The 122601-nt window shown below is 42.0% G+C and overlaps 1 protein-coding gene across 2 annotated transcripts; it reads left to right on the top strand.

Annotated features, from left to right (window-relative positions):
- Window positions 1–25895: 25895 nt before the first annotated feature.
- Window positions 25896–86897, top strand: Cdh17 (cadherin 17). 2 transcript variants are annotated; one of them, XM_069991063.1, is made up of 18 exons: window positions 25896–25978; window positions 36434–36504; window positions 41172–41276; window positions 49894–50028; window positions 51551–51689; window positions 54092–54250; window positions 54351–54550; window positions 56390–56521; window positions 56809–56959; window positions 63473–63688; window positions 65292–65368; window positions 67862–68053; window positions 73543–73787; window positions 74634–74764; window positions 79396–79635; window positions 83577–83693; window positions 83828–83941; window positions 85978–86897. In XM_069991063.1, the coding sequence occupies exons 2-18, from the start codon at window positions 36457–36459 to the stop codon at window positions 86076–86078; spliced, it is 2502 nt and encodes an 833-aa protein (XP_069847164.1). In that variant the 5' UTR covers window positions 25896–25978; window positions 36434–36456; the 3' UTR covers window positions 86079–86897. The 2 variants fall into 2 exon arrangements, with proteins under 2 accessions (XP_069847164.1, XP_069847163.1); XM_069991062.1 differs by having other exon boundaries at window positions 36434–36516.
- The last annotated feature ends 35704 nt before the right edge of the window (window positions 86898–122601 follow it).

Raw genomic sequence — 122601 nt, 5'->3', positions numbered from 1 at the left:
ATGGTAAGTTGTAGTCAAACAAAGCTGGTTGACCTTTTACTTTCGTCTGGCAAATTCCCGACTGCACAGATGGCCTTGCTTGGCTCCCTGAAGGCTCATCGACTTTAGCTGGGCTAAAGCATTAGGGGAATTTAGAAGAGATTAAGGGAAATGCGCTAGTGATTGTCAGCCTGAGCCCTGGCCAGACAGAGCCTTAACCAAGTTCTCTTTGGTTACTAAGATGGCTTCACATTACTCAGCTGCCTTTGCTTCAGGGGCAGGTATGTCACACTGGCGGGAACAGAACCTTCTAAGGTCTCCTTTCACATTTTCTCTGGTCCCAATGAAACCCTGTCTCACCTCCCTGTTTTCTGAGTTCGTGGGCAGACACACTAGTGACATCATGGGGCTTAAAGAGTATCTAAAGCCATGCAGGTTTACAGGGTGTCTCTACCATTCTGTTGGCCATTTATTTCTTCTTTTCCCAGTCTAGGAGTAAGTGAAATGCTTTCAGATATCCATTTTCTTACCTGCAAAATGGGTTTCTTAATGTAACACACCTTGTAAGTTCCTTGGGAGATGAATATTTTTCAATCCTTCATTCAGTAAAGGGTTCAAGATATGTTAACTTTGTTGGGCAAGGTAGGTTCATGATTGTGATCCCCGCTCCTTTGGAGGGGGAGATGATAAGAATGTGGCTCCAAGCCAGCCCAGGCAAAAAAGTTGGCGAGGGAGAATTAGGAAGCTTGTGTTCTGAGGTCAGCCAAAAGCAAAAAAACGTAAGACCCTACCTGAAAAATAAAACGAGAAAGAAGCGAAAGCCTGGTTCAAGCGGTACAGCACACGTACCAACACATGAGGCACTGCAGTAGTTCAAACTTCAATGCTACCACGAGGAAAAGATGGTTAGCTTTCACTGCTAGTTTATTCTACATAAATTAGAGTTTGTTTTATGACTGTTACCCACATCAAATGGCAGCCCCATTCAGATCAGTGGCCACAATGTCCTTTGCTTTTAATCCCTTTTTTTGCAGTGCAGTGCCATGCAGAGACTTTTATAACTGTTTCCTCCAGGGGCTCTTTGAGGGAAACAAATCTCATTTCACAACAACAGCAAGACTAGTTCAGCGTACTAATAACCTTCCATGTTTATCCAGATACTAAGTTTCTACAACAGAACTGAAGTTAAAAATGTGACTCTTGGTCAGTTGCAAATTCCGTCTCCAAAATGGTTTCCACATACAGTACGTGCATGCACGTGCACGTACACCCACACCCACACCCCCTACACACACATTCTTTACACTATTTCCTATTCTCAGACTCAGTAACTGTTAGACCTCTGGAACCAGCCAACTGGCTAACAAGTCCCCTGCCTCTTAGAGGCAACTCAGTACTGTACCTGAGTACTTTAGCTTGACCTGGAAGAGACTTTCTGGTTAAGAGCTCTATAGCCCTTAAGTCACATAGACCTGGGTTTCCACAGTTACTGAGAGGATGGCCGGGAGTGAAGTTCCTTATTCACTGCCAGATTCAGTTTCCCATCTGTAGTACAGGGATAGTAGTAACACCCTCTTCCTGGGGTCGTGAGGTCTACATGAAACCTGCAGAAGTGTCAGCTATATTCAGGAAGAACCGTGGCTCATCCCGCTCAAATGGAGCGCCCAGCCTTTCCCTCGCACAGGCTGTTTCGATCTTATCCCACACCCAGAGCCAACTGTGCTAGGAATGTAATGATGACTAAGGCAGTGTCCTTGTCCTCAGACGCCTTGAGAGCAGTAAATCTGTCCCCCAAAGCTATAGAAGGTGGCATTAGGAATAAGAAGATTAAAAAAATATGTGGGAGTAGTATGTTTGGAAGAGACTGGATTTGTTTCCATTAGATAAAATTCAAATGTAAGAAAAATTATTAAAATGACTGAATTAGACAGGGAAAAGGATAGTGGGCTTAAAAATTCCATTCTGGGGGAACTGGGAACATTGGAGAAAGGTTAGTTTTTATGCAGTCTGCATTCTTGCTTACTCACACCGGGACTATTCAATGCAGAAAAGAAGACGCATGACTAAAACTGACCGCACTCAGGAGCTCCTGTTCATGCAAGGGGCTGTGGGAACACAGTGGGGGCGGCAAGGCAGTTTGCTGTCAAGAAGCCTAGGATAAGGGTGCACGGTGGCAGGGAATGGGAACACTGGGGAATGAAAACAATGGCACAAAAGCCTAGAGTATGCTGTGGAAGATTATGATAGCCACTGGAGACTCAAAGTACGGCAGAAGAGTGTCAGTGGAAGAAAGCACTCCTTTCCTGGCTAGTGCCAGGACACACACACACACACACACACACACACACACACACACACACACACACACACACACACTTTGGAGGAAGCAGCAGTTTTGAAGATAGCTCAAGACTTCCCCTAGTAGGGCTGGATAAAGGGATGAAAAAGGGAAAGTTTGGCCTACGGAAAGAAAATACAGGTAGGAAAAAAGAATGGCTTCTTTGTATAGTATCTTTACAATAAAAAAATATATATTAAAAAAGAGAATGCCTGTTTATTAAAATAACAGATGTACAACTTGATAAGGAACTTTGCAACAGGTATAGACAAATATGTGACGCCTGGAGTTACACATTATTAACATTTTTTGTTTGTTGAGCAGCGTTCCTCCCAAGTTCATCACGTCTACTTCACCTTCAAAATGTGACCTTATAGAGACCGGGGACCTTTGCAGATGTAATTATTGAAGTTTCTTGGCATGAAACTATGGCTGGGCCCCCAATCAGATGTGTGGCACCCTTAAGACAAGAGAGGAATTTGGGTAAGAAAAGATCCACAGGGATGAAGCCCCTGCAGAGGTTGGGCAGGTTGCATTACTAGCCAAGGAACATGTGGGGCCCCCCAGCACTGGACCCAGAAAGATGTCAGCTGGGACATGGGCCTGCAGACATTGTGATTTGGGCGTTCTAGCCTCTCTAGACCCCTAGGGGCATCTTTTTGTGTGTGCCATTTTAGCCATTAAGATCATGATAATGTCAGCAGCCACAGAGCACTGATTATTTGGGACCAGGTAACTTCCTTCACCTGAAAGGCCAAAAGAGCAGTGGGCATCTCAAGAATATCATTAGGACTAAAAGCGAATTCTTCCCGTATTCACTTATTAACTTACTGTCTGTCCAAGGGGTGGAGAGGGAACACACTGGCAACATAAGGTGGAGAGCTCATTGTAGATGGAGCTCTGGGCTGAGCAGTGTGGATTTGGTTCAGAAGGCAATGAGGATCATTAACGTTTCCAAACAGGGCAGAGCTGGGATCTGCTTCAAGGTGTCATTCCTGAATACTGAAGCTGGCTGGCACCAGAGGGCCTGGGCCCACCGGGTGGGGGCGGCGGGGGGAGGTGGGGGTGGACATAGTGAGAAGCCTTGAAGTCTCAGGACTGGAGTGCTGTCTGCAGCGTTTCAGGTAGAGGGAAGGACATCTATCCATCACTGTGGAGGCCTCAGCTCAGGGACCGCTGTACCCTATGGTCCTCAGGCTCAGGCAGTGCCTGTGTCTGGAGCACCAAAGGTTTCCTATCAGAAGTTCGCTCAAAGCAACTATCTGATGCCTACAATGTCAGATAACAAGGCAATAGGACTAAGTGAGAGGAGGGAGCTGCAGGAGACAAGATGTCAGGGCAGTAAGGACATGAATGCTAGGTTGATGTACAGTCATAGACCCCAAACAGTCACAGTAAATGGTCCAGCCCAACCCACGGGAAATGAGGAAATGAATATTAGATTCCCATTTTCTGATCCTGTGGTTAGGGAAAAATAAATGTATGCAAACTCAAGACTTGGCATGTTCTCAGTAGATGAATGGATCAAGAAGATGTGGTATAGATACATAATGGAGTTCTATGCTTCCATCAGAAAGAATGACATTGCCCTATTCATAAGGAAATGGAAAGACCTGGACAAAATTATATTGAGCAAAGTAAGAAAAAGTAGGTGGTAGGGCTGGGAAGGTGGTTCAGTGGTAGAGCGCTTGCCTTGCATGCATGAGGCCCTGGGTTGAATTCCTCAGCACCACATAAGCAGGAAAAATAAAAGCTGGAAGTGGCGCTGTGGCTCAAGTGGTAGAGTGCTAGCCTTGAGCTGAAGAGCTGAGGGACAGTGCCCAGGCCCAGAGTTCAGGCCCACAACTGGACCCCCCCCCCCCAAAAAAAAAAGAAAAAAGAAAAAGTAGGTTGCATGTTTTCCCTCATTTGTAATAACTAGAATAGTCTATGACATTCTTTTTTTTTTTTTTTTTTTGGCTTAAACTCTAGGCCTGGGTGCTATCCCTGAGCTCTTCAGCTCAAAGTGAGCTCTCTACTGCTTGAGCCACAATGCCAGTCTCAGTTTTCTATTGATTAATTGGAGATAAGAGTCTTATGGATGTTCCTGCCTGGGCTGGCTTTGAACCATGATCCTCAGATCTCAGCCTCCTAAGTAGCTAGGATTACAGGTGTGAGCCACTGGTGCCCAGCTTATCTACAACATTAACAGGGAATCTCAATAGCCCAATTGCTAAATGCATAGGACTATATATAATGAAGCATATCAACATGAACTCTGAGAATTGGAAATAAGAGGTTCTTATTATGTCCTGTATGCAGTTGTTTTTTTCTTTTTCTTTCTGTTTTAGTTTTCTGTACCCTTTGTCTTGTATATAAATATATCAGATCCTTGGAAGGGAAAGAGAAACACCAAAACAGCAGGACAAAGGATGAACTAATGCAACTATGCAACTATGATACTCACTTGATACTAAGTCGGAAATGAACTATAAAACGTGGGCAGGGGAAGGGGTGTAGGGCGAGCTAAGTGGGAGAAAATGAGGAAGGGAGTAATAGTGTTTAAAAAGAAATATACTCATTACCTTACTTATATAACTATAACCCCCCTGTTCATCATCTTTACAATAAAGATTTACAAAAAGACTTGGGTATTCAGCAAAGGAAGATCCGAGGATCCTGCGTGTACGTGCATGTGTGCTTGTGAGCTTGTGAGCACAGGCAAAGTGAGAGGCAGAGGAGAGGGAGGCTCAAAGTCAAAGAGAAAAGAGAGTGCTGTGATTAGAATAACTCCCACGGAATAAGAGTAATGCGTGTAATATTTACACTCACTGGACTGAAGTTGAGGATAGATTTAATATCTGCCCTGGAGTTCAGCTAGTTGCTGAGCCAGTCATATGAAATCCAGGTGGCTGATGATAAATAATTGAACAGAACTGTTCAAATGTCACCTTTCCATATTTCTGTCATCCATGCAGTGTAAAATCAAGCAAGGAAGAGATTCATGAAATAAACCAATCAACTTGCAGAAGCATAAAAAAAAAATGAGTAACTTCACATAGCTACTAGACGTTCACCTTGATCCACCTTTCAATCTATGTGTTCCAAAACAGTCCGTTGATGCTGTCAATGTCTTAATTATTTCAGAATCTTCCAAGGATACTGAGTATCCAAGAGGCTTGCACCCTTTCTGAAACTAAAGAGAAGTCATTATTGTTTAGGTTGGAGAGATTGCGGGCAAATAAGTAAAAAACATACACTTTAAAAAATGTCCTCATATGGGAGGAAAGGGATGGTAGGGGAAAAACAAAGGAGGAGGCAACAATGTTTGATAAGAAATGTCTCATTACCTTGCCCATGTGATTGTAATCCTTCTGTACAGTATTTTCACAATAAAAAACTTATTTAAAAATAAAAAAGTCCTTATATATTTGATTGTACAGAAGCATTTAACTTCCTGATTTAAAGTAGAAAAGCTACCATTCTGCTGTCAGGCTTTAAGACAAATCAAAATGCAAGAAGAGTACAGAGAAATACTGAGGAATCGTCTTGCTATTACCAGCCAGAGGTCCAAAGGCAGTTGTTTGACTTGGAGGAATATGGCGGCCTTGTGGATAATTGGGTTTGGGTAATGGGTCACTTTCTTGGAAAGTATTTACAATTTTCACACACACACACACACACACACACACACACACACACATGATATGCGCATACATATTTGTGTTCACACAAATATTCACACACACATTAAATAAAGGGAATAAGTGCAGTTCAAATGGCAGGTATTTGAACTGGTGGCACACATCAGTAATCCCAGTACTTGGGCGGTAAAGGCAAGAGCATCAAGTGTTTGAAGCAGCCTGGGTTTCATTGTGAGACCACATTTGACCAAACCAAACCAAACTAAACCAAACCAAAAATAGCTGTTAATGAGCTCGTGCTAAGGAGAGGGGGCATGTGTGTGAACACCGGAAACCAGGCCCAGGCCACGGTTGTGGGGAGCACAGTTCAAGTTGTTAGCCAGCTTTGATGTCACCAAAACCCACAATCACATCTATCTGAAAGTAGTCATTTCTTTTTCTGTAAACATCGGGTGAGACGAAGCAAGGAGGTAGGAATGGAAATCCTATTAAAACATTCAAAGGAAATTGCCTTGTGATTCATCTATTTGATTATAAGATGGAGCTGGTGGCCTGCCATTATGTGTTTCAATATTTGGAAACAGCTTGTGAGGAGCTTGGATTATTTGAGGAATGATTGGGCAAAAGTAGTTCCGAGCTGGGCTGGAAAAATAAAAATAAATGAAATCAGGGCCAGCAGATGTCTTTTGGATAAGAACAGCAACATCCAGGGCTAAATGAGGACCCCATTCCACTCACATTTCATACTCTGTGAAGCGCACATTAGAGTTGTCATGTGTGAACTACTTTAATCACAGCGGAGATGCTGCTGCTGAGGAGGACGGAAGTGGCTAATATTTCCTGGGCACTTGTCACATGGCAGCCTGTGTCTATGTACAGACTCTAACAGATGACTCAAGCTTCAAGCTCGAAAGGACCTGAGAGAGCCAGGACCTCCTGGTCAGTTTTATACAGAGAAATACTGAGAGGCTCACACAGTATGTGGTTTCCTTCAGGTGTCTCAGTAGCCCAATTGGCCTCAAACCCTGGGTTCCATGTCCCAGATCCTTGCTCTTCCCCTAAGATCACATTGCTACATCATCAGAGACCACACCATGGCAGGCAGAGAAGAGGTCTTTGCTCACCTTAAACAGGTCTTATTCCATTCTCTAGACTTGGTTCTTACCACACCTAGCAAATCTCTCTTGTCCCAGGCTTCAGGCATCTGCCAGGTGAAAGAATTGGTTCAGAGACATTTGAAGTGTTAATAATGTCTTCTATCCAGAGACCACTGGGCAGTGGTGTCTTAGGTACTAGTTCTGGCTTTGCTAATTATTAGTGACTGAGAGGATAGACAAGGATAAGTATAAGTGATTTGCTGTAATACTAGCTAATTAGGAGGCTGAGATCTGAATATTACAATTCAAAGCCAAGGGAGGGCAGGGAAAGTGTGTGGGACTCATCTCCATAACCAACAGAAAGCCTGATGTGTAAATCAAGTTTGCCAGCCTTGAGAAGAGGAGTGGGAATGGAGCAAGGCCTTGAGTTCAAGGCCCCCTTCCCCCCACCCCCACTCATTCACACATTGTGCTATGCACAGAGGAGGTAGCTAAGGGCTTGTTTTCATTTCAGTTGCTTCAATCGTGTCTAGAGGGAGGAGAAACTACATGTATCTCATTGGCATGGGGAAAAGACCGTTTGGAGTAGGGTGCCTCTTAATGCCCACCTCCAACTTACCCTACCCACCCTTCTTTCTAGTACAGAGAGAGCCACTGGCCTACTTTGTACCACATGGGACTGTCTTGGTCATTGTCTCTCAGAATACATAAAGCCAGTTAAAAACGTTAGCAGTTGGGAAGCTGCCAACAGTCTCTCTTTGGCAGCAAAGGAAGGGAACTCTTAATTTGATTTCCTTTATTGAGTCTCGGTACAGACTGGGCAATGAGAAATGCTATTTTAGGTGCTGAAGACCAGGGTGTTTGACTCATAAAAAAAACCCAGTTTGAGGGTGAACTGGTCCTTGCCTGTCATGTGAAGCAGAATTACATCCCATCTCATAGAGAGATGTGCCTAAGGGTCTCCAGGGTCTCACAGGTGCTTCAGGCTAGAATGGTGAGTTTGGCAACGAAGACTAAGGCAGACACAGAGAGCCCATCTGCTTGTGCTGAGAGCCATTGAAGATGGAGTGGCTGAGCTTGGGGTAGGTTCTGGAATCCAGTTGTCTGGTTTTACATGCTGGCAAGTACCAGTTCCCAGCTAGGAAATGGGAGCAAATAACTTTATCTTTCTGAAGCTCCATCTTCTCATCTTGGATATGAAGAGATGAAGTAGATGAATTAGAAAATCTGGGGCTGGGAAGTTGGCTCAGTGGTAGAGTGCTTGCCTTGCATGCATGAGGCCCTGGGTTTGATTCCTCAGCACCACATAAGCAGAAAAAGCTAGAAGTGGTGCTGTGGCTCAAGTGGTAGAGCACTAGCCTTGAGCTGAAGAGCTGGGGGACAGTGCCCAGGCCAGAGTTCAGGCCCCACAACTGACAAAAAAAAAAAAGAAAGAAAGAAAGAAAGAAGGAAAGAAAGAAAGAAGAAAGAAAGAAAGAAAGAAAGAAAGAAAGAAAGAAAGAAAGAAAGAAAGAAAGAAAGAAAGAAAGAAAGAAAAAAGCTATTTAGTACACAGTGATTTGTGGGAGGAACAGATTCCCTGGCCAAAGGAATCCTCCTTTAGCAGAGGTTGAAAAATTGAAGAAGCCTGAGGTTGTTAAGCACCTGTGCCGTGCACGTGAGCAGGTTGAGCTATAACATCAGAGGTGGTCAGCCTGATCTTTTGGGTCACATGTTGCGGATCATGGTGTTTCAGGTCTCTTGCTTGAATTTCTTGTGTCCTATCTCCCAAATCTCCAGTTGAATATTCTCCTGCAGTACCTTCCAATTAGCTGGGGCTGGAGCAGAACGCAGGGCCTTGTGTATACGGAGCAGATGTTCTACCACTGAGCTCTCACGTCAGCCTTGCTCACGGACATTTGATGTCCAGACCCAGAAACAGATGCCTTTCTTCCTCTCTGTAGCTCTGTGGCCCTCCTGCTTTCCCTCTTCCTCCTGGTATCAAGAAACAGGCATCTTCCTTCCTGAAAACAGTAGCCCAGTGTGTTTTTTTTCCACTAGCGCTAGAACCTAAGGCATTACCATTATTCACATCCGGGAACTTTCATCTCCAAAACTGAATCCCATACCTAGTAAATAATAATATCCACCTCCCTCTCTCTCCAGCCCCTGGTGACCACCATGCTACTTTCTGTCTCCATAAGTGTGATTACTTCAGGTGGCCAATCAGGGAGTGAAATCATCCATACCTTGTGCTGTGTGGTAAACTACGTTCTTTCTTCAAAGTTCATCCATGTCGGAGCATGTCTCCATGATCTTTGTTTAAAAAAAATACGACTGAATAGTGTTCCGTGGACTATACACACTACATTTGTCCTGTCCATTCCTTCGGTTCTTCATTACTACCATCTTTTTGGCTATGTGAAAAAATGCTGCCATAGATATGTTCACAAAAGTACCTTTTTGAAGGTCTACCTTCATTCTTTGGGGGAACGTATATCCCTAAGTGGAATTGCTGGATCACATAATGATTGTCTCTTTTTAAACACTTTTGAGAAACTGCCATACTGTTTTTTCATATTTGCACCATTTCATATCCTGCCAGCAAGCACAAGGGTCTAAGTTCAACCCTTCTAGCTTCTCCCAATTGTAGGCAGACGTGAATATTTCCACCATTCTGTTAATCCTGGTGTACTGCAGGAAGCCATTGACAGCCACCCAGCAGGACAGCAGCTTCAAGCCCTCAGCCACTCTCCTGGGCCTCAGAAGACAAGCTTTGGGATGGATTACTAGAGCCTTCTGGAAGCTTCGCAGGGTCCTCAGGTAACTTCCTAATTCCCTGACCTCAAAGACCAGCCTTGCTGCCCAGAGGCCAGGGCCTGGAGATGGGGAGCAAACAGTGGCATTCTTTAGAATGTGGACCAGAGGCAGGAAACTAGGGTCTAGGGGCTTTCGTTCTTCCACAGATATGTGATGGCTGTTGTGCTTTGGAATGATTTTCCTCAATCAAGTGAAGGGTGTGAGTCTAAACCAAACATTTACCAGACTTTGATTATGCATCAGGCTGCGCGCTGGAGGGATGTGGCATTAAATAAAGCCTGCGCAGCACTTCCTTCTCAAGATGCTCCCCGTGGTCTCTGGCCACAGTCGTGTTCTGGGGATGTAAACCATGCCCAGCTTGGGGCAGCCCTGTTTAGAGTGCTTTATGTGTAACTGCACTGAGTCTCATTGCTCTTCCCTTGGGAGGTCAAGTGTCCTGTCTAAGGATATACAGCTATAAGAGCAGAACTGGGTTTAACCCAGATGTTTTGGTTCTCAGGCCGGTGTTGCTGGCAATGGATCTGTCCGTTCCTCCTAAATTTTCCCACCTGTGGGTAAAGTCTTAGCTATCATTTGCTAGGCAAAGACAGCGGTTTGGTCAAGAGATGGCAGAGTTGTGCACAGGAACTATGTTGGTACTTTAGTCTACAGGTACTATGTTGGTATTTTACGAAGGAGCAGCCCCAAGGGTAGAAGCTTTTGCTAGTCACAGCTGTCAGCAACATTTGATCTCATGTCTGTGTGCAGGCAGTGCAGCTGCTGTGCTGAGTCACTGAGAAAGATGGTCGGAAGGACAATGGGCCCTTTTCTAGGGTCCTTCCTGAGCTGGGGGAGGGCGGGGAGGAGAGGTCCCAGGAGCTGGTTGTGAGGACATCAGCCAAGACCTCTTTCTCCTTTGAAGGCCCTGAGGGTGAGGCCATCATGGAAGTTCCAGGCCCCAAAGACATCTCAGATCCAGAGACCCAGAAGTCCCTAACAAGAAAGAGCCATTTGCAAGCAGGCAGGCCTGTACTGTTTCTGAGGAGGGTGATATAAACTGGTCAGAAAACCACTTCTAAGGGCTCCCTTGCCTCTGGGTGGACTCTTCTGCCCACCATCTGACCCGCTAAGCCTTCTTTTTCTCCTCCCTCTGAGAACACAGCGCAGTAGAGACACCCTCATTTCAAGGCCTCTGCTTAGCTTCGCATCATCATGAGAAACCAGAGAAAGAAGTGGGTGCAGCTGCGCTCTCTCAGGTGGGAGTGTAGGCCAAAGTGTAGGCATAGCTCCCTTGCTAGCCCATACCTGGCCTTTGTTCCTGAGAGACGCGTGCAGAGCAGTTCCCCACTGGGGAACTATATCCCACACCCATCTTTTGTTTTTTTCTCCACACTTTATCTCAACTCAGCAAGAAGGTGCGGCAGGTGTTAGGGGCTCCATTCTACAAGGAAGGAACTTCAGGCTTGGCGAAGTGAAATAGCTTAGCCTAGGACACTGGGCTAATGGGCTTCTGATCCCAAGCATTCGGATCCCTGCATCGCACGCAAGGCCCAGTGCCCTTCTGGAGATGCTGGTCCTGATTTTTTTGTGGACTTGCAGGACTCAAAGGAAAGTTGTCTAGTCACTGGAAACAGGCAAAGCCCAGGGCCCCTCTGGCAGCTAGGTGGCCTGGAAAGGTTTGAGTCCTGTGGGCCTTGGGAGAGGTGAATTTGATGGTTGTGAAGTCAGCCTCCGGATGACAGATATGCTGGAAAACCAAGGACAGGAACCAAGCTGTCTCCACAGCCATCCTCCTACGAACCGTAAGATTAATGCTCAGAAAACACCTCACACATAGGCAGCTCCCAACTGGGCTTGGAGTGAGCCTGGGGAGAAAGCTTCACATTCAATTAATTTTTACCTGAGTGGCCCGCTGTCTCGGGGGGAAGGGCTTGCTCTGCACCAGGATTAAACTCTGCCAGGGCCGCAGGGAGCCTGGCGCATCCATTCAGGTCCAAACACCGAGACTGTGTGTGAGCTGTGCAAAGCACAGATGCCAGATCTGAGCAGATGGGCAATAATGGGTTTAATGGTCCTCTCTCCCACCCCCCCGCAGACCAGGGAGGTCAAATCCAGTCTGTTCTCTTGGAACTTGGAAGAGAAATCAGGTGGCATTGCTTTTCCACTTAAGAAGCAGACTATTGTAGAAGTGGACGTGGGGGAGAAAGAGCAGGGGAAAGCCAGGCTGATCCAATGAAACCTGCCGATGTTCCTTTAAAAATGGAAGCGCGTAGGGATAAGAAAGAGTAGTAGAAAGGGGCACAGTTGATCAAAATACATCCTAGGCCGGTATGGAAACACAATGAAACCTCTTTGCACAATGAATCTATGCTAATCAACAGAAAAAGGAAATAGTTTAGGGAGGGAAATTTCAGCACACATAGAGGATTTTGACTCTGTCTGGCAAGAGAGAGAGGGGCAGACAGGGCCGAAGGCTTTCTCTTTTGGGTTCTGACTGGTGGTGACCCAAGCATGCTTCGGTTTCTGTCATCGCTGACATGAAGGGTCAGCAAACATGTGGCCTTGTGGAAGCTTATTCTGAGTTCTGGAGCCAACCACCGGCTCTGGAGAGAATTTCATGACTGGAGTGAGCAGGAAGGATTGATGGGTCCCTGCCGGGTGGCAGCTCCTGATCTGGACCCAGCCATGCTGGGGACGTGGGACCCCTGGCTCTCTTTGAAGATGGTGTAGAAGGGAGGGATCCAGGGAGCCATTAGGATGCTTACTGGGATAAAAACAAGTCCTAGAGGTCTTCTTGGGATGGGAGGATTGACATCGAGGATCCCTCTAATCAGGCCTTAAAAAGGAGAGGATATGGGGGAGGCCTGAGCACTAACTGTTTCAGGAATCAGTGCTCAGAGTTCTGAGTACTTAATTAAGTTCACCCAGAGCGCTTGAGTCAGACAAAGCTGGTTCCACTTGTTGAGTCATCTTGGGTGGACTGTTTAGCCTCCCTGAGCCTTGGGATCCTCATTTATAATTTGTGGTGATAAACACCTTCCTGTTTGTCACAGGAAGTGCAGTCACAGCAGCATACGCTGAGAACTGTGGCAGGTAGGCCTAAGAGTCACCTTGCCTTTAATGTCCCCACAGACCTTCCCAGACCTGTTCCGCCCACTAGGGCCTGTCTCCTCTCCCTTCCTTTCTCCTCTGGGGGATTCTGGGCTCTTCCTCGTGGTCTCTTGTTGATTCTTACCTTTGGTTTCCAAACCCCCTCAGCACCTCTCTTGCTTTGACTGCCCTCTTGCTTCTCATGTCCTTTTCTCCCCGTTGCTTTACTCAGTAGGAAAAGTATCAGTAAGCAAGGGGTGTACTAAAAATTTGGGCCTAGTTGGGAGTTTGTAGCACCACCAAGACAATACCCTGGCCAGACATAGTGGCTCATGCCTATAATTCCAGCTCATCAGGAGGAAGAGAGCAGAAAGATCACTGTTTCAGGCCAGGCCCAAGGAAAGAAAGAGAAACTTAAAGAAGAATGTTGGGTATGGAGACTGTCACTCCAGTTACTAGGAGGATTACCAGCTGGGAGACCCTGGGGCAGAGCTCCGTCCACATGGTGTGCTAGTTTACAGCAGAATAGTGGAGGCCAATTCACTCAAGAGTGAGAGGAGGTGCAGGGCCTTCAAGGCTTGAACTTGAGCACTTTCCCCTGCTTGCTGTTGGCTGAAGCAATCCTGTGATCTGCCCATGCTCTGGGGAAGGAAACAGACTCCACCTTTGAGTGGGAGGAGCTGCGAGGCTCAGGGATGAAATGAATCCACACTGTGTAGCTTTCCCTCAGCCTTTCCCTTCCCTCTATCCTAGGACCCCCAGCCTTCTTCCTACTTGAGGAAGCTAACAATTTCTTTTAAGTTTATTTGGCAGAATGTTTATTTTTCTTCATTGAGCTGTTTGTAGGTAAAATGCTCCTTTAAAAAAATTTTAATTTAAGTGGTTATGTAAAAACAGAAAAATTACTCATATTAATGGAGTTACTTGTGGCATTTAAATACATGTACATATTGATTAACCAGGTTAACTGTCTAGTCTCTCCAAATTCAAACTCCTTTCTTTTACCTTTTTTGTTTTATTTTGAGACAGATTAAAAAAGTTTTTTTTTGAACATTATCTTCAAGTAGTTATACAAAAGTATTTCAACTCAGCATGAGCACAATGCATCTTGAGCATTGTCACCCCTTCCATCATTCCCAATTTCTCCCATCAAAATTCAAGAAAGGGCCTTGATATGTAGCCCAGGCCGGCCTGGAACGTTCCATCTTCCTGCTTCAGCTTCTTGGGTGCTGCGATTATAAGTATGCATCATCATGTTCAATTTATAACATTTTACTTTGTGGAAAATATAAGATAGTTAGAAAATATACCATGTACAATCATTATTCTAAACAATAGTTTAGTATACAGGATAAAATAAGGGAATAAAAATGATAAACTTGGGCTGGGAAGATGGCTCAGTGGTAGAGTGCTTGCCTTGCATGCATGAGGCCCTGGGTTCGATTTCTTAGCAACACATAAGCAGAAAAAGCCGGAAGTGGCACTGTGGCACAGGTGGTAGAGTGCTAGCCTTGAGCTGAAGAGCTGAGGAACGGCGCCCAGGCGCAGAGTTCAGGCCCCACAAACAGCAACAACAACAGCAACAAAAAGATAAACTTTGGCCTGGTGCTGGTGCTTGACACCAGCAATCCCAGTTAGTTGGGAGGTGGATAACAGGAGGATTAAGGTACAGGCCAGTTGAGACAAATATAACATCATCTCAGCCAATAGCTGGACAAATTGACATGCACTTATCCCAGTTACATAGGGAGTGTAAATAGGTATATTACATGTAGGCTGGCTCTGGGCATACATGTAAGATTCTATTTTTAAAAAATAATGAAGAGCTAGGGGCATGGCTTAAGAAGTGGAATGCCTGCTTAGCAAGCACAGGTCTTGAATTTAAGCCTCAGTGCTACCCTTGTGCCCCCTCCCTGCCAAAGGATAAATCTCAGTGGACCTGTATGAATTGCAAAAATAACTAAATAAAAACAGAATGCAGTGTAATAGAATGGCTAAAGTTTTATACCTGGAAAATAAACTTCCTGGTGGTTCCAGGTTACTGGCTGAATTATTTCATGCAAGTTTACTTAAGTTGTGGGGGCCAGGATTCCTTGTCTAGAGGATACGGAGGATGATAGTATGTATCTGTAGATAGTGTTGTCTTCAGATCTCTAGGAGTTAATCCACTGTTATCTCTTTCCTGGTGCAGAATTCTCTTTATATGAATCCTCTTGTGGTTATTGCTTTATGGCTAGCAATATGGTTTTGGATTTAGAGTGACCACTTTCCTGGTTTCTGGGCATTACATTTTCATGTACACGAGCTTACCTCTTGGCATCTATCATTAATACTTGTGCATAGCTGCCTTGGCAGAGAGAGACTGAGCTAGCATTGCTTTTCATCTTAGCTATGATGTCCTATGACTTAGCTTAGCTCTAAAAAATGTTCACAGACCAGCTGTTCATAGCAAAAGGCAGTGGGGAGGGAAGGCCAGATCTCCAGTGCCATACTCAGTAGGTGGTTATGACACAAGTAGCTGGCCCTACGTCTCAACTGGGTCACACACAATGGACTAGTTGGGATTTCCATCATGGCTGCAGCTGACTTCTCTGCCACACACTCAACCTCTCCTGATGCCTTGGCTTTGGTCCTACTGAAAATCAGGCAGACAGGCATCTGGAAGAAGAGAATTCTCTCCATCTTTACACACAAAGTTGGGAAAAGGGAGATGGCAATCTGGGAGAAGGGAGAGAGACCATGTTCCAAGCCCAAATCCAAGGCACATTGCAGAAGCCATCAGCATTGGGGCTTCTATAACCATCGCCCCCTCAGTAGGATGCACCCCCTCTGAACATCCAGCAGTCCTGAACCTGAGCCAAAGGCATTCTTCCAAGTGAGTGAGGTGGGTCCCCCAGACTGTTGTCAGGAACCAGCTGGATACCCTGTTGTACTCTGGTCTAGCTGTACATCAGAGTTTTGGAAAACCTCTGCCACTGACGACAAGCCACAATGAGCTTGCAGGTATACTTAGCAGAGAGCAGAACTGGGCAGGAGGTCCATGCAGGGCCTGTGTGTGGCCTCAGAGACAATTTCCTGCAAATGATGATGGTCAAGAGAGGGGGTTAGGTAGGGACCAGTGAGCATATCTTCCTACTGTGGAAGTCCCCAAATCTCTTTAGAAGGGGACGATCTGCTTTGCTGTCTGCAGGCTGGACATGGAGGAGTGAGCTCATCTTTGCAATTTCCCCAACCTAGATGAATCTATGGAATATTTGGATGCTACACCCACTTCCCTTTTAAAGACAAAGAAAGCACAAGTCCGTTCCTGCCAACCTCGTTCTATACTAAATGTGATAGAATATGGCTATGAGAACAAAAGCTGCCTCTGAGAAGCCCTTCCCAGTTACTGGGCATACACAGAACCCGTATGTACATCATTTCTTAGGTGTAATGAAGAGATGCTGGAGGCCTCACCCAATGTAGTGAGGTTTTATTTAGCTCTAAAAACAGCTTTGTATGATCAGAGGGTTGACCCCAAGTCATTTGCTAGCACATTCTTTCTAGTTTAGTTCTAAGTTGAACTCTATTATCTCCACAATCAAGACAGAGTAACTAGAGATGACCCAGGGGATCATATATTTCTAGATCCACTGGCAGAAAGCCAGCATGGCCAGAGAGCTGGGAATTCTGAATAATCAAGTATTCTGTTTCTAGAGCTTTCCTCTAACTACATACTGATAAATAGCTGTCAGGTTAATTTAATTCCATACAACACATTTAATTCTCTGCCTGTTTGAAATATAAGTTCCTTTTGATGATGAGTCACAGCCTCTAGGATATCTTGTTGGCTTTGGGTTGGGTTTGAGGCCATCAATTCTCATTGTATTTTATCACCACTTTCTCATCAATAGGGTGCTAAAGCCAATTAGCTTCTATTGCATTACTTACCCCAGGGGAAAAGGGGAGACATTTTTCTAAAATATCATTCGGTGTCTATTTGAAAGTGATGGGAAACAGGAGCCAAGAACTACACTTCCTCTTCGCTCACTTCCCACCAGACCCTGCCAGGCTCTCTGAATGCTTTGGCCTGGCCTTACCTCCTGGATAAGTGACTGAGGTGTGAGCTCTTCCTGGACAGTTCTGTGCGAGGGTTAGAAATTTTGCCCGGAAAATGTTCTGTGGTGACTTCTGCAGTAATGGGGCCAACCAATGGTGTCCCCAAAGTGCTGTTTGTTCCCTAACTACCAAATCCAGACAGCAGAGTACTGGGTTAAGGAACAAGCCAAGCCGCTTACCAGATATGTGACCCTGAGCAAGTAACTCAGCCTTTCTGAACTGCCATCTTATTTGTCCAACTCTGGTGATAATAATTACATTCATGGTAGAGGACTAGGCTTAAAATTCAATAAGGCTCCTTCTACAAATGTGGCCAGTTCCCTTTCTTTGACACAGTCTGGGGCCTATGCCAGGATGTTTATGCTATGCTGTTTGGATCCTTGAGCCACCAGAATAGTGAGCCAAAGAGACCTTTTACTTCATATGCCACTAAGTCTCAGATGTTTGCTATAGCAGCCCAAAATGAATTAATAGAGATCATTGTTTCAATAGTGATTCCAAAATGGTGATACTTTATTGTTCTTTCATTTATTACCTGTAAAACTTTCATAAAGGAAAACTGTTCCTTACAAATGATTGGAGTCTGGGGGTGTAAAAATGGTAGAACACATTCCTAGCATGTGTGAGGCCCTGGGTTCTGTCTCCAGCATTAGATAAAAAAAAGTCCTCCAGACTAAAAAATAAAAATATTTAGTTGAGATCTAGTTTAGTAAGGACAGGTTAAACTTTGATTCTTGCCCTGTATTTCTGCTTTTAGAATAAGAAGTTGGTTTTCTGACATTCTCCAAATGTGGTTATTGAGAATTGATTGTTGAGTACAATTGTGATTCCATGGATTTTCTTTTCTTTAAGTAGTTGTACAAAGGAGTTCCTATTTAACAAAAGAGTTTATGAATACAATATATCTTGATCAATGTCACCCCTTTCAACATGTTCACCCATCTCTGCCCTACCCATCCCTTTTCTTACTCTTCTTAATTTTGTAGGCTAGATATTGTATTTTAACTGCATTCTCTTCCTCTTCTCCTCTTCATTTATCCACCCCTTTTCCCTTAATCCCACTCTACTCCTTTCAAGTACTTGCTTCCTGGTATTTTATATTGCTAAACTTTGACTTTATCTTTCTAAGGAATTACACAGAGTTCACCCTTGAATATACTGTATTTCAGTTAATACGTTAGTATATACTTGTATATCACCCAATGTATTTACTTGCAAGCTTATAAGCTAAATATACATCCATTGTCTCTCTATATCCCCTGGATTTTAACATGTTTGATCTGTTCAAATGCATTGAAATCATGATTCTTAGTAGTTTTCCAATTCTTCCCCTCCCTACTTTTTGGCCTTTTCTTATTGATTTCCAAGATACTCCAGTATCTGATAATTTCCTTACTGTCTGTTATGACAATGTTCTAGTTCTAGGCATATCTTGTACATTTCCTTCTTGGACTGAGTCAGCAGTTTTTCCAAGGACACTTGCTCCTTTACAATTTACCAGCGACATTTTATCTTCAAAAGCTGACTTTAGGGCTGCCCTCAGATGTAGACTTTTTCATCATTCCTAGACTTTCTCAGTGAATAGAACTGAATATAACACTCAGAATACGAGATCATACTGTTTTGAATTTGAACTATTATTGTAGACTTTTGGAATTTAACTTCTGTGATTTTTGTGTGTGTGTGCTGGTCCTGGAGCTTGTACTCAGGGTCTGGGCACTGTCCCTAAGCTTTTTTGCTCAAGGCTAGCACTCTACCACTTGAGCCACAACTCTACTTCTGGCTTTTTTAGTAATTAATTAGTGATAACAGCCTTATAGACTTTTCTGCCTGGGCTGGCTTTGAACTGTGATTCTCAGATCTCAGCCTCCTGAGTAGCTAGGATTACAGGCACGCATCACCAGCACTTTCTTTCTTTCTTTCTTTCTTTCTTTCTTTCTTTCTTTCTTTCTTTCTTTCTTTCTTTCTTTCTTTCTTTCTTTCTTTCTTTCTTTCTCTTTCCTTCTTTCCTTCCTTCCTTCTTTCTTTTTCATTTTTTCTCTGTCTCCCTCCCTCCCTCCCTCCCTCCCTCCCTCCCTCCCTTCCTTCCTCCCTCCCTCCCTTCCTTCCTTCCTTCCTTCCTTCCTTCCTTCCTTCCTTCCTTCCTCCCTCCCTCCCTCCCTCTCTCCCTCCCTCGCTCCCTCCCTCCTTCCTTTCTTCCTTCCTTCTTTCCTTCCTTATATGTTATATAACATGTAGCACATAATTTATAAGGTAAAACTTAATGTTTTAATTATAATATACCATGGGAAGGTTTTTTTTTTCTGGTCTTGTATGTTTGGAGAACCAAAAGCCTCCTTGTACCTAGATGAGCATCTCTTTCTTGAGATTTTCCTGTGATTCTTTTATTGACAATGTTTTCTATAGCTTTGGCTTGTACCTCTTTTCCTTTCTTCTTGTTCATGATTCATAGATTTGGTCTTTTACTGGATTCCTGGAGTTCCTGCAAATTAGTTTCATACTTCTTTATTCTTCTCCTTTATCTTCTAACTTTTCTATTGTATTTTTCTTGATAGTTTGTCTTCCATTTAATCTAGTCTATTGGAGAGGCTTTCTAATATATTTCTTTTTCTTTTCTTTTTTTTTTTTTGGGTCCAGTCGTGGGGCCTGAACTCTGGGCCTGGGCGCTGTCCCTCAGCTCAGCTCTTCAGCTCAAGGCTAGCGCTCTACCACTTGAGCCACGCTCCACTTCCGGCTTTTTTTCTTTTTGCTTATGTGGTGCTGAGGAATTGAATCCAGGGCCTCATGCATGCAAGACAAACGCTCTACCACTGAGCTACCTTCCCAGCCCCTCTAATATATTTCTTACCTGACTTACAGGATGAAGTGGCTGGTATCATCAGTTACTGGAAATGCCACCTGATCAGCTACAGCTCTATTACTAATGATTTTTTAAAAACCAAACTTCGTCAATCTTTAGAGGATCTATTTGTATTTTCTGTATCAATTTCTTCATTATTTGTGAAGTAGAAATTTCCCCAGGGTTATTGTGAAGACTAAATGAGATAATATCTTCACAGCAATTATAAACAGGTTTGGCAGAGAATAGATATTTAAATGGTAGTTCACAATGCTAGCTGAACATTGGAACTAAGTGGAATTTAAAAGTAAGATTTCTCTTAGGTTTCACAATAAGCCAAAACATCAGAATTCTCTTGCTTCAACTTCCTAAGGCCTGAGATTACAAGTGAAAGATTTGATTCCCACCTTATTTCCCCAGGTCAAGCAAAACGCCAGGGCACACTCAGGTGCTTGACGGCAGGCAGGTCACTCCAAACTTTGCTTAGCTGAAAGTTCCCTCACCCTAGGCAGAGCATACACTTCTGGGCCTGGCTAAAGGTGCTGCCGTTGGCCCCCAACAGACCATAGCCTGTTGTTGGTGGTTGTGTTTTTGGTGGTCCTGGGGCTTGAATTCTGCGTCTGAATATCTGTTCCTGAGTTCTTCAGCTCACAGAGAGCACTCTACCACTTTAGCTACAGTGCCACTTCCAGTTTTTTGGTGGTTAATTGGAGATGAGACTTGAGGCCTTTCCTGCCTAGTCTGGCTTTGCATCTCGAGCCTCAGATCTCAGCCTCCTGAGTAGCTAGGATTACAGGTGTGAGCCACTGGTGCCCAGCCCATAGCCTGTTTTTATTTTCTGCTTCCTTGTTTAAGACCCATATAAGCCCAATCCCAATTTCATCCCCTTGAACAACCTCTGATCTCACCAATCCCATGAGATGGTTGTCTCGCTCTCACTGTTCCTCAATAAACAGTCCTTGTCTGTTGAGACTGAATCCACCTTATTCCGGTTTTTTTCTCCATTTTCCTAACAATAGGTATGCTTCACTATACCCAGCTCCTAAGAAACAATGCCTTAAATATCCTTCTCCTTCTCTTTCTCTTCTTCCACCTCCTCAGTCTTCTTTCATACTGGGATTTGAACTCAGAACCTTGAGCTTTTTAGGGCTGGCACTCTACCACTTGATTCATTCCTACAGCCTAAGAAACACTTCTTCAGGGCAAAATTTTCAGAGGTAATCCAACAGGGAGAGAGAATACTAACCACGCCCCTACTGTCCACACTACAGAGCCCTTCTAGACAAGGCAGTGAAAGCCAGGCATGCATGCCCATCTTCTGTGTGAGCCCATGACAGGAGATGCGAATGAATGACAGCACAGTGAAGGCTGTGAGAGGTTGAGAAGGTGCCACACAGAGACTGTTCCTCCCATTGTCTCAAGATAGTTGCAGCCTTTGTGGAAAGAATGAGTAGAAGCTGGGTGTAGGGGTCTGAGCAGTGAAGTAGATGTGAGCAGAGGCTCCTCTAGTGAAATCTGATAAAACAGAGTTTGTTTGCAAGATTACTTTCATTTCTAGGAAATGAAAGAAAACCCAAGGTCAAATGAAAAAGTTCAGATGACTGTGGAAAATGTCTATGGAAAAAGGAGCATGTGTGTAGTGTGTGTGTGTGTGTGTGGTGTGCACGTGTGTGTACTCCAGGTAATGCTTGTCTGGTCTATGTCTGAGCAGCCTTATTGCTGTCTAGGACACTGCCATAGAATAGACCCACCATGACAAAGAGTTTAATCTCAATTAAGCATGTGCCTTTTTAAAGACTTCATTGGCAGATAAAGAAAGCACAGAATCACTAAGCTAGCATTTCTCACACATGAGTGTTTTTAAAAATATTGATTCCTTAGTCAGGTGCTGGTGGCTCACACCTGTAATCGTAGCTACTCAGTAGGCTGATATCTAAGAAGTGCTGTTCAAAGCCAGCCCTGGTAGGAAAGTTCAAGAGACTCATCTCTAATTCACCATGGAAAAGTCAAAGGTGGAGCTGTGGCTCAAATGGTAGAGTGCTCCCTTGAGAACAAAAGCTCTGGGACAGCATCCAGGTCCTGAGTTTGAGTCCAGGACCAGCACACACACACACACACACTCCAGGACCAGCACACACACACACACACACACACACACACACACACACACACACTCCAGGACCAGCACACACACACACACACACACACACACACACACACACTCCAGGACCAGCACACACACACACACACACACACACACACACACACACACACACACACACACACACACACACACACACACGATTCCCTGGTATGCTGGGCCTGCTGAATCAGGATATCACAGAACAAGCCCAGTTTTAATCAACTCTCTGGGTCTGGAAAGCCTGGAAGTTACTTGTTTAATGTACAGTATTAATATAAATACTACCACTCCACCCACAGGGTCTCCCCAGTGGCCTGGAAGGATAACTGCAATCAGATGAAAGGCCCTGAACTGAGAGTTAAACTATCCTTGGAATAAACAACTGCAAACTGGTTGGACTTTGGTAGATGAGATCATGGGGAAAAGGACCTTATTAACTTGAATAGTTTTTTAAGGAAGAATATAAGGTAGCTGTTAGCTAAAATCTTTTTTTTTTTTTTTTTTGGTCGGTCTTGGGGCTTGAACTCTGGGCCTGAGTGCTGTCCCTCAGCTCTTCAGCTAGTACTCTACCACTTGAGCTACAGCACCACTTCCGGTTTTCTGGTGATTTATTGGAGAAAAGAGTTTCACGGACTTTCCTGCTCAGGCTGGCTTTGAACCGAGATCCTCAGATTTCTAGCTAGGATTATAGGCGTGAGCCACTGGTGTCCAGCTGTTAGCTAAAATCTTAAAACAGTGCTACATGTAGTTCAAATATTTCTTCCTTGGAACTAGTGACTCATTTTATTATCTTAGTTTTAAATTCTTTAATGATTCTACCAAAGTGATTTGGTTTTGAATATTACCAAAATCAAACAGAGCCAACAGCAATAAAATAGCTCCAAACCAACAAAACACCTAAATGAACCCAGAAATATGTGTGAGAACTATATAAAAGTAGACACTGTTTTGTTTAAATTTATCAGAAAACAGACTCTGTTCAGTAATTAGGGAAGGGCAGGAAAGATGGCTTATTCTTACAATCCCAGCTACTTGGAAGGCAGAGATCCAGAATGATAAGATTTCCAGGGAAGACTGGGCAAAAAGTCTGACTTAATTTCTACAAACAAGTCAGGTGTAGAACTCACATGTATAATTTCAGCTATACAGGAGGTATTTTTAGGAGGATCATGGTCTGAGGCTGGACCCAGGATAAAACATGAGAACTTATCTGAAAAATAACCTAAAACAAAAAGGGCTGGAGGCATGGTTCAAATTGTAGAGTGCTTGCCTAGCAAGTGTAAGGCCTCAAGTTCAAACAGGAGCACCTCAAAATACTTTTTTTTTTTGGTGGTTGTGAGGCTTGAATTCCGAGCTTGGGTACTGTCCCTTAGTGTCTTTGTGCTCCAGGCTAGTGCTCTCCACTTGAGCCACAGCACCATGTCCCGCAAAACAAAACAAAACAAAACTGTAATCAGGGAAGATTCTTTAGGCTAAAGTACCCAGTTCAGTCTAAAGCATTGTGGAACAAAAAATGTAAAAGCATGGCATAAAATCATTTGCTTGTATAGACTCTCATCAACTGTGAGTGGGCCTGTATGTGAAATTTGCCCATGCTCAATTATTGCATTAAATAACTGAAGGGAGTTCAGTTCTAAGATGTACTTGCTAAAAACCAAGTGGACACCAAGGGTTTTTTTTTGCCATCAGTAAGTAAACAAGAGCAAGACAAAATATTGTACATGTCTGTTAGATGAGGCTTACATATTGGTCAGCTCGTGACCAAAGGTTCTCAAAACACAGGAGGTAGAATGTGTTGTGAAGCTAATATTCCAATGTAAGTCCTGATTTTATTGTCACAGGCTGAGCAACTTGGGCAAGATCCAATACCTTTTTGTTCTTCTATATTCTATCTGTGAACTGGAATCCACTTCATTGATATAAAAAGGGTAATTGAAAAAAGAAGTTAACTGATATACCCATATGTTATAAAATATGCATATAGTATTGCTAAGAACAAAACTTGTTCATAAAAAAGAACATGTTGAGAAACAAGAAATTATTATACACAGACACTTTTATTTAAAAAAACAGCAGAAAACCTTGTAGCATCAATTTTATTTTATTTTTTTTTTTGTCATTTGTGAGGCTTGAACTCAGAGCCTGGGCGCTGTCCCTGAGCTCTTTTGCTCAAGGCTTGTGCTCTACCACTTTAAGCCACAGTGCCACTTCTGTTTTTCTGGTAGTTAATTGGAAATAAAGAGTCTTGTGGACTTTCCTGTCCTGGCTGGCTTTGAATCACGATCCTCAAATCTCAGCCTCCTGAGAAGCTAGGATTACAGGTGTGAGCCATCAGCACCCGGCCTTAAAATAATTTTTTTTTGTTCCCCCCCCCAGAATAATTTTTATATACATTATGAAAAAGCTTCCAGAGAAGAAGCAAACCTTATTCCATGTGATGCCATGAGGCCAGAGCCTACTGGTTCCAGAAGGTGAAGCCTATCCCTAGTGGAAGCCATATGACAGTGTAGAATGAGGTCCTGCCAGCCAGTTACTGGAAGCGCAGAGGTGGTCAGAATTTGGGAAGGGCTGCCCTGGCTCACCCGATTCCCTGAATGTAGGAGCAGGGGCTCTTCCTGGACCCCACCTCCACTGCAGAAGCTGATCACCTGTGTGCAGTGAGATGCTTTGACTTTTAGGTCCCCAAGAGAAACAAGGTCTCTTTCCTGTAGTTGCTTAGAGCTTTCAAGCTGAAAACTTAGCTTGTGCTTTAGAGAGAGTTTACTACTGAGTGTTTCATGAAGACCCCCAAAGAAACTCTTTGAATGGCCTTTCCTGTGATCTGGGAAGGAAAGAACCACCTTGAGAGCAGGCCAGGCCCTCTGCTTACCCTGCAGTAGAAGCTTACCAGCCACAGATGGAAAATACCCTAACTTAGGAGAAGCCTAGAGCCAACTCCAGAAAGTTCTAGAAACAGGGTTAAAATGGTGAAACAAGTAGCTCTGAAATGACATAGGTTTTCATCTTGAATGTAGATTCCTATGCAACAAAAGTATGCGAATCTTACTAGACATTATGTTAGAAATGAACTTCACACTTTGGGGAGAAGGGGAGTTGGGTAGGGGTAAGCAGGAGACACCAAGGAAGAGGGTGACACTATTAAAAAAAAAAGAAATGTACTCATTACCTTACTTACCTAACTGTAACCCCTCTGTACATCACCTTTACAGTAATTCTTTTTTTTAAGTATGAGAATCAGTGATCCATCTAAAAGAGGGCTTGACTTAAGAAGTCTGGGATATTGGCTTTTATGGGTTAATTTGAAACCTCTTTTTATTTTATTTTATTTTTAAAGAACTTACTCATAAGTAAGTCTGTTCCCAGACAGTGGGGGAAAAAGACTCAGCTTGTGTTTGGAGAAGGTTTACTATTGGTGGCTTCATGCAGACTTTGAAGAGACCCTTGAATTCCAGAAGCAGGGGCAGCCATGCATACAATCTCACCTTATGAGTTATTTATAACATCCCATGTGGCTACTTATCAATGAATAGATGCTATCTTGGATCACACATGGAGCCCCAAGTGTTTTTTACTTAAAAATCCTCACAGTTATTGGCTTAGTGCTCCCTCTGGACATTAGACTAAGTGTTGGGGGGGTGGGCAGGCAAAGATGTCATAGAGCTAGAGATTGTGAATACACAACAGTCTTTTCTACTCTTTTGCATTTTATTTGTTCCTCCACACTAAAAATTCGGTGACTGGTCTTGCGATGTATTAAATGTGAGTGGAACTTCTTTGGAACAAATGCATTTCTTTCCTGGACTGAATGTAATGATACCTTTTATGATATTCAGTGGTTCTATAAAACATGTTCATGGTTAATGATTGTAGAAGATGAAGGGAGAGGCTGGGAGGCTGCAGGGACACAGGGTGTGTTTCTGAGGTCCAGCAGTTGTCTCCACAGCTGAATGGAAGCAAAGAACTTTTAACCACCATTTTCCTACTTACAGAAAGGTAAGTGTGGGCCTATCTTCACTGTATTTAAAAAATGTATTTCTTCAAGAATGACATTTAGATGAGGTGTACTTAAGCAGCTGTTGGATAGACGTACTATGTATTCCTTCAGGTGGCCTGAGGAGCATTGCTGGGAAAAAAACATACATTTCCTGGTGTGCTGTTTTGTTTGTGGAGCACAGCTGCTTTCTTTTGGAGTTCCTTTTCATTGGTCCATATTTTAGAAATTCATTGGATGAAGTAACTGGTTGAACTAAGATTGGTAGTGGAATTAAATGAAGGACTGGGTTCCCTAATGCTGAAACAAGGATTAGATCCATTCTCTGTGATCAACATAAAAGATGACTGGTCTTCACAATGCTCTGGGGTTCTTATAAGGAACTTGCTATTAGGAACTTATTTTTGTGAAGTGCAGCATCTCTTGGATGTGAGCTTTAAAAGCTGAACTCTCTGTCTACTTTTCAGACAATAAAATTCTATTTGTATCCTTAGGAATTTCTTTATTTTTATTTTTATTTTTTGGGTCCAGTCGTGGGGCCTGAACTCTGGGCCTGGGTGCTGTCCCTCAGCTCTTCAGCTCAAGGCTAGCGCTCTACCACTTGAGCCACAGTGCCACTTCCAGCTTTTTTTTTTCTGCTTATGTGGTGCTGAGGAATCGAACCCAGGGCCTCAAGCATGCAAGGCAAGCACTTTACTACTGAGCCACCTTCCCAGACCAGGACTTTCTAGGACACTGTGGGGAGGAAGGCACAGAAGAGAAAAGAAAACTCCACCACCCCTTTTTTAGTGTCAGTCCTGGGTATTGAACAGGACCTGGGTGCTGTCCCTAAGCATTTTTTTCTCACAGCTTGAGCTCTACCACTTGATCCACAGCTCTACTTCTGGCTTTTTGGTGTTTAATTGGAGATAAGAGTCTCATAGACCTTACTGCCTGGGCTGGCTTCAAACCACAGTCCTCAGATCACAGCCTCCTGAGTAACTAGAATTGATGCCCAGTTAAGAAGCCTTTTAAAGAAAGTTCTGGAGTATGGATTAAAGACAGAGAGCCAGGTCTGCCTTCCCCATTGGTGTTGAATTTGGCCTACCTGAGGAGGAGCCATCTTCTGAGCCAATCCTGAGATGTTGAGTCATGTGCTCCCTGTTGGAATCTTCCAAGCTCCAGTCTTTTCCTGTGTCTTGTTTGTTGCTTCACTATAGGTGACTTTATAGGGACAGATGCCTTCTGTAGGTGATGCTAAGCAGGAGATTGGAAAGGCACTATTTGCTCTAATATTTTTCTCCAAAAAACGAAACTAGCAGTGTTGGAAATCAGAAGAAAATACTCGTTTAGATAATAAGGACAGTGGATGACGGTCCACTCTCACCAGGAAGCAAAATGTGTCATTTCCTGGGGGGAGAATTTGTAGTGCATTGTGGGCCATGTAGTAGATGAGTCTTCAGGGATGGTCAGATGGGTTGGGCCAGTTTCACAATTACCAGCCTGAGGGCAGTGAACAGAGTACTTAAGCTCTCTGAACCTTAATTTATTTTTTATCCTTATAACAGAAATAACCTGCCTAACTGGGTAATTGTGACAAACAAGGATAAAAGCTTATTACATTGCTTTGCATATGGTAGACATTCAATGAATGTTAGCTGTATTTTCCAAGAGCAAGTTCAAGGGACTCAAGAGAAACTGCTCATTTTATAGGGAAAAAGAAAGGAAAAACAATACAATGCTACTTTTTATTTTATTTTTCAAAGATAGAGTCTTGATATGTAGCTTAGGGTGACCTCAAACTTGTGTTGCTTGAGTTAAATTTAAACTCTTCACTCAGCCTCACAAGTGCTGGCTACAGGTATGCGTACAGGTGTGTACCATCATATATAGTTAAAAATATCCCCTCCCCCACGGTATAAACCCTGCTTTCACTGTATTTGATGTTGGTATAATTTGTGGAAGGGAAGGGAAAAACAAATCGTTTAAATAGGGATACAGGTGGATCATTGCAACAATGAGATGTACAAGTCGTTATGTGGAAAAATGAATTTTACAACTTTGGTGGGGGTGGAGGAGGATTGGGTGGGGGGGCAGGGGGAGGATGGGAAGAGATGGGAAGGGGAAACAAAGGAGGAGGCTACAATGCTTGATAAGAAATGTACTCATTATCTTGCCCATGTAATTGTAACCCCTCTGTACAGTATTTTCACAATAAAAAAAGAAAGAAAGAAAATCTCCTTTGCACAAAAGAGTAACTAACTTGATGCTAAGGGGGCAGGGTCAACAATATAAAAAGAGAATCATAAAACTATTTCATCTTGATAAATGGCAATAACCTAATGATTAAAAGTACCCCCAATATTTCCCATGAGTCTTCAGGAGCAGTGTAGGTGTGGCATCCTTTGAAATTAAGATGTTGTTCAAGGTGAGGGTTTAATTTCTGGTACTACCTTCTTTCTTTTACAAAAGACAAACCATATGCAGGTGGGAATATAAACTCTTATTCCATTGTCAAAGGAAATTTCTGGAAGGGAGCACATGGCCTAACTGTTCTTCCATGTCAGGGAGGTTATACTGAGAAGGGAAGCTGGGCACGGTGGTGGTTCACAAAGAAGCACTTGTTCAGGTGCTAGTTTATCTGGATAGAAATTAGATAGAGTCATCGGTGGGCATGCAATTATATTCATTCAGGTATCTTCACAGGTGGGTTTGAATCTAGAATGGGGCTGGTGGTTCTGTGGTCTACTCATGATTACCTGAATAGGGAAAGGCATGGCAAATATCTGTCTACCTACTGGATAGTTGTAAAAACAAAGGTTTATTTCCATACAAGAAATATAACTTAATAAAAGCAGACTTTAAAAAAATTGGTTTATTTTTCCATTTAAGAGCATGTAACAAGCTAAGCTGGTGATTGCATATGCGGTACAAAGGAAACTGAATTTCTCTTAAAATGTTCCCTGAGGTTGACATTTTGAGTGATCTCATCCATGACACTTAGGGTCAATAGTTCTTTCACATATTTTAAAACATCAGCACTTGGAGTTCTCAAGTGAAGAGAATAAAAACTATACACTTCCCACAGAAGCCATCTACCCAGAGGCTCTGTGCTTAGCTCTTCTCTGCATTCAGATGTTCTTTCCTTAACCTCTATTAGAGGCTGAGGAAATATATCCATCCTGCTAAGCTTAGTGTAGTCCTAAATAGGACTATTGTGTTTAAATGAATAGGCTTCCCAAAGTACTTGACTTAGCAAATGTTCAATAAAGGCAAGCTGTTTTTTAAAAAAGTTTCAATGAACAACAAATTCATGATGAGATTCCATAGTGGTATGGTACTCTTTATTAGGGAGAACTAAGTTAAATTCATTTTCCTTACTCCTCATGCCAGTCATGAGTTATGATTTGATTATAGAAATTAGAAAGTTAGCCTGCTCTACTTGAACAGGACACTAGTTTTGCCGTTCTGATTCCTGCCTGAGAGCCATTTTGTGCATGAATGAATATGACAACAAGTGGGGTCTGTTTTTAATTCTTCAGCATCTAATTTAGACTTACCTGAATAGAATCTAATTTAGATGGATGGAATCTAATTTAGACTTACCTAAACCTGAATATGTGATTTCATTGTCTTGACAAAATAATCATCTGTTCACTTTATAGTCCATGAAGAAGTGTAGAATACATGAAGGAACACTCTATGAAAAATAATAGCCATCTATTATGAGAAATGGTGATTCTCTTTCTCTTCTTTAGTCTAGGGGTGGAATTCTGCTAGAAATGAACGAAAGTTTTGATATCTCTTTTCCTTAGGTTCTAAGAGGAATTTACCTCTGAAGCTGTGAGGGGAACCCCCTCCAGGATAGCTAATCTAATGTTTTGGAGCCAGCTTTTCACTCAGGCTGGCACATCCTGTGTGAATGCTTCCCCTACCCCCTACCACCCCCCCCCTTTTTTTTAACCACAGTTGTCCTTTCTCTTGATCAGTTTGGGAAGAGCTTGGAGTAACAAAAGCCAACCAACTGAGTATGACACACTTCTGAAAGTACTCCTTAGAATTCTTTTATTGGAAAGAGTAATAATTATGAGAGTCATTTCTATTGCTCATATACATGTAAACCACGTTGTTAAGAGGAGCCATCTCTCCCCCCATGAGCCCATCTACCTCATCACAAACCTACTAAGAAACAAATAATCACCACTGAGTTTGCATGAGTAACTTGATTTTCATGTACAGAGTGACAGTTCAGAAAGAAAAAAGGTGGTTATGTGTGAGGGTGGAGTTGCCTCCTCCCTCCCTTTCTCTTTCCCCGTTTTCCTCCTTTCTTCTTCCTGGGCCAGAACTACACCATACAGCCTTCACTCCCTCCTCGGGTAGAATTGGCAGTCTGAAGTGTGAGGCAACAGCCTTGATGTGATGCCTAAGTGCTTGTTTCCAGCTTATTAGAGTCACTTTAATTGGGTCCTTAATTTGTCAAAACAGCATAATGGTCAGCTCTCCTGTGGTTTTTCCTAAATCTTAAGTGATGTAATTGGTGGCAGTGATTTGTGGGCCAGAACAAAAGACAAGAGTGATTGATCTGAACATGACTCGTGAACAATGGTCTGAGCCAGCTTCACCTTGAGATTTATGCTGTACTTGGCAACATATAATGTGGATGAAAAATAAATGACATACAGAATATGTGGCACTGTTCGGTCCCAGTGGTGTTATAAATTCTAGTCACATTTTTCCTGTCCATATCACTCTATGATTTTGGACAACAAAATTTGTAATTCTGTCCTCCTGCAACTTCTTTGTTCTTATTAGCTGCATGACTCAATCTTGGTGTTGTGTATACTATTTTTGAAAGCACCAGCCCAGATAACCATGTGAACACATAGTCACTTACTGCGAAAGGAGTTCATTGTCAGCAGGGGCTGACAGGCTAGCTCTTTGGGGATAGAGAGTAACAGCCTGTCTTTGAAAAGGAGGAATCTTTTATGGCCAAGGGGCTAGAGGTGAGAGGATTCCACTTGGGGCAAGGGAATGCTCTGCTGGACACCAGAGATAGTCTATAACCTAGGAAGTTTATCAGGTATGGTCAGAACTAAGCGAACAGCACTTTTGATACAGCTGGAGGCTAAAGATACCTATAGTTTCAGGAATGAGGGAGGGGCTAACAATTTATGGTCGGGCCTGGCCTGATCACTTGATTTTGTGGAAAGGGCAGAGGATCTAAGATGGAGGCAGTCAAACCAAAATGAGGGAGGACACACTAACAATTTTAATTCTAAACTTCCTCCTGTACTTTCTTCTCCTTTTCCTTCTCCATCCCTCCTTTCCTCTCCTCTTTTCTTCCTCTCCTCTTTCTTGAACAAAATCAAAACAACATGATAAGAGATGACATACTTTAAAAATTGTCTAGCCTTTAACTTTCTGTAGGTGCCTGAGGTGAGGGTGGGGAACGAGTGTTTGTTGATTTATTTGTGGGTTTAAAAATCTGACACCTAGAATTTTCTATCTTTATTCAAATAAATGTAGAAATGACAAGTGTCTAAACATATCTAAAACCTTCTTAGAAGCATTGGAGGCCAGCAGGAAAATCAATCAAGCTTCAAGTGGCCATGTGGGAGGTCATGGGCACTAGGTACAATAGCAGAAACAAACCCCCTTTGCATCTGCCCAGGTCCTGATATGGCAGCACCTTACCCAGTTGAAGCCAGGATTGTTTGGTGTCTTAGTTTCCTAGAGATGCCATAATGAAACACCAGACAATCAGTGGCTTAACTGACAGAAAGTTACCATCTCAGAGCTGTAAGTCCAAGGTCAAGGTGAGTAGGCTCAGCTCCTTTTGTGGGCCAGCCACAAAGGGATCTGTTCCTCTCTCCTTGCCTTGCAGATGGCTGTCTTCATGTCACACGGTGTTCTTCTGGTGTCTGAGTCTGTCTCCAAATTTTCCTCTTTTTATGAGGACAGCAGACATATTGGATCAGGGCCCACTCTTTTACGTTCACTGCCTCTATAAAGACTCTAGGTCACCTTCTGAGGGACTTGGGAGTTGGGACTGTTATATGTGACCCTGGGAAGGGAAATACAATTCAACTCATGACTTTTTTGCTTAATTAATAAGAAAAAATAGAAGACTCCTCAGGTGAAGCTCAGAGGGGAAATGAAGGAGGTAGTGACACAGAAATACATTGGTTGTAAGAGCAAAACCTTCTAAGCTGATACAACCATTACTTCTGGGTTGGTGGGAGGCTTGTGGTGGGGAATGGGAGAAAGTCATGATGTTAAACACAAAAACAATGTTTGGAAAGATGGAGTAGATGAGCTGAGGTTCAGTATTCCATGATCAAGATGCTCAGGCTTTCAGAGTTAGAATAGATGCTTAAGGTCTTAGGCATGGAACTTAGCTAGCAGTGTGACCTTGGGCAAGTCTCTTAACTTCTTTGACTTTTAGCTTTTGATTTAGAGAAATTTCAAAGTGCTGATGCTAATAGTACCTGTTTCCTAGGATTGTTCTGAGAATTCATACAGAAGTCTCAGCATGGTGTGTTTTCAGTAAATGCAAGCGGTCTTTGTGTTGTGGTCCTGGCTGGACACAACTTCAGGATACATAAGGATTTCCATAATTTCTGGGCTGATGTGAATTCAATGAAGGAACCTCCTATATAGCATGAGACCAGAAACCATGGCTCCAAGGCCCTCACCCATGGTTAAAAAATAAGGGGTGATAGCAAGTTCTATTTGGTGAGATCCATGCACATTTTTAAGGGATGTAGGTCTTTACAAAACTGACCTGTGTTGCTAAGGGTATGTTTGGCCATAGATAGTGGCCATAGGAACTGATTGAATTAGCCCTTGCATCTGAGGGAGACCCTGGCAAATAGCAGAAATTCCAAGCAGATGGTTGGGCAAATTCTGTCAGATAATTCAGATAAAATGTCACTGACTGTTCTATTCAAACACTTTCCAAGTGGTGTTTGTGAGGGGACCTCCCATGTGAATGATTTGGTTATTTCTGATATAAACAAAAATTTCCTGTCAGTATCCCCATGACACCAGGCCTGATACTCATGAATGCACCATGTCCTTGAAAAGAGGAGGTAAAAGCAAGACTTGTTGGAGAGAACCAAGTCCTCTATGGAAATAATCCCAGCATTCATGTGGTTTTCTCTGAATCATTCAGAAAAGGCTCTGCCTTGCCTCTTCATTTGGCCTTCAGGAAATTACTGTGGAGGCTTTTGCTTGAAAATTCTTAATAGTGGGTGGCAGGAAGCTGACTTCCTGTAGGGCAAGGCTTATAGTTCTGACTAAGCAAGCTTGCGTTGTCAAATGAATTTTTATTTGATGAACACTGCTTTAGTATTAACTCATTGGATCCAGTAACTCTTAATGGTGGATGTCATCATTGTCCTGGCTGCATGGAAGAGTAAATGGAAGTAGTAGAGGAACCAGGAACCAAACTAATCTAGCTTGACTCTATGCCTTGAAATAAACGGTGGCACCCCATGTCTGAGCGTGAAAAGCAATTACTTCTCTTTTCTACCTGAAACTCTCCTGTGAGTGGTAAGACTAAATGTAAACGACAAAATAAAGTTTAAGTGTATTTCCATGAAGACATCCCAGACAATGGCCTGCATGAACATCTTAAAATAAGGCATTCATTTTTATTGTTACTTGCTTTTCTGTTATTCAACTTGTATTTCAAGTTGAATATATATTCAACCATTTTTCAACTATATTACCAAGCAAAGATCTGGTAATGTATTTAAAAGTAAAACAACCTTTGTCATCAACGATAAAAAATTTATTACTATGCTTTGCATGAAAATAAGGCTTTACATCTCAAATTCATTTCTTTTATATTAATAGTTATTAAAAAACAAAACCAAACCGTGGGTGAGGGATTCAGAGAGGAAAAGGCTTCTCGCTGTTTATGAATAATGTAGGATTTAAGTTTTAGCTCCATGATGGCAAACCCAGAACTCCTTATTTTGGTCTCCTGGTTCTTAGCCCAGTGTCTAATATTTGTGGGAAGCTTGAGTGAATTTTTTTTTGTTGTAAAGATGGGTAATTTGGATCTAGGTGATAAGATAAGAGGAGCAGAAGCAGAGAGGAGGAAGGATGGTTTCAATGCAACTTCGTTAAACAAATAACCATTGTCCATTTTCTCTGGGCCAGGCTGGTGCCAGGTGGGGAGGGCAGCCAGTGCCTTGACTCAGATCCAGGAGAGCTGGGCCAAAGTGCAGTGGGTCTGGGTGTGGGGAGGGAGTGGCAGATAAGACTGAGAAGACTGAGAAGAGTTGGGAGCACATGTGAAAGATGTCAAATGTGGGAGATTGAGGAGAAGGATACTCCAATGTGTCATTTTATTTTCTGTGTTTTCACTTTGATTTAGCAAAGTGATAGCTGATTATGTGTATTTTGGTAATGTCAAATGACACTCAACTCGTTAGACTTTAAGGATACCCTCCCTGCCGCCCCCCCCCCCATAAAGGTAATCTCCAGTACACATGAGGCTTAGTTCCAGGATTTCTATGAATAACAAAGTCCATGGATACTCAAGTCCTTTCTGTAAAAATCACATAATATTTGCATGAAGCTGACACACATTCTCTCATGTACTTTAAAGTACCTCTAGATTTTTTTATTTTATTTAATTAATTAATGAATTAATTTTTGTCAGTCATGGGACTTGAACTCTGGGCTTGGGCGCTGTCCCTCAGCTCTTTAGCTCAAGGCGAGTGCTCTACCACTTGAGCTACAGGCTTGAACCGTGATCCTCAGATCTCAGCCTCCTAAGTAGCTAGGATTACAGGCGTGAGCCACCAGCACCTGGCTAACCTCTAGATTTTTAAATACCTAATCAATACAAATGCCAATATAAACTTGTGATACCATAGTCTATAGAGAATAATGACAAGGAAAAAGTCTCTACATATTTAAAACATACATAACTCTTCTTCCTTCAGTACATTTTTTTTTGGGGGGGGGTCGGTCATGGGGCTTGAACTCTGGGCCTGGGCGCTGTCCCTGAGCTCTTCAGCTCAAGGCAAGTACTCTACCACTTGAGCCCCAGAACCACTTTTGGTTTCCTGGTGGTTAATTGGAGAGGAGTCTCATGGACTTTTCCTGCCCAGGCTGGCAGGATCCTCAGATCCTTAGATCTCAGCCTCCTGAGTTGCTAGCATTATAGACATGAGCCACTTTTAATCCATGTAGGTGAGGAAGGCTGACTGGATCTCATTTTGCAGTTTTCTAGAGCTAGGGATTATGTATAACTTGTTTCTCTGTGCTTCCAAACCAGATAATCAGTCTCCAGCAGTGAAAAAAATGTTGTGTGTTTAATGAGTTTATTTTAAAACAATGTTTGGATGTGCCTAGCAAATTAAATTCCGTTGTGAAAGATAATTTTCAAACTTTCAAGGGATTTATAAGTCTTACAGTTCCAGAAGGATTTCAATGCTAGTTTTTTCTTAAAATAGCTGTGGAAATTTGGAGTAAAAATGTAAATTTATATGGCATGTCATATATATATACATACATATGTATATATAGCATGTAATATATATACATATAAACATACACACATATATTACATTGCTATGTCTGTGTCTATGTTTCTATCCTTGTAGTTAGCACACTATACACTATACTATAACCTTTTTCCATACAATCATATTATTGATAAATGTTAAATGTGGAAAGACTTTCAAAAACTAAAGAAAAAAAGGAAGTAAACAAGGGTCACTTACCATTCCTCAATGTAACAACATAGTTTGAAATTTTAGTGAAATGAATACAGTTGTAATTTCTCTTTGCAATGTAGAAATTTATCTCACATACTTGTATCAGTATAGCATGACAAGTCTCAGGGTGAGAGCTACAGTTTCTATGCAGGCTGATGACAAAGTGGACAGAGTTTGGATGTTTATTTGATCCATGGAAGTGGATTCATGTGTTACACAGATTAACAATATTTGGGAGACCACAGAGACAGTTGATGAGGTTTGTGATCATGAACATTCCTGGGTTCTTTTCTGAGGGCTCTCATATATTTGCAGCTTTGAACTGCAACCACTAACATTATTTTATATAGCTACCTGGCTTTTGCCAAAACATACCTTCCTCAATTGCTTAAAAAAGTAAAAACTGTAAACTCAACTGAAAATAATAAAAAAAATCCAACAAGAGTGAAAAATCACACTCATTGCCTGTTATGTAAGACTCTCAATGAAGGCCGAAATAGAGTGAAGCAATGAAAGGAATAAATTATAGACAGCTCATTGGAGTTGTTGACTTGTATGTTCCTATGATGGGGGATCAGGAAGCTTCTAGAAGATTGGCTGTTCCATGCAGAGGTGAGCTCATCTGTAGAGATCCTCTTCTCTAGGTTTGTGACTGGATGTCAGGCAGTGGTTCTTTCCAGTTGGGAAGACTTTGTTTTAACAGGCTGACATGTGATCACCCCATCTCTGGTCTATTCACAGGCATTTGAGCAGAGAATAGCAAGATGATTAGAGTCCGTCTTCACTCTCTGTGTCTGTTTATGCTGTGTTTGGTAAGAGCAAAGGTAAAGTTCTCTACTTCTTCATTGGAATATTTTCTCATACTTGTCTAAGTTAGCCTATCAAATTAAACTTTTGTACAGGCTGGACACTGTGTATTCGGATCAATATTTCTAGGGAAATGGCTATAAACCACCTGGGTGTCTTTCAGCTTGTTGGCTACTTAAAAAGCCAACACTGGCCAGGTGCTGGTGGCTCATGCCTGTAATCCTAGCTACTCAGGAGGCTGAGATCTGAGGATCGTGGTTCAAAGACAGCCCAGGCAGGAAAGTCTGTGAGACTCTTCTCTCCAACAAACCACCAGAAAACTGGAAGTGGTGCTGTGGCTCAAGTATTAGAGCAATTTGCCTTGAGCTGAAAAGCTTAGGGACAGCACCTAGGCCCAGAGTGCAAGCCCGATGGCTGCTCCCCACCCCCAAAAAAAGAGATTTAAAAAAAGAGAGAGAGAAAAGCAGACACTGTATAATGGATAATCTATAACTTGATTTTGCAGTGATAGTGGTAGAAGCAAGGGCTTTGTACATAGTAGGCAAATGCTCTATTACTAAGCGACTTCCCCCAGCCCTATGGACAAATCTATTATTTACATACAAAAGAATAGGAACAAAGCTGGGTACTACTGAGTCATGCCTATAATCCTAGCTACTCAGGAGGCTGAGGTCTAATTATTGAACAGCCTTGTTAAAAGCCAGCCTCAATAGGAAAGTCTGTGAGATTCTAATCTCCAATTAACCACCAGAAAACCGGAAGTGGAGTTGTGGCTTAAAGTGATAGAGCAGTAAGTAGCCTTGAGCAAAAAGAGCTCAGGGATAGCACCCCGGTCCTGAGTTCAAGCCTCATGACAAAAAAAAAAAGAAAGAAAGAAAGAAAGAAAAAGAAAGAAAAAAGAGAATAGAATGGGAACAAGGCTAGGAACTTCATAAAGAAATTATGTTGATGTATATATTTATCTATATCCCTTAATTTTGACTGTTTTTAAACTTTGAAGACATCATCAAAACACATCAAGAGGTCATTTTCTCTGTTTTAGAATCTTTTCTACCTGTACTTTTCTTCTTACCAATTGGATTTTTTTATTGCTGAATGTATCTTTAGCCATTTGTTGAGTTAACCCTATTGTCCAATAGGCTCCTAAAGTTTGGAGCTTGATGGGAACTAGACAGTTTCAGCACTTGACCTTGGCTAGACAGAGGGGTGTTAGTTTTGTTTTATGCTTGAGGCTCCTGAGGTTCACAAAAGATTGTCAACATTTTGTTGTATTATGAAGCAAGATTATGGAGCTGTATTTCCTTTCCTTAATTTCTATATCCTCGGACCTCAAATCTTGCTTCATTTCTTCTAGTATACAAAAAAAAAAAACCTACATGAAATTTTAAGTTTCAGAAAGCATACTAGAGCCCATTCAATTAAAAATATTTACAGAGTGACTGACATAAAACCAGAGTTATCAGTGCCTTTCTCTGGGTAAAAGGAGGACTATAGTTCAAATTTTATGAGCAATGGGATTCTTGTGGCTTGAGGGCTCAACATGTGTCCCCATTTTTGTACAAGTATGATGTCAAACATCCATTCGACCTTTCTCTTCTTCTTTTTTTTTAATTTTAATTTTAATTTTTTGTGAACATACTGTACAGAGGGGTTACAATTACATGGGCAAGATAATGAGTACATTTCTTATCAAGCATTGTAGCCTCCTCCTTTGTTTCCCCTTCACATCGACCTCTCTCTTCTTCTTATTCTCTCAAATGTTCTTTTCTACCTGCATTATTATAGGCTGGTGGTAGAGTTAGATCCAATTTACATAGGATATGAACCCAAGTGAGTTATATTAAATGTTGAACCCCAGTTTTCTTCCCTTTGAAATGGATCTAATTCAGTGCTTGAGTTCTATGTTGCAATTAAGTAAGACAGTGTACTTTCTCTCTCTCAGATCTGTGACTAGCACAGCCTAAACACTGAATAAGAATTTTTTTTTTTGACCTGGTGCCAGTGGCTCACACCTGTAATCCTAGCTACTCAGGAAGCCAAGATCTAAGGATCAGTATTTGAAGCCAGCCTGGCAGAAAAGTCGAACTCCAATTAATCACAAAAAGCTGGAAATGTGGCTCAAATGGTGGAGCACTACCTGAGCAAAAAAGCGCAGGGATAATACCCAGGCCTTGAGTTCGAGTCTTAAAACTGGCGCGTGTGCGACACACAGACACACAGACACACAGACACACAGACACACACACACACACACACACACACAGGTTTTAGTCAGGTGCTGGTGGCTCACATTTATAATTCTAGTCTGAGATCCAGAGGATTACAATGCAAAGAGCCTCATCAGAAAAGCTGGTAAGACACTAGTTCCACAATAACTAGCAAAAAGCTGAGCTGGAAGTGTAGTAGAGTACCAGCTGAGCAAATGAAAGTCCATAAATTGAAATCCCAGTACTAGTGAAAATAATTTTTTAATTTAAAAATACCTATCAGTATAATAGCGCTTTAAACATTCATTATCCGTATCCATCTGAACCTTAACCTCCATGAAGGAAGAACAGCTTCTTTTTCACCTTTATACCTTTAGCACCTAGTAAATTCCAAGAACAGGCTAGAAACAGAATACACAATTGCAGAGTTATATTAGGAATCAATGATGGGATTTGAGAGAGTGAGAATACTTTGTGATTGGTGGCTCACTCCTCTCTTGTCTGAGAAGGAGACATGGATTTCTCCTTCTGGATATGAGTCTTTTTGCCAGTTTCTCCCACATTATTCCTCCCGGCTCTGATGGTGTGGCCTGGTGACTCACTGTGTGTGTTTGCATGTTGAAATCTTTATAGCCCCAATAGCCAGATTAGCCGGCTGGAGGAAAGATGTGTTGCCCTGATACAGGATGCAACTTTGAACTCTGGAACTGAGATATGCCCTTCCTTTCCTGCAGGTGAGTCAGCTTGTCCTTATAAGAAAGGCAGAGCTTTGTCCAGGAGGCCTGTTGGCTTTGGTAGTTTTCATCAGTGTTGCCACATGCTGGGTGGGCCCAGAGCCGAGGGAGGTAGTTTTCTGTTGAGCAGTAGCTCACAGAAAAGACTATCCCCATCCTGGACCAAACATGCTGCAGCCTGGACGTCTGACACATTCCCAAGGAGCGACAATGTAATTGGATGAGATGTCGGAAAGAAATAGAAGGCAAGAGAAGTTCTTCAAGAAGACAGAAAGGACAGAAGTCCAGAAAGTTCACTATGTGAATTAAGAATATTAGTCAAATCAAACCAGCATTTAAATTCCATCCTATCCTAGTAATATTGGCCAACATCGAGAATTGGAACCATAATGAATGTTGGTGGGGATGTGGGGGAGAAGGAACCCTATTACACTGTTGGTGGGAATGTAAACTAGTAAATACAACCACTCTGGAAAGTGGCTGGGAGATTTCTCAAAAACAAAACAAAACAAAACAAACAAACAAACAAACAAAACAAGCCGGGAGCCAGTGGCTGACATCTATAATCCTAGCTACTCAGGAGGCTGAGGTCTGAGGATCACAGTTCAAAGACAACTGGGGCAGGAAAAGTCCGTGAGACTCTTATGTCCAATAAACCACTAGAAAACCGGAAGTGGCGCTATGGCTCAAGCAGTAGAGTGCTGGCCTTGAGCTGAAGAGTGCAGGGACCGTGCCTAAGCCCAGAGTTCAAGCCCTAGGACAGACCAAAAAAACAAAAACAAAACCAACTAAACAAAACATAGATCTTCCCTACGACCCAGCCATACCACTCTTAGGCATCTCAGAGCCTCACAAGTCAGGATATGGTAAAGACACTTGTACATCAATGTTCGTTGCTGCACTATTCATAATAGCCAAATGATGGAAACAGCCCAGATGCACTACAACAGTGGATCAAGAAAATGAGGTCCATATACGTAAAGAAAAAATTTTAATATATATTTTGGTAATGAGTACATTTCCTATCAAGCATTGTTACCCCCTCCTTTGTTTTTCCCCTACCATCCATTTCCTCCCCACCTTCCCACCTCCTCCCTCCCCCTCCCTGAAGTTGTAAAGTTCATTTTCAACATAGTGTCTTGTACATCTCATTGTTACAATGGGCCAACCTGTATCCTCATTTCAGCATTTTGTTATTTCCCTTCCCCTCCCCAAATTAGAAAAAATGTATATACAAGATGCAGGGCACCAGAATCAAATACAGTGAAAACAGGGGTTATGCCATGGGGAAAGAACATACAAAAGAAAAACGATCACAGAGTACATTATAAGTACATTAAAAACAGCAGCAAGAAAGATAAAACCTACTATGTCCCTCTCTTGGGGTTCATTTCGGTTAGCATCATCTTATATGTACATAGCTTCACACAAAGGAATTTTACTCATCCATTAGAAAGAATCTTATATCTTTTGTAGGGAAATGGATGGAACTATTAAGTGAGGTAAGCCAGGTCAGCAACAAACCACGCATGATTTAATCGCATATGTAGAAGCTAGATTCAAAGTACAACTATTCATGATAACATATCCAGGGATCAATGCATTTACACACAAACAAACTGACTAAAAGAAGTTGTATCTAGGGGTTTTATATTTAGGAACCCTTAATAAAATCAGCAAGTGGTACATGCAATTATGACCAATGCTAATCCTCTCTTTCTTTGTTAACAGACAACTGGATATGGCCAAGATGGGAAGTTTAGTGGACCCCTGAAGCCCATGAAATTTTCTATATTTGAAGGCCAAGAACCAAATCAAATCATATACATATTCCAGGTAAAGGTTACTCTTGATTGCTGGTGGCTTGATTTCTCCTGCTCTCCCAATGGACTTCTACTCCTTTCTCTACTGCACAGCAGGAAATAAAATGGAAATAATGGCACATCTCATTCTCTAGAATGATTTCAGAAATGAAGTCAAACAGAGATGGGTGGCCATGGTGTTATATTAGTTGGACATGACATCCTCATTCAGCTTCCTCAATCATATCTGATGCCAGTGCCTCCATCCCTCTCACAGGGAGGCTGGTATCTGTGGGCTCTGCCCCTACCCAGTGGTAAAAAGGCTGCTGATCCCTAGAGAGGCTCTGGTCCTCTGACTGTCACCACTTCAGACATTTGAAGATGGGCCTTCTCTCTGTAGATGGCCTGCCTTTTCCTGACTACCTCCTCTGTGCTCAGGCAGAGCCCTTGTCTCTATGTGTTGGTCAAGGCATGCTGGTGATGCTAGTGTTTCTGTCACTGTGAAAAAATACCTGAAAAAAAAAAAACAACAACTTAAAAGGAGGAAAGACTGACTTTAGTTCACGGTTTTCAGAAGTTTCAGCACACAGTTACTGGGCTGGTGGTAAAGCAGAACAATTAAGTTAGAAGGTTGTAGTGGAAGAAAGTTGATCAGCTCCTGGTGGCCAAAAAGCAAAGAGACTAAAAGGATCTGGGGACAAGGTACATCTCTGAAAGCCCCACCCCACTGCTTACTTCCTGAACTAAGCCCCACCTCCTATGGCCCATTCTGTTATGAGCTCACCAATGGCTGATCCATTGATAAAGTCAGCATTCTCATGATCTGATCACCTGTCAGTAGCACTGCCAGGGTACCAAACCTTCAACAATGAGTCTTTTGTGAACACACCTCCTATCCAAACCTTAACACTGGGAGGTGGTCATTTCATTTAGACTGCTGTGAAAAGCATCCCATGGAAGGGTGTATTCCAGGTAGAGTGAGGGACTTAAGCTGCCAAGGGCACTGAAATAATTACAGAAATGTAACTGGAGAAGGAGAAAAATTACTGCATTTTCCAGACATTCCCTCAGGAAACTCCTTGGCTTTGGAGTGGTTGGAGGAGCTTTGAGGACACTGATAATGGCTCCCACCACCTGATAGCCCATTATCACTCCATTCATGGGACAAACACAGAGGGGTTGCTGAAAGATCTTCTAAGGCACAGGAATCAATTTGAGAAGGAAGGAAGGTGAGTTCAGCAAAGACCCAGCAGAGACAACAGCCTTGTGCTAAGGAGAGGGCAGGGCACGAACTAAGGACTGTTAGCAAGCTACATGGCTGGGGAGAAGAGGGTCGAGAAGAAGGCAGATAGGAAGGCCCTGCCTATTGAAGCTCGATTTTCTCCCCAAAGAAATGGACTCGACTCAAGTTTCCATTCAGAAGAGACCTCTTTGGCTACAAACTAGAAGGGCCAGAGGGAATGCAAGAAACTCCTTCTAAGTTTCTGGCAGGGACCCACAGAAGATACACTCCTCACTTCCTTCCTCTGCCCTGACAGGGAGCACTTGGCTGTAAAGTCTCTTTGACAATTCTTATTCCTTCCATTTATGAGTTATGCTTTATACACTAAAGAACTTCACATACTAGGTACACATTCACTCCCTTTTATTAACCAGGAATGAAACACCTACTCTGTATGTGGCACTGGGCAGGGTACTGGTAATGCCAATACGATCTGAGTCTCAGGGAGCTCACTGTTGCAGGGAGAAAACTCAAGCGAACAAACATATGAGGTGGTCTGGTTGTCACAGGACAGGTGAAGAAAGGTGACTGATTTTCCTTATTTATTTTATTTTATTTTTATTTTATTTTTGGGTCCGGTTGTGGGGCCTGATCTCTGGGCCTGGGCGCTGTCCCTCAGCTCTTCAGCTCAAGGCTAGCGCTCTACCACTTGAGCCACAGCGCCACTTCCGGCTTTTTTCTTTTTGCTTATGTGGTGCTGAGGAATCGAACCCAGGGCTTCAGGCATGCAAGGCAAGCGCTCTACCACTGAGCCACCTTCCCAGCCCCTTCCTTATTTATTTTTAAATTGACAAATAGAAATTGTACATATTTGGCCAGATGTGATGGTATACATCATAGGATGCAGGATATTTGAAAGATATTCTCACGGTTATGAGAACTTTTCTTAAAAATAAAAGTAAAAGCAAAGGTCTGAAGGGCTTACCTAGCATGCTCCATACCCTGGGTTCAATCTCTACTTCTATGAAAAATATACATATACATGTTTTTTTAAAAAGCATGTATGAATTTTGGAATGGGTAACTTGAGCTAGTTCATATATGTCCCACTTTATTGTTTTGGGCCTGTGATTAAACACAAAATCGAAGAGTGCCGATATTAAATGAAGATGGCAGTGGGTTTCATCAGCCAGCATTCCATCAACCCCAGAGCTGAGTGTTGGAAAGTGGGTAGGTGTCCATGAACAGGCAACAGGCAGTAAAGACAGCAGGGGACAAGGCATGCAGGAAGCATTTGGTATGAAAGTGACAGACAGTGGGTGATCCAGGGTCCAGATTGGAGAAAGTACACATCAGAGGTCTGCAGACTTGCTGAGGTCAGTATGCGTTGGACTGGGACTTCGTGGGCAGGCTGCTTCCTGCCATTAGTGGAGTAGCCTGATAAGCTGTGTGCTTGTGCAAGCTTTCTCTGTGATTGAGGTGAATAGGGGTTGGGTTGGGTGAGACAAGAAGTAAACTGCTTACTTGCCACTGCCCAGTAAGAAGTGACGAGATCATGGTTAGGGAAATGTAAAGGGGGTGCTATGGTCTTCATTTTGATGTTTCCTTAAATTCATGTTAAAATCTAACTCCCAAGTTATAGCATTGGTATTAAGAGTTAGGCCCATAGGAGGTTATTAGGTCATGAGGGCAAAGTCCTCAGGACTAGAATATAGAACCCTTGTGAAGAAGGACTGATGGATCTGTTTGTTCCTGCTGCCATGCGAGGACATGTCAACACTGTCATCTATGAGGAACAGATCCATCTAGTCTGTAGCACAAATTGGCCTTGATCTTGGACTGTCCTGCCTTCAGCAATAAATATGTATTGTTTGTAAATTGTGTAGGACATTTGTTACGGCATCTCAAATGAGCTAACATAGGGAAAAAGGAGAAGATAGACAGGAGCAATTTGCAGGAAGTCATAAATGTGGATTTGGCTGGCTTCTGAGTGAGTACAGGAGGCAAGGGACAGGTGCTTAGGATAACTCTTAGGTCTCTGATTTGCTTGATTAATAATATCTGTACATGTATATACTAGAGATAAAAGCAAAGGATTGTGGGTAAGGCAGGTAGATGAAGATGCTTAAGAGACAGTGACCATTTTGACCTGAAGATAGACTATGAAGTTTTCTTCAGTTCTATTCAAGTGCTTGAATGTGACAGCTGTAAGTACATCAGACTTCCATTCCACTGTACATAGATGCAATCTCCAGCTACCTTATGGACCTCCAGGGCTATAAACTGTTGATAGGTTCATCCCAGTATGGGTGAGGATAGCAGACAGGTGGAAAATTGTTCTTTGGGCTATTTCATCTCTGCTTTGTTGTTTTTTTTCCCTTGGTAGTGGTACTGGGGCTTGAATTTAGAGTCTCATGCTTGGTAGGGGCTTGAATTTAGAGCCTCATGCTTGGTAGGCTGGCGTTCTACCAGTTGAACTACAAATTAATGTTTGATTATGGTCTGTGAAGGCTTTGAGTTTAACTTTTTTTGGAATTCATTAATCTTTTTGGATATCTAGATAACTGTTTTCTTCATATTTGGGATCTTTTTAGTCATTCTGTTTTCAAATAATCCTTCTTCCCTCTTTGCTTTTCCTTCTGTGACTCTTAACACATTCATTGGTGTTCTACGGGTCTCTGGAAACTCTATTCATTTTTGTTCTCTGTTCTAGCTGGTAAATACTGATATTCTTCCACTGCCTCAAATCTTTCAAGTCCCATCAAATAATTCCTGTTCACTTCAGTTAATGCACTTTTTAACTCCAGAATTCATACCTCCAAAAAATATCTGTAGCTGGGCACTGGTGTCTCATGCCTGTAATCCTAGCTACTCAGAAGGCTGAGATCTGAGGATCAGGTTTCAAAGCCAGCCCTGGCAGGAATGTCCCTGAGACTCTTCTCTCCAATTAACCACCAGAAAACCAGAAGTGGCACTGTGGCTCAAGTGGTAGAGTGCTCATCTTAAGCTGAAGAGCTGAAGAGCCCAGGCCCAGAATTCAACCCCTATGGCCTACAACAACAACAACAACAACAACAACAAAACTATGTTTTTTTAAAAATTGATATTCTCTATTGGTAGTCTCTATTTGGTTTTCCTACAGTCCATGGTTTCCTTTACTTGAATCTGACAAATGACTTAAGATCTTTAGGAAATCCAACATCTGGGATTCCTCAGGGACAATAGCTACAGGTGATCTTCCTAGAGGCTGAGAGTTCTTTCTTATTTGTTATGTCCCATCATTTTTGAAATTGGATGTTGTAATTGTAAGGTATATTAAATAGGTTGGTAGGTTTCATTAGGTGGCCGATGAAGAGAACACCTTGCCCCTATTCAGGCAGGAAAAGAAGTTTATTTACCGCCTCCGCCACAGAGAGGCATGGCCAAAAAGGGGCCATCCATCACTGGGCCAGGACTTATCTAGTCCAGGGACAGGAAGAAGTGTGGTCAGGTAAGGGAAAGGTGTGGCCACACTGGATCTGGATGTGACCTCAGGGCCTGGGACCCTCCTATGATCAGATGGGAGGTGTGATAGGGCATCTCAGGATGTGACCTAGCAGGAGGGAGAGGTGACTGCTTCCAGGTGTGCCAGTTACCTAGGTAACATAGATACCAGGTGGAAACGTAGCCAAGAGGTAGGGAGGTGTCTGCACAGGGCCTGCAAGGCCCAGGGCAAATCTTACAGTAATTAATATGTTGTGGGATTTCTAATCATATCTCTTCCTTTTCTCTGAGCTGGATGTTGTTATGGTGTATTTAGTGACCTTCATCAATGAATTCTGCAAAGTCAGTACTCTTTGTTCTCTGAGACCACTCCAGTCTCTGTTTAGTTAGCAAAGTGTTCAGTTAATGACTGCACAGAGATGAACTTAGGTAAGCCTTGAGCCAATAAATCTCCAAACCTTTATCAAGGGGCACCATGTGCATGCTGGGCACACTTTCAATAAAGGGGGGTTTACAGTTTTACCTTAGCCCTCATTACTCACACTCAGCCAGAGGTGAGGGCTTTTCCTCACACATTCACAGCCCTGCTCCTGAATGGGCCCTTCTAGATCCCTTGTAATATATCAGGGGTTCCCAAAGCCCCCTGTGGGCATCTGAATGCCTAGCTTTGCCTTTAATTTTTTGGTGTTATCCCTACCATCAAGCAAATTGTTAGTGACATTAAAAAATATTTTTATTATCTTTAAGTCATTGTACAAGGGAATTACCATTCAACAAAGCAATTTATAGGAAGTCCAGCGCATCTTGATCGATGTCACCCCTCTCATTATTCTCCCCCATCCCTCCCTGCCCAACCTCTCCCCTCAATTTGCTTAATTTCATAGGTTATGCATTAGATATTATGATTGCATTCTCTACCCACTTCCTCTAGTGAATTTTTCCCCAACAAGTTTTGCCCCAGCTGAGGACTCGTAATGAGAAATCTCTGAGTCAGATTAAATAAAGACAAGCCCTGTGAGAGATGTTTCCAGAGAAATGCCAACAGGTCATATAGCTATAGTTCTCCAAGAACCACCCTTGCCCTTCTGCCATGCTGTGGGTCTGAGGCTGTGGGCTTTCAAGGCAACTTCATTTTAAGAATCAACAATGAGGGGCTGGGAAGGTGGCTCAGTGGTAGAGTGCTTGCCTTGCATGCATGAGGCCCTGGGTTCGATTCCTCAGCACCACATAAGCAGAAAAAGCCAGTAGTGGCGCTGTGGCTCAAGTGGTGAGCGCTAGCCTTGAGCTGAAGAGCTGAGGGACAGCACCCAGGCCCAGAGTTCAGGCCCCACAACTGACAAAAAAAAAAAAAAAAAATCAACAATGGAACTGTGCAAATTAAAACACTATAATGCTCTATGCTTTCGGACTAGCTCTAACTAGCATTTGGTCAATTCCTGAGGTTCTGAAAAGTCCATGGTTAGAGTTCTTAAAAACCGTTTTAATTTTGTTGTTGTTCTGGTCCTGGGTCTTGAACTCAGAACCTGGGCACTGTCCCTGAACATTTTTGCTCAAAGTTAGCATTCCACCACTTGAACCACAGTCTACTTCCGGATTTATTTTTCTAAATTTTGCTTTGCGAAAAAAAGTCTCACGCAATTTTTTTGGGGGGGAGGGGTGTCTGGGATGGCTTTGAACTGGGATCCTCAGATCTCAGCCTCCTGAGAGCTGGGATTGTGTGAGCCACTAGCACACAGCAATCATCACATTTTTTTTTTTCTTTTTGGTTGGTCATGGAGCCTGAACTCTGGGCCTGGGCGCTGTCCCTCAGCTCTCCAGCTCAAGATTAGTGCTCTACCACTTGAGCCACAGCACCACTTCCGGCTTTTTCTGCTTATGTGGTGCTGAGGAATGGAACCCAGGGCCTCATGCATGCGAGGCAAGCACTCTACCACTGAGCTACCTTCCCAGCCCCTTAATTTTTTTAAACCAACATTTTCATCACTGTTGTAGAGGAGGAGGGAAAAAACCAACTCATGTGTGTGTGTCTTTTTCTTGAAACATAAACAACAACACTTGTATTTACTATGCAGATAAAGCAGTAGCCACAAGCACACAAACACAACTGTTTACCCATGATATTACTCATTTAACCTATCAACATGTCTTTTTTGGAAATAAATCTCCACTTCTTCCTTGCCAACATGGGAACTTTTGGTTCTGTAGCCATCAGTGTGGCTTTACCCTCAAATACTGAGTCAGCCTCTGTCTCTATCCATGTCTCTTCAAAGTGAACACTTTAATGATTAACATTATATCAGTTTATGATTATGGTATCATAATTACACTATTTTTGCCATTTAGAAGTTTTCAACATTATCGTTATTAATAAGTATGCTCTTTATACTACAAGCACATAGTTTACTATTTTGAAAATTTTCCTTAAGATAAACTGTGTAGTAATGTTTATTATCAAAGGCTACGTTTTATACCTCTATACTATATGCTTTTTGGGGTATTTCTTTACTACTAATGTTGGCATTATTTTTAAGTGTTTTAGTAAAACCCATATGAAATTATTCAGTTAAAGGTATTAATGAGTTTGAGCAGCTTTTTTTTGACAGTACTGAGGTTTGAACTTAGGGTCTTATGCTTGCTAGGCAAACACTCTACCACATGAGCCACATTCCTAGTGCCCTCCCCCACCCCCAATTTTTCCTCAATTTTACTGGAGCTGGCTTCAGACCATGACCCTTTTACTTATGGCTTACTGTGTAACTGGGAACACAGGTATGTGATACTGCACCCAAATTATTGGTTGAGATGAGGGCTCGCCAACTTTTTGGCTGAGCTGGCTTCAAATTTGAAGCCTCCAGATCTCTGCCTCCTGAGTAGCTAGGTTTACAGGAGTGAGCCTCTATATCCACTGATTGAGAAGCCTTTATGTCTCTTATTTTAATGGAAAATTTCTGGTTTGTTCTCTTAAAAGCTATCCCATGAATAGTGGTTAATAGCTTTTCACATTTGAAAAGAGAATTAAGAGATTATATAGAGAATATTAGGTTGAGGCCACATATTTTTACTGTCTTTGGTGATATTAACATGATTCAATCTTTGTCATAATATTTAAAAGTACTTAAAGGATAGCTTTTTATTCTGGCAATGAAGTTATCCTTCTAATGTTTCTGAGTACTATTGTAGCTTTCAGATATTCCATGAAAAATACTCTTTAAGCCTGCATTAATATCTTTTGTTAATGAATTAATATAATAACATTGTTTCTTATTTTTTCCTCCCCCGCCTTTTTTTTTCTTATTTTTCTTTTCCTTTTTTTTTTTTTGTACCAATCCTGGGGCTTGACCTTAGGGCCTAAGCACTGTCCCTGAGGTTTTTGCTCCAGGCTAGTGCTCTTGAGCTCCAACTTCCAGCTTTTTGAGTAGCTTACTGGACAAAGAGATTTGTAGACTTTCCTGCTGGCTTCAAAGGTGATCCTCAGATTTCAGCCTCTCCCATTGTTAGGATCACAGCGTGAGGCATCTGCTGCCAGCGAGATACATTAATTCGTTTTTATTTTTTGTCGGTTGTGGGGCCTGAACTCTGGGCCTGGGCGCTGTCACTCAGCTCTTCAGCTCAAGGATAGAGCTCTACCATGTGAGCCTTAGCACCATGTCTGGCTTTTTCTGCTTATGTGGTGCTGAAGAATCGAACCCAGGGCCTCATGTATGCAAGGCAAGCACTCTACAATTGAGCCACCTTCCCAGCCCTGATACGTTAATTCTTAAAGAGCATGTATTTTGTGTGTTACGTAATTAATATATAAACAAACTTTTAGGACATATCAATCACTTCAATGGGCTAAAATTTTCTTTTTTAATGGTTATATAAATAAAAACAGCTGGAAGCAGGTACAAATTCCACAGCCTTGTTTCTCTTCATGGCTGAACCTATCCTTTGCTTTTTTACCCCAGTTTAAAGCAGATCCTCCAGCTGTGACCTTTGAACTTACTGGGGAGACCGACAACATATTTATGATCCAACCAGATGGACTGCTGTATTGCACAAGAGCCCTGGACAGAGAGACAAAAGCTACCTACCATCTTCAGGTAAACTGAGACCACACAAAGGGCTGGAACTCACACCTCTATGGTGCCCTTGATCCTGTAGCCTCACTGGCTCCTTCAACCCACGCCTGCCATGTCCTGACATTCCTGACATGCTTTATGATCCTCATATGAGCCGAGTGTGTGTGTGTGTGTGTATGTGTGTGTGTGTGCCAGACCTGAGCCCCAGCTCCACATCTGGCTTTTTGTTAGTTAAGGAATGATAAGAGATTTGGGGGGATTTTTCTGCCCAGACTGGCTTTGAACCTCAGTCCTCAGAGCTCAGCTTCCTGAGTAGCTAGGATTACAGGGGTGAGTCACCAGTGTTCAGCATCCATATGACCATTATTTAACAACTACAGATGGGCAAGGCAGAGGTGCACTCTTCTCTTTCTTTCCTTCCTTCCTTTCTTTCTTCCTTCCTTTCTTTCTTTCTTCCTTTCTTTCTTTCCTTTCTTTCTTCCTTTCTTTCCTTTCTTTCTTTCTTTCTTTCCTTTCTTTCTCTTTCTTTCTTTCTTTCTTTCTTTCTTTCTTTCTTTCTTTCTTTCTTTCTTTCTTTCTTTCTTTCTTTCTTTCTTTCTTTCTTTCTTTCTTTCTTTCTTTCTTTCTTTCTTTCTTTCTTTCCTACCGGGGTTTGAATTCAAGGCCTTGAGCTTTCCACACTGGCATTCTTACCACTGGGCTAAGCTGCTGGGTTTTTTTCTCATTATTTTTGAGATAGGGTCTCACATTCTGCCCAAGCACATACTTGAGCCTAAGTTAGGCTTCCCAGTAGTTAGGATAGTCAGATGTACAGATGTGTACTGCTGCATCTTTCTCTTCATTGAGAAGGAGGTCTTGCAATCTATTTTCTTCTACCCAGGCTGGCCTTGAACTTCAACAATCACAATCTCCTGCATAGCTCATAGTAATTGGCATCCAGCTTTTCCTTAGGCATTTGAACCAGAGTAAGTCTCATTTTATATGATTAAGCCTCCAGATGGCCTTTGGTCACCAGGGCTGAAACCTCACCAGTGTTTCTGTTCTATGTCACTGGGTATTTGCTGGTGGCTGTTGTATGGGATCCATACCCACAACCAGGGCTCTGATAAAGCTTCTTCAGGCATCAGAGCAGAAGGATACAATGGTGAGAGACCAACTAAAGACCCTTCACCTATCTCTTCTCAGGGTTGGTATCTGAACACCCAGGAAAGGCAGAAAGCTGTGTGGGAGCAGGCCAACAGCTTCCTGTCAGGCCCTTCCGCATGGGCTCCACAGGGACACCACTAGAACACCTCTGAGAAAGGGCCTGGCTCTTCCATGGCTTCATGCATCAGCACGCTCTGGGCCCTGACTCCAGTCACTCAGAACGGAAACATGTCCAGTGTCCAGCACCCTCTTTGCAGCTGACTAAGCTGAGCTGGTTGGACCCCTATCAGTCTGGGCTTTTGTGGGTTCTTTGTCTCCCACAGTCACCAGGCCATTGGTTCTTTTAGTTCTAATTTCCTTCAGTCTCACCAGTGGATTTTCTTTTCCTCAACATCAGCTTGCTGCCCTCAATGCTCAGGGAGCCACAGTGGAGGGCCCAGTCTCCATCACCATAGAAGTGAAGGACATCAATGACAACCGACCTACATTTCTTCAAAAGAAGTATGAAGGCTCAGTAAGGCAGAACTCCCGCCCAGGTAACAGGCAGCTGCCTGGAGATATTTGTAGAAAATGGGAATAAGGTGGAGGGGGAGATCTGTGTGGCTAATAGCTGTGATTATCACTCATTAATAATTTATTATCTCATATAAATTTCACAGTGATCTTCTAGGAGTTGCTCGTATTATTAAATTTATATTTGGTGATGTACTGGGGCTTGAACTCAGGGCCTGGTTACTGTCCTTAAATTCTGTTCAAGGCTAGCGCTTTATCACTTGAGCCAAAATGCCACTTCTGGTTTCTTTTTTAGTGGTTAATTAGAAATAAGAGTCTCATATATTTTTCTGCCCAGCCTAGCTTCAAACCATGATCCATGTCAGCCTCCTGAGTAGCTAGAATTACAAGTGTGAACCACTTGTGCCCAACTGGGAATTGTTTTATTATTTAAAGTTTAGGTCAGGGTTTTTCACCTTCGGTACTATTGACATCTTGGCCCTGCCCTGATCATTACTTTTTGTTGTTGCTGCTGTTGTGTTGTTTTGGGCTCTCCTGTGAGTTGTAGGATGTTTAGCAGCTTCTCTGATCTCTGGGGTAGGAGCATTCCCTACCATAAGTTGTGACAATAAAAATATCTGTAAACATTGTTAAGTACATGGTAGGGTGTGATAGGAGGCAAAACTCACTCTCTACAGTGAGCTTTAAAATATCTTAGAGCTCAAGGATGCCCTAGGACAGTGGGGAAAGGTGAGCTTACTCTTGCATTTCTTTGCAAGAGCCAATCACAGTGGCTGGCTCCAGTTCTTCTCCTCTGTCCATCTGTCACCCATGACCCATTCCTTCTCTATGCATCTGTGACCTTCTGTCCTTTATTTCCACAAAGCCTTTCACGGAGGCAGAGAGGGTACAGCAGGCCCATGAGGAAGTATTGTATCCTAACACTGCACAAAGCACAGAAGACTGTTAGACTTAAGCCAGGTACCAGTGGCCCACACCTGTAATCCTAGCTACTCAGAAGGCTGAGATCTGAAGATCGAATTTCAAAGCCTGCCCAGGCAGGAAAATCCACTTAACTACTAGAAAACCAGAAGTGATGCTCAAGTGGTAGAGTGCTCACCTTGAGTAGAAGAACTGAAGGACATTGCCCAGGCCGGGAGTTCAAGCCCCACAACTGACAGAACAAAAACAAAAATGTTAGACTTCAAAAATTTCAGATTCTCAGCCATTTCCACTGACTCAGAACTGACGAATCCTTCATCTGACCCAAGCTTTTCCTTTTCTCAGTCCTCATCATCCATAACTAATAATTCAGAAAATTCATTATGGGAGCAGAATCCCACAGTCCCCATAATCCTGAAGTTGCCATCAAACATTCCCTCACCATCTCTACTGTGTAAGAATCCTCCAGCCTCACCATTGTTCTCATCATTAATAAAATCTCCTAGAGAAATGCTTCTCCAACTTTTTGATCTCAGGAGTCCAACATTCTCTGAAAAAAAAAAACAACTGGAGGGTCTCAATAAACTTTTGAACATGCATGTTATATCCAGTGGTGTTCTGGTCAATGTTTAATCACTCTTTCTGGGTATGATTTGCAAATTGCCATGGTGTAAATATCCTCATTATGACATATTTCAAGCTACCAGTGGTGTTAATAATTGATTCACAAAATTTTTGAAAATTCAGAATTGTAATGTGCTAACTCCAGTACATTCCTGGTTATATTTATCAATATAGTATCTGTTATTAAAACACTAAGTCAATTAAAAGACATTTTAATGAAAATTGTATTTTCAAGATGAAAACAATTTATTGATAGAAGTGGCATTATCTTAGTCCTTGCAAGTTTTTTTAAATATCTGGATTAGCAGAAAACAATTGGGTTATCATGTCTGTTTCTATATTTATTCTGTTCTCACATGCTATTTTGGTTGCTGTTGTACTTGAAGAAAAGTTAGCCTTACATCAATATGTAGTTGAAAAGAGAAGAATATTTTAATAGTCTTCCTAGAAAACTGTGGGAATTCTGTGAGAAGTTACCAAAACTTGAGAAGTGATGGTTTCCTTAAGATTAGTTGCAATGCAGACTCTGAAAACATATCGACGACAACATGTTTTGTACACTTTTGCATTAAAATTCATTAGATTAACTTATTCTTTGAATGGCTTTTATATAATTTTAGTATGTGTGATTGCAACTCTGTAGACATCTTGACACTGACTCCGGAATCCCTAGAGACTTCACGGTCCCTAGAGACTTCTAGGGACCACACTTTGAGAAACTCTATCCTCCATGAGGGAAGAAAGATACAGATTGGCTTCTCCACAGATATGAATTATGAGTAATACCCCTACTGTGTTCCTACTTCTTAAAAGGCAAAGGTGCCTATGTTTGGTTTGGGTTTCAATGAACTCTTCTTTCTGGGTATGTTTTATTAAATAGGAAAGCCCTTCATGTATGTTAATGCGACAGACCTGGACGATCCAAGCACCCCCAATGCACAGCTTTTTTACCAAATTGTTATCCAGCTTCCCAAGGTCAACAACGTCATGTACTTTCAGATCAACAATCAGACAGGAGCAATATCACTCACCCTACAAGGTAAGCCAAGGGATGCCTCATGATGCTGAGTCAGAGAAACGGACTTCTGTCTGCCACCTTCAGAGGCATCGGCTCAGCTCTTCTCCCTTTCTTCCTGCAGGGTCTCAGGAATTGGATCCAGTTAAGAATTCTTACTACAATCTGTTGGTCTCGGTGAAGGATATGGGAGGCCAGAATGAGAATTCCTTCAGTGACACAGCATCGGTGGATATTATGGTGAAAGAGAATATCTGGAAAGCACCAGATGTTGTGGAGGTTATTGAAAACTCCACTGACCCTCACCCCATCAAAATCACTCAGGTAGTGTCTGAGTGACATCTAGAGCCCGTGAGATACACAGCCTTGTTTGATAGAGACCTACTCCCGAGAGTCTTCACTGAGGCACTTATTAGTACATTTTTTTTTTGTATCACATAATTGCAAAGCAAATCTCTGGAGATTATCATTATGGGGAGAAAACTTACATTCAAATGTGTGTGTGTGTATGTGTGTGTGTGTGTGTATGTGTGTGTGTGTGTGTGTGTGTGTTGCATACTCCACTCACAGTTAATTGGGGATTGTTTATGGTGCACATATCATGCACATATATGTAGTTTAAATTTGGGACTGCAAGTATTTTTCTTTTAAAATCTGCTTTCAAATCTTGTAAGGAAAGAAAGTATTGACCCAATAGATTCATCTTATCAGAGACTGAGGGACAGAGACAGGACTAGCTCTGAGTGAAGAGCCATGACAGGCAACTGTTCTGCTTGGAGACCTCCTGCTCCCTCTCCTGTGTGTGTCTCTCAGTCCCATTCAGTGTCTCCCTTCCCACCTCCATGGTGGGTGCTCTCGTCAGTGACTTCCTCCCGGTCTGAGCTCCTGAAGATCCATTCTGGAGCCCAGCACCGTCTCGGATGTTCTGGAAGTCCAGTGCTTCCTTAGCAGGAAGTCTGTGAGTGGTGGTAGAGCCTTGGGTTTGGAAGCAGATGCCTGGAACCACGTTTTTGCTCCATCAACTTATAACTGACCACAGAAAAGTCATCTAACTATCCTGAATCCTAATCTCTCCTCAGTAAATAGGGTAGAGGAATGCCTCTCCATGAAGACCTAGCAGAGGGTCTTTAGTCTTGGGGGGTTCAACTTCGGAAAAATAGAAAGGCAGATCAGTTTAGAACCAAGAATGCAGTCTTTGACATGGACAGTGAATGGGTGGTGCTTAAATAACTAGCATGCACAAAACTATTTCTGTAACAATGTCCTAAGTTGGGAGACTAGTTCTCTGTTCAAGTAGTTTCAGGATCTTGGATTTTTTTTTGGTGGGGAGGAAGGTCAGTCATGGGGCTTGAAACTTAGACAGAGCCTGGGCACTGTCCCTGAGCCTTTCTGCTAAAGGCTAGCAAGGTACCATTTTGAGCTACACCTCCACTTCCCATTTTTGGTTGTTAATTGGAAATAAGAGTCTCTCCGACTTTCCTGCCTGGGCTGACTTTGAACTGCATTCCTCAGATCTCAGTCCCCTGGGTAGCTAGGATTATAAGTGTGACCAACCAGTGCCTGACTGTCACATCATTTTTTGTGTACACCAGTTTCCTCATCTGTAAACTGGGTATAACAGTAGTCTCTAGTTCATAGGTCCATTTGGTGATTAAGTGAGATGGTACATGGAAGTTTTCAGAATTGTGTATGCAATGTGATATATCCTCTATAAATATTATTATTAGTATGACTAATAGAACAACGGAGAGGCCAAGCTCTGCCTGAACAACAAGTAGACTGTTCTCACTTTGGAGTTTATTCATTTATTCTTTCTCATTATACATCATGACTTAGTTTTCAGAATGCCAGCTACAAAGTCCACTTGGCTTCCTAAGTTGACATCTCAAGCATGTGAGCCCCTTGGTCCAAACTTCTGAAAGAAAACAAGCCATAAATTCTTGGAGAAAAATTGCATTAGAAAAGAAACTTTCCTTGGTTTTATTTTATTGTTTTTTTTTTTTAAGCAACAGCATTTTTTTTAAAGTTTTACTTTAGGTGGAAAGAATTCAGTTATCCTGACATGGGAAGTTGTCAGAAGTTTCAAATGAGAAATGGGAAGTTGTTTATTTCCTGTCTAATTCTACTTGTGTCCTTCCTGATCATGTACTTTGGGCCCATCAGGTGCAGTGGAATGAGCCAGGGGCACAATATTCCTTAGCTCAGAAGGAGAAACTGGAAAGATTCCCATTTTCAATTGACCAGGAAGGAAATATTTATGTGACCCAGCCCTTGGACCGAGAAGAAAAGGATTCAGTGAGTACAAGGGAGAACTTTTGTGAAATTCTGACAAAGCCTACATCTCCTTACTGTGAAAGTAAAATTGATGTTACTTAAAAAATTTTGGGTTCCATACTTGATGTATTATTAGATCTCCAAGACATCATATAGTTTGATAATTTCCTTACCTGTTTCATTTTCCTCCTCATTCCTCTGTTCTAAGTAAGTTGACAATAAAGGGGTGGGATCAAGCGGAACAGTAATTTTCTCTGCCTTTTAAAGGGGACAGGGAAAGTCTTCTAACTCTGACTTTCCTGTTGTAGTATGTTTTTTATGCAGCTGCAAAGGACGAGTATGGAAAACTACTTTCATACCCTCTGGAAGTTCATGTGAAAGTTCTAGACATTAATGATAACCCACCGACATGTCCGTCTGCAGTAACTGTATTTGAGGTCCAGGAGAATGAAGTATTGGGTAAGAAAAGAGAGCTGCTCCATGCCGAATTAACGCTATAATCTCTTTCTCCTGTCTTTTGGGTAAAACACGGGCAGGTAGACCTACTATACAGTCATTGCCTATTATCTGAGGTTGAATGTGCCATGAGAATTACACAGGCATAATAGCTGACATCAAACTATATCTTATATTCTTTTTTAAAAAAATGAACATCAATTGCTTATGTTTTAACAAGTCCATCTATGCCTGCAATGCTTATTTTAAATTTTATTATCATTTAAAAACAATCTTTGACTGTAAAAATGATTTTGATTCAGCATACCTATTTGTGTGTACAATGTATCTTGATCAGAATCACCCCTTCCACCATTCTCCCTCCCCCATCCCAGTCCACCCATTGTTATCTAGCTTCATATTCATGTAGCACTTTGACTCAGTGTATTGAGTATTAGTCACCTACCGTTTCACTCTCCATTCATCCACCCTTCCCCTTTAATCTCCAGTCTCCTGAGGCAACACGTGTTTTAGCTTCCGAGTATTCATCTTGTTAAATGGTTGGTTAGCTGTTCTAAGAGATGGGAATCCACCCCAGGCATGCCATGCTTCCGTCAGTTTGATTGTGTATATGCGCATAGAGCAATGTATGTGTTTCCATATTTGGTTATGTTTAGATCCAGCTTCTACATATGAGAGAAAACATGAGCCTTTGTCTCTCTGAACCTGACTTAACTTCACTCAATATAATTTTTTCTAGCCCATCTTATTTTCCTGCAAGTGACATATTATTATTCCTGATGGGTGAATAACATCACGTACACACAAACATATGTGGAATATATGTTTTTATATATGCATATGTAGATATGAAAAAAATATGTCACAATTCTTAATCCATTTGCCTATTGTAAAGCATTTGGGCTCTTTCCATAACTTGACTATGGTAAATAGTTCTGCAATGGACATGGGTGTACAGTTGTCTTTATTGTTTCTTGAGTTGCCGTCTTTTGGGTAAATGTTCAAGAGTGGTATTGTTGGGTCAAAAGGTAATTTATGTTTAGTATTTTGGGAGATCTCCATACTGCTTTCCATAGTGGTTACACTAGTTTACATTCCCACCAATAGTATATAGGTTTTTTCCCTCACATCCTCACCAGCATTTTTTTTTGTTGTTGTTGGTCCATCGTGAGTCTTGAACTCTGGGCCTGGGCACTGTCCCTGAGCTCTTCAGCTCAAGGCTAGGGCTCTACCACTTGAGCCACAATACTACTTCCAGTTTTCTGAATGGTTTATTGGAGATAAGAGTCTCATGGTCTTTCCTGCCCAAGCTGAGATCCTCAGATCTCAGCCTCCTGAGTAGCTGGGATTACAAAAGTGAGCCTGTCCTGGGCCTTAAACTCAGGGCCTGAGTGCTATCCCTGAGCTTCTGTGCTCAAAGCTAGTACTCTATCACTTGAGCCACAGTCCCACTTCTGGCATTTTGGTGGTTAATTAGATATAAGTGTCTCATGGACTTTCTTGCTCATGCTGGCTCTCAATCCTCAGATGTCAGGCTCCTGAGTACTAGGATTACAGGCATGAGACACTGGCATCCAGCCCTTAGCAGCATTTGTTGTTGTTTGTATCCATGATGATGACTATTCTGAGTAGAGTGAGATGGAAACTAAATGTTGTTTTGATTTGCACTTTCTTTATGGCAAGGGATGTCAGGCATTTTTTCATATATTTCCTTTTACTTCTTCTGAGTAGTGTAGATTTAGCTCCTTTGTCTATTTATTAATTGGGTGACTGAATTTTGTTTCTGAGCTCTGTGTATATTCTATTTTTTTTAACTCTTGTCAAATGCATATTCGAAAGATCTTCCTTTCTAGGCTCTTTTTAGCTAGTGACTAAACCATTCACTTGGCAGAAGCTTTGCTTAATGTTATCCCATTCGTCAATTCTCTCTCCTATTTGTTGAGTCCCTGGAATTCTACTCAGGAATTTCCTGCCTGTGCCAATCAATTATTTTTTTTAAAAAAATTGTATTGTTAAGGTGATGTATAGAGGGGTTACAGTTACATAAGTAAGGTGGTGATTACATTTCTTATGTGCCAATCAATTCTAATGCTTCTCCTTCTCTTTCCTGTAGTAATAGTTTCAAGGTTTCCATCTTATATACACTATTTCTTTTTTTTTTTTTTTTCTTGCCAGTCCTGGGGTTCAAACTCTGGGTTTGAGCGCTGGCCCTGAGCTCCTTTTTGCTTAAGGTTAGCACTCTACCATTGAAGCCACATCTCCACTTCTGGCTTTTTGGGTAGTTAATTGGAGACAAGAGCATTATGGACTTTCCCACTTGGGCAGGGTTTGAACTTTGATCCTCAGATCTCAGATCCTGAGTAGCTAGGATTACAGGCGTGAGCCTGTGCCTGGTGCCTGACTTCTGCTCTTGATTCGACTCACCCTTTACCAATGTCTCCCATCCCCCTTCCCAAACTAGTCTTACCAAGTTGCCTTGTTCCATTTTCACCCATGTATATATTTTGTCTTCCTCTTCCTCCCTATTTGTCTGCCCCTTCTTATGGTTACAGCCTAGATCAGAAATATTTTAACTTCTTAATATTCTTTTTTGTTACAGTGCATCTTAATTGTTCAAAGTGGTTTCATCATAGGGTCTCCCACATGCCTGTTGGGTATCGCTCTTGAGCTGCAACTTACAACCATGATAAGTGCGACCACCTCTACTATTATTCTGAGTACAGTCTCTCACTGTCAAGATACTCCCATACCAGTGTCCTGAGTATATATACAGGGATATATCATTTGCAAGATTTTCCCTTAAATAATCTTATTTGATCTCTAATAAAATCATTTCAAAGAGATGAAATGTCATCAAACTTGTAAATAACAAACATTGATACCCAATCAGGTACCCCATAATAACAGCACAATGAAAATTGAATTTGACCCTTAAGCACTTTCTCTAGGAAGCTAATGTTTCAGGAGACTGGTGGATGGAGTTAAGTCTTTTTATGTTTATCCTTTTGGTCATAACTTCTTTTCTTTTTGCTGTACCTCATAATCAAAACTTTAAGTTTGGGATAGAAATGCTGCTGTAAGTTCCTTATCATTTCTGTGGTTTTGTGACTTCCCTGGATTGGGGACAGCCTTTACCTATTTCCCCCTGGTGTTGAGCCCATTGACTGAGAAGGATGGCATTTCTTGAAATGCTCTTGTCTATGTGCTATGGAAATTTCCAAGGCTTATAAACTTAGCAGTCTCCTGTGAATATCATTGCTAGGGTTTTGCAGGTGTTGTTGTTGTTGACATTCTCTTCTTTGTTTTAAATCTATTTAAAATCAATTTAATCTGTCCTTACAGACTTCTGATACAGACACTGTTTTTTTCTGGCACTGTGGTGGATTTTCTCCGTCTATGATCATTGTTTTCCTTGTTGTCAGGTAAAATATCGGAGCTACTTATCATCTGTACTGCTCAGGTCCTTTCTATTTGACTCAGTTCTAACTCTTGACCCAAAAAGAAGAATTAAATGACAACTTGAACTAATAATCTTATCACAGTAACAATTGAATAATAATAGAATGAGGAAGAAGAGTGGATTTGTACTTGTAGTATCATCCTCTGTGGAACTCAGGAATGGTCTGTGACTCTGAATCAAGGTGGAAAATCTTTGAAGATTTAAAACCTTTCCAGATGATGCCTCAAGTCACTTTTCATTAGGCCAAACAAATGATATATTTGTTGTCTGTTGCTGTATAAGGAATTTTCCCAAAACTTCAACTGATAGACATTTATAATCTCATAGTTTCTGTGAGTCAGGAAAGGAATCTAGAGACATTTATTATCTCATGGTTTTTGTGAGTCAGCAAAGGAATCTAGGTGTAGTTCAGAGAGAGACACAGACACAGAGAGAGAATGAGAGAAAGAGGGAAAAGAGAGGAAAGAGAGAGAGAGGGAATGAGAGAGAAAGAATGAGCAACATGAAAGTCAATCTTCCTTTCTATATGATAATAACCTAACCTAATCTTGGAAGTGACAGCCCATCGTTTGTTTTTTTTTTAATTGTGAAAATACCGTACAGAGGGGTTACAATTACATGGGCAATGTAATGAGTACATTTCTTATCAAGCATTGTTGCCTCCTCCTTTGTTTCCTCTTCCTATCCCTTCCCATCTCCCCCACTACCTCCCACCCCAGTCCCGTGCCACAGTTGTAAAATTCACTTTTTGACATAATGTCTTGTACATCTCATTTACATACCATATTTATACAAGGAATTTAGCCTCTCTTGAAGTCCCTGCTTCCCCAAAGTATTCTGGGTACTCTCAAGTGTTGCTGGGTTTGCCCAGCTTGGTCTACCACTTGTCCTAGCTCAGTCACTCAGAGGCATGGTGTTCCTTGAACTCTGGCTTATGAAAGAGTCTTCTTACTCCCACCAAAGGGGTGCTACTGGACACCAATAGCCCTCATGATGCCCCTGACAGGTAGAAGTTTCCTGTGGAGTTAGAGAACACAGACAACTTACCAGGACTTGTACATCCCACAGAAATCAACCAGTCATGATGGATTCGGAAATGGGCAGTAGCTGCTCCATTAGATACATGTTCTCTTCTGTCCTGTCATTCACCATGGCCCATTAACCCAATCCATGAGAAACACATGCCTGGGCCCATTCCATTGAAGAATCAGTGTAGGCAATTTCCTTTTTCCAGCTCACCAAACCAAGATACTCTTCTCAGTCTCCCTATCAGGCAGTTCATGAAAACTATCTTAAAAATGGTTGAATCTACCAGGCACTGATGGCTCATGCTTGCAATCCTAGCTACTCAGGAGGCTGAGATCTAAGGATTACGATTCAAAGCCAGCCTGGGTGGGAAAGTCCATGAGACTCTTATCTTCAGTAAACTTGGAAAAACCTGAGTGTAGTGCTGTAGCTCAAGTGGTAGAACACTAACCTTGAGCACAAAATGGCTCAAGGACAGTGCCCAGGTCCTGAGTTCAAGCCTCAAGACCCTGCACCACCCAGATGTTGTGGTGGGATATTCCTGTAATCCCAGCCCTTAGGAGATGGAGGCTGGTGGCAGGAGGATTATGAGTTAAAGAAGAAAGTACAAAATGAGACCTGGCTTTAAAAAAAGACTAGAATGAATTCAAGTCTTCGCTCTTAGGTGAGATTCTTAGCATATGTAAAAACCCACAATTCCCATTTCATGGAACAAGATGTTTAGGAGCCTCTCAGAACTTACCCTGAGCTGGCAGAGCGCAGAGTCATGGGCACTGACCTCTGCTGCTCCCTGACTGACAGTCACGGGAATAAAATACTTAGGTTGGTAGCTTGCAGCATGGTAGGCAGGGTGTGTGTGCCTGTTCTTTGCCCTGTGCTATCTTCTGGGTGGAGCCAGTTGCTCTTTGAAGTTGGTCTCTCCCTAGTCCTTTCAACCATAAGGCTATGAATGTCCTAGCATTGCTGTAATGAACCACTAGACACTTGGTGGCTTAACACAAGAGAAAAGTATCCTCTCGCAGTCCTGGAGGCAGCAAAAATCAAGGTTGAAGATTCTAGTCTTAGGGGAGAATCTCTGCCCCTTCCGGCTTGCATTGGCTGCTGGTGGCAGCATAACTCTGATTTCTGTCCTCCTTCACACCATCAACTCCTCTCTGTGTGTCCCTGCGTATCCCCTTCTTATAAGGACTTAGGGTTACTATAAATCCAGAATGATTTCAATATTCTTAACTAGTTCTGTCTGTGATGTCCCTGTTTTCAAAGGTCTGATGCTGAGAATGTGGGTGGATACGGGTTAGATGGACACTTGTCCTGAACCATGTCCCCCAGATTTGTACCTTGAAGTCTTATCCCTCTGCGTGGGCTGAATTGTGCCCTGCCCCCTTCATACAGTAAAGCTCTAATACTTCAGAATGTGGTTCTTTGGAGATAGGGTCTTTAAAAAGGATATTAAGGTAAAATGAGGTGTTTATGGTTGGCTATAGACTATTATGATTGGTGTTTTATAACAAGAGGAAATTTGGACACAAGGAGGCAGAGAGGAGATGACAGGAAGGCTTAGGGAAGAGAATGCCAGAGAGAAGCCTCAGAAATAAACAACCTTGTCAACAACCTTGATCTGTTATGCATCCTTCAGAACTGAGAAAAAAAACAGATTTCTCTTATTTAAGTCAGTTGGGCCACAACAATTTATAGCAGTCCTGGCTAACTAATACACTGCAGTGTGTGTGTGTGTGTGTGTGTGTGTGTGTATTAGTGTATTATATATATGTATATATAAATTCACATCATAGGAAAGGTTAAGGAGTGAAAATAAAATTAAAAGCGTTTGTCTGCTAATTCAAAACTATTCCATGTGTTTCCTAGGTCCCTGTTTATCCAGCGAAACCATTTCTTTTGTCTTTTAAAAACTGGTGTGTATTAAATGACATACTATTGTAAAGGGCCATGTTGTGTGATTTGGTTATATCAGTGAGACAATTTAAAAATATGTCACATGGAGCCTATTTTCCCTCTTTACTTGCTCCCAGGTGCCAGTATTGGAATCTTCATTGCGCATGACTTGGATGAAGCAAACACTTTCAACAGCATTTTGAAGTACAAAATTGTGGAACAAACCCCCAAAGTTCCTATAGATGGACTCTTCATGATTGAAGAATATGAGGGGAAGTTCCAGTTAGCTAAACAGTCCTTGAAGAAGAAAGATAGTCCTCAGTACAATTTAACGGTAGAGGTGTCCAATGGAGGTCAGTATCACATTTGCTGTCATAATCACAAGTAATTACTCTCCTTCTGTTAGGATTGGCTGGGTGCTTGAATACCTCGTATTGTTCTGTTGTCTGTGGTGGCTCCAATGCCTGGATATATTATAGAATGGTGCCATTTAAGAATTCCTTGCTTCCTGGGTGAAATGCATGTTTTCATGAAAGCCAGCGATGTAGCACAAGCAACACTGCTCTGTTGGATTTTGTTGCTGAGCAATTGCTCTCCTGATGGTTAAAGACCTCCCAGGCACATTCTTGGAACCACCATGATCACAAACAGGCAAATGAATTGTATTTCCTAATCTTGCTTTTGGACTCAGAGGAGGTGGATATGAAAGTGGAGGAGAATTGAATCTTTGTGAAAGTTCTGTCTTCTCTCATCAGCTTCAATATCAGGAGACATTCTCCCCTACTTCTTGCACACTTTCAAAACAATGGTTCCTAATCGCTGTGCATCATATACATTTTTAGACAAATGTGCACAGATATACAAAAAGACCTTCATTCAAAAAGACTGGTAGTGGTGTGTGCAGACTCCTAGAAGGTTAAGAAGCATTTGAGCTAGCACTAACTCAGTCTTAAAATAGGAAACAATTCAGTAACTGTTCTGCTAGGGAACACAGGTTACATAAGTATGGAGAAGAAATGAGCATCATTCTTCCTGTGTTCCACATTCCTCTTCTTCACATGGATGTAGATTTACTGGGAGAACTTGATTTTAGCAAGTTCTAGTGCAGAAGGTTTGAAACCCAGTAATTTGACAGCTATTGAAGGTCAAATCTTTGTTTAACACTGTGTGGAAGTGATTCTGATAAATCATCCCTGTTATGATGAAGTGACAGTTTTACACTATTAGCTGTCTGTTCTTTCAGTGGTTTTTGAGCTTTTTGTCTTATTTTGGGCACCAGACAGGTATTGGGGTTGCGCATTTGCATAAGACTCGTTGTCTGTTGTAAAGGGTGCTCATTCTGGAGAGGACCTGGACCTGTGAATCAGTAAATGGAAGGAACATATACAAGGGAGTTCTTCAGGGTCCTGTGTGCTCACTCTCAGCCTTCCTTGGAGTAGGCTAATTGTGCAGCTTCCTTACTAGGAGAGGAGAAACAAGGAGCCTTTGAAACTCTACCCCAACAGTGGGCAGAACTGATGAAGGGAGGATGCATTGGGAGAAGAAAGGACAGCTTGCAAGACATCCAGAGCAGGCTTCTTCTTAGAAGGAGAGCTTTGCATTGGACTTTGAAGACCATGCATTTTTCATTAAGAGAGAAGGGAGAGGCCTACAGAAAAAAAGACTCCATCTTGATCAGCAGCACACCTTTCTTAGGATGGGGCAATGGGAAACCCAGGGGGAACTTCTGTCACATCTTTCTTCAGCTTCTGCCTTCCTCTTGGAGACTTGCTTGTTAGTCTAGGTGGGGAGCAGAGAACCCTTTATTTGTATAAATTACACATCAAAAGTGAATTTGTGGTTGTGACTGTCATTTCACTTGCCATTTTTTTTCTGACAGTTCTGATTTTTTTAGAGTCAAAGAATACATGGTTTACAGTGAAAATGTATGTTTGTGATACGACTTTGGTTTTTCAGATTTCAAGACCCTCTGTTCTGTGCAAATCAACGTGATCGATATCAATGATCAGATTCCTGTCTTTGAAAAATCAGATGTGAGTAGTTGTCATTGTTGGCTGTTTCTTTACTTTCTTCCCATTACCGCTACTTCTCCAGTAAACTCATAGACAATAGTTAAGAAAAAAAATGACAAATATGACAGGTAGTCTTAGTTGGTGTTCCAATAACAAACCCAGACACCATGTTCAGTGGAAATCTTCAGGGAACAAAAATAATCACTGTCCTACTATCTGTAAATGTCTGCTTCTAAATTCTTATAAACAGCTCATTTATTCCAAGGATTGCTTAAAAGAAACAACTACAAGCTTTGATGAATTGAAAGGAGTCAAATGGCCACTTGTGGTTTGTTGTTATAGATTTTGTGTACAGTAGAACAATAAATAAGTTATGGCTAGGTTAGTATTTGAGGGGGAGAATGATGAAAGAGGTGACATCAATCAAGATTCATTGTACTTATAAGCTGATTTGTTGAATGGTAATAGAAAGTATAATTATGTATAGTTTAATATTTGAAATATGGGCAGCTTTAACTCACTTTATAATAATTGGGTACAAGAAAAGGAAAAGAAAAACTGAATCTTTAGCTTATATCAAAGACAGCATGCATTTGGGACATTTGCAAAAAATCAGGAGAACTGGACATAAAGGAAAAAGTTGATTCAGATCGTCAGACATTGCAAGTGACTGTGTTCTTGTCTTTCATACAAGTTGTAGACTGGATGTGGCATTAATCACTACTTCTTTCAAAGGGACATCTCGATTTATTTAGTCTGAAGGGGAGACAAGCTCATTTGACTAGATTGTTATGTCATGCTTAAAGCCAGTTATGAGGCAGCCTAGAGCCCTCTGATGCTGTTCATAAATCAAATTAGGGACAAGGCTGTGACAAAGAAGGGAATTGATTTACAACAGGGCTCAGGATGGTAAGAGGTGTGACTGACACACCTTGTGTAATAGGCACTGAGGTTAAGCAAGCATGAAATAAAAACCCACTTCTTCTCAGCCTCTATTCCCTAGGGTATTTGAACCTTTCTCAGTGTTGTGAGTTCCTGCATTTCATCCAGGCAGTAGTTAAGGATTCTGCTTTGGGAGTCTCAGAGCTTACAATTGCTGACTATGAGGAGAGTGATCCTGCTTCTTTCATTGTCCCATCCCCTCCTGGACCCCTTCAGTTACTATCTTATACTATCTTAGTGCTAGGAGAGCTGATCTGGGCAGTTGTCAGGGGAGTGGGAAATTCTTTAGGCTGGTCCTAACAAAACCAGCTTTGGAGTTGGACACACCTGAATTTACATCCCAAGTCTGTGACTCCCAGCTGTGTAATCTTGTCTAAAGGTTTGTTCCACCTAGTTCTTTGCTCTTCTGTTAAATAGAGCTGGCAGTGAAATACCCACACTTGGGTTTTTGTTGCTTATCTCTTTGAAGTACTATGTAGCAGGCATGCAAGGGCCTTACTTTGTATACATTATCATCTTTTCTAATCCCCACAAACAGAAAGTAGGTTCTATTATTGTCTCCATTAGACAAATCAAACTGATGAATGACCTGATATGTTTATTACTCCAGTAATGAATGGTAAGTGTAGGACTCATCTTAATTTCTTGACTCTAAAGTTCCAGCTCTTAACCTCTATTTCTTAGTTGATTTAAAAATTAAAATAATGAGCTGGGTGCCACTGGCTCATCTCTACTCAGGAGGCTGAGATCTGAGGATTGCAGTTTGAAGTCAGCCCAGGCAGCAAAGTTTGTGATATTTTTATCTCCAATTAAATTACAGGAGAAGCCAGGAGTGGCTCAAGTGGTAGAGTTCTAGCGTTGAGCAAAAAGAGCTCAAGGACAGTGCCCAGGCCCAAAGTTCAAGCCTCAGGACTGGCAATAAATAAATTAATTAATTAAAAGAATATATGTATATTAAGCATTTGTCACATTCTGGGCATTTCAGTACATTATAGCTATTTATTTATAATGTTATTATTATAACATTTATAGTTATTAAACATGGGATCCAGGCTCCAGTAGCTCATGCCTATAATCCTACCTGTAATCCTAGCTACTCAGAAGGATGAAATCTGAAGCCAGCTTGAGCAAGAAAGTCTGTGGGGTTCTCCAGTAAACTATGAGAAAGCCAGAAGTGAAGATATGGCTCAAATGGTAGAGTGCTAGCCTTGAGCAAAAATGCTGAGTGAAAGTGCCAGGCTCCAAGTTCAAGCCTCAGGGCACACACACACACACACACACACACACACACACACACACACACACACACATACCATCTTGGATATGGAAGGGGTGATCTGTTTTAGAATCCTGCCAATAGGTCATTGAAATGTTCCCATGGATTTGGATTCATAAATCTGATCGTTAGTTAAAATTTACAGCAACATGTTTATCCATTGGAAAACCACACTTGGAAAATATTGGTGTAGACCATGATGTAGGTCTATTCTGAAACCAAAAAGACAGGCTTACCCTTTGGCAATTGCATTCTATGACAATGGATATTTTCATTGTTCCCTGTTTCTTCCTTAGTATGGGGTCCTGACTCTCCCTGAAGACACAGCTGTTGGGTCTGTCATCTTAACCATCCAAGCCACCGATGCTGACGAGCCGTTTACTGGGAGTTCTAGAATCCTGTATCGGATTACCCAGGGAGACGACGAGGGAAGACTGGGAATTGACACAGATCCCCAAACCAATGCAGGATATGTCACAATTAAAAAGGTAAATAGCCCATTTGCTGAATTTGTCCTTTTTTTGGATTGACTTATTTGTAAATGTGTGAGGACCATTCAGCAGAGGTGATATATCACTTGGCATTAATGGGATTTGAACTTAGAACCTTGAAGCTGCTAGGTAGGTACTCAACTACTGAGCTATACCTCCAGCCTCTTTTCAGCAACCCCCCTCCCACCCTTGTTGTTTGCAGAGCTGAGGGCCAAACTCAGGGCCTTGCACTTGCTAGGCAAGTGCTCTTCCACTGAGCTAAACACCCAAATCCCCAGCAGTTTCTTTTTCTTTTTATTGACACCAACTCCTTTTGAATGATTAAGAATCCTTGGATTTTCGTTTGAGGATTGATAGACAAGTTTAGCCTTTCATCTCTTCCCTCTCTGACTCCCTCCTTCCCTTCCTTCCTTTCCATCTATCTAGTCATCTTTTCTTTCTTTTATGATACTGGGGTTTGAACTCAGAACCTCACACTTGCTAGACTGGTATTCTACCACTGAGCCATGCCCTCAGTCATGTTTTCCACATATGGAGCTTTATTTTTAGGATAGAATCTTACTTCTTGCCTGGGCATGCAACTGCACCACAACCCACCTGTTCTAGGCTTCTTGTTTTAGTCTGGAATCATAGGCACATACCACTACATGCAGCTTCTTGCTGTTGAGATGGAGTCTCACAGACATTTCTGCCCAGACTGGCCTAGAACCACAATCCTCCCATTTGCAATCTAGCTAGGATTATAGCATGAGCCACTGGCATCTGGCTCCTCTCCTTACTTTTATCTTTGATGATGTTGCTAAACCCAGCAGCTCTGGCTTTGTATCTTTCTCTGTAGGACAAGGTAGTCTATAGTTAAAGTGTGTCAGTTATTCTTTATGCAGATCCTCCCTGTCCTCCTTCAACATTGTCCTCATCCTGTTCCCCTAAAGTCTTCAGTCTATTCTCTTTGTCTATTCTGCCTGTGTTAGGACACATAATGGGTCTGCCTGATGATGCACTTGCAAGCAGATTCAACGCTGGCCAATGTACTCATAGCTAAAATACCTTTCCTGGGAGAAGGAGGGAAGCTTTCCAGTTACGAGGTGCCAGAAGTTCAGCAATAGCATGTTTAGCTGTTGAAAGATTGCAGGGCAGTGTCTGGAGGCTGCAAAGAAATGTTCTAGGAAACAGTTTTGAGTCAAAGTAAAGATAAGTTGAAAGCAGAGGCTGAAGGTGACTACGGATAGAATGATATCACAGAAATGGATAAAAGCAAATGGGTAAAAGTTCTAGTACTGAAGCCAGTACCCAGGACAGTGTCTCAGACCTCTGACTACATGTTATAGTCCCCATCTCAGATAAATGGCCTCTCTGGGCTGAACAGAGAGGTTTGTGGGGTGGGGGGGGAGGGCTCTGGAAAGCAGCACATTCTATGTAAGTATGGCATTTGGGAAAGATTCCATTGTAGCCCCTGCTTCTGTTCATTGCTCTCTACATGGGAAGAAAGAACACAGAAGGATAGTTTAGGAAGAAGGCAGCTTTCAGAGTTGGCAGTGGCTGGCCAGGCAGCATCTCTTTGGTACATGATTGGAAACTTTTCCCCTTTCTCTCTGAGGACTCTCATGAGCTTCCTTCTAGGGAATATAGAGGCCTGTTCATTCCCACACGTCAATTTCTATAATGGCAGTTTCTGGTAAGTCAAAGTAAGCTAATTTTTCCACTAGTGAGGGAGATGTTGGTAACCTCAGTGATTAGTAGTGAGAGTTAATCCCAAACTTGACATGAGGTAATATGCTATAATAGAGTGGACCTCTGTCCACACTCTGTCACATCTTTAATTTGTATATGGTTGTATTGCATATATTTGTTGACTGAATAATTGAAGTCAGTTCTATGTATAATTATGAATGGTCACATAAGCAGGCTGTGTCCCTGAAACACTGTAATAACAGTATTCAAGAGAGGGGATTTCCTGGTCATCCCGATGAAGACTGATGCTCAACAGAGCACAGCTGGAGTCCTGGATCTCTGAAGGGCGCAAGCTGCTGAGCCACCAGGCTCATACTTCCATTGGCAATGAGCAAGCAACCTATTGTATTTGTAACTAAATGAAGTACTGAACACCAGCCATAGTACTGAGAAAATCTCTTTGAAAGATCCCTTTGTTAATTAACAAGCCTTGTCATGCTGGTGGAGAGTGCTAGCTGGAGGATTGTAGCAGCTCCCTCCACAGTGTGAGCCTCGGATGGAGAAATCTCTCAAATGCCAAGCAACAACTAGGTCTCAGACGTGGATTCTTCATTCAGAACCACTAAATATTTGCCTACCAGATGTAGAAAAAAGTGGGACAAATGCATGTGCTCATGCCATTTTTGCCAAAGTATTTTTAATGACAGACCCTGTAATATGATTTTGTGTGTGGGGTGTGTGTGTGTGTGTGTGTGTGTGTGTGTGTGTGTGTGTGTGTGTGTGTGTGTGTGTTTGTATGTGTTGACCCCAGGGCTTGAACTCAGCTCCTGGGTGCTGTCCCTGTGCTTTTGTGCTCAAGGCTGAGCTTTACCACTTGAGCCACTTTGGACTTTGTGGTGGTTAGTTGGAGATACAAACTTCATAGATTTTCCTCCTGGGGCTGGCTTTAAACTTCCATCCTCAAATCTCAGCTTCCTGAGTAGCTAGGATACAGGTGGGAGCCACCAGCACCTGGCTTTGAAATGTGTGTTCTTAAGTATGGCTGAGTGTTATTCCTATGTCGCTCCATATGTAATTGTCAAGGGATGACCACAACTTCAGAACAATTGTGTCGATCACTTTTGTTTAAATACTCCCCTTCCCCACACACACACCAGCCCCCACACCGGAGACTGTTGCCTCAGCCTCCCCAGGAGAAGACTGGAAACCAGGAATTAGGGCAAGTCCTCCAGGCAATGTGTGGAAAAAGTCTGTTTTTCACTCGACCACCTTTTCGGCGCCCATCCCTGGGCCTGTTGTAGGGTTAGGTAGTGTTGATCATGAGCAGGACAGTTACATTCTTGAGCTCTGCTCATCCATAACTCTCCTGAGACCTCCTTTCTTGAAATGCAGAGTTTTTCTTTGGTTTTATCTTTTTTTTTTTAATGTAAATTTGTCCCTTCTCCAGCATGGGAAGCCCTTTGAAATATTTGGTTCCTGACTTTTTAACCGATGGGAGCACCATCTAATAAACGCATGTGCACACTTTGGTGAAAATGTTGAATGTCCCCCATCCTGGCCCCTCTCCTTTGATGCTTTAGCTCTCCTTTAAGGTTGAGTCTAAATCCCCGCTTCAGCCTTGCAGGCAGTTGTGCACAGGCAGGAATGAGGGCAAGAGCAGAGTCTCCAGCTCATCGATGAATGTGGCTCACCAGGCTGAGATAGGTCTCTTGACTTTGCTGACCTGGAAAACAGCGCCCCTGGGCTCAGCTTTGCTGATTACCATTTCTAACTTAGTACTTTCCCTTTTCCTTTTTTTTTTTTTTTTTGCTCCTCTCAGGTTTGGCTTGGTGTTATTCAGGTGTAGAAGTTAAGCAGACAGAGTACCCAATGCAGACTCTTCCTTTGTCATTTACCTCTCCATTCTATAACTATGGAGCACCAGCTGAGTCTCTTGGCAGATCTTCTTGCCCAGTTTCCTTATCCCATCTTTCTGTCCTGCTTTGGATCAGCCTGAACCTACCCCTCCTTTAGTTGTACCAGGAGCTATCTTTCTGAAACTCAAATCTGACCTTCTCAGTCAAGGATAAAGTCCCAGCTCTTTGGCTTGGCACCCACAGTCTTCTCTGCCATTTCTCTCTCCCTTTGACTTCACATGTTTCATTCTGGTAACATAGGCTGCTTCCCATCGACAGACATTCTGCCTGAATTCTTAATCCTGTGCTTTTGGGACTGTAGTGATGGGATGGAAGAGCCATGAAGTAGACATAGGGCTTGTTTGGGGATGAGGATAGGCAGGCCTTATTTGCTTTGGAATGTAGACCTCTACATAGCTTGCCTGGGCTGAGCTGGGCTGAACTGACAAGGAACAGAGCTGTGTCCTTGATAGACAGACTAAGAACAGAGAGGTGTATCTGTGTTCCACATCATGCGACCGTAGATGAAGTTGAGGTATCTATTTTTGTTCCCACTTCTCCTCATGGAGTGAAGAGTTGGTGAGGATCTACAACAAAAAAATACAAACAATTAGAATTCTTAGGTTAAGTGCTGCGAGATTGCAGGGGGTGTGGAGCTTGTCTGTTGGGGTCAGGGAAGCCGAGAAGGAGAGGACAGTACTGAGCAGCTCCTAGGGAGGGGAAAACTGAACCAATGCAGACATGTCTCCATCTTTTTCTTTATGAAGGGGTAATGGTCCTGCCTGTGTATGAAAAACTGGTATAAGGATGAAGCCCCAACAGTTCACCAAGACAGTCTGGGTCTCCTAGAACTAGAAAAATGAACACAGTAGGGGGAGGTTTCCATAATCTATAATATAGATTAGGGCTTTGCATTGGTCCTGTCTTATTGCTGAGGTCATGAGTGAGAATATTATAAAAGCTACACATTCTCATGTCCCCCAAATCCACATAAACTCATGTGTAGAACATTTAGGTAGTCAGAGACACCCAGGGCCAGTAAGCAAGGCCTGTGGCAGTGGCCATCTGTTCTTCAGTTGGCCTCTCCTAAGAATTTCTTTCTCAAGTCTTCAGCTTTTAGAAGGACCATGAAGACCCCATAGAGCCAGTTGCTTACATGATAGTCATATCTTTAAGCTGTCACATGTTTTTAGGCCTATGCTTGGAAATTTCCAGAAGTGGGAACTTACATCTTTTCTGTTTTGGTCTGAGACCAGGACTTGAACTCAGTATCTGATGCTTTTGTTCATTGGCTGGCACTCTACCACTTCAGTTACGCTTCCAACTCCTTATGTATTTTCTTAATCAACTCTTTTCATCTTAGATAGCCCTACTTGTTAACTATGCCATCATACTAAACCAAAAATCTGTCATTTTTCATTCCTGGTTTCCTGATTTTCATTCCTGGTCCCACTAGCATGACTTGGATGAGAACCAATCATCCATCTTCAATGGTTCCTGATCACCTCTCCCACCTCCCATGATTCTAAAGTGTTTTATTTTGGGGCTCAGATTCTGAGGCCTCCTTAGAAGTCACTCTCTGCACAATGCTGAGATCTCTGTAGTCTGAGCATTTCTGAACTGTGGTCTAAGCACTATCCTGAGAATGTAAATGTTTAATAGGTAAATGAATGAAGAGTCCCATGATGCAGTGAGTTTGGGTTAGGTTTCTTCTTCTAGGAGAGTCATCATGCACATTAAATTTTTCAAAGCTCTGATAAATCCCACAGTAAAGACTTTTTTATGGCTTTGTTATCATCCTGAGAAGTATGTTTTGCTGATACTGCATTAAGAAGTGCCATTCTGCGTGAGAGTTTTAAAGAGTGTATAAGAAATGAGTGTTTTCATGGAGATAATCCTCTTCTTTCCAACCCTCCACAGCCTCTTGATTTTGAAACAGCAGCTGTTTCTACCATCATGGTCCAAGCAGAGAATCCCGAGCCTCTGGTGTCTGGTGTTGTGTACAACAACAGTTCTTTTACCTCGTTCAGGCTTATTGTGACAGATGTGAATGAAGCACCTGTATTTTCCCAAAATATATTCCAAGCAAAAGTCAGTGAGGATGTGGCTGTAGGCACTAAAGTGTACAATGTGACCGCGAGGGATCCCGAGGGTCTGGACATAAGGTATGGAAAGCAGGGCTGGGCAGGCCTATCCTGGTGCTAGGGCCACAGTCAGAGGGGAAAAGGAGAGCTGGGTTCCACTGAAAACACAGATGTGACGGGTCACTTCCCACTCAACAGCATTTGATGGCTGCCCATGGCTGAGCACTGTGTGCATGTCTGGCTCCTCAAACCACATGTATCCCAACACATGGGATACCCCTCCCCCGTCAAGCTTCCCTTCACCCTCCTACTTGAGCTCCCCACTCCATCTCTGTCAACATCATTGTCGGAAGGCTTCGCTGGTTCCCGAGACTTCTCTGGATTTCTCCCCACAATATTTACCACATTTCAGTGGAAATACCCATTCTCCTTTTTATCTCCTCCATTGCCTCAGAGCTTCTTTTAGTAGATCCTTCCCTTGGCCCACTGCCTGATGTGACACACTCACCTGATGCTGGCTGAATGTGGGATTTGCTGACCCAACGGTCTCTGATTCTTCATTCATCTCACCTGTGGCTCACCACTGGGGGCTTGTTGCCTTAGAAAGGGTGGTTGGCGGAGAGATTTTAAAAGATGCTTTTAGATTGCTTAAATTTGAATGCTTCAATTGCAAGGAAAATTAACTTTTCTTACAGAGTTTGTGACAATAGACAGACACCCACACCATGTTGTAAAGATGAACGAATGCTCATTTTGAAGCAAGATGATATGCAAGTAGAAATGACCGAGACATTGGATGTTCCTTCAAATGTGTTGTTAATAACAGACAAATGATAGTGCTGTTCAGGTTGTGTGGTGATGGACAAACTGTCTTTTCATACAAAGTAACGTGGGTTCTTTCTTCCCCTGCTCTTTCCATTCATGCAGGTACTCACTGAAGGGCGATACCAGAGGTTGGCTCAAAATTGACGCTGTCACCGGTGAGATCTTCAGCGTGGCCCCACTGGACAGGGAAACTGAAAATGTGTACCGAGTGCAAGTGGTGGCCACTGAAGTAGGTGAGCAAAAGGAAATAAGCACAGTGCAAGTCATAGAAAGCTAGATTATCCGGGACACATTGATAGAAATGAGAGGGTAGGTAAAGAACCCAATGAATTCACATCATCAGGCCTGACCAACCAAGCGTTACGCAGAAGGATGAGAAGGGTAGGTACAGAAACACGGAGGCCGTGTTCACCCTAGTTTTGTTAAAGGCAAAAACCACCTGTGCTCACCTGAGCTGCTTCTGGGCAGGGTGGAGCTGCCCCAGGATGCTGCTTACTCTGTGGTTTCCTACACTGGCCACATTCTCTTCTAGGAATGTTCCAGTGTCTCTCCTTGAACTCACTCATTGGTTGTGGTTGTCTCCTGGGTGATTGGTCAGACCAGTAGCCTGCTGTTTCTTGATCCTTAAGCTATAGACCCTCAGGGCTCATCTATTTGTTTTGTTTTTGAGAATGGGTCTTGTTATATAGTTCAGTCTGGCCTGTAACTCATGATTATCCTGCTTCAAGTGCTGGGATTATTGACGTGAACCACCACGCTCAGCCTTTCTGAAGTAGATGTCATGTAATATTGTTCATTTTGGTGTATGTCAGAATCATCAGGCCTGTGTGTTCGACAGCACTTCTTAGTCACTTGGAATAATGATTCTGTTGATCTGAAGGGACCTAGGTATCTGTGGTTTGATGAAATAGAGTGAACTTTTGAAAGGCAAGACTATTATACAAATAAGACCTAGAAACCCATTGCAACAATGAGATGTACAAGTTGTTATGTCGAAAATGAACTTTACAACTTTGGTGGGGAAGGATGGGAAGGGATGAGAAGGGGAAACAAAGGAGGAGGCAACAATGCTTGATAAGAAATGTACTCATTTTGAGGAACCTCCATACTGCTTTCCAAAGTGGTTGAACAAGTTTACACTCCCACCAACAATGCAGTAGGGTTCCCTTCTATCCTCATTCCCTCCAGCATCTGTTGTTATTAGAGTTCTTGATTATAGCCATTCTAACTAGGGTGAGGTGGAATTCAATGTTGTTTTGATTTGCATTTCTTTTATGGCTAGAGAGGTTGAGCATTTCTTCATGTGTCTATTGGCCATCCTTCTATCCTCTTCAGAGAAGTTTCTCTTTAAGTCTTTAGCCCACTTATTTATTGGGCAATTGTTTCTTTGAAGATTTGTTTTTGGGGGATTTAATTTTTTTAAGTTCCAGGTATATTTTAGATATGAGACACTTATCTGTTGTATGGCTAGTGAAGATCTTCTCCCAATCCGTGGGCTTTCTATTGATCTTGCTAGCTATGTCCTTTGCCATGCAGAAGCTCTGTAGTTTCATGCAATCCCATTTGTCCAACCTTTCTTTGATTTGTTGTGTTTCTGGGTCTCTATTAAGAAAATTTCTGCCTGTGCTAAGGAGACCTAGGGTTTCTCCTATTCCATCCTGTAATGTTTTCAGAGTATCTGCTTTGACTCTGAGGTCTTTGATCCATTTGGAGTTGATTCAGGTGCAGGGTGATATATAGGATCTAGCTTTAGTTTTCTACAAGTAGTTAACCAGTTTTGCCAGCACAATTTACTGAAGAGGCTGTCTTTCTTCCATTCTATTTTTTTTAGCTCCCTTATCGAAGATTAGATAGCTATAGGTCTTTAGGTTCATTTTTGGGTTTTCAAGTCTATTCCATTGGTCCTGGGGTCTGTTCTTGTGCCAGTACCAAGCTGTTTTGATTACTATGGCTTTGTAGTAGAGTTTGAAATTTGGTATTGATATTCCACCAGCACTATTCTTACTGTTAAGGATCATTTTTGCTATTCGGGGTCTTTTATAGAGCTCTCCTATCACCCAGCAATCACACTTTTGGGCATTTACCCAAATGATCACAAACAAGACCACACTAAAGCTACCAGCACGACTATGTTTATTGCAGCATTATTTACCATAGCTAAGATATGGAACCAACCCAGATGCCCCTCAGTAGATAAATGATCAAGAAAATGTGGTATATATACAAAATGGAATTCTATGCCTCCATCAGAAAGAATGACATTGCTCCATTTGTTAGGAAATGGAAAGACTTGGAAAAAAATTATATTAAGTGAAGTAAGCCAGGCCCAAAGAAACATAGGTCCCATGGTTTCCCTTATTTGTAATATCTAGTATATGTCTGAGTCAAGCAGAAAAGGTCAGATAAGGTGATGTTAGGAGAATGAACCCCAACATAAGTATTCAATTTTTTTTGTTTTTTTTTCCTTTCATGCAATTGTTTCTGTCATATTTATAAGATGATTTCTATGTTGCTTTGTATGCCCCTCCCCCACAGTATAACCCATACTTTCACTGTTTTTGATGTTGGTATAATTTGTGGAGGGGAAGGGAAAAAAAACAAATCGTTTAACTAGAGATACAGGTGGACCCATTGCAACAATGAGATGTACAAGTCGTTATGTCAAAAAACGAACTTAACAACTTTGGTGTGGGGTGGGAGGAGGATCAGGTTGGGGGAGGGGAGGAGTATGGGAAGGGATGGGAAGGGAAAACAATGAGGAGGCAACAATGCTTGATAAGAAATGTACTCGTTATCTTGCCCATGTAATTGTACCTCCTCTGTACGGTATTCTCACAATAAAAAAAATTAAAAATTAAAAAAAAAGACTTCAAAAGATTCAACCTCTCAAAAAGTGGCTTCTCTGTTTTTCTGCACAGTAAAATAACTTTAAAAAATTAAAAAAAAGAAATGTACTCATTATCTTGCCCATGTAATTGTGACCCCTCTGTACAGTATTTTCACACACACACACAAAAAAGAATTAGAAATCTGAGCCATCCCTGCATAATCTTTGCATCTCATGACTCTTAACATGGAACTCTAGGGAATTTTTCCAAATTAACATGAAAATAAACTCACAGGAATAGGGAGCTAACTAGGGATAAGACTGATAATTAAAACATTGAGTCTCTTGCATCTAAATGGAATTTTCCAATTTGCTGTAGGAATTCTGTGATTCTTAAAGCCCAGTGGAGGCTCTATGTTTAGTAAATACGTCTTCTTGGTTTTTTTTTTTTAAAAACAAATGAGGATGGAACAAATTACTACTAAATAAATAATTTTAGACTTTAACAAAATTTCATTGGCATGCAAAGTCCCAAATTGGAGGCTGGGACGGGGAACAGAGAAAAAGGAATCATAAAAATGGTCCTTGTATGTGCAAGATGAAGAGATCCAAAGTGGGCAGGAATGCGGCACAGCGGACTCGCTGGACAGAGAAGCTGGCTGACACTTGCCTTAACTTAGCACATTCCACTCCCACGTTGTGTACATTTAACTCTTGATTTAAACCTTCCAGCTAATCAGTAGAAAGTTTCTGGCTGGGTCTTTGTGCTGCCCAATGCCCTTCATCATCTCCTGGGGATCAACACTTCACTCTGGGTGTATGCTAAAGGAAGTTGCATGGATCAAGACCAAGGTCCAAAATGCTGCATGGCTTCTGGTTGTTGGCACTGAAATAATAATGTAAATAGACACAATGACTTGAAGGACATGAGTACAAATTTTTTCCCCCCACCACTGGTTTAAGAGTGTTTAGGAATATAGAAAACAATTGAGACGAAAACAGAGCTTACTGGAATCAAAGTAGGAGCCAGGAAACAGGATTTACTGGAACTGGAGTGGAGTCAGACACTGTCGAAACAAGAGTCCATGTTGGATGTCAGAGAGAAAGCAGTCCATGTTTACGCCAACCTGACAGCCCTGTGCTACGCACCTCGCACAATAACTTACTCCTCACCCCACACTATGAGGTCGGTTCTGTTACTGGCCAAATCTTGTGCACTGAGAAATGGAGTAACTTGCCCAAGATCATGAAGCTATCAATGTGTTCTGCAGCAAGAGGACAAAGCTTTTTTCCACTATAGTATGACAACGCTTGTGCAGCTGTTTACAATTTCTTAGGTCATTTCGTTTCTAAGTGGAATAGTTACAAAGTCACATGTTTCTCAGCAAAGAAGTAAGGCTTAGAAAACTAGATTCTTATAGGTAAGGCAGTGTTAGGGAGCGATGGAAGATGTGAGTGACAACTAGAACCCCTAAATTGACACTATTGCTCTCCAGCTGTGTGAGTTTGGATAGGTCACACAACTTCACTGAGCTTTAGTCTTCTCATCTGTACATATTACATCAGAGTTGTTTTGGTGTAATACATGTAAACAATTATTCCCTACATCTTTGTTAATATTACTATCCTTTAGACCTTTTATTTTTTGTCCAGGAGGGGCTTGAACTCAGGGCCTGGGCTCTGCCCCCGCTTAAGCACAAAGTGAGCCCCAGTGCCACCTTTGAGTCATAGTGGCACTTCTGGCTTTGTCTAAGTAGTTTATTGGAAATAAGAGTCTCGTGAACTTTTCTGCCCGGGCTGGCTTCAACCATGATCCTCTATCTCAGCCTCCTGAGTAGCTAGGATTACAGGCTTGAGCCACTAGGGTCCTTGAGACTTTGTTACTCAGCAATAAAACCAGGTCTCTGACACAAAGGGTCTCTTTTTTCCACTGGCTCCGTAGGCTTGACTGCCTGAATATTTTCATAACAAGAAATGCTCCTTGTTGTTATGGACAGTGAACACGCTGACTCCTTGTTTGATCACTCCTTGCTGTAGGTGGGTCTTCCTTGAGCTCCACATCCCATTTCCACCTGATGCTTGCCGACGTGAACGACAACCCGCCGCGCCTAGCCAGGGACTACACCGGCTTGTTCTTCTGCCATCCCGTCTCTGCCCCAGGAAGTCTCATTTTTGAGGCCACTGATGATGATCAGCAGGCATTTCGGGGCCCCCAGTTTACATTTGGCCTGGGCAGCGAAAGCTCACAGAGGGACTGGGAAGTTTCCAAAATCAATGGTGAGTTGTCAGATGCACACTGCGAACAATGATGGGTGGCGCATCAGGTTTTATGGTCTTTGTGGGCTTTTAGAACTCAACCACAGCTTTCGCACACGTTCCAGGAAGTCCATCTTCAGAAACTCACAACGTCTGCCACGGGGACAAAACTTTAGGCTTTGGGGGAAGGAAAGATGGTTAACATATAGCATCCTGTGTAGCATAGGTGGCTGTCTACATTTGCTAAAATTATGTAGGTTTTTCTGTGTTGTCTGAAGAGTTTCTATTTTTGTTTTGCTTTAGGTTATTATTATTATTATTATTAAAGTAGTTGTACAAAGGAGTTGCCATTCAACAAAGCAGTTTTTGAATACATTGAGTCTTGATTAACGTTGCTCCTTTCGGCATTCTCACCCACCCCTCCCAACCCACCCCCTCCTTCATTCCTTTCATTTCAAATTGTCTTGGCAACATTGGTGAAAACCATGTGATAATGTATATAGGGATGTATTTCTGAACTTTCTACTTCATTGGTCTTTGTCTTCATTCTAACACTACACTGTCTTGGTTACTATAGCTCTATGGTAAGATTTGGTTTTAGGTGGTGTGATTTTTTTTCCAAATTTGTTCTCTCTTTCTTTCTGTCTTTCTTTCCTTCTTCCTTTCTTTCTTTCTCCTTCCTTCCTTCCTTCCTTCCTTCCTTCCTTCCTTCCTTCCTCCCTTCCTCCCTTCCTCCCTTCCTCCTTTCTTTCTTTCTTTCTTTCTTTCTTTCTTTCTTTCTTTCTTTCTTTCTTTCTTTCTTTCTTTCTTTCTTTCTTTCTTTCTTTCTTTCTTTCTTTCTTTCTTTCTTTCCCAATCCTGGGAACTTTTCCTGAGCTTCTTTTGCTCAAGGCCAGCACTCTACCACCTTGAGCCAAATTGCCACTTCTGCTTTTTCTGCTTATGTGGTACTGAGGAACCGAGCCCAGGGCTTCATGCATGCTCGGCAAGCATTCTACCACTAAGCTACGTTCCCAGCCCTGTTATTTCTTTTTATTTATTGATGTTCTATTTTTTAAATTATCTTTAAGTAGTTGTTCAAAAGTGTTGCCATTTAACAGAGCAGTTTATGCATTAAATGCATCTTGATCAATGCCACCCCTTTTAGCATTCTATTTTCTTATTTTTGATGCTCTTTTAAATAATATTTAAGATTGATACTTACATTTCGAAATAGCTCTATGCTATACTAATATAATTGATGATTTGGGATATTGATCCTATATCCAAAAATTCAACCTTGCTCATCTTACTGTTATACTATTTAGAGTCCAGAGAGTTTCTTCTCTCTTTCTACCACTGAGCAATGACCCCAGCCCTAAATCCATAGATTTTTCTATGCAGAAATTATATTGCCTATGAATGAAAGTCTGATTTCTTTAATCCATCTGGTGTATTTTTCATATCTTTAATCCATCTAGTGTATTTTTCATATCAAGCTTTTTGATCTTTATAAGTTAACTTGGGTCTTTTTCTCATTTTTCTAATCTGTATTTAATCTTCTCAATCTTCTTCCTTCATGAGCATCGAGAACATGACTATAATAACTATTTTCTTAGCCTTGTCCACTATTTATGTCTTATATGTCATTTTTGGATATATTTCAATCTATTTGTTTTCCTCTTCATTATTTTTCTCTTTTCTTGCTTGCCTGGCAAATTGTAAAAGTCAAACACTTAGATGCTGAATATTTTTGTATTCTCATAAATATTATTGACTTTTCCTCTGAAGTGCAGTTATCTTACTTGGAAATACTTTGTTGTTTTCACATATTGTTTTTAAGCTTCATTAGGCAGGCCCAGGGTAGCATTTATTCTAAGACTCATTTCTCCCAACTGCTGAGACAAAATTCTTTGAGTCTATCTACCTCCACAAACGATGAAGTTTCTATAGTGCCCCTTTGTAAATTCCAAGATCAATATCATTGCTCTTGGGGACATTGTCCCCTCATGTATGTATCTGACATGAACTCAGCTGAGGGTCTGTGGAGGTCTTCAGCGAGTGTGTGTGTGTGTGTGTGTGTGTGTGTGTGTGTGTGTGTGGTGTTGTGTTTTTCTCCCTTCTTCCTCAGTCTGCTTGTAACCTTGACCTCTCTGATTGCAGCAGTGAAGGTAGCCCATGCTCCCTGGGCTCCCTGTCTTGCTCTGAGACCTGGACAGTCTCCCTCGCTAGGGACAATTATAAAACTTACATCATTTTTCTTTTTACAGGGGCCATTGTCCCTCACTGTCTAATATCCAATGTTTGTGTTTGTTTGTGCCAGTACTTGTGCATGAAATCAGGGCCTGGTCACTATCGCTGAGCTTTTTGTTAACTCCAGGCTAGTGCTCTACCAATGGCACCATAGCTCCATTCCCAGCTTTTTGGTGGTCAATTAGAGATAAAAGTCTCTTGGATTTGTCTGTCAGGGGTGGCTTTGAACTTTGATCCTCAGAGCTCAGCATCCTGAGTAGCTAGGAGTATATGTGTGAGCCACTAGTGCCTGGCTCCAATGCTTTTAAAACCTTAATTTCTTACATCTGTTCTTTTTTATTGTTCTTGGTGGGATGATGAATCTGGTCCCTATTAATCTGTCTTTTCTAGGAATGCAAGTTTAAGCTATAATAGTTTTCAAAGTCTGAAAATCTTACCACAAACTTAAAAAAATTCTAGGCATAAATATGATTTTGAGAGAATAGGAGAAGAGCAAAACTGTCTTTGGAGATTTGAGACAGTGTTATTTTGAGCTCTTAATTTTTTGCAAAGCATAAAACAAAAGAAATAACCTGAAAATCAGGTGGGTACCACACAGTCCCTAGTTCAGGGCTCAGAGAAACTCTTGAAGCTACAGGTGACAGGACTTACCATATTATATACATAGCTCACAAAGGGCAAATTTGAAACTCAGGATCAGGCCAATAGATGCACTATTCCATTATTATTTGTTGATAAATTCATTTACTGCTTACAATTTACATCCTGCAAACCAATACTTAATGAGTTTTTGTGTGTATGGACACTCACAGAATGGTGGACGTTTGAATTACTCAATGTACATATTCCTAACCAAAGTCAAACAAGGTGATATTCTTGTTTCAAGGCCACACATTCTAGTTCTTTCTCAGGGATGGTGCACTCCCACATGATACATGCCTGGCTTTTTGCTTGTTAAAAGTCTCTCAGGTTTTTCTGTCTTTGCTGGCTTTGCACCATGATTCTCCATGTTTCGGCATCCTGAGTAGCTAAGATTACAGGTGGGAGCCACCAGTGCCTGACTTGATTTTGTTGTTGGCTTCAAATAGGAGAAAAGGGCTGTTTAGTGTTCCTAAGTGCAAGAAGCTGGTGAGTCTACAAAGCTACTTAGCTGAGCCTTGGGAAAGTAGGAGTCAAGTGCTGTGGTCCAGTGTTAAAGGTCAATGTTAAAGAATAAACATTGGTATGTTTAAATAAAATGCCTTTAAAGAGAAACAGACAGGAAAAGGCATATATATTCATTAAAATGTGGTGATGAAGGCTTATAAGAATCTAGCCCTCTATTTCCCTAATGACTAAATGTTCAGTATTCACTAATTCAGTGTTTGAGGGTAATTCATAGACCACAACTACTAGAAATAACAGGAACTGATTGTATTTAATATTCCTTTCTACCAAGAAATCATGAGTTGAGCATTTAAAAGATGCTGTGGTTCCTATTCCTCCTCCTCCTCTTCCTCTGTCTCCTTTTTCTCCTCCTCCTCCTCCTCCTCCCTCTCCTTCTCCTTCTCCTCCTTCTCTTTCTCCTTCTTCAAAGATACATGTGGGAGGTTGTAAGTAATAATACATTGATAAACTTAACTCCTGTCCAACCACTTCCCAGTCAACTCTAGTACACAATGAATAGGTGAATTTTATTCCTGTGAAGCCAGGAGTCTGAGTTCTGTTTTCATTTTTCCTCATTCTGACAGGTACTAGCGCCAGACTTTCTACTAAGCACACAAATTTTGAGGAGAAAGTTTATGAGATCCCCATCCGCATCAATGACGGGGGTCGGCCCCCCTTGGAGGGGACTGTCTCTTTATCAGGTAGGTACTTTGCTACTCTGGATAGTCGCTGTCACCATGGGAAGTTTAAGGAGCTTCTCAGCTTTGATGTGGGATTCTCTTCTCTAGCTGTTCACTTGAACATGTATCCTACCAAGTATGTTTCTGCTTTTCAGTGACTTTCTGCAAGTGTGTGGAAGGAAGCTGCTTCCGGCCAGTGGGTGAGCAGGCTGGGATGCCCACAGTGGGCATGGCGGTCGGTATACTGCTGACCACTTTTCTGATCATAGGTGAGTATGGCTTCCCAGATTCAAGGACTTCTGGCCCTGGCCTCAGAAATGTTAGCTCATCTTAGGGGTTGATCTAGTAGCTATCCAAATGGCAACTTAGACATTAACTGAAGACACAGATCACCAGTCAACCCCCTCATACTTTCTTGGAAAAACATTGCTTTGGAACTACCTTTGACCTATCGTGGTTTCTCGATTGGCAGAACAGGGTCTATTCCAAAGAGGCTTTGTGTTAATCAGGTTTTCTTAATGGTAACAAATACCTGACATAATCAAGGTATACAGAGAAGTGTTTGGCATAATGCATTGTGGTTTCAGAGGTCTCCGTCCATGACTGATTGGCCTGTTGCTTTGGGCCTGTGGAGAAGCAGCACCTCATGGCAGGCAGCACGTGGCAGAGCAAAGGTGCTCACTTTGGGGCTAGGAACAAATGAGCCTTTAAGGGTATTACCTCAAAGATCAGAAGCGGGCCAACTAGGTCTTAAACTTTCTACCTCTTCCACATAACACCAACCTGGAGACCAAGCACATGGTCTTTTGGGAGACACTCAGATCCAATATATATATATGTTTTTACTTATTTTTTGTTGGTCATGGGGCCTGAACTCTGGGCCTGGGCACTGTCCTTCAGCCTTTTAGCTCACCATTTGAGCTACAGCACCACTCCCAGTTTTCTCTGTTAATGTGGTGCTGAGGAATTGAACCCAGGTCCTCATGCATGCAAGGCAAACACTCTACCACTGAACCACCTTCCCAACTCCAAATGAGAATGTCTCTCTTTTTTTGTTGTTGTTGGTTGTGGGGCTTGAACTCTGGGCCTGGGCACTGTCCCTCAGCTCTTCAGCTCAAGGCGAGTGCTCTACCACTTGAACCACAGCACCACTATCTATCTATCTATCTATCTATCTATCTATCTATCTATCTATCTATCTATCTATCTATCTATCTATCTATCTATCTATCTATAGGACTTTAATCCATTGCTGTGTGTTATAAGTATTTTAGGTTTATTATCTACCTTTTCCCTTCAAAAATATTATTTTTAAGTAGTGCACAAAAGAGTTGCCATTAAACAAAGCAGTTTATGAATACTTTGCATGAATACAATGTACATGAATACAGTTTATGAATACAATGCATGTTGATCCTAACTGTTATATTTTAAGCCTCAATGCCAAGCTAACATGATGAGGGAGAATGAAATGCAGTTGCCATGACCCTGCTATACATCTGACATGGGGCTTCAGAGTGCAGACAGTGATGGGTGAGATCAGCAAAGATCTTTCATCCATAGAGGTCAATATCACAGGGGTCATGGTCTCAGCTGCCAGGGTTGGGATGGATAGAACTTGACCTTCCAGTGGAGTTGTTGATATACCTGAAATGTTGCATGACTTCCCTTTATATATTTTTTCAATGGTGGTTTGGTAAAGCCTGTTACTTATGCCAAGATTCTTCTTATACATTTACTAATAGGTAATTTTTTTTAAATAACGAACTCCCTTTTCCATAGAAGATAGCACAATCAATCCTCAGATACATAATATATTTTTTGTAAGAGTTAAGAGGCAAGAAACAGTCAAAATCTTAAGCAGTCTATTCAAAGTTCCTTAGATGTGGACACAATGAAAGTAGGCTTTAGGGAGGTGAACAGGTCCTAAGAGGTCTCTGGCTGTTCTGGTTGGACTGCTGGCTCTGGGGAAGGTCAACTGAGACTGTGTGTATGAAGTTCAGAAACTCAGCTGCTTTCTTCTCGGAATGCAGAACACATCCTGTTTGCCTTGAGATAATCTTGGTGGCAACCGCCAGGTTGGAAACCACTGGGACTCCATGCCATACTGATACTAAGTGATAAGCTTACTTATCCAAGTCAGTCAGCGCTGAGGGTCCCTCCTTCACTTGAACAACTTCGCTGAGCCACAAACAAAAAATGAGGCAACATGAGTCATTTTTTCCTCCCAGGACATTAGTTTATAAGTGACCGTGACAGTCCATTTGAAGATTCCATCTCTTTGACCCTGGGTTTTCTCTTGTAGGTATAATTTTAGCAGTTGTGTTTATCCGCATAAGGAATGATAAAAGCAAATGTAATGTTGAAAACACCCAGTCACCTGAAGCCACCCCTCTGAGACGCTGACTTTGAAGAGAAATGGTAGAGTTCATCCATCAAGTGCTACTTCAGCGACCAGCTGCTTCATTTCATAATTCTACTTCCCATCCAACATGTGTTCTGTAATTTTTTTACAGCTACTCCCTCTTGCCCTTTAATATTTTATCACTCTTAGATATTTTATGTTCTGTAGACATTAGAGATATTTTGTATTTTCCCATGACATTGTTTTCCCCTTTGCCAAAGTTTTAGCTATTTAACCCAAACCAAAAATATGTATTTTCCCCCTTTGGGGAAACAAATGAGCTGATTAACTATTCTGTACATGTCTGCTTCATTACAGAGATGCAACAGTTGTCTCCCACAGAACTTTCTGGATGCTGTTTATGATTTTTCTCATTCCATCTTATGGCCCCTCAGTCCATAGCTCACTGAATCCAGACCATTTGTCAGGCTAAAGAACAAAGTGAGCTCTCAGAAAAACAATACTCAAGCAACCTGGTCCCTTAGGATGGGTAGAAACTGTTCTAGGTTGCTGTTAATCACTTTTATCCCAGTGTGGCTGAGGTGGTTCTTCCATGGAAGGGCTCCAACTTGGGGATGATGCAAAGCCCTGCATGCCTCCAACACAGTTGCTGTTTTCCTGAAGGCCAACTTCAGAGGCCTAAGCGTAGACCTGCAGCTGCTTGGTCCACTTATTACCTACCATGCTTACATGCTGCGCATGTTACCTTTATGTGTATATTAATAAAGCCTTGGTTGTTATATATTTAACGCATGAGGAAAAGAAGGAAGCATAAAAATGGTGACCAAAACCGAGAATAAAAAATGTCATTGTTGTTTATATTTTCCCGATCTCTTAGCTGTTTCTTTTCATTTGTTAAAGGAAAAGGACCAGAAAACAATGGTTCTCTACTCTTTAGAATTTCCTACCTGCCCTGTTACACAACCACCCATCCAGGAAGATCTTCAATAAAGAAAAACCACTAACTCCTAATGTCTGTTTTTAAGACCACAGTATTGTATCTTATTACACTGTGCCCCAAATGTCTTTGTCTTTTCACATAGTGTTCATTGAAGCCCCATAAGGGATAAGGGTCTCTCCAGGATCATTTCATATTTAAAAAAACAATGCCAAACTAAAACACAGTGGCACTTGCGGGGATCCTGGGCGAACGCCATTACAAGATGGCGCCCACTCCCTTGCAGCTTTGAGGTCCATATTAGACTGCTTGGCGGGACGGTGGGTCCTGGGCTTTGCGCATGCGCGAGCCACGTAGAGTCCCCAGCCAATCCCGTGGCACCTGGTGACGGTGAAAGGCAGACGACCAATGATAGAACGACCCGTGTTCCTATTCCCTATATAAGCGGTGCACGCTCTCTCGCGCCCAAGCTCTCCTACAAGTAACAAGGCTCTCCAATAAAGCGTGATCTGAGAAGACTCCTGGTGTGGTGGTCGTTCTTCCTCGCTGGTCGAGAAGGCGTTTGCCGCAGGCACTGAAAATTATTCCTTTAGCCCAAGAGAGCTTTCAACTAAGAGCAATCTGGGTTCCTGTGCCAGTACATTGGAACCTGCACAAACCTCACCATGAAGCTAGGGTGAAGAAGCTGGTTGTGTCCTCAGGTGGGCAGCCTCTCCTTGTAGGACAAGTGGCAAGGCTCTGTTCGTGTACTCAGCTCTCAGAGTGATCTTGTCATATGCTTACAGAGATGGCTATTTCAGTAAATACCACTGGGTTATTCAGACCTTTTCGCTGCAGCAACCAACCACCTGGGAGAACAATTTTAGAGAAGAAGACGGATTTATTTTAGCTTGATATTTCAGAGCTTTCAATCCGTGACGGCAGGGGTGAGGGTGGGGGTGGGGTGGGGAGGAGAGGTGTACAAGGGCAGCTTACATTACAGCTGACAGGAAGGAAAATGGAAGAGTAACAGGAAGAAGCCCATGAGAAGACAGAGCCCTCAAGAACACCTCTCCAATGACAAACGTCCTCCAACCAGGCTCCCACCTTCTTTGTCCTATTACTTCCTAAAAGTCTATCCAGATTTTGAACCCATCAGATTTAATCTCTGGAAACACCATCACAGACACATCCAGAGATGTGTTTTACTCATTTCCTAGGTATTTCTCAATCCAGTCGAGTTCACAGTCAGCATTCACCATCACAATCACTGACAATGTAAAAACAAAAAGGCGCGTTATAATTTCCATTTTATTGATTTTTCTGTGTTTATATTTTTACACTCCAAGCTTTGTTAACCGTTTCAGAATGATTTCCTGAGCATCTGCTGTGTGTTAGTCATTTGTAAGCCATCTGGGCTCTTATAGAGGATGTCCCCTTGAGAAGATGGCTAGTTTGGAATTTGGAGTAAAGGGCTGTCTCAGAATTGGTATAGTGATTTTGACATCTAATGCCCAAGTCATACATGAGGCCTCCATGTGCTATCTTCAAATAATCACTGATTTCTTTGGACTGAAACCAAACCTGCCTTTCCCATGTGTTTGTCACCCGGAAGAGCCCCGAAGAGAGGACAGTAAGGCAAAGGACAGAAGGTCAAAGGAAGAAGGGGTGGGCTGCTGAAGTCAGTGCTCATCTGACCGAGAGAAAGCATTTTCATTTTTTCCATTGCAACAGTTGGTTGATGTGTGAGTCCGGGAGCGGAAGGCTACATTTGGAAGAAGAGACGAGTAAGCACAGGGGACATGGGAATAAAAATAGCCCATGTGTTTACCCTGCATTTTTCAGTTACTCTTTTGAATTAAGCACAAGACTGAAAAGAAACAGAATACATATTTGGTAGGAGGCAAAACTGGGCCTCTTTGGCTCCTGGTCAAGAACAGATCCGAAAGGCAGAATTTCCTAGGGCTTTGCTCAGGAACAACCCAAGTTCATCATAGCCTTGGTTCACAAAGGACAGAAAGAACCAGGGAAAAGGTCTCTCAGTGGCCAGGTCAGCTGTAGGGTATGAGGGAAAGGCCTTGGTTGAGGTTCTGTCTTCTACATTGAGATTGCAGACAGTTTTCCTGGGACCTACAGAAGGAGAGCGCAGGATTTCCCTGTAAACAACTATGGATACTATTGAAGGCCTCATACAGTTCTTGTTGGACCTTGACACTCAGAAAGAGCTTCTTCAGGGCTTAAGTTCTTCCTAGATGTTTGGACATCCTCTCAGCTCAGCTTCTTTAGCAGGACCACCTTTGTAAAGGCAAGAAACTGGAAAAAATGTTCCTTGGATCCAAGTAGGCACCAACCTGGTCAACAAGCCTTACCAAGTTAGATTGCCCTCCATGAAACAGAAGCCATGATAGAAGATAGATAGACACAGGCAAGAGATTTATGGTGGAGAAGGTCTGTGAAGGATAAACAGGAGAGAATAAGAGTAAGTGGTAAAGCCTCAGACCATCTCATGATGAGGAACAAAGATTGGTAAGAGTCTCAGGCCATCATGTAGTTCTGAGGAAGTCAGAGTTGGGCTAATGAGAAACCTCAAGCCCAGTTAGACTGTTGGGGGTGGGCTGTTACTACTCTGGCTTTGACCCAGTGATCCAGTAAAGATTCCAGTGTGAGGGTATAGCCACTGTAGTCACCAGCCAGCTCCCCATGTGTGATTCTCTTCAGGGAAGAACTGAGCATGTGCCCTCTGGATATTAGATCATAGTTTACTTCCCGCTTTTCAATTTATTTGTCATTTGTTGAATCTTATTAAAGCCAGATAACAAGCTGGCCACTGAGTACACAAATAACAATAACTAATAAGTGTGTATCAGTTACCATATGCCAGGCCCTGTTCTAAATGCCTTCTAATATATTAAGTCAATGAATTCTTAAGACTGTGAAGATGTAGAGAAAATTGATATGTCTGTTGTTCAGATGAGCAATTGCTACACAGGAAGGTTAACCAGATAGTCAAGTACTGACTGACTCCAGTAGTGGTACTTGAAAACCTATGCCTAAAGCTTTAGTATTTCATTTAATCTAAGGCTATGCTTATGATAAGAGACGTGACCATAAGAAAAGATTATGGAGGGAAAAAAATCCCTCTTGTTTCCATTTCTTGGAGTTCATTTTGATAAATATCATTGTATATGATCATGTGCACATAGCTACTGAGCAAGAGGTATTTTTTAAACTTCATTGTTATTTTTGTTTTCTGTGCCTTTTGTCTTGTTTGTAAGTTTATCTGTTTTGGGGAGGCGGAGTGGGGAGCACAGAAATGGTTGGACAAATTATAAACAAATATAGCAGTGATGCTCACTAGACACTATCTGGAAAATGAACTAATCAAATTTTGAGGATGAATGGGAAGGAAAAACTGGGAGAAAAGGAGTGAAGGGGTGACATTGTCCAAAAAGAAATGTACTCATAACTGTAATCCCTCTGTACATCACCTTTATAATAACAATAAAAATAGAAAAGATCATGAAGTCAGGTGCCAGTGGCTTACACCTGTATTCTTAGCTACTCAGGAGGCTGAGATCTGAGGATCCTGGTTCGAAGCCAGCAAAAAAAAAAGAAAGGAAGGAAGGAAGGAAAAAGAAAGAAAGAAAGAAAGAAAGAAAGAAAGAAAGAAAGAAGAGAGAAAAAAGAAAGAAAGAAAACATGGTCAGCAAACTTCAACATTAAAATGCATGCCCAATTCAGAGATACCATAATTCAAAGGGAAACTGATGATTATTAATCAATGGTGTGCACGTGTCTTCTCAAGGACTTCACAGCTGGACAGGAGGACAGACTTCAACATGGCTCCCACGTGGGAGGTATCCAGTGGCATGGAGAGAAGCGCATGAGCGTCTGCTGTGTCAGAGAGGAGGACGCTGCCACTGTGAGACGGTCGGGAACCCCTCACACAGAAAGTGGTGCTCAGTGCGAACTTAGGGTGTCTCCAAATAGAAAGGAGAAGGAGGAAACGGAAATTTTGCACATTCTCGAGGCCATGGTTGATAATAATGATGCTGATATACTATGACAGTAGCCAATGGTAGCTAAGAACCCGCTAAGCTCTAGCCAAGTGCTTGGCACTGTGGTAAGGGCTTTTCACATATCCCCACCTTTAATTCTCACAGAAACCCTAAGAAAGCCCTGTGATTAGACCTATTTTATAGGAGAGGAACTTGAGGTTCAGAAGCTAAACCAATTCACTCATAGCACACTGGCTAATCCAGCTCTTGAATGTTCAATGTGATACAGAAGTGAATTGGTAACAAGATGTGTTCAGTGAAGTCATTCTTGCCCACTGGACTCTTCACTGTCTGGGAGAGGCCTGAGTCAGGGCTGGACAGGGTCAAACATGGGGTTGAGGAGAGACCTTTAGGAACCTCAGCTGGTGCTGAAGTCAGACTTGGGTGATTGATAGGTTGGAAGGTTCTGGAAGTGTCAGCACATGCCTGGAATCTCTGAGTCATTGCAACCGTTCAGTATTTGCTGAAAGTTCACTCTGCACAACGGTCCATGCTGAATGCCAGAAGACTATTGAAGGAAGTCCTGGCTGAGCACCAGATGTTGAATGAATGAAGTATAACATTAGGGTCTTTCACTTGTTTGTCCTGCACAACCCCACCCTCCCTACTTCTGGACCTCTTCTCCTGCTTCTGTCCCATTGCTCACGCTAGCCACCTGCTACTGTCTGAAAGAGATCAAGCTCCTTCCATTTCTTTTTTTTTTTCTTTTTTCTTTTTGGTTGGTCATGGGCTTGAACTCTGGACCTGGGCGCTGTCCCTGAGCTCTTCAGCTCAAGGTTAGCGCTCTACCACTTGAGCCACAGCACTACTTTCAGTTTTCTAGTGGTTTATTGGAGATAAGAGTCTCACGGACTTTCCTGCCTAGGCTGGCTTTGAACCGTGGTCCTTAGATCTCAGCCTCCTGAGTAGCTAGGATTACAGGCATGAACCACCGGCCCCTGGCTGCTTGTCCCATTTGTATTCCATGGATGAACCTCTGCCTGGAATATTCTCCCAGCTTCAGCCCCTTTTGTGCGGCTGGCCTTTCCTCTTGTTTTAGGCCTCCTGCGAGACAGTCACCAGGTCACTTTCCACTGCCCCGTTACTTTCCTCCGCAGCATCCTTTTCAATCTATAATGGCATCCAGTACCAGTTCACATCTTTGGGGGCGAGGCCTCACTGATTGCTGCCTCTCTGTCATGCAGGCTGAGCTCCAGTTCTCAATCAACAGAGAGCAGAGTCAAGTGGTACATGTGACAGAAAATAATGACATACAGAACTGCCTAGAGAATGAAATTGCCATGTATGAAACTGACAAGATATCTTACATGTATTAGAGTGGAACGGGTTAAGCAGAATTCAGGTTTAGTGCTGGTCAAGGAGGAAAATCCATTTGGGGAAGAAAAAGCAACTCGTAGAGGGGACAAAAGAAGTAGTTTTCTGCTCTCTGGAGGTTTGCAGCATCTATATTTTCAGTATCTGCAATCACCCCTATGTCTCTCTTTTGCTAAGGTGATGCTAAGGCAGCTAAGGTGAGCAGGATTGATAGAAACCAGACAGCACTGGACTGAACTCACACATGGATCCTCAGCATAAGAATGAGGATATTCTGGAGACACAAGGATAAATGCTGTCCTCCCTCAGGGACCAAGTGACTCCCAGTGTCCAAAAAGGCCCTCAGATGGCTGCATTTTGGACCTCTGTCAAAGTTCTTAGAAGTGCACAGATGGGCCTCACCGATTACAGTATGGTCCATCAGCTGTTCCTCTTTTCTATTTTTCAACCACAGCACAGAACACATCATTTGAGCACTCACAGTTGTACATTGCATGGGTTTTCCTGCCACACACTTGAAGACCAGTACCAGTCAAATCCCAATACCATTTTATACAATCAATCAGTCAACAATCAATAGGCATTGTTAGTTTAACTATCTGCAGGGAAAGCAAAAGCTCTCTTTATGGAGTATAGAGTTTTTTTTTCTTGTCATTACTGGTTTGTAATGCTTGCCTCCTACCAAGTCCTTCAGTGCAGGAAATCAGGCCTTTATACCATTGTTGCTCTTCAGTAGAATCTTTGGTGATAAATCCTTACTAAATTTATTTTTTATTATCTTTAAAGAGTTGTACAACAAGGGTTTCAATTCAACAGGTCAATTTGTAAGTAGAATATATCTTGATCAGTATCACCCCTTCTATCCACCTCCTCCCCCTGCGTCTATCTTAACTCCATCCAAGTTACCAACTAGGTCACTAGTAACATCACTAGTAACACTAGTAAGGCTGATACTTGACAAATATTAAATAGAATGGAAGAGTCCAAGAATTAATAGAAGAGTCCAAGAATTAATAGAAGCTCAGGTCTCTTCTCTTTCAAGCAGTATACATTGTCTCAGGTCACTTGGGCTCAAACTTGTCTGTGAAGCACAGATCACAATGTGGATCTGAAGCGTGATGCAAAGGCCCATATGCTGTCAGCTTGTGACACGGTAAAGCCTTTAGAAGGCGAGGTCTGGTGGAAAGATGTTAAGTCACTAAGGGATGTCCTAGAAGGAAACATTAGGACCATCCCCAACTTTCCACTACCAAAACAACACCTAAGGTTTGGTTCACCACAGGCTCCTTGCCACAGTGTGCTGCCTTGCTGTAGCCCCTCCCCGCGAAAACAAAATCAAACCAGCACCAGCGGGGCCATCAACTAAAACCTCAGAAGTTAGGAGCCTAAATAACCCTTTGCTGTTTTCTCAGGTATTCTGTCACAGGAACAGAAAGCTGATTAGGAACCTACATAAACCAAACATCTCTCCTGACCAAGACTATTAGAAAGCAGAAGTCTCCTTTCAGACTTAATGTATGACTTTGTTTGGAAAATTTCTCTTTACCCCAAATTAGACATGATTGAATAAGGATAAAGAAGGAACTAAAAATAACTTTCTGCTATAGTAGAACAACAATGTAAGATCTAAACAAAGCCCTCTGACCGAAATCCCAACACTTTTAGAAGCTTCTGGCTATTTCAGGGTTTGAAAGGATTATTAATGGCCACGTTTCGGCCAAGGACAACTTGGTGTTAATAGAGCTAGGAATGAAGTCACGTGGGTATGTGTTTCTCAACCCTGCCTGAATAATTCCCTTTGACATATATCCAGCTCCTTCACATGGCTTGACATTAGTACTTCTCATAGCCTTTTTACAGAATAATGTTTAGAATGCAAAGGAAGCATGGAAAAATGCTCAGGGTGAGGAAAGAAGAGAGAAAAGCAATCATTTGCTGAGAGCAGTGAATGCTTACTCTGACAGTGTAAGTAATGCAGCAGCAGCCTGGCTCAACAAGTTACTCAGAGTCTGACATGGTATTTACCCCCAAGTTAGAGGATTCAGCATTTAGCTAAGGGTCACTGTGTTCAAATTCCCACACTATTCACATTATTCACAAAGTCCTACTGATTGCTTTGTTCTCCCTAAGGAGTCAGAAAACTGAGTAACAAGCCGTAGTATAGCTTTTGCTGCTTGAAGCTTTCTTTCCATTCATCTTCTAGCTCAATTGAGTCTTTTCTCAGAAAGGACTTCTGGATGTTCCTGAGCTCTTCCACTAAATGATTAGCACATATTTACTGTAATGTTTGCCCAGCTGAGAACATGCTGTCTTTTTACCACAATCACAGCCTGATTCTGAGATGAACTGGGCAACAGTTTACGAAGAGGAAAGAGGAAATCTGTGTCTGTGAGTCTGCAGAGACTTGGGAAAGGCTCCCCAACAGCTGGCAACAGTCAGTTAAGTGCTGCAGAATTCATAAACCATGTGAAGAGTTTTGGTGCCTTGGAAAAAGCTCCAAAAATGTTCCAATCATTAAATTACTCAAGTTAAAATCACTTTCAGATGAGCAAACTTAGGACAAACATTATGAACTTTTAAAACTAAATCATATGTCCCTAAAGCAGAATGGAAAACAAACCAAATGATCTGTTCACCCCCACCTGCTTGTGCAGTTGATTTCAAATTTAGAATAGCAAAGTAGACTCCATGGGAGTTTAGTACATCTTCAGAGCCAATATGTGAACATATGGAAAACTCATGGCACCAAGTCAAAGGATTTAATCTTCAAATGTTTCCACCAAACAAAATGGTTGATGTCAGGGTATCAGGTATTCAATGCTCAACCAACGTTTTCATTTAATTGATACTTGAATATATGAGTCAGTATCAATAACTTTTGACACAGAGAATGAAGTGAAGATATACTTTGAAAATGATGCAAATTTGTTAGAGTAAAATGGTCCTATGAAATATAATAGAAACAGTGGTCAGAAGAATAATACAGGCTGGGTATCATGATGCACTTCTACAATCCAAGCTACTTCAGGAAGCAGAGATAGGAGGATTATAGCCTGGGGCTAGTCCAGGCAAAAGCATGAGACCCTACCTGAAAAATGAACTAAGCCCAAAAAGGACTAGAGGTGTGTTTCCAGCATTAGAAATATTTCTAGCAAGCAAGAAATCCTGAGTTTAGTCTCCAAAAAAACAAACAAAAAGTAGTGCAAAAATTTTGACTGAAATATTAACAAAAATGAGAGAAGGAAGTTGTAAGAAGGAATACATGTTGACAAGGTATAACATAGTAAGAGGCACTATAAACAGAACTGATAGGGATCAAATAAGTTGAACCCAAAAATAGTCTGGATGATACTAGTAGGAATTTCCATTTATGATTACTTTATTAGGCAGACTCTGAGATTGCTCTGAGCATGGTTATGGTTACTCCTGGAATTCATGATCTTCTATAGTCTAATAATGCCCCCTCCCCCTCCCCCCCCCCCCGTCATGTCTGTGGGCTGGATTTGGGAGGTAAGACAAATAAATAGACCCTGGCAGAAATGATTGGATGTATGTCTGATACCAGTCAGCAGAAAAGTTATGGCTTCCATATTGGGTTGCCTCCTCTTGCTGTCTCTCATTTGCCTGTTCTGGGGGAAGCCAGCTGCTGTGTTGTGAACTATCCTAGGGAAAGGTTTGTGTGGCAAAAATAGAAAAAAAAAAAGTGATGTTTTTGATAAAGAGCCAGAGAGGACCTGAGGCCTGCCAATAGTCATGTGTCTTCAACTACATTCCTGTGATCATTTACTATGTTAGGAATATGTATTCATAGAAATGGATTCCTTCTTTTATCAGGAAGTATTGTTGTTACTGCTGAAAAGCACACTGGAGTCTCGCTCACCTACCAGCAATGAGTGTTGCTTAAGAAAGGGGATGATAGATATCATTGCCTAAATGACCGAGCTGGGAAGATGGATGCCTTCTCAGACCCAGTTTACACTTTGGTCTCCTATTTCATAACTTTAAGCTGCATTTGGAAAATTCCAATCTAATTTCATCAAATTAGATAACAAATGGTCAAAGCCAAATGTTCAGCTAATTGTGGTTTTGGAGGGGGGTATAGAGTGTTGGAGGTTGAATTTGGGTTCTTGTGAGACAAATGCTCTGCCACTGAACTACACCTTGAGTCCTTGGTGTTCTGAGACAAGGTCTCACTCTGCAGTCCAGGCTGGACTTTAACTTGTGATCCTCCTGTCTCAGAGTATGGAGATTACAGGTGTGAGCCACTATACTCAGCTTAACTATGCATTTTTATATTTTTAATTGTAAAAATACTATACCAGAGAGGTTATAGTTACATGAGTTAGGTAATGAGTTCATTTCCTATCGAGCATTGGTACCTCCTCCTTAACTATGCATTTTTAAGTATGGATTTGTTTGAAATTCACTCTCTTTTGAAAAAAAAAGTTATGCCTGAAGAAAAATGTTTTAACAAGATTCGCTTAATGCAATTACTTTGATTTAGAGACTAGTTTGATAAAATTGTTTTAATTCCAGTATTTGGGTGCTTCATCAAAATGAAAAGTAACCATTTATTTTATGTTTTTAATTTCCAAGTTAGATAGTCAACAGATTTCTGGATTTCTTTTTTTTTCCTGACCTTTCACCATAATCTTAATTTCCAGGTAGGAGATGCCATGGAATGTAATTTGGGGAAGAGGTAAGGATCAAAACTCACAGTATTACAGCATCCTTTTAAATTTTAGTGGGATGGAGTTTTGGTACCCGATAATACCCTGATAAATACCAAATGCTGGGGAGAATATGCAAGATAGGCATACTCATTCAATGCCAGCAAGAATAAAGCATACCACATTCTGGTAGGCAAGTCCTTACAAAACTAAACATAGTTAAACCACACAATCAGCCAACACAGTCCTTGTATTTGCTCAAATGAGTGGAAAACATACATCTACACAAACATCTATATGCAAGTGTTTATGATATTTTTATTCATAAGTGCCAAAATTTTGGAGCAACAATGATGACTCTCAGTAAGGACTGTATGAAGTATGAAACCTCCATACAATGGAATATTATTCAATGCTAAAAGAGAATCCACTATAAAACAATGTAAAAACATGGAATGGCTCTAAATGCCCTATTTGTATTTAGTAATTTCACTATTATTGAAATTTCATTACTATAATAGTAATTTCACTACTACTTAGTGAGAGATTCCAATCTGGAAAAGTTCTTTACTATGTGATTCCAACTTTTTGGTAAAAGCAAAACTATGATTAACAGGAAAAAGAAGAGTGGTTTCTAAAGTTGGAAATGGAGGGATGGAAGAATAGGTAGAGCCCAGGGGATGCTTACAGCAGTGGAACTATGCTGCTGATAATGAAAAGGAACTATTTTGTTGATATGCTGAGCCATAATACATGTCTCATATATCTGAAGAATCAAAATAATGCAAAGTATATTCTTTTATTACAATGAAATTAAAATACAATTCAATAACAGATACCTAGAAAACTCCCCCCAAAAAAACTCTACACACTTATCTATACAAAGATAATAAAACATACCAAACAAATCTGCAAACGTTTTTTTTCCCACTGACTGAGTTGAAAAACCTGAGTCATTGCCTCCAATTTCAAAAGAGAGGGCACTGTGAACTGGCCGATCCAACACTCATTCCCTATTTCCTCTTCCTTGTTGACTTTCTGAACCTCCCTTGGGCAGCTAGTTATGAGCTTCATATATCCACATCCCAGCATACGAGTATAAACCAATGTTTGTCAAGGGAGGTAGAAATACCTTGATAAAAGGAGACAAATGTTCAGCAGCTATCTGTGAGTGAGAAAATAAGCCTGTAGTCTAGATTTTACTGAGCTGCAAAGTCACTAATAACCTCTCTCTAGCCCTCTCTTGAATTTTTTTCTTTTGGTTGTTAGATGATTTTAGATAGATAGGTAGGTAGGTAGGTAGGTAGATAGGTAGGTAGGTAGGTAGATAGATAGATAGATAGATAAATAGATAGATAGATAGATAGATAGATAGATAGATAGATAGATAGATAGATAGATAGATAGATTTTTTTTTCCTTAACTACTTGCTGAATTTTCAGTCATGAACATTTTTTTCCCTGATACTGAGGCTTGAACTTAGGGCCTCTGACTCTGGCTTGGCTTTTTCGCTCAAGGCTAGTTCTCTTATTTGAATCATACTTACACTTCTGGTTTCCTGCCTGGCTGACATGGAATTATGACCCTCAAATCTCAGTCTCCTATATATACAATCTTGATAGCAGACTACAACATGTTTATATATTACCCTGACCTCCCCCATAGAAAAAAAGAAAGAGAAGAAAATATCAAGGCAAAAACTAACACTGATTTATGTCTCTTTCTGAGTGCTATAAAAGGTCACATCATCACTTAGTGTGAGTGAACCTGATTTGGGGCATCCATAGTAATGATGCCAACAACTATCTGGTGAAGATGAGGGTTAAAGTGGGGACAGAGTAGAGCTTGCTGAATTCTCCTGGCCACTGCAAGGCAAGCCATTATGAGAAATTTTTACATACCAGAATGTGCAGATCTTGGCTGTGATTCTCCATGTCCCATAATGAGACGTTATTTTGAGTACTAGTTTCAGCTCATCTTTTTAAACATACATGCACTGAAATGAAGCCAACTCATAAGAGGACCAGAGAAAGTAAATTAGGTAGATTTAATGTTTTTCCAACACTAGCCTGTGACTCTTCACGTGGAGGAACCTTTCTGTGTGATTCACTTTGCAAATCCCACGAACTATGTTTCTTTTCACATGATAAACCATCAGGATCTTGAGAAAAACTCACTGTTCGGAAGGTATTTGTGGTCAAGGTTAAGAGAAGAGTTTTGCCCATAAATGGCTTATACACTATCAGTTTGGATACATGGGTGCTCACAGAATTCCATGGGATGGCTGCCACCCAGGAGAAACCATGGCGACCATCTGGATATGTAGGAAAACAGAGCCAGACTCAATCACTCAGCTCTAGAAAAGGAGGAGGAAATGGGATTGGAATCCACACAACAAGGGTGCTTCTTTACTCTCCTTCTTTTTCCCTCTCTTCATTCTAGCTTTGGAGTTATTGGTGATTGAATCCAGGGCCTTGGCTTGCTAAGCTAGCACTCTACCATTTGAGCTACATTTGTCTTGTTACTGAGAGAAGGTCTTGCTACCCTCACCTGACCTGGCCTCAAACTCATGATCCTCCTGTCTCTATCTCCCAAATGATTGGGATTATAGTTATTCACCACCACTCCCAGCTTCCACCTTTCTTTGTTGAAGCACACGCTCTATTACTTCATCATTCTAACCTTTTTCTTATACAAAAAGAAAGATTCTGGCCGTACCCAGCTCTACCATCTTTATCTAATGTGTTGTCATTAGCAAAGTAACGTTTTTTGTGAGTTGTGGGGCTTGAACTCATGGCCTGAGCACTGTCCCTGAGCTCTTTTTGCTCAAGGCTAGCACTCTATCACTTTGAGCAACAGGTCCACTTCCAGTTTTCTGGTGAAGATAAGTCTCACAGACTTTCTTGCTTGGGCTAGCTTTGGAAGGCAATCTTCAGACCTCATCCTCCTGAGTAGCTAGGATTACAGGCATGAGCCACCAGTGCCCAGCTAGGGAAATAATTTAACATGCAATTTCATATGTAAAATAGGAGGAAATAGAACAGGGCTGTCACTAATAATAATGGAAACAACAAACATTTCCTGAGAATGCAGAATAGTGTTTTAAGCACTTTACATGTGTTAAACTCAGCCCTCATGATACTACAGAATAGACTCCATTATTATTCTCATCAAAATGGTTGTATTTTAAAGTACAGAAACTGAAGACAGGGTGGGAACATTTCCTAAGGTTTTACACATCAGTAAAGGGCCTCGCAGCATACCAGGGTCCTATAACAATGCTTCTAGGAGCCCATGAAAGAGCAACAGCCAGCCTATGTCAGAATCAGAGCCAGGGAATGGAAGTCAGGCTCAGGAGAGGAGCAAAACCCCCGTGGCAGGACTAAGTCATCATTCACTGTTAAGGGGGTCAGGGGACTTTTCTCATTCTTCCTACAATCATCTACAATCATCTAATCCTTCTGTTTTTCTGCTTCAGAACCAGTCATTGGATATCTTTCTGCCTTACAGATAACTCCCTTGTATTAATAAAGACTCCTAGAACATTTTTCCATTGCTCTTGATGTGCTTAATGCTAATCCCACCCCTGATTTCCTCTTTCGCCAAGCTGAATTTTATGCATCTTTACCCGTATCGCCTCCAACCCTGTTTAAAAATTTCCACTGAGTTCCATTTTCTCCAGGATGTTTCCTGCAATCAAAAAGATTTATTCTTCAGATGAACTTGCATGGAAAGTCTTTTAAAAGGATTTTTTTTCCTTTCTCCTTAACAACTCTCCAGCACAGATTTCTGTTCTGAGGTTGTTAGAAATGGGGCATTAGGGGCTGTTTTGTGACCTAAGATATTTTGAGATACAATTCCTTCTTTTCTCAGAGCTCTCCCCCTCCCATTTTCCTTTTCTTTGCCTTTGACCCTGTCATTTCCTCCTGCACTTCTTGATGCTGCTCTTCCTGTTCCTTTCCAAAATCCTCATAGGTGTAGATGGAGCCTTCAACTCCTGCCATCATGTCTGCAATCCAAGCAACAGACATGAAGAGCAGAAGAGAGGGCAGAGAATATTGCTTCCTTTAAAAGATATAATTGATAAGTTGCACAGATCACTGCCTCCTATGTTCTATTGTCAAGAACGCTGTTGAAGGTCAAAGGTTAAGGGGAAAATATAGGATTTCATTCGATAATCATGTATCCAGCTAAAAATTATGCCACTTTAGAAAAAGGGATGTTAACTAAAAGTTTTCTTCTCCAACATCTGCCTCTACTAAATCAGAAACTCAAGGATACTAAGTCTCTAGCCAGCCTGATTTCACCAAGCAATACACACACACACACACACACACACACACACACACACACACACACACACACACACAACACACACACATATACAATTGAGACATATATGTATATATACATATATATACATACACATATATACATATATGCAGTTGATGATCAGTGAACAAGAGGTGTCATTCATTTTTCTCTCGCCACCTGTCAGCAGGGCCTGGTCATGGTGGGTAGTGCATGTACCTGCAGTGGAAACTGGCCCTCTTCTCTACCACAGAACTACTGTAGGTCTCCAAGCAAATCATCGTGGACCAAAGACTGCACAGAAGTTTAGTGGGAACAATACCTTCTGTCATAAGGTTAGGGTGACTAAAGGAATGCTTAGTGTCTGGTACTTAGTGAGCAATAAATATTTTTTAAAATATTCCAGAAAGGAGTCACCCTTAGGATCTCAGTATCTGCTGGCCAATACAACAGAATTGCTCTTAGGTGGGTGGGTATGTACAGAGGCAGCTCACTTTATCATTCACTTTGGGACCACCAAGGAGAAACTTTAGCAAGTAGCATTAGGAAACCAATAGACTGAATTTCTCCATGGATTTGTGGTAAGAGTTTTTCTCAGCATGGGGACTTTGCCAGATATCAAGAGAGATAGTGCAAATTATCTTCTCTCATAGCCTAAGGGAGGGCTTTTCAAGTAAAGGCTTGTCTGTGTGGAAGAATACTACTCCTGAAGCTTTGGAGAGCAGGATCCTTGCCTGAGGTTTTCCAGCCTGCCCTGTAGGGCCTCTTCTGATACCAGACAATGAGGAATGTTGGCTCAGGCATTGTACATTGTCGGGGAATTCTCAAGGCAGTTGGCTCTTTCTTCCCTCTAAAAGGGGAAGAGTCTAGATTGTCTTCTAAATCACTTGGGAGTATCAGCCATTTAAGTCACCATTTTCCAAGATGTCGCCAATAAATTATGGCCATGAGCATATCACCCACAGAAATAAGACTGATACTAACCAACATAGGGAAGAACATTGGATTTAGAACGAGATACACTTTGGATCAAGCCTTAGCTCCAACTCATAGTTGAAAGACCCAAGGCAAATCCTAAACTATACAACGCCTCAGTTTCCTCTTCTGTAAAGTGGAATCGAATTCATATCTCAATAGGACAATTAAAAGAACAAGAACACAAAGAACACAGTCAAAAGTCACTTTGTACATGGAGAGCTCCATGAAGACACTGATATATATGTATATTTATATACATATATGTATATATGCTATATATGTAAATATATACATATATAGATAGATAGATAGATATATTTAGTGAAAGTCCCTCTCTTCTAAAGGGACTTCTGGGACCCCTCTTCCATTCAAAGGCCAGCATGTTGAATTGCCCTGGTTGCTTAGGGAGCTACCTCCCACCCCCACCCCACAATCTAATGAAAGAACATTCAGAGAAAAATCTGATTTGCTTCCAACCTGCAATTCGGTATACCAGTGGTCCTGGTGCCCCCCTCCCGGGATACTGGTCCATTCTCAGATTCATTTACTTGGCATTGGAGTCAGAGATATCTGGCTTCAACTCTGCTCTATTCACTTAGTGAAGGCTTTGAACAATTACTCAGCTAGCCAACTCAATCTACTTGACTCTGGATTTCCATGTGGGAAAAATGATAACACTATATCCAGTAGGATGCTTGAGGCTGCAGGTTACATAGCCGTTCAACTCATAGTGGCTCACGCAGTAGGGACAGGGAGTCACAAACATAAAAGGACAGTTAGAAGAATTCAGTTCTCAATGCTGTTGACTCAGTGGCTTATGAGTGTAGTGAGGTTGGCTCTGCCTAGATAGTTAGTTATATGGCTGAAGGAAATGTTAGCTTAGGCAGCTAGGTAGACAGAAATTGGTGCGAGAAAATGCCCCCAAGCTGTAAGATTCCATGTTAAAACCCCAGAGGAAGTTGGGCACTGGTGGTTCAGTCCAGTAATCCTAGTTGCTCTGAAGGCTGAGGTCTTGAGGTTCATAGTTTAAAGTCAGCCAGACAGAAAAATCTCTGAGACTCCATCTCCAAAATAACTAGCAAAAGTTAGACTGAAGAGATGGCTCAAGTGGTAGTACACTAGCCAAGGAAGCAAGTCAAGCAAGGGAAGGGCTTTTGTTCAACCTTGGTAACTAATTAACAATAAATAAATAAATAAGTAAATACCCACATGGCCCACACTCTGGGCCAGTGATTTAGACAATAACCCTATATCCTCACAGAGCTTACTTCCCACATCAAGAATTTTTTAAAGATTTTATTATATATATGTATATACACATGCCTATATATAATAAAGGTGATGTACAGATGTACAAAGAGATTACAGTTACATAAGTCAGGTAAAGAGTACATTTCTTTTTGGACAATGTTACTCTTTTCATTACTCTCACCCAGTTTTCCCCTTCCATCCTCACCCACAAGTTGCATAGTTCATTTTCAACATAGTGTCTAACAAGTACCACTGCTGCACTTGTCCACCTTTTGTCCCTCCATTTCTATCCCCCCCCCCCCGCTTACCCTCCCAAAGACAGATACATGAACAAACATGACAAAAAGGAAAGGAAACAAAAACAGCAACAAAGAAAAAAAACCCTTGTGTCCACTTCCTGGAGTTCATTTTGATAAACATTATTTTATAAGTTCTGATGCACATAGGCATTGCACCTTTGTGTTTCTCTCCCAAGAGCATCCCAGATCCAGGATCTGGGAAGGACAAAGAGGACCAAATGCATAGGCCTCTGCCTTCTCATACCTGGGCATCTTTGCATGACGGCCAAACCACCTGGAGAAAAGTCACAAGGGAAAGGCCTGAGCTTCATTCTATCTAGGAGCTCCACTCAATTGAATAACACCCTAGGTCCCAGCAGCTTCCATACCTGAACGCCCACCTACCCCTGGAGGTGCAATTCCAGTGTCCCCATAAATTACTCTGTACCATCTTTCTCCTCTTTATGGTTTTGTGTCGTGGCAGTATTCTAATCTTAGGTATAGCCAAGAACTGAAGAACATGTTAAACACCCCAACCACCAGTGAGAACACTTTTCTGAGGGGGTGCCCAAGGACACTGACCATCCTCTTATTTCAGTGTCCAGATCAGATCTGCACCTGCCTACTCCAAAACCATCCAAGAAAGGAGACAAGATCACCCCATGGATCAGGTGGAGCCTAGGAGCTGGGATGCATGTGATTTCCCCAAAGCCACAGGGGAAGAGGGAAGTGAAGGTTCAGTTAGAAATGTTAAACTACCATAAGCAAGAAACCATCCATGTGTGTCTGTCTCCACACTTCGAGTTCCTATGCAACAAACCACAACTTAATTTAGTACATAAGTGAACCAAACCTAATTTGGAGTATCTTTAGTAACAAACATTCAACTAATGAGTCTCTGCTCATATAAGGCAAACAACCAACTGTAACCAATCCTGAAATTTCTCAGCTTTGCTGTGGTGTCCTATCTACAGAAGCTCCCTGTTCACCATGCTAGGTAGAGTGCTCTGAATTGCCCCTGGTTCTTCTGAATGCTGAGTCAGTCTTTGTTCAAATAAACTCTGTGTAAACTTGTTTATAGGTTTTTCTTTTAGCAGTAGAATGGGCAAGAAATGGACGCTGGGAGAAGCCAGAAGCCATCAATGCTCCACCTAGGGTGATTGTAAGGGATAAAGGAAGCAACGTGGTGAGTGCTTGGTACATGATACCTTAGTACTGCTTGTTTCTGGTTTCACCAAGCTTTCTGTCCTGACTCCAGCTATCCTGATCTTAATTGTGGTCCAAACAAGTGGCAGCCTCTGGCATCTAGAAGAACTGTGGAGACAAGACTTTTAAGCAAAGGAGACAAGCAACAAAAAAAAGAGACCCTCCTTCAGATTACAACCATCCAGAACTTTCCTTTGGGCCAACATAGATCATAGGTGTTCTTACTTGCTTTAGTTGCTATATTTGGGAAGGAGAGGGCCTGGCACACTTTCTCTGTTATTCTACAGGCTCGGTCTTCATCTCTACCCTCAACGCCCTCCTTGCTCTCTATTAGCTAGTTCTCGCCAGTACACCAAACCATGTCTTATGGGTCCCAGTATTCTTTTTTTTTTTTTTTTTTTTTTTTGTCGGTCGTGGGGCTTGAACTCTGGGCCTGGGCGCTGTCCCTCAGCTCTTCAGCTCAAGGCGAGCGCTCTACCACTTGAGCTACAGCGCCACTTCCGGTTTTCTGGTGGTTTATTGGAGATAGGAGTCTCACGGTCTCTCCTGCCCGGGCTGGCTTTGAACCGCGATCCTCAGATCTCAGCCTCCTGAGTAGCTAGGATTATAGGCGTGAGCCACCAGCGCCCGGCTGGTCCCAGTATTCTTTATGCAGAGTTATTTTGAGCAATACTGTGAGGTGAGAAAATCAGTCTGATACCATTTTCATCTGCCTTTAGTTCTTGAATCATCAGTCTGGGCTTTAGGCTCATTACTCTGAAAGGGAGGCTACTTGAAAAATAGAATAGTCCATTCTTGAATATGGATTTCCCCAATAGAACATTCCAAAGCATAGAATGTGTTCTTGTTTTTACAAGTCCTTCTGGCTCAAGTGCCTGTGTTTAAGAGGACATGTTTCCCCATCGGAGGGTCCAGAAGGACAGCGCCATGGGCTAACGTCCAAGAGAAGTGAGAAGCTTCTTCTCTGCCGGATCCCTTCCCTCTTTTCCTGGTCTTTGCTTATTTTTTCTAATGGTGCAAATGAGTACAAAAGAGGTTTCAATGTGATGCTTCCATATGTGTATATAACATACTGTACTCCAATCCATCCCTTTTACTGCTCTTTCTTTTTATTTATTTTTTGTTGCTTAGAATAAGACAAAGATTCTTGCCCTAAGTTTTCAGAATGTAGCCCTGCAGAGAGACCTTGATATCAGACTTTCAGCTTCCAACTACCCGTGTGGGAGACTAAATTCCTACTGTCTTAAGTCACCTGGTTTATGATCATTTATTATAGCAGCTTAGAAAGCTAATAGAGATGGCTTTACAGAAAACTCCTCAACCAAGGATGTGGTCAGGGATTCACACAGTGAATAGACCACGTGGTACCTGGATAGACAAACACCATGGTGCAAAGATCAGTCTCAGACGTGATACTCCTTTTTGGTTAAACTAAGAAATTCGGTGATGCTGATGAGAAGAACTTATTTGAAAGTCTAAGGTTTGCTGAATACCTAAAGTTTAGGTTGAATGAGATTTCTAGGTCCATAGGCCTTCATGAGGGACTTCACTACTTGTGAAGACTTTGTTTCATTTGCTTCAAAATAGAAAAAACTAGATAGAGCATAGTACAGCAGTTGGAAAAAAAGAAGCTAATAATAACGTTCAATGAACTTTGTACTACATGTCAAATGACAGACCAACACAGACCTCTTCCTCCTCTGTTGGTCAAGGGGCTTGAACTCAGGGCCTGGGCACTGTCTCTGAGATCTTTTGCTCAAGGCCAGCACTCTACCACTTTGAGCCACAGCCCTGCTTCTAATTTTCTGGTGGCTAATTAGAGATACAAGTCTCATGAACTTTCTTGCCTGGTCTGGCTTTGAACCACAATCCTTACATCTCAGCCTCCTGAGTAGCTAAGATTACAGTCATGAGCCATCTCCTCCTCCCCCTCCTCCTCTTCCTCCTTCTCCTCCTCTTTCTCCTCCTCCTTCTCCCCCCTTCCTCCTTCTCCTCCTCTTCATCCTTCTCCCCTTCTTCCTCCTTCTCCCCTTCTTCTTCCTCTTCTTTTTCCTCCTCCTATTCTTCTCCTTCTCCTCCTCTTCCTCCTCTTCCTTCTCCTCATCCTCCTCCTTCCCTCTCTTCCTCTTCTTTAACAGGGCTTATTTATGTGTACAAAAAACTTCAAAAATAGCTGAGCACTGGTGTCTCATGCCTGTAATCCTAGCTACTAAGGAGGCTGAGATCTGAGATTGTGGTTCAAAGCCAACCTGGGAAGAAAAACCCATGAGACTTTTATCTCCAATAAACCACTTGGAAAAAGCCAGAACTGGCACTGTGACTCAAGTGGTTGAGCACTAGCCTTGAGCACAAAGAGGCTCAGGGACAACACTTAGGCCCTGAGTTCAAGCCCTGGGACTGGGTCTGGCAGAATAAAACTTTTTTCCAAAAACAAAGGAAAATATGAATGCTTCTACTTATTAACCTTTTTCAAAATGCCAACAGTTTTCATGCTGTGGGAAAGTCTTTAAGGATTTATTAGAAAAATCAATCCAGTTCATTCACAGTTCACCAAGACATCACTAAATTAACATATATAGACAAAAACAAAAAGGACTAAGGTTCTGGTATAGTTTGATAGTTTGATTTAATTTGATCTGTCTGAAAAAAAAAGAGCATTTCAAGCATTTTTCATTATGTAGTGATGTCCTACATTAAACCATTTGCTAAATTAGAACAAAAATTATTAGCAAGTTTTCAAAAATTAAACAGTTGTTTCAAAACCATTAAAGAGTAATTGTATTCAAGAAGCTAATCAGGACAGTTGCCATTACTTTATTAGAACACCACTGCTTCTGGCTTTTCTTTTTAAAAAATATAACATTAGTGTTACATATTTGGTTACTAATGTTAGCCATTGAGCTACGGTATTTAACAAGGTAAAGTTATAAGCAAAAATTTACTACAGACCTTTTTGTTCTAGTTAATTTTCAGATGGGGTCATGTACATTTTGCCCAGAACAGTAGTCCTCTTATCTTTATTTCCCAAATACCTGGGATCACAGACATGTACTACCAAGTTCCACCATGCCCAGCTTGTTTTTGAGATTAAATCTTGCTAACTTTTGCACAGGATGGGTCACAAGGTGATTTTCCTATCTCATGTACCTAGGATTACAGGCATGCACCAGCATGCCAGACCCTCAGCCTTACTTGTAATGACTCATACAATTATGAAAACAAGGGACACAACTTGCTTCTGGAAGGGGTATACTCAGAGCCTAAAAAGAAGCTCTCAGTGAACTGTCTTTGCTTTTCTTAGCTCCATTTTAGATTCCTTCTTAGGAAGATTTTTCCCCCTCATCACTCTTCATAAAGACAAAGACAGCCATCAGACATTCTTGGCTTATAGAGGTCTCCTGGTGAACAATTCTGATGAAAGAAGGAAGGAGTTTCTCTTACTAGTACCATTAAAAGTCATGTAAGGATCTGGTGTAGCCTGCTTGAGCATGAATAACTGATCAGTGTGGGAGATAAAACTCTGGACTGCTCAGGCCACAGGATGACTGATCCACAAGGTGGGAGAATGAGGAGAGATGTTTCTCACAAGAGACCTCAGCAGACAACAAACATCACTATCCCTCGCCCAAGTTATCATTAGTCCTATTACTGCTAGGAATTGCTCATCTCTTTTTTTATAGCCTGTCCTGGTCATCCCTAGATTTTTTTTTTGTCAGTCATGGGGCTTGAACTCTGGGCCTGGGTGCTGTCCCTCAGCTCTTCAGCTCAAGGATGGCACTCTACCACTTGAGCCACAGCACCACTTCTGGTTTTCTGGTGATTAATTGGAGATGAGAGTCTCACAGACTTTCCTGCCCAGGCTGGCTTTGAACCGCAATCCTCTGATCTCAGCCTCCTGAGTAGCTAGGATTACAGGCCTGAGCTACTGGGCCTGGCTCATACCTAGAAATGTATCCTTATCCAATTCAATAATCATGAGAAACGAAGACTATCAGCCACTGTCCTTTTTGAAGCAAACTTCCCTAGGCTAACTCAGTCCAAAACCCATGGATACAACTACAATGAAGACACTAATGGAAGGAGAAGGGGGCTGAGTCAGTGATAGAGGGGGTGAGATTGATTAGGATACATTGTAATGTGTGGCAATGTACCAATGAAATCCCCTTCCATGTAACTAATGTAAGCTAATAATAATACTAAGCAAAGACAAAGCAAAGAACCCAGATATCTAGAAACAAAACAAAAACATAGCAGTGGAAATTTCCAGGAGTTAAAGCATGAGAATCGACCCTCATAGGTTTCCAGTGCATACCAGAATCATTTTGAGAGCAAGGTTGCATTTTATTGCCTAGTCATGTCCAAACAATTGAAGTTGAATTCTGTTCGGGAACTCTTTCACTCTCAGTGGGACAAGAATTGATCAAACTAAACTTTTTAACTGTTCAACGTAAACAGGGGTTGGAAAAGCTGCACACTTATTTAATGTTAATTGGAAAAAAACACAGTTAGAAAGTATTAGCAGCTAGGGGCTGGGAAGGTGGCTCAGTGGTAGAGCGCTTGCCTTGCATGCTTGAGGCCCTGGGTTTGATTCCTCAGCACCACATAAGCAAAAAGAAAAAAAAGCCGGAAGTGGCGCTGTGGCTCAAGTGGTAGAGTGCTAGCCTTGGGCTGAAGAGCTGAGGGACAGCGCCCAGGCCCAGAGTTCAGGCCCAACGACTGGACCCCCCCAAAAAAGAAAAGAAAGTATTAGCAGCTAACGTTTATCATATGAAATTATATATCAAGCCTTATGTTAAATATTTTTTTGTGAACTATTTAATTCTCCTAAAGACTTTGTAAGGTCGATCAACCATATTCAAGGTAATTCTGGGAAGTTGTACTCAGCAGTTTACCAAGTGTTTTTAATTTTAAAAATGAAGTGTATTTCTGTGGTCTCTGAGCATGGAATGAAAAGTCCTTCAGGGGCTACAGTAGATAAAGAGGGGACAGTTTGTGACTGACCCAGAACCCATTCCTGTCTCCTCATCCATCCCACTGCCGCACCTGTCTGTCCGTCTGTGGCAACATCTTGTGGGACACAAACACAAACAATGTGAGTAGCCAGGCACCAATGGCTCGTACTTGTAATCCTAACTACTCAGCAAGCTGATATCTGAAGATTGTGGTTCAAAGCCAGCAAGAAAGTCGGCGCAACTCTTATCTCCACTCAACTGCCCTCTAAAAGCCAGAAGTGTAGATATGGCTCAAGTGGTGGAGTGCCTTCCTTGAGCATAAAAGCTCTGGGACAGCATCCACGCCCTAAGTTGAAGCTCTAGAACTGGCACAAAAACAAAACAAAACAAATCAATGCGAATGCGATGCACCAAAAACACCAACCGAGCAGCAAGATGGAAACACTTTCTCAGGACAAGTGCCAGAGCTCAGTGGCTGCTGTCTCCAGGCAGTGACAAGGAACAGATCTACTCTTGGCTGCCAGGCACCTCCTCCTTTGCCATCTTGTTGACATTTCACAGAGTTAGCACTTCTTGTCTGAGTTCTCTAACAAGGTAGGCTTTCTCCTTCTCAGTAGCTTCTCGGGGGTCTTGATGCTTTTGACTGCAGAAAGTATTGCTGCTATTTCACAAATACGTTTTATACATCTCAATGCTCACTAATTGTTGAGATTTGGTTTGTGAAGCAATCCTGGACTGTGTCATTTCTCTGGAAAATTCTCCCACAGAGGCTTTTTCCCTGATGCTGTCTCTGGCTACTAACATTTTTTTTTTAACTCTTCAAAAAGTCATGCTTATTTTACAAAAATTGAACAACAAAACCAAGTAAAAACGCTCAAAAATCCCACCTGCCTAATTAACATGTGAGCAATTAACATAACAAGTTTATATCTTCCCTTTTATCCCAAAAGGTTTATTCAATGTAATCATTTTGTGCTTTTCTTTTTATTAAACAATATTGAGGAGAGGATTTTCCCATGCACATAAATACACTATTATCTCTGTAATTCCACTATGTGAGGACTTATATTTTTTTAAGTAAAGGTGACTTTGGCAGGTGACATATGTTCTCAGCACTTCATGCTAAAGCAAACATTGAAACAACTGATCAGAAAAATTTTAAAAAAATTGTAATGCTTGTTTTCTTAATGGTATATCAAGGAATTAGTTTGGTTGCTTTTTTTCCCCTCCTAAAATAAATAGCTTCTTTTTCTTTAAGGTATTAGCTTAACTGGTCAGTAGCTCTGAAATTCTATTTACATGGTCTAGAGTCCTTTTCTACAGATGATGTAGAAAACCAGAGCTGTCTGCTTTGCTCTCTCTTGGCATTGCTTACTGGCCCGCCTACCATATGGCATTATGAGAGAGGCAGGGGCCCAAACAGCCTCTGGATGGGCATTCCCTCATCCACTACACTGCCTGTACTCCATGAGCTGTCATCTGTGAGTGGACTTCCAGCAGTAATATTCAGAAGTGTTCCTTCCCTCCCTTCCTGCCTCCTTTCTTCCTTCTTTTGTTCCTCTCTCTCCTTCTCCCTTCCCTTCTCTTCCCTTCTTCCCTTCCTTCTTTTTTCTTGTGGTATGAGTATTTGGGGCTTGGGCTCAGGGCCTCGTATGCTACCACTTGAGCCACAGCTCAAACCCCTTTCCTTTGGTTATTTTTCAGATAGGGTCTGGCACTTTGAAATGAGTCCTTTTTGCTTTCCTTCCTCCTGTATTTTAATATATAAGACAGTGTTTCTCTGCTTTCACAATCTCCTGAGGTTGTTGGTGGGAATGGGAGGGCAACAGGAGCATTTGCTAGAACTTTTGGCATCTTCAGGTGAGCACAAGGATTATCATCATTCCCCTTAGTGAGATTCAGGCTGTGTGCTGCTCAAGGTGCCCCCTGTAACACACCAACAGAACCCCCTGCCCCACACTGCAGGAAGCAGTGGGGGACTTTCGGGGCTCTTCCCGCCACTCATGAGCAAGCAGGAAGCTCCTGAGTGTCTTCTGAGTGTTGCACATTTCTAGGGAGAACCTCTGGAAAGCAGAGCTAGTTCCTCCTCACCTTGACCTACTTTGGCATTTGGCCCTCTGCTTGTCATTGGCAGGGAGCAGTAAAGAGCTAAAGAGCTTTGAATCCCTGGGCTTCTTGTAGAGAGACAGATGAGCCAGCAGTGGCAGCAGAGCCTACTGAGAAAAAAATAACAGAAAGACAAATCAACTTAGAACAACACCATGTTAGGGTGTTAGGCATGCTGTCAGAGCTCCTGAAGTTTGCTCCGAGATCACAGTGCCAGTTAGCAGAGATGGGAAGACCACACTGCCCCTGGCCTGGTGTGCACCCCGGCTGACCGGTCCCATCCTCTCCCCACATTTCCAGCCTCCCTCCTGGCTGTTCTGCTCTTGCACTCTGGAGCTCTTGTTTGGATTCTTTATCATTCACTTCCTTGGGTTGATGGTTTTCTGCAGTGGTCTTTGACTTCTGCTTGTGTTTTGACTGTGTCTAGCTGGGCTCTTCCTTTGTGGCTGCCACCTGAATTCTGACTTTGTCCTGCCACCCTGGGTTGCCAGCCCATCCTGCCATCTGCATGGGTGTTAAACCCCTGCTGTTCTATTAATCCTTTGCAGTACTTGGATGTAGTACCTGGCTGAGTCTGGACTTGCAGGTAGCTCGAGGGGATGGGTCAAAGGGGAAGAATGGTGGAAAGAGTGACATGGATCCACATGTGCTACATTTAAATGAACATGTTGAATAGATACCCATTTGTACAAAATGCTTAGAGATCATTTGACTTTATATAACAAATGGCAGATTCAGTCTATGCAGTGGCTCAGCTGTTTCCTTCTAGGTAGGAGGCCTTTCCATACAGGTTCTCTCAGTGGTTCCATTACCCAGCAACCCCTTGTCCCTTTTCAGTATTTGAAATAAATGTGCAACAAGGAGGCTGAGGCAGGAGGAACAATTAAGCCCAGGAGTTTAAGACCAACCTGGGCAACGTAATAAGACCTCATTTCCAAAATGAGAAGAAAAAGATTAAGTAGGAAGGCAAATCTTGTCTCTAAAGATGGGAAATCCACTGGATTATGTCTGACCTCCTTTTCCTACATCTGCTTTTGTCCTGAGTGAGACAGTTACACAGAAGAGCAAGAGAGATCCTTTGTTTATTGCATTTGCCATTGGAGAGCAATTGTTGAGAAATGGTACATTAATTAAGAGGATGGCTTACTAACTACTGTAGTGACCTCATTTCAAATGAGCCAGAATCTTCCATGGGGAAATCATAAAAGCTTTGAAATGCATTTTCAAGTATAATACATGTTCCATATCCAGGTCCAGTGCTTCTCAACAATTAGTGGCCATCAAAATCTCTTGGAATTGTTAAAACAAACAAATAAACAACAACACAGATTTCTGGACCCCATGTCACTGATTCTAAGTCCATAGGTCTGGTGTCAGGTCTGAGAATTTGCCTTACCAACAAGTTCCAGGGTAATGCTTCTGCTGTTTTTGGACCCTGTCTTCCTGAACCCCTTCTACCTCTAGGAGAAAGGTAGTCAAAAGAAGTTGTCTCAGGAGAAAACAAAAAAGGAGGAGGAAGTATATGGTCATGATGATAATGATGAGGAGAAAGAGGAGGATGGGGATGGGGGAGGAAAAAGAGGAGAAAGGTGGAGGAAAATAAAGTAGAAAGTAATAGTGAATTTCTAAACATCGTGCCCAGGGCTGTGATAGCACATAAAGTCTCTGAGTGAATCAGTCCCTTTTTCAGCCTGGTCATCATGGGAAACAAAGAATAATTATGTAAAACAGCCACACACACACACACACACACACACACACACACACACACACACACACACACACACACACACAGAGTAATCTTATAAGTCAGGCTATTTGGTTGAGAACGAAGTTCCCATATTTAGAAATTCAGCCCTTCTTTTAGTACATTAAAAAAATCAAATGACTCATTTAGTAGATAGACTTGTCTAAAGAATAGAGGGAAATGCTCTTCCTACCACAAAGGGTTAGATGGGATCATAGGTCAGGGAGAACAGGGCATAGAGTAAGCTTGGGGATTGTAGGGAGAAATTGGAAAAGGTGAGAACCAAGTATCCCTGATTTCTCCTCTCTGACCTCTCGCCTAGGGAGCAGGGAAAATTGAGAGGAGCACCTAAGGTGGGGAATAATTGTTGCCCTGACCAGTCTAGGGAAAAGCTACATCCACCTGGACTCATAGAATGAATGACATCTTAGGGACTGTTGTGACCTAAAAAGGTCCTAGAAATACCTGAAGATACTGGTCATGATGGCAGAGTTAAGTAACTCTTCAGGGAATACCACTGATCAGACCCATAGGAAGATTCTACTTGAGGGTCACAGACAGAAGAGAAACTAATCCAGATAGTAAGTGTAAGCAGAGGGAGGGGGGACTAATGGATAGTGGGGAGTCTGGCCACAGGCCCCACTGCAAAGGCCAGACATGATTAGTTAACTAAGAAACACCCCCAGAGGCCAAAGGAGGTGGAGAACATTGTGCCCAGGGCTGTGCTAGCATATAAAGTATCTTGGTGCATATCAGAAGTAAGAAATGGGTACCTCTCTGGGCTGATCACTTGGGAAGAATGTCCCTTCTCCAGCTAGTACAGCTGCAGCATGGTTATCACATGGCACACAGACTATTGGCTTGGATGAAGGTCCACTCTAACCACATCAAGGCACATTTATGACACAAGGGGACCAACCATACATAGAAGCTTAGACAGACTTGTCTCAGCTACAACCTCATCCTCAGATACTATCTCCATGAAATAAGAAGAATAGCAACCCTCTAAGAGCAAATTTATTTCAGAGAAAGTCTACCTACTGAAGCAAACTGTTTAAATGACCAGAATGCATTAGGTTTTAAGCTGAGATAGGCATATTATTACATTGTATTTTCTGGGAATAAGGTCAGGTTGGTGATCAGCTGGAATTTTCAGTAGATTGTTTGCATAGATGGTGACAGTAGCTCCTGCATTCCCTCTGTAGTACAGCCTGGCTGCTCCTTCGGTCCCACAATGGAGTCTGTCTGTCCCCTCACCAAATCTAGGCTTGACCTTCTCACTCTCTGACCAATGAGATGATAGTACACAAGAAGCAAGCCAAGCTTTCAAAATGTGCCGTGTGCAGCTTGCTTTATCTCTCTCCTATGAAAGGCTACTAGAAGCTAGGTTATTATGCATAAGAGCCCTAAAACTGCAAATACTGGGTTCAGATCCCTATGAAGGGAGATGTGACCAAACTTAGCATGCCTATAACAACTCCTACCACCTCCTTGACAACCTGCCTGGACAAACAGAAAGCAGCCAAATCTGCAGTAGGTACCAAGTTCTAGCCAATACCTGGACACAAACCCCCATCCATTTTACTTTCTTGAAGCATTTTTTTTAATGTAGGGCACACATTACAATTGTGAATCCTTCCTCTGTCTTCTTGAGACACATTTGTCTCCTTTGAATTGTGTGGAGGAGGACCCTACCTCCCATTCTCTGTGGGGAGCACGGAGTCTAGCAGATAGGGGAAATGGCCTGATTACATTGCCATTGATCGTTAGCCAGCTCTCCCATGATTTGTCACCTCCTTCAGTCAGCTGTGTCCTGACTCTCATTTCCTTTTTAAATTGCCCAGTCACCCCTATGCAAAGTGGAATGAGCTTAGCTTGTCTCTGGCTGCAGGAGTTTCTGAGTAAAATGTGTCACTGCTTTTAACTAATGCCCAGCTTTGTTTATTCTCCACAGTCTCCAGCTGCCCCAGCAATCCTTTGCCAGCTGAGATCTCAAGACACCAACTAGAGTTATTGTTAGGGAGCTCATTTCGCTAACAGTTATCTTAGGCCAGCAAGCCAGCCCAGCTGAAAAGTACCGTTCAACTTGTGATAAATATTTGAGAAATAATGAAAATTGTTGTTTGAATCAACTAACTTTGGGCTGGTCTATTATGCAATGGGAGATGAATTTTAGAATTATGGGGTTCCCCCCTACACTCATAGAGCAAGTTAAATTCATGACTTCATTGCCCCAGAGACATAACTAAAAGTGTACAAACCAAATCAATAAGTGAATTGGCTTGCATAACAAAAGGCAAAGCGAGCGGATTCTTCAGGTCATTCATGTAAACTATATTTCATCCTCCAGGTGAAACAATGGCAGGAAGACAAGCACTCCGTGTGCCTGGTTTAGGCCCTTTGGGCTGTTATAAGGAAGTACCATAAACAACAGAAGCCGGTCTCTTACAGTTCTAGAGGCTCTGGGGCTGGTTGGAAGATAGGATTTTCTTGATATGTCCTTACTTGGAAGAGGACAAAAAGGTCACTGGGGCCTCTTTTATAAGGGCATGACCCCAACTCAGGGTCTAAGCACCTTTCAAAAGACCCTGCTTCCTGACTACTATCACCCTTGGGGTTAGGATCCCAGCATTTAGATTTATATTATTTGTTTATTTGTTTATTTGTTTATTTGTTTATTTATTTATTTATTGTTGGGGGGCCTGGGTGCTGTCCCTCAGCTCTTCAGCTCAAGGCTGGCACCCTACCACTTGAACCACAGTGCCATGTCCTGTTTTCTGACTGGCTTATTGGAGATAAGAATCTCACGAACTTTTCCTGCCTGGGCTGGCATTGAACTGTGATCCTCAGATCTCAGCCTCCTGAGTAGCTAGGATTACAGGCATGAGCCACCACGCCGGTGCTGTACAGAGGGGTTACAGTTACATAGGTAAGGCAATGAGTACATTTTTTGTTGAACATAGTTACCCTCTCACTCATTTTTCTCCCACTTTCCCTTTCCCCCTTTCTCCTCCCCCCCACCAAGTTGTAAAGTTCATTTCCAACATACTTTCTTGTGAGTATCGCTGTTGCATTGGTTCACCCTTTGTCCTTTGTCTCACCATTTTGTTATTCACCTTCCCTTCCCCAATCAGATAGACATATATTCAAGACACAGGAGAACAAAATCAAAAATAGTGACATCAAGGGATAAACCAAAGGAAAAGGAAAAAAAATGAAAGAAAAAAGAAATAACTTCACACAGTACATTAAAACAACAACAACAAAAACCTCTTGTTTCTAAATCTTGGAGTTCATTTCAATTTGGCATCATTTTATATGATCATATGTACATAGCTATTGAGCTATAGTGATCCTCTGCTAGGACTATCCTAAACATATACTAATTATTACAAATGAGGGAAACCATAGAGCCTATGTTTCTTTGAGTCTGGCTTACTTCATTTAATCTGATTTTTTCCAGGTCTTGTTATTTCCTTGGGGCGATGTCATTCTTTCTGATGGAGGCATAGAACTCCATTGTGTATATATACCACATTTTCTTGATCCATTCATCTACTGAGGTGCATCTGGGTTGGTTCCATATCCTAGCTATGGTAAATAGTGCTGCAATGAACATAGTTATGTTGGTAACTTTAGTTCAGCCTTGTTTATGTTATTCCCTTAAATGCCCAGGAGTGGATTTGCTGGATCATAGGGTAGTTCTGTGTTTAGTCTTTTGAGGAACCTCCATACTGCTTAACAGAGTGGTTGAACAAGTTTACATTTCCATCAAGAGTATAGTAGCATTGCCTTTTGGTCACATTCCCACTAGCATGTACTATTACTTGTTTCCTTGATTATAGCCATTCTAACTGGAGTACGGTGGAATCTCAGTGTGGTTTTGATTTGCATTTCTTTTATGGCCAGAGATGTTGAACATTTCTTCATGTGTCTATTGGCCATTCTTATTTCCTCTTCAGAGAAGTCTCTTTTTAATTCTTTAGCCCACTTATTAATGTTTCTTTGAGGGTTTTTTTATTAGGGGTTTATTTTTTGAGCTCTAGGCATATTTTTGATATGAGGCCCTTGTCTGTTGTATGGCTAGTGAAGATCTCCCAGTCCATGGGCTTTCTGTTTATCTCTAGCATGTAGATTTAAGGAGTGAGGACAGCAATATTCAGTCCATAGCAGAGCCCATGTATTATGCATTGTCATATTCCAATTTTTTTGAAGATTTGTATAGAGTTATCACTCATTTGTGTGTTGCCAGCAGGTACAGGATGAGTTATAAGCAATTATATGCTAGCTTTTTAAATGATGACCTTTGAGTTTTCCCAGTGGCCCAGCTGTTGGCTCTCGCTTGTATAGGGGAGAAGCTTCCAGAAGCTGTGAGAGGCTGGAGCTGCCAAGGATACAAGGGAACTTGAGCGTGACTATGTAGGAGTTATTGATTTCATGTCACATGGAAAAAAGATTGGTCTAGGGTAATTGATGGCCACCCCTGTCACCAGTGAGGCAGGAAATAAAGGTTTGGTGCCTCCCTGACTCTGCTAAATCAACATCTGTGCATGTCCATTGTTTTCAGCCTAGTTAGTCCTGACTTGAGTCTTCTTCCTATGTCCACAATTTGTTATAGCTGAATGTTCTTCACTCACTTTGAGGTTTTGGCAAAATTATTATTATTACTATTATTATTATTACTACTACTATTATTATTATTGTAGTGCTAGGGATTGAACCAAGAAACTTGCAGGTACAAAGCAAATACTCTACCCTTGAGATCTACCTTAAGCCTGGCAAAACTTACAAATGCAATAAGTTGAATTAGCTTAATTGTATTTGTTTATTTTCTTGTTTGCTTATTACTTAAATTTAGCTGCATCTTGAGTTCCATAAAGGTTCTACAGATATTTTACTCACAAAACTGGCTTAGCTGATTGGGAATAGAAGCTGAGGGTGAAGCTGGAATGATGAGAGGCACTTTGTAGTTTTTGTTGTTGTTTGTGGGTTTTTTGTGTTTTTGTTTTTGTTTTGCAAGGCACCTCCTTTATTTATAAGATTCAGAGAATAAAGACAGGGATGTAATTGAGTGCATGGAAGAAATTTGGAAGAAGTGTTATTGACATAGACAAAAGGATTGAAATGACATTGAAGTTGTAAGAATCCTAGACAAAAAGCAAACATTATTTTACACTTTAGAAAAGATCAGAAGCAAAATTCTGGAAGACACCTCAATCTGAAATGCTGACTCTGTAGATGGGAAAACCCCCAGAAATTAGCAAGGATAGCAGAATATTACTAAATGTAAGCAATAGAGTACAATATGGCTTTTGTAAACCACTTGCTTCCTGGTTATAAAGTTGCTCAATGGCATTATTAGATTGTTCATTACTTTCAACATTGAAAGTTATATTTGTATAGTGTCATTTTCCATGCTGCTGCTGTTGCTGCTGCTCTGTATTTCAAAGTCGATGAATCTAGTATGCATTTATTTCTTGAGGACATGCTATTATTTTTAGCTGTGCTGAGCAATTAGAAACAGATCATGGCCATGCAATAGAAAATAATGCTGCAATAGCTGGGTGTTGGTGCCTTATACCTAGAAGGTAGTTCAGTGGTGGAGTGCTTGCCTTGTATGCATGAGGCTCTGGGTTTGATTCCTCAGCACCACATAAACAGAAAAAGGCAGAAATGGTGCTGTGGCTCAAGCAGTAGAGCGCTAGCCTTGAGCTGAAGAACTGAGGGACAGTACCCAGGCCGAGTTCAGGTCCTATGACCAACCAAAAAAAAATTTTTTTTTCTGTGAGAGGGAAAAACATTTTTATTCTCAGTCTACTTGATATCTTACAACATCTGGCCCTGTCAAGCATTTGTGATTCTGTTTTTACTGTCAAGGAAATGGAGGCACAAAAGGTGAATCTTACTTTACTAACATATTCCCATGTATCATCATTTATACTTACCAAACACTTGTTAATTTCTTGGGCTTGACGTCCATTGTTCTTATTTAACATTTACACTAACGCCCAAGGTTTAAATAGATTTGTCCATTCACCACTGAGTACCTATTGTCTCCCAGGTCCTGGGAATGGAAGGCTGGAGAAGATATAGTCCCTACCTCAACAAAGTTGTGAACTTAATTAATAAATTACTTACATAAGACACTCTAGCCAGTAAAAGCAGAGCTGGGATTTGAGCTAGAACAAGCACCAGAAATTACATCCATTGCGTGGTGTCCACACATATTCTGTGATACATTTATTCACTATCTGTGCCAGGTTCTGGGTCAGGCCATACAGTCAGGAAGTCACCAGAAAATTGATCCCAGAGCTCCAATGCCATTGTACTTCCTCTCAGACCATGGCAGCCCTTGGGAATCCAGCTCCCCACCTCCAACACATACCCTCCCTGCTGCTGGACAGGGCTGGCTGAGGCCATCCCTCAGTCTTTGTTTGCCCTTCCAGGGCTGCCCGCAGACGCCAGGGACTTAGTGTGGGCTTCTGTTATTTATTCCTGTCTCCTTGAGGTTTTGCTTATGTGTCCTTTCCAGTTTCCAAAGTGGTGGGAGATATATTTTTTTTCTTTCCAGGCAGCTTACTGCAGAGCTACTCACAGGCCTCGTACATTTTTTAAAAAGAGAAATTGCTACAGAGGTAGCATGCACTTTAATTTAGAATTGTCCTTTGTTACGCTATTAAGGCCATCAGTCTTGCCCTGTGGGATTTGTCTGGCTTCATGAAGGTTGCAGAAAAAATTATTTCCCCCCTGTGCTTTTACATTTTTAGGAGGAGGAGGACTAGGATTGTTTAAACACAGACTAGAGCCATCTAATCAATGAAGCACTTACTGTCTATTGAAGTGTAACTATCAGTAAAGGCATCTCCCTGGCTAGAGGCTGAGGAATGGCAGGGATGAATGAGGCAGCCCTGGACCTCTGAGAGATACCCATTTCATTGGAAAGGAAGTTGCTTGGTGTCATGACCAAGAGCAGGAATAGGAAAAACTTTTTTGCAAAGGATCAGGCAGGAAATATTTTAGGCTTTATGAGCTCTGTGGTCATCTTTACAACTTCCTGTCTCTGCAGCATAAGGATAGCCACAGACAATAGCAAACAAGTGGGCAAAATTTTGTTCCAATAAAACTTTATTTACAAAAATCAAACGGGGCCAAGTTTGTCGATACCTGGATTAGAACAATGTTTCAACCAACAGACTATCCATTTTGTCCCTTTGTACATCCCCTAACTTTGGACAATCCACACATCCCTCCTAGTCTCAGATATCTTATCTATGAAGTGGAGGCAGAAATGACATTTACTTTGCATGTTTGTTCTAAGATTGAATGAGGTGGCTCCTGCTTAGAACTAAATAAATGTTAACTGCTACTATTAAGTCAGGATCCCAGTCTGAAGACTCTCTGGTAACAACACCCAGTAGAACAACACTTATAGAAGCAAAGAAAGGGGATCTTAAACCATCACATAGTGTAAACCAATTCTCTTCCAAGAAGAATTCTCAGTTTCACATTCTTTGAACAAGTAGGTGAAAGTCAGATGGCCTCTGAGGCTGCCACCGACCTTCCCAGACAAATGGGCCTGGCTTGCATTCTGCTCCCATCATGCTTTGAGGTATATCTGAGGTAATGGATAGTCAACATCCCTTCTCTCTTGGAAACTCCCAGGTCACTGGCTTGTTCTTCTTCAGGGGTCCAGGAGGCACAGCAAAGCTGGGTCATGCCAAGTGATTAGCAAGTGCTGCTAGTGAATATTTCCTGTGTTTTGGACTCAATGTAGGTAAGGAGACAGTTCCTGCTGGGTATTGGTGGCTAACACCTGTTACCCTAGCTACTCAAGAGACTGAGATCTCAGGGTCATGCTTGGAAGCTAACTGGGAAGAAAAAGCACATCTCCAGTTAACCACCAAAAAGCCAGAAGTGGAGGCATGGCTCAAGTGGTAGAATTCAACTTGAGTGAATAAGTTAAAGAACAATGCCCAGGCTCTGTGTTCAAACCCCAGTACCAGCACAAAGAGAGAAGGAGGAGAGAGAAGAAAGAAAAAGAAGAGAAAGAAGAGGAGGAGTAGGAGAAGAAGGAGGAGAAAGAGGAGGAGGAGGAGGGGAGAGGGGAAGAAATGAAATAAAAGAGTCTTTGTAGAGAGAGTTCTGGAAGAATTGGCTAGAAACATCCATTACCATCCTCCTGTTTTTATGCTTCAGTGCCTAACTTGGATCTTAACATTCCGAGTGTGTTGCCTTTATTTCTGCAGGTCAGGGACTGAGTCCTGTAATGTGATAGTGTAGGACTTTCCGAATAACCAATCACCCTCTGATTATTAACTGAATAATCATCTCATATTCATAGGAAGGAAAAAAAAACAAAAAAGAAGTTAAAACTCCCTAGTTGGACAAGCTGAGTACAGCAATTCTGTGGTCGAGGGAGGTTTTGCCACTATGCAGAGACCCAGATAAACAAAATAAGAGCATACCTGCCAGCCAGCCAGATTTCTGTCACCCACGCAGTAGGCATTTTCCAATGCCTTTCTGGCACAGAGTAGAAGGGTAGTGCCAAATGGGGACACAGCTGACGACCGCCTCAATTCTAACAGACACAGATCAATAGACCCTGGCACCTGGTTCATCTCTTATTTGAATTGCTTTTGAAAGACCAGGATAGGAAAAGCCAACAAACCCTGCAAACACACTGTGCTCTTGGCCTTGGCCAAATGCACTTCAGCTGTATGTCCCTCCAATATGGTGAGTCACTGTAGATCCAGGACAGAGTGAATGGGGAGAGAGAC

This window comes from Dipodomys merriami, unplaced genomic scaffold (assembly GCF_024711535.1).
Source record: "Dipodomys merriami isolate MVZ:Mamm:240054 unplaced genomic scaffold, mDipMer1.0.p SCAF_4, whole genome shotgun sequence".
NCBI lineage: Eukaryota > Metazoa > Chordata > Mammalia > Rodentia > Heteromyidae > Dipodomys > Dipodomys merriami.
The sequence above is the reverse complement of the archived record's forward strand: the minus strand, read 5'-3'. Positions and strand labels throughout refer to the sequence as shown.

Excerpts from the sequence above, each read along its gene's own strand:
- Cdh17 (XM_069991062.1), top strand. The coding sequence starts at position 36,457 with ATGATTAGAGTCCGTCTTCACTCTCTGTGTCTGTTTATGCTGTGTTTG. Across the intron at positions 63,689-65,291 it reads GGTAGAGGTGTCCAATGGAG|ATTTCAAGACCCTCTGTTCT; the intron begins GTCAGTATCACA and ends TTGGTTTTTCAG. Across the intron at positions 74,765-79,395 it reads AGTGGTGGCCACTGAAGTAG|GTGGGTCTTCCTTGAGCTCC; the intron begins GTGAGCAAAAGG and ends TCCTTGCTGTAG.